The sequence below is a fragment of the Hippoglossus hippoglossus genome, chromosome 3 (genome assembly GCF_009819705.1).
Source record: "Hippoglossus hippoglossus isolate fHipHip1 chromosome 3, fHipHip1.pri, whole genome shotgun sequence".
Lineage (NCBI taxonomy): Eukaryota > Metazoa > Chordata > Actinopteri > Pleuronectiformes > Pleuronectidae > Hippoglossus > Hippoglossus hippoglossus.
The window spans coordinates 30011205-30114336 of NC_047153.1; the positions used below are offsets into that span (position 1 = coordinate 30011205).

Sequence of the window (103132 nt, forward strand, 5' to 3'; positions counted from 1 at the left end):
CTCCCTCTGATTCTTTCATATCTGTAAAGTGCCCTGTTTGTACCATATGGAGCTGCAAGTTCCTCCTAAACAATCCAACATTAGTTTCATTAATCCAGAGAACTTTTCCCAGCACTCTTGTGGAGCATCAAGCTGCTCTTTGGCAAACTTCAGTTGCTGATTGACAAAGTCAATGTCAATCAAAAAAGAGAACACAGAAAAAAGAGAGAAAGGAAGAGATCAGATTAGCAGTGATTTTGCCCAAACAAATGAGTGATTAGCACCAGTAATGAGGGGTGAAGCTGAACATTACAAATTGGAGGAGATATAGGGAGTCTAGCAAATACATTTTTATTTAACCTGTAACATTAACATGTTCACTTAACTAGATTAAAACACAATGCTGCACAAATGGTGATCCTGATACCTGCACTTACAAATATAATTTTTTTCTCACATATGTTGAAACTGACAGAAGTTTCCCAACTACACGTTTCAGGTTGTTCCTTAGATGTTCAGTCAGATATTAGGTCTTATAGTAGGTTAATTGAGAATGGGCCAGTGTTTTCTTCTCATCTATTCTTGGCTCTTTTTTACGTGGTATGATTTGTGTCATTATCCAGCTACGGCCTACGACTGAGACAGTCGGATGAATAATACGGTTTGATGTTCGGCTTGTTCTCCTGACGGAGAAGCTAAAGACGTCTGCGCTCCCGTTTCTGTGGTAAGTAAAGTTTATTTTATGTATGTGTTAGTGTTAGTAGTGATGAGCAGGTATCGGTGTCTCTGTACCTGGCTTGTTAGCTTAGCTCCGCTAGCCTGCAGGCAAGATACCAGCAGTAATGGCGATGCTAACGGGACCGTACGGGAGTTATTACCGACATGAACCGAGACAGGCGACTGTGTGTGTTTGGAGAATAAGCTCCACCACGTAAGATATCTAATGCTATGTAAAGTTGTTTCACTCGCCAACCCATTTGACTTGACTACGTTACACAGATTATTATTCTGCAGAAACAGATTTACTGTGGTCAACTGAAACGTGAGTATTTAAAGTCACATCTGCATTTTAAGAGCAGCTGTTTAAAGTAGCATTACGTCTCCTAAAGCTCTTTATTCAGAGTATTGGTGTTGATGTGTTGTAACGTGTTAGTGAAAACTAAACCTGTCGGCTACATTCAGTTTTTACATCGTTAATCTTAGGCAGACTTTACTGAATTATTGTGTTAAATAAGTGGACATGCAGAATAATGTATTTTTTTGTCACATAAATAAATTATAGGAAGTGTAACTTTACTAGAATAGACAGTCACATAGAGAACCTGAGGCTGATGTCCACCACCTATTTCCTAAGCTGAAATGATTATGATCTGATGAACTTTGAAGTAATAAACTTGTATTTTTACCATGTAAAAGTCTGTTAAGGAGTTAACCTGGCACATGTATGACTTTACGTATCTGTGTATTTGTGTTGAATGTTCCTCTAGGTGACTCAGACAGCCTGCACCTGTGGATGTCCAACATGAGACACAACTGGAATCCAACCAGACTGAACACTGAGGGTCATCACTTCAACACTGACTCCAGGTACAGACCTGTTTTCATAACTTACAAACAATCAAAGCAAAGTATTATACATAATACATAATGCATTAAATTATAAATGCAATACTATTAATGTGGAAGAACTCCATACTGTACATTCATTGTCTTGGTAGTGCACTGTTTAATCCAAAACCATATTCAAATACATAGTTGAATATCCACAGAAAATAAGGATACAAACTTTGTTCATAAGTAACACTTCCTCTACAATAATGCCATACTTTATGTTTCCTGTCATTTTATTAGTGACGGACGAGCCTGAAGGACACAGCTGTGCTGACTGTGTTCTGTCTCTTATGGCAAAGAAGAAAAATAAAACACTGGGTTTTTATCTAAAGTGTATCAAATCAGAAAGTAAAAGATAAACATTGTTCTGATAAGTGATAAATGAATATAGAAATTAACTCTATTATCCATGACACTTAGCAATGACTGCCAACTCTAAACAGTTGCAGGCCATCTTTAGTTAAGGGAGGAAAACATGAAGTGTTGTGCAGATGAAGCTGGTGCAGGTCGTCCTCATGTTGACCAGCCTGAAGCTGCCGATCTCCACCATGTTGCTGCTGCCACAGTGGATGCTGAGGACATCAGGTGCTGCAGTGCTTCATCTAATGAAAAGAAGAAACTCACTATAAAAGGATGTTTTATGTTGTGTATGTTCCAGCAAAGACTGGTTCTTACAGTTTATTCTGTGTTCAGCAGGTGGAAGCTCCACAGATTTCAGACAGAACCAATGTACTGGGCTCTGGGTTTGTACCCTCATGGTTAAATGCACATATTGTAAGTCACTTTGGATAAAGCATCAGCTAAATGAAATGTAATGTACTGAAAGAAATAAAACATTGTACAAATAGATCAAATGTCTTTCTACCTCATCTGTAATATTCAAGGTGATAATCTCCCACAGAGCTGTTGATAACAGTCCACATCAAGTCTCTCCACTTCTCTCAGTGTGAACACATAATTATATAATAAATATGAGAACCAACAGTGGTGTGTGGAGATTATAATCATATCTAAACTGTCTAATTCACTGTAAATTCCATAACAGGCTAAATAAACAAGGTGGCAATAGTAATGGTGGTTATACCAGCATGTATCACAACATTTGTGAAACATATAGTTACTATCACATGCAACTTACACATGTAGCGTATTCATATTAACTTATTAACTTATTAAAATTAAAATCAAGTCACAACCAAACACACGACTCTGTAGTAGTGTAGTTAATTTGCTTCAATCTGTTCATTACATGTGTTAAAGGGGACATAGCATGCAAATTCCACTTTGTTAGTGCTTCTACAGGTTAATGTGGGTATCTGGCATGTCTACCAACCCAAAAACTCTGGGGAAAAAACACTCGCGCGTTTTGTTATAGTTCCTCTAAGTCAGAAACGTCATGCTTGAGCGACTCGATTGCGCTTCCTGGGTATTGTTTCGTAACAAGGAACTGGAAGTCTCCCTACATGGTCTTGGCCCACCCCCCGTCCCCCCACACTCGTTACTTCCGGGTTTACACCGGAGGCAGCGAGGCAGCGAGGCAGCGCAGCGCCGTTCCCAAGCGCGCAGCCGGGCTGTTCACACGGGACGAGCATTTCTCCGCTGGTCAGCCCGCGATTCACTCACATGTGGCATTTGTCTGGATCGTTGGGACTGGGAGGCTGCAGCAGCTGCTCGGGAGCGACCGCTCGCTCTCCCGTGCGTGAGCTGGAATTTGTGTCAGCGCCACACAGCCAGCAGTGTGGAAGACTTCCGCAGTGTTCAGCGCTACTGTAACCCCCGAACCCCGACATTCAACGGGTACAACAACAAGCGGAGAAAGCAGAATCGCGGGCTGACCTTATATATACAGTCTATGGGGCTGACCAGCGCGGAGAAATGCACGTCCCGTGTGAACAGCCAGGCGGCTGCGCGCTTGAGAACGGCGCTGCGCTGCCTCGCAGCGGCGCTTCCGAGTCCGGTGTAAACCCGGCGTAACGAGTGGGGGGGCTCTGTGTGTTTGTGCCAGTGTTACAGTAGTGCTGAACACTGCGGAAGTCTTCCACACTGCTGGCTGTGTGGCGCTGACACAAATTCCAGCTCACGCATGGGAGAGCGAGCGGTCGCGCCCGAGCAGCTGCTGCAGCCTCCCAGTCCCAACGATCCAGACAAATGCCACATGTGAGTGAATCGCGGGCTGACCAGCGGAGAAATGCTCGTCCCGTGTGAACAGCCAGGCGGCTGTGCGCTGGAGAACGGCGCTGCGCTGCCTCGCAGCGGTCTTCCACACTGCCAGCTGTGTGGAAGACTTCCGCAGTGTTCAGCTCTACTGTACGCCGGGTTACAGTAGTTACGCCGGGTTACAGTAGTTACGCCGGGTTACAGTAGTTACGCCGGGGTACACCGGACGCGGAAGCGCAGCTGCGAGGCAGCGCAGCGCCGTTCTCAAGCGCGCAGCCGCCTGGCTGTTCACACGGGACGAGCATTTCTCCGCGCTGGTCAGCCCCATAGACTGTATATATAAGGTCAGCCCGCGATTCTGCTTTCTCCGCTTGTTGTTGTACCCGTTGAATGTCGGGGTTCGGGGGTAAATGATGGTCTTCATAGCCCCCCCCCACCCCTCTCTTTCTCTCTCTGTCTGCTTGTGTGCTTGTAGTGGATGGGCAGAGGGGGACATTTAATTATGTGATTGGGAAAATTAAAACTCCAGGACAACAAGGGGAATACAAAGTATGGGATGCATATTTGATCATTTATATCATATAAAATATGTAATTTATATCGTTTAAAATCATGGGGGGAGAGGGGGGAGGGGGGAGCTGGCTCATTAGCATTTAAAGGAACAGGCACTCAAAACAGGTCACTCTGTGGAGGGCTGTTTTATACAGGGTAAAAAGGGTGCTGTTTGAAATGATCCTTGTGGTATTTTGACCAAAGTATGTTACAGACATTTCATTAAGACCCCAAGGAACCATATCAACTTGTGGTAAAATGGGCATGCTATGTCCCCTTTAAATAAACGGTACCTTTTATAACAATTACATATTAAAAACCACTTGAGGCATGTAAGCATATGATTATGATAATAGATAAAGCAATAGGTTTTGTTGTTGTGTAGTTTCAAGGTTACTTACCTCTAGTGAGTTCGTTGTAAACATCGCGACCATCCTGAAGCAACAACACCGCAGCGCTAGCCGGTTAGCAGCCGCGGGTAGCATGTAGCCTAGCTCCTTAGCCTGAGCTAACCAGGTAACGTTGAGCTCTGCGGGCGTGGCTCAGCTGTCAGTCTTCACTCGCGCTCCTCCTCTTTGCCCATTTATTGGTTAGCCAGGAACTAGGAGGAGTCAGCACGTGCGTTTATGTGTGATTGTGTGTGTGTGTGTGTTTATGTGTGTGCGTGTGATTGTGTGCGTGTGACTGTGAGTGTGTGTGCGGGTGTGTGTGTGTTAATGTGTGAGTGCGTGTTAATGTGTGAGTGCTGTCGTGGCAATTTCTACAATCCCACTCTTACAATGAGGAACGAGACACAATTCTCTTACAGTATTGTCACACTTTAATGCTCAGAGCATGGTGCATACGACAAAGGTTAGTTTGTAATATGCACCCCGATGGGAAACAGTTCTTTGTCTTTATACATTTGGCTCATCCCTCCCACTCTGGTTGGGTTTGTTACAAAGTCAAAGGTCAGGATCTTCTGATGACATCAAGGCAACAATGCCTTAGTTAAAGCAATCAGGCCAAGATTCATTCAGTTGTACAGGATACAGCATGATCAAGGTTACATTGTATGAGATTCAATCATGATCAATCAAAGGGGAAATTAACATGATCATATTGTGGTCAAAATGTTACATTTCCCTTACAATCCCCCCTTTTGATCATGTTGGATCAACGCTTAAAGTAAACACTTTATAAGGTGGGGGAATCCCACTCTGTCAGGGGTTGACCGATTGAGGTTACTTCAGTTGTGTGCCAAGATCATCAACATTAGATGGTGGAATCCAGTCTGGGATAGGGTAGAGGTCAATTTGCATAGCAGTAACAATGGCCTTAGTGCATTGTTTGCGTATCAGACCAATCATACAAGTGATAACAGAAATAGCAATCAAAAACATGACAATGCTTACAATCAATGTGCGAAAGAACGATGTACCCATGGATGACAGGGGGCCAAACACCTTCGAAAAAGGGTCCCACCCATGCACATCATGCAGATCTTTTATCCTTTGTTCAGTATTCTGTTTTAGCTTAGTTATCTCTGCGTCATTACTAGCAATATAGGAACAACATTCAGTATGAATAACTTGACATACACCACCCTGAGAGGCCAGCAAAAGGTCCAAGGCCATTCTGTTTTCTGTTGCTACCCGTGCTACATCGTCTAAGCGCCTTGATGTAGCTGTTATGGTGACTGTAGAAAGATTCATGTGACGTTCTAACACTGTGGATAGTGACTGAATCTCTTCTTGGGACATAAACACCCCATATGAGGGTATTAGGAGTCCTAATACACGTTGGGTGGTTGTTATTGTGCGTCTGGCCCTGCGGTGGAGTGATGATAGCTCTGCTGCAGATACTTCTCTGATTAGGGGTACTAAAAATGGACTGTCTGTTAAAAGAAACAGTCTTTGTTTGATTACAATAAGTAATATTTGCTGTAATTATGTGGCTAGGATCCTGTACACATAAAGAAACATTTGACAGAGGATGCACTCGCAGAGGAGGCCAAGCGACTGAACAGTTGCGGGCTGAGGATTTAGCTGAAAATATAGGCTTTGAACAATTACGTACATTTAAATCCTAAGAACATTATTTGGGTTTGAGTTTTCCACGGGGCTATCCACACTCCTGCCATGATGCTATAAGTATATTCTGTATTGCTTACTGGCCAGCATTCTGTCTCATTGCAGCTAGCAGGCACAGCTAGGCATTCTACACGATGTTGGACCATTGCATGCACAATGGTCTCGAACTTGGATATTTTCCACAGTACTGCGGTTTTTAACTCACTTGGTCTGTAGCGCTCTGTTAAATTCTGATAAGATAAAATAAATGATGTCCATTTCACTCAGGTCGGTTATGATGAGTTAGCCCTGGAATATAACAGTCTGAGAAGGTCTCTGTAATTTTTGCAACTTTAAATACTTTAAGGTCTGCTACTGATAATGGTACAGGCATTACCATAGGTGTCTGTGATGATGTAGGTAAATGTTGGCAGATCCAGCAATCAGAAATGTTTCGGGCAGTAAACCCATACTTGCATCATAGTGATGGCTAAATTGTCTTTATCAATTATGTATCGTCTCCTTCGCTTGTATTGTTGATTTGCAGGAGGTGTGGACTTTGTTGTGTTTTTACAAATTTGTGACTGGTGCCCTGGTGGCCAATCGGCGTCCATACGGCATGTAGGTCGTTCCTTGTGTTTTTGACACCAGATTACAGATTGTTTCAGATATTTAGCTGTGTTGAGATCATTGTACGGCAACATGTTGTTCGTTCAAGATCACGGACTGTCTCCCCAAAGGGGTGCTGGAGTCTGTAGTCAGGCATTGATATTTAGCCCTAACCCTCCCCTTTTTTTTTGTTCCTTCTGTCTTCTTTTTGATGTTTCTTCCGTGGTCTGCAACAGCTGTTGGTTGTTGGTAGGTTTTTTACACCTCAGTGAGAGCAGCCGTCTTTCTTCTGCTTCTGTTCCTCGTCTGTGAGTGGAGCGGGACTCTCTCCCTGGGCCTCCGTCTCAAGTGGCGGCACCTTTCTGCAATGGCTGGCGTGTGTCCCGGTGGTTCTTTCTTTCACATTAACCGCTGTAGGTTATCAGCACCCAGTCTCCTGGTTTCAGGTTATGCAACTGGCCCTCTGCTGGTTGCGGTAGTGTTGCTTTTACCTGTGTGTATAAGGCTCAACATTTTGGTTAAGTGCACACAGTAACTAAGCATCACATCTTCTAGGAGTTCTGAGTTGAGGACTTGATTTTCTTGGGGGAGGGCCATCCCGGTATTCATAGGTCTGCCTGGAAGAATTTCAAATGGTGACAGACCTGTTCTGGCCCTTCCCCTCTCTCTCATGGCCATTAACACTACCGGTAGTGCTTTTATCCATGAGAGTCCTGTGTCATCACAGCATTTGACCAGTTTGTTTTTAATTGTTCCATTTTCTCTTTCAACTGCTCCACCACTCTGTGGATGATAGGTGCAATGCTGTTTCAGATTGATACCTAAAAATGTTGAAAGTTGATTATTTGCATTATTTACAAAAGTTCCGTTATCACTGTTGATGTTATGTGGGATTCCCAATGGGGGAATGATTTCTCGCACTAACACCTTTGCCACTGCAGAGGCATCTGCTTTACCTGTAGGGAAAATTTCAACCCATTTAGAAAACATGTCAACAGCCACAAGACAATATTTCTTTCCTTCACATGGTGTTAGTTCAATGAAATCCATTTGCAAGTGATCAAACGGTTGGCCAGGGGCTTGTATGTCCTGGCCTCTTGTAGTGTTGCTTGTCAGACAAATTAAACATTTTGGAAAAAAACATTGTGAGTAATTTGTGAAACCCGACAATTTTCAATAAAAACAAAAAACAAACAAACAACAAATAAACATTTAAACAGACATGGACGGCCGTCCTCAGATTGACATACATTGTTAACATATGTACATTCAGCCCTTTTACAGGCTGCTTTCTCTATGTTGTTAGCATGGCTCTGTGCTTCTGCTAAATCTGTGAGAGAAAGGCAAGAGGAGTATCAATCAATTGTGACATTTACAGTATGTTGGTTAGTTGTGCCGCTTCCTTTGCTGCTGTATCTGCTTGAGCATTACCTGTTGAAACAGAATCACTTTTAGTGTGAGCCTCACACTTACAGACAGATATCGCTGTAGGGAGTAAAATGGCTGTTAATAGAATTAGGTTGTTGCTCTAGCAGAATAGAAGATACAGAATATGGCACTAACAATGTGACCTCTTGATATCCTTTCTGCTTAGACGGAGAGGCTGACCCAATGCCAAGCTATCTAATTTTTTTTTTTTAGGAGAAATACGCCACTGGTCGTTGTACTCTACTGTTGTCATGAAACCCCCTTTCTCATTTACAGTCTGTGTAAATGATCTGTTTTGATCCGGTAGTCCCAGTGTAGGTGTAGAAGTCAGTCTGTTGTAGCTGGGTAAATGCTGTGTCAGCGTCTGTCGTCCACGTCAGGTTGTCTGTTGGTCTCAGTCCTTGGCCATGCATAACATACAAGAGTGGAGCCTCCAGGGATGCATAATCACAGATCCACTGTCTACAGTAGCCTGTCATCCCTAAAAATGACATTAATTGTCTTTTGGTACGCGGTTTTGGAATCTTGAGGATGGCTTCCACTCGTTTTGAGCTCAATGTTTTACCGCTGCTAGAAATTTCGTGTCCTAGGAAAGTTACACTTTTCTGGACAAATTGCAGCTTAGCCAGGCTGGCCTTGTGGCCCTGGTCTGCAAGATATTTTAGCAATGCTACTGTGTCGACTTTTACAGGCCTGTTTTGTTGGTGAACAAGTCATCAAATCATCAACATATTGTATCAGCGCGCTTCCCGCTGGTAACTACAAGTCCTCAAGACTTGCATATAACACCTGTGAGTCGACTGCAGGGGATTCCACAAAACCTTGGGACATACATCTAAATGTATATGATTTGCCCTGGAATGTGAAAGCAAACCAATACTGAGAGTCCGGATGAACTGGGACACTGAAAAATGCATTAGCCAAATCAACAATTGAAAAAAAAACATGTGCTTTCTGGTGGAACTAGAGAAACTTGTATATTATCTTTCTCTCTTTTTTAAAAAATTTTAATTCATTTAATAGGCATTCTTACTGGTGAGTGTGCACATGGAATGATGACTCTGGTTTTTACCAGGTTTTTAAATACTGGTGTTATCCCTGCTACTGCTTCTGGTTTGAGTGGATGTTGTGCTTGACATAAACGGTATGTGCTCTTTGGTGTCACATTGAGAGGTTCAGTCTCTTTAACTAATCCCAGATCATACTTATCATTAGCCCATAACTTTTGTTGCACTTCTTGTAACTCTGAAGAGTCAATGGTTAACTATGAAAAATGTATCCAAACCTTTTGTTTAAAATTAGCAGTTTGTGCTAAATGCACAGTTCGTTTTCCCCCAGAAAAGTGCTCTGAAATGGGCATCTGTATGTTTGCATTCGGGGTGAATATTGAATTCCTTCTCCCCTATCCTCCCATGTACAATCTCGTGAACACCGAGTGACCCAGGGTGCCAAATTTTCCCACTGCACATCATTTGCTTTAGCTAGAGACACACCCACAAACTCTGGAAGGTTTTGGACTTGAGAGGACCCAGTGAGGAAAAACTTCAGAGAGTGAATCCCTGCAAGAAACAGTTCAAGTCACGACTTTAGTTTTCAGACTGTTGTATAAATCACTCAGAGTCAAGAAGACATGAAGCACATTCAAGACAACTTCAGCTGTTGTGAGGCAAACAAACACAAAAACACATTCATAGATAAAACGTCTGCTCCAGAGTCCAGACTCTCTTTACTTTGAATATTCTGCTACGTCTTAAAAATGGATTCAATCTAACGACTCAAATGTTTAATATTAGAAAATAATATTTTCTACTGCAGAGTATTTAATGTGAAGTGAAAACTACTTCAATTTCCAGTTACTCGATGAGACTTTTATTCTTAAAGTCCTTAAATAGTTGGTTTCTCTCTCTTTATATATCAATATATATTTATCCATATATATGTGGTATGCCCCAAAATATTTGATTTAATTACTTTAATAGTAATTTTTGCAACTGTAATATACGTGATAGTCACGTGGGTGAATGTTTCATATGCATTATGGAGAGATCAGTAAATGACAGCAGCACTCAGGTGGAACGGTTGGCACGGGAGCAGTTGCACCCCGTACTGTCTGTTTGGGGGTAACTTCCGCCCACATGTCAGTCTGGATGATGAACTGAATGCTCCGTGTCTTTATTGCTGCTGCATTCATGCTGTATTTTACAGGTTAGTAGTGGGTGAGAGTCACCTACATTAACTCCTAAAGCTTAGCTTGATCACCACGAGTGTCATTGAGACATATTGATGTTGTTGTGATTATTTTGTTGGACTGTTAAAAAACTTTGAAACTCCGCTGGACAGTGAGACGGGAGACACTCGCGCCACTAGGTGGGCGGTGACAACAATCGCCTGTATAGGTGTTTATTTTACCTGCGCGTAGTCTTGCAGGCAGGTCGCTATAGAATGGTGTTTACTTTACACAGTGTGTATTTCAGCGCCGACACACACACACACGCTGTAATAAAGTCATGTATTGTTATTGTGCCTTATAAAGACCAGTTATAAGCTAATGTTCAATAGGTTTATATTGAAAATGTTTGTATGTCAAATTGTGTTGAATTTGAATAAGATGCAGTCTGGATGATGAACTGAATGCTCCGTGTCTTTATTGCTGCTGCATTCATGCTGTATTTTACAGACATACTTTGTTGCTGTGGTACCAATCCTGGGACCCGTAACATATACACATATACATTTATACTGGACCCAGTGAACAAAACAAAGTGGGACATTATTACAGGAAGGACTATTTTTTAAATGTATAGACTCAGAAAACATTTGACAACAATAACAATATGACAACATGTTCATTAGGTTGTCAACAACATTTCTGATTCAGATCCATCGACTGAAAATAATTCATCTGTATGTTTGGCACTGATTCCTAAGATGTCAAAGTCAAATACTTATGACAAAGACATGTAATTGAGACTTGACGTTTAAATGTTAAACAGAAGCTTCATTATAAATAACTATGAATCAAATAATGCGTCTAAACAGAACTTGAATTAAGAAAATAAACATGTGGTTTTTTAAATACATTTTTTTAAATGTAAAGATAAATGCACATCTTCTTTGTTTGTTCTGTAAAAATACACTTGGTGCATGTGTGCAAACATAAAGGCTGATACCTTCATATCTGTGACAGACTCACATCAAGCAGTCAGGCTTCAGTGCAGATGTTATCACATTAGAAAGTATTAACAGACATCTGTCATTTATTCATCATGGAGGCAGCCTCGTCCTGATTCTTTGTCTCCCTGCTTCTTTTCACTGACATCATTTACATTAGAGATGAATTTGTGTTTTGTGTTAGTAACAATGTGTGTTGATTGTATTGGAGTAGGAGGTCACATTGATAACAGATCATTAATTAGTAATATCTCATGTCAGTGATGTTACTCACGGTCTTTATCAGACTAAATGATGTTGAACATTGTACCAACAAAGCAGGAAGCTGTTTGTCCTCAGCAGCTTCCTGTTACTATGGAAACAGCGCCATCTACTGACTACAATAACAAACCCAAACCTGAGTCGTCGCCATATTTGTCAGTTTACACAGTTTAGATCAGGGGTGTCCAAACTACGGCCTGCGGGCCAACTGCGGCCCGCCATCCATTTTTAATTGGCCCGTATCAAAGTCTAAAAATATAATGGACTATGGCCCACTGTATTGCACTTCTTAGTTTAAACACTAGGTGGCGCTATTGTCTTGAACAAGGCAGCGTCTCCACAAAGCAAGCAATCGAAGAAAGAATTTGCTCAGGGTCACCAGAAATGCTGGAACCGAAGAGACGCAAGATTGCAAGCGAGTGCAGAAAATTTCAGACTGGGTGGAAAAATGAATATTTTTTCATAGAAACCAAGGGGAAGTGTGTTTGTTTGATTTGCAATGAGAGTGTTGCCGTGATGAAAGAGTACAATGTACGACGGCATTATGAAACGAAACATCAGACCTTCACGTCCTACACTGGCGCCGAGCGGAAAGAGAAGGTAAAGCAAATGGCAGCTAGCCTGCTAACGCAGCAACAGTTTTTTTTCCGTGCTAACAAAGCTCAAGAAAATGCAACAATAGCCAGTTATGAAGTAGCTCAACTCATTGCCCTACACGGGAAACCTTTCTCAGACGGTGACTTCATCAAACAGTGCCTCACTAAAGTCGTGGGAATAATGTGCCCGGAGAAAATGCAGGATTTCAACGATGTTAGTATGTCCAGAAATACGGTTGTGCGGCGAATTGAAGACTTGTCGGCTAACTTAAAACAGCAAGTGTCAGATAAAGCTTGTGCTTTCGATTTTTACTCGATTGCATGTGATGAGAGCACAGATGCCACGGACACTGCACAGCTGCGCTGGCTCAGTCGCAGCTCCGTGCTGCAGCGGTTTTATTCCCTGAGATCAAATATCGACAGGTTTTTGAAAGAAAAGGGCAGACCTCTCCATGAGATCAGTGACCCTTTATGGTTGGCAGACCTGGCTTTTTTAGTTGATCTCACTGATCATCTCAACACCCTGAACAAGAGACTACATAAGCCCAATTACTTAATAAATTCTGTCAATTAAAGTTGATGACAATTTTTTAACAAACGTTAGTTGATGTGTTAACAAGCCCAATAATTTATTTGTGTAATAAGCTTGAAATATCCACATCCCCTATTTCTCTTCTTGTCTCTCCCTTCATACAGGACAATGAAGGGGGATCAGCACCCTAAGAACCAATCTGAGGCTGTCACTGAGAGAATGACCTGCCAACCTTTTTGTAAAAAATAAAATGAAAATCTACTAATGGAGACCTATGATGGAGGCTTTTTTTCTTCAAACATGTTCAATTATCAAACGTAATTTACCTGCATTTGATTGATTTTGCCAATATTAGTGCATGAGAAGTTAGGCAGTATACCTCACGTCTAGTGAGTGGCCCAGTCCTTCGTATATTTTTCTGTATGTGGCCCTCGGGAAAAAAAGTTTGGACACCCCTGGTTTAGATGAATAACTGAGGTGTTTGAGGCGCTGGGAGATGAATCATAAATAATTTTAATGATGTTAAAATATATATATTTACATCAATAACAGTCTTGATTCATATCAACAGACTGAACCTGTTATTTCTTCACAACTTTTTATAAACCAACATGAAACATGAGACACGTCATGAACAACTAAGTCTGAAATAATAAAGTTCATAATGTGCACAAGACATGAAACTCTTTGTTTTATCACTGAGTTTAAACTTTGCTTCGTTTTTCACTGTTTCTTGATTCATCGGAGTCTGTTGGTGTCACAACTTCAGTCAGCTCTAATTTTCAATGTCTTATCTTATTTTTTGCATGTACTAATTCTCATGTCATTTCAGAATTCAGCCACTCCCCCCTGCTCTGCATCACCTCGTTCCCACGGATCACATTACCTGCCCCTCCCCCAGACTCACCTGCTTTCCATCAGTCATTAGTCACCCAGTGTATATATACTGGCTCATTTCCTCTGTTCTCTGCCAGATCGTCTAGTGTGTTTTCTCCTAGCTTTCCAGCGTTATCCCGTGTGTCACTCTTCTGCCTGATCTCTGCTCTAACCTGCCTTTTGGACCCTGGATTCCCTTTTGCTTGCTCCCTATCGGATTTGTTTGATATCACTGACTGTCTTCCTGGGTTTTGACCTCTGCTCGTCCAATAAACCAGAACTCTTGTCTACTCCCATAACTGCTCAAGTGTCGTGCTTCTGGGTTCACGTCTGCCATTTTGCACACCCTGACAGTTGGACTTTTTCGCTTCAGAATCGCGGCGTCATTTTGTCCAGTGTCGATGTCGATGTCCAGTGTCATGTTGACCGTGTCGATCTTAATGATTCTGACCAAAGTAAGACATCAAATAACGGTCAGGATCAAAAGAAAGAAAAGTCCCTGTTCAGTTGATCTTTTCAGAAATAGAATATAAGCTTTCCTTCTTACATGAGATAGATGACATTCACTAACATGAACTTTTAAATCATGTCTTTGAAACGTCATTAAAGTTATCAAATCTGCAACGAAGGAACCAAACATCAAACATTACAATAGACCTGAAATCATTTGTGTCTTTTAAAAACATGGAGAATTTTTCCTTTCACTTCAAATCGACCAAACACAATAAAACAAAGAAACGTGGACTTTAACTCACGTGCCGTCGCGCTGTGTGCTCCTGTCAGTAGAAGCAGGGACAGTACAGTGAACATGGTGAGCGGTGGTGTATTCCTCTTTGCTGGACTGAAGGTAGATGAGCTCTTTTCTCCACAGAGAGACGGACTGTGGAGAAAAGAGACGGAAACCAGGTGAGACGAGGACAAACTGTGAGGCGGGGACATCCTCTGAGCCAATGGGAATTTAGGATCAGCCTCCACGTCACTTAAATCTGGGGAAAAGGAAAAGTTATGGTAAAGATCTGCTCGTGAGGATGTGTTTGTGTAGAATAAAGACCAGAGGTTAACACCCACAGGATCATTCATGGTTATGACTTGTGGTTATCAGCTGTATGAACAATCAGCAAAACTGTTTTGGTCCAGATTTGACCCATGTCCCTCACATCCCACATCTGGACCACGTGCTGTGGGGAACGATGGCACTTGGATGGTCGGCTCCTTTTCGCCATGTGGGTCACAAGTAAACCCTGAATTAGTTTCGTGCCATTGTTTTAAAAGTGGGCAACTTTAGAATCACATCCATTTTGTTTGGGAAACAAGAAGGAAACCAGAAGGGCCACATAATTGGCTGAAGTGGCCCACATCCGTATGCTGTCTGGTTTGACTGTATGTGATGGACCTGTCCAGGTGAGTGTGTCTCTATGGGGCGGGGGGTTAACTAATTCCTTCACAGTTCCGATGTTATCAGTTTCCGGGCATATTTCAGTTTTCCCAGGAAGAAGCAAAGCACCGCTCTGATCTGAGTGAGTGTGAGCGAGAGATCAGTGGATCTGCTCGTGTCTGATAATGAAAACACACTCAATCACAAAGTGGTTTTATACACGACTAAAAAAACAACTGTATAATAATAATGAGATTATTAAAGACAGCAGCAAATCAAACATGAGAATTTACTTCATAATAAAACCACCACAATCATTTTCTTGTCATGTGTAAAATGTCTTTGTCATTTTCCTGTTGAGAGTCACAGGTTTGACCAAATAGCTTTTTCCTTGCTGCTCTTACAGGTCAAATCCACATTAGTTTATTCTCTGGGACAATAATGAACATTTGAACTTTCACAGATGTGTTGAACTTTTCTATACGTTGAATCACAAAGAGGCAGAAATCCCAGAGAACATCAGAGACTTTATTAAAAACAGAAGTACAAAAGGAATGAAACAGCAAAGCAGCTTAATTTAACATTTATCTATAAAAACCAACACAAGAAGAGAAGTTGAGCGTCAACGTTCAGTTTCTACACTGTAAAAATGAAAACTTGAAATTGTGCTACTGCGATTTCTAAATATAATCAACAGAGAATATTTAATGGATTTGTAAACGTATTTGCTTCAACTAACTTTACTAAGTTAAATTTGTAAAGTTGCTGAAGTTATGTTGGCAAAACACAAAATGGTACGTTTGTGATATGACACGTCTCATGTCTCATCAGGGAAACGTGACCTAACGTCATAAAGATGAGTGTTTAGGTTGAATACACGACAGAAATTCTGGTTCTGCAGCTGCATATTTCGGCGGCTGTGGCTCAGGAGGTAGACCGGATCGTCCACTAACCAGAGGAGCACAGGTTCGATCCCCAGCTACTCCAGTCCGCATGCCCAAGTGTCCATAAGCAAGAATCAGAATGCTAAAACTACCCCTGACAGCTTCGTGGACAATGTGTGTGATTGACGTGTGACAGAAAAAACACTGTATGAGTGAGTGAATGTGACTGAGTGAGTACGGTGAAGTGTCTGAGTGGTCAACAAGACGATATCAATGTATTCAAATGTTCATATGGAGAACGTCACTGCTCAGGGTGATCAACTTCACGTCTGCATGTGGAATAAACTGCTTGAATCCTCTGGAGCCTGACGAGCAGGGACACTAGAACTCACAGCTTTGAGAAAATGTGAAGTTTTTAAACTTACGAAAGATAAGTTCAGTAATTTTGCGCTGTTTGAACCTTTTCATTTTTGCAGTGTAAATGTTAACAAGGCGAGATTCGTGAGTCACATACCAACAGATTTATGGAATCATGAGACAGATTATATTTCCAGACCCTAAGATGTGGATGTGTTGGTGTCTATATATGTACATTTAGATTTGTATTATTTAAATGATTTTACAAGGATGCCCCAACACCAGGAATATAAAACTGTAACTAAGACGATCTTTAAATTAACTGCATGTGAACAGTGTTGTGATACTTTCATTGTTTTTGAAAATGTGTTTTACTTCACTCCAGGTAAAGAAAAAGTAATAATCCTCATTTGATTTACCAATATTTAAACAAACATTTATCAGAGGGAAGATTACATTTCTTATTTTTAACTAAAAGATCAAATTTAATCGACGCCACCATTTTTTTTCTTCATATTTGTCAGTTGTGTTGTTTGTATTTCAATCAATGTCTGACCCTGAATATCAGTTTATGATTTGAGTGATGAATAATCAATGAGTTCCCAGCGTAAGGGGGAGACTGTGGTGACACTGCTTCTCGCCCATAAACCTAAAGAGAGAAAAAAGAAATAAAAATGAAATGTTCAGTTCCACAAAGCCACGTATTTTATGTATTTACAGTATTGAGACCTAATATTTCCATGATTCTCTCAGTGAAATTAAAGTTTACTCAGAAAAAATACACTAATCTTAACTTGATAAGCCCTAAATATCGGGTTTATTAACATTTTAATTGTTGTGTCACTGATGATATTTGAGTTTTAATTCAACATTTAATCTGTCCTATTAACGTGAAGGTTTCTGATCTGTGCCTTGCTCTCAGCAGATTGTTTTATTTCTAATTAAAACAGAGGTTTTACACATGATCACACATATGTTACTTTGCACTTAGTTTGAGGCAGTTTTGTTGAACAGATGAAGCAACTCACTGTGTTCAGGAGGACGTCTCCCTTGGAGAATTAGGACCTTGTTCACCTGATCTCAGCGGATGTGAGGCACCTGGATCTTTTCCAGCTGTGAGGTCAGAAACACATCGTTAGTCCATCCTCCTCTGAACAGACACTTTTATTACAAACAACCAACACTGCAGGGAACAGTCCTGAAAACTCTCTTCAGCACAAAATCAACACTATCTAATCTACAGAGGGTTTACTAGAGTCCTGCACTGGGTCAGGTTTCTGTGGGGAGCCTCATATCCATTGAAATAAATATGGGCAGTAGTGTAGACAAGGCCTGAGTGAACATTTGTGGACATGTTAGTACTTTCAGCTGCTGTGCAAACGTGACGTGATGTCCTCATGAAGCATGTTAGTATAAAAAGAAAACAGAATAGAAGTATAAGTTTTACTTACCAGGTGAGGGACATTGGGCTGAAATAAAAAGAAAATACAAATGATTTCAGTTATTACAGTAAAAACACAAACTGAATTGTGTCATGTTTTTCTCTAGTGGCGATCCTCCTCAAACGATCGACAACATACTGTCACTTCTTATTGTTTGTGTGCTGGACGCTGTGTGCAGAGCTTTTTATAAACAGTCTATGGTGCAGAGGGAAGTTAGAAAACTTTGTGTGAACCCTGCAGCTCTTGAAACAGATGTTGGTGTGTGAGGAACTGAAGTTTGTTTCGTGAGGTTTGATCTGAACGAGCATTAATTAGAAAGTCTAAAATCAAAACACCAGAAACATATTGGACAAAGCTTCTGTGTTGGTCTCTCACCTTTCTTCCTCCTGTACACGATGAGTCCAATGACAGCGCTGACGACAGCGAGAGCGAGAGCGATGATGATGATGGTGGTCACGTCGGTGGGCTTCTCTGTTGAGCGGAATAAAAAAACAAAGCATCACAACCTGAACAGATGAAGGAGGTTGGACGACAAGAATCTCCCTGAACCACAATCCTGTACTGAGACACAACAAACACACACAGACACTAAATGTGTGAGTTTGTCCTGCTGTTGTTTCTACTTTCAGTTTTCATCTGTACATAATGACTGTATCTGTGCTTATTCACGCTGGTTTGTCTTAAACTTTACTTCCAGTAACTAAATCATTTCATGGACTCATCTTCTACAACAGAGCAGCAGTCGAGTCTTAACAGTGACTATAATGTTCACATGTTGAAATCAGACTAATGGAAATAAACACAGACGACACGTCTCCACTTCCTCCCACTTTCCAGAAATGAAGCTAAAATATCCCGGATACGAACGCCGCCATCTTTCACATTTGGACTCTGTGCAGTAGTGAACGGAGGAATGGAGCCACGGTAACGAGGTCCCGCCGATACACATGCTCTATCAATCATGAGCTGTCAATCATGAGCTGTCAATCATGCTCTATCAATCATGAGCTGTCAATCATGACATTTCACCCTGTTTTTATAGCATCAATCAGCGACCGAGACGCTTTGGCTTCACTTCTGAGGAGCCGTCATGTCGTCCATCTTTATTTACAGTCACTGGTTGAAATGGTTATAAACTGTGTGAAGAAATGTCCCTAAATGTCTGTTGTTACTCGAGGTAAAGAACGAGAGATTTGTTTGTTTTTTCTGCTTCATTAATTCTGTAGAATAAAAGTTTTCATATCAAACATCCACCCTGATCCCAGTATGTCTGTGAAAGGCTCACATCTGACCAATGATAAATCAGTCTGGCTCTAGTTGAGACCTGCAGAAACACTTCATGGAATAAAATCATACAATCATACAAGTCAATTTAAACATTTATAAATGTGTAAATCTAATTGATCAATGATAATAATGATAGTAATAAAATCCTCAGACACTGTTGCAGACACATTAAAACTAACTTAATTTTTCAGGGTCACATGATGGTGAAGGGGGGGGACATGCACTGGTTTAACACTGATCTAAATTTATTCATATACATTGATGAAAGAAAACTTCTCCTGCTACACATCAGCCAACATGACCTGCAGGACTGTTACTGTAGATGAAATGTGTGTTTCTCAGCGTCATCACTGGTTCAAGTCTCACCTCTGTTGGACTCGACTGAGTCTTTGTCCAGTTTGGTGACGATGTCCTCCTTCACACCAGAGATCTGGAACACACAGTCGTACCTCCTCCAGTCTTCAGGGGAGATTGATGAAACCTTCAGGTCAGCGCTCATCTGGAAGGTCCCGTCATGGTTGGGGAGGACCTCTCCGAGGTCCACGTCCTCATGAAGCTCCTCCCCGTCTTTCCTCCAGAACAACTTGACTCTGTCGGGGAAGAAACCTGTAGCGTGGCAGCTGACTGGAGAGGAGGGAGACTTCTGGAGGAGAGAAATCCTGGGAAGCTCTGGGGAGGATAAAGAAAGACAGTTTATGGGTTATTATAATGCATTGCAAACTAATAACATCATTCCTGTTTGATTCCATTTATTTTGCATTAGTCATGTCTGTTAATATACGAGACAAGTGAACAAACTGTGAGATGTGAGTGAGAGACAGAGGCTGAAGTGATGCAAAGACACTGGGGTGGACGATATGACGTAAAAGTAATATCACAGTATTTATTGACAATATTTATGAAGTAAACTTCATGTAGTGGACATGTCCTGATCACTTCTGATTAATGTTGGTATTTTTTGTTAAGGTGCAAAGTGAGTGCAGGTCGGTCGGGCAGTGAGGAGGGAGGACACTCCGGCTGGGTCTCAATTCAGGGGCGGCATCCTTCAGAGGAGAGAGAGAGAGACAGAGAGAGAGAGAGAGAGAGAGAGAGAGAGAGAGAGAGAGAGAGAGAGAGAGAGAGAGAGGAGGAGAGGGAGACAGAGCGATGATAATAGACAGTGAGCAGACTGAGTCCCAGCTTCTGTGTATTTGCTCTCGTTCGCTGCCACAGAGAAAGAAAGAGGAAGGTGATGGAGGTTCTGTGATGTCACCTGTTCTCAGCAGAGAGCTCCTCCCCTGCTCCAGGAACTTCTTCAGAATGGAAGGACACTCCTGGGTGTAGAAGTACTTAAGATATGCGAGATGAGCTTTATCCTGATCCCACTTCAGTTTGCTGATGACACTCTTTGGTGTTGGAGCGATCCACGTCTCTGTCTCCATGTCCAATGATATGAAGTCTTCTCCATCATAACCATACTGATTAAAACCATTAACTTCTCCAGTCTCATCGTCCCATTCACATCCAGACATCTGCTGGTAAATGTGAAGACCTGAGAGAGAGACAGAGATCTGAGCTGTTATTATCACATCTTCACCACACACACACACACACACACACACACACACACACACACACACACACACACACACACACACACACACACACACACACACACACACACACACACACACACACACACACACACACACACAGAGAGACACACACACACATACTCACATACACATACACCAGGGGTGTCCAAACTACGGCCTGCGGGCCAACTGCGGCCCGCCATCCATTTTTAATTGGCCCGTATCAAAGTCTAAAAATATAATGGACTATGGCCCACTGTATTGCACTTCTTAGTTTAAACACTAGGTGGCGCTATTGTCTTGAACAAGGCAGCGTCTCCACAAAGCAAGCAATCGAAGAAAGAATTTGCTCAGGGTCACCAGAAATGCTGGAACCGAAGAGACGCAAGATTGCAAGCGAGTGCAGAAAATTTCAGACTGGGTGGAAAAATGAATATTTTTTCATAGAAACCAAGGGGAAGTGTGTTTGTTTGATTTGCAATGAGAGTGTTGCCGTGATGAAAGAGTACAATGTACGACGGCATTATGAAACGAAACATCAGACCTTCACGTCCTACACTGGCGCCGAGCGGAAAGAGAAGGTAAAGCAAATGGCAGCTAGCCTGCTAACGCAGCAACAGTTTTTTTTCCGTGCTAACAAAGCTCAAGAAAATGCAACAATAGCCAGTTATGAAGTAGCTCAACTCATTGCCCTACACGGGAAACCTTTCTCAGACGGTGACTTCATCAAACAGTGCCTCACTAAAGTCGTGGGAATAATGTGCCCGGAGAAAATGCAGGATTTCAACGATGTTAGTATGTCCAGAAATACGGTTGTGCGGCGAATTGAAGACTTGTCGGCTAACTTAAAACAGCAAGTGTCAGATAAAGCTTGTGCTTTCGATTTTTACTCGATTGCATGTGATGAGAGCACAGATGCCACATATCCACATCCCCTATTTCTCTTCTTGTCTCTCCCTTCATACAGGACAATGAAGGGGGATCAGCACCCTAAGAACCAATCTGAGGCTGTCACTGAGAGAATGACCTGCCAACCTTTTTGTAAAAAATAAAATGAAAATCTACTAATGGAGACCTATGATGGAGGCTTTTTTTCTTCAAACATGTTCAATTATCAAACGTAATTTACCTGCATTTGATTGATTTTGCCAATATTAGTGCATGAGAAGTTAGGCAGTATACCTCACGTCTAGTGAGTGGCCCAGTCCTTCGTATATTTTTCTGTATGTGGCCCTCGGGAAAAAAAGTTTGGACACCCCTGACACACACACAGAGACACATTCACACACATACACACAAACACACACACACAGAGACACACACACACACACATACTCACATACACATACACAGACACACACACACACACACACACACACAGAGACACACACACACACACACACTCTCACAGTCTGTGTGTGCGTGCGTTTATGTGTGATTGTGTGTGTTTGTGTATATAATTGTGTGTGTGTGTTTATGTGTGTGAGTGAGATTGTATGCGTGTGTGTATATGTGTGCGAGTGTGTGTGTGCGCTTGTGTTTTTGTGTGATGGTGGGCGTGTGTGATTGTGTGTGTGTGTTAATGTGTGAGTGCGTGTTAATGTGTGAGTGCGTTTGTGTGAGCGTGCGTGTGATTGTTTTGGTGTGTGAGTGTAATTGTGTGTGTGTGTGGGTGCGTGTTTATGTGTGTGAGAGTGTGAGAGAGTGTGTGTGTGTGTGTTAATGTGTGAGTGCGTGTTAATGTGTGAGTGGGTTTGTGTGAGCGTGCGTGTGATTGTGTTTTGGTGTGTGAGTGTAATTGTGTGTGTATGTGTGTGTGTTGTGTTATTATTAGAGAGTGAAATGTAAACAAACCTCCAGTTTGGTTGAAGCGTTCCTTTAAGATTTCCATGTAGTATTTGAACTCATGCTGTGCTCTCAAACCACGGTGAGTCTCCCTCTCCCAGAACTGTAAATCAGTTGCCTTTAACATCCAGTCCTGTTTGGGTTCTGCTTTCTTTGTGTTGCTGTCATAGTGACCTATCTGAACTTCATCAACCAAACCAACACCCACAAACTCTGGAAGGTTTTGGACTTGAGAGGACCCAGTGAGGAAATACTTAATAGAGTGAATCCCTGCAAGAAAAAGTTCAAGTCATGACTTTAGTTTTCAGACTGTTGTATAAATCACTCAGAGTCAAGAAGACATGAAGCACATTCAAGACAACTTCAGCTGTTGTGAGGTAAACAAACACAAAAACACATTCAGAGATAAAACGTCTGCTCCAGAGTCCAGACTCTCTTTACTTTGAATATTCTGCTACGTCTTAAAAATGGATTCAATCTAACGACTCAAATGTTTAATATTAGAAAATAATATTTTCTACTGCAGAGTATTTAATGTGAAGTGAAAACTACTTCAATTTCCAGTTACTCGATGAGACTTTTATTCTTAAAGTCCTTAAATAGTTGGTTTCTCTCTCTTTATATATCAATATATATTCATCCATATATACACATATACATTTATACTGGACCCAGTGAACAAAACAAAGTGGGACATTGTTACAGGAAGGGCTTGACTTTTTTTTAAATGTTTAGACTCAGAAAATATTTGACATATTTGACATATTTGATTCATATCAACAGACTGAACCTGTTATTTCTTCACAACTTTTTATAAACCAACATGAAACATGAGACACGTCATGAATAACTAAGTCTGAAATTATAAAGTTCATAATGTGCACAAGACATGAAACTCTTTGTTTTATCGCTGAGTTTAAACGTTGCTTCGTTTTTCACTGTTTCTTGATTCATCGGAGTCTGTTGGACTTTTTCGCTTCAGAATCGCGGCGTCATTTTGTCCAGAACCAGCTCGGACCGTGTCGATCTTAATGGTTCTGACCAAAGTAAGAAATCAAATAACGGTCAGGATCAAAAGAAAGAAAAGTCCCTGTTCAGTTGATCTTTTCAGAAATAGAATATAAGCTTTCCTTCTTACATGAGATCGATGACATTCACTAACATGAACTTTTAAATCATGTCTTTGAAACGTCATTAAACTTCTCAAATCTGCAACGAAGGAACCAAACATCAAACATTACAATAGACCTGAAATCATTTTAGTGTCTTTTAAAAACATGGAGAATTTTTCCTTTCACTTCAAATCGACCAAACACAATAAAACAAAGAAACGTGGACTTTAACTCACGTGCCGTCGCGCTGTGTGCTCCTGTCAGTAGAAGCAGGGACAGTACAGTGAACATGGTGAGCGGTGGTGTATTCCTCTTTGCTGGACTGAAGGTAGATGAGCTCTTTTCTCCACAGAGAGACGGACTGTGGAGAAAAGAGACGGAAACCAGGTGAGACGAGGACAAACTGTGAGGCGGGGACATCCTCTGAGCCAATGGGAATTTAGGATCAGCCTCCACATCACTTAAATCTGTGGAAAAAGAAAAGTGATAGTAAAGATCTGCTCGTGAGGATGTGTTTGTGTAGAATAAAGACCAGAGGTTAACACCCACAGGATCATTCATGGTTATGACTTGTGGTTATCAGCTGTATGAACAATCAGCAAAACTGTTTTGGTCCAGATTTGACAATTTTTCTTGTCATGTGTAAAATGTCTTTGTCATTTTCCTGTTGAGAGTCACAGGTTTGACCAAATAGCTTTTTCCTTGCTGCTCTTACAGGTCAAATCCACATTAGTTTATTCTCTGGGACAATAATTAACATTTGAACTTTCACAGATGTGTTGAACTTTTCTACACGTTGAATCACAAAGAGGCAGAAATCCCAGAGAAGATCAGAGACTTTATTAAAAACAGAAGTACAAAAGGAATGAAACAGCACACATCGTGTGTGACAACAACTCATCATTGTGTGTAATTTGATGTTACTTCGTATAAATCATGAATCAGTATATTTCCTGGAAAATGAAATTGAATCATTACCTGGATGGTTTGTGTCTGAGTCGAATTATCAAGACGATTCACCACAGTGATGATGAACAACTTTCTGAAACTGTCAAAGTGACCTGCAGTAATCTGAGCAGCGACAGATAAAGAGCTGCTGCTGGACTCACAAAGAGCCGTTCTCCTGTTTGTTCAAAGCTCAGTGAAGCTCGACCGTCTGCAGAACCACAACTGGAGAGTCAGCTGTTGTCGTCCCGATCAACAAAGTCCCTCACGCTGACGAGTCCCAGCCGCAGCTGCTACAGAGCTCTGGTCACCCGTTTATTTGAATTCTATTAACATTGATTGCATCACTTGTCCAAATCACACCAGATTCAACACTGCACTTCCTGTGCACTTCCAAGTGTGAAGCTGATAATGCCTGACCCTGAATATCAGTTTATGATTTGAGTGATGAATAATCAATGAGTTCCCAGCGTAAGGGGGAGACTGTGGTGACACTGCTTCTTGTCCATAAACCTAAAGAGAGAAAAAAGAAATAAAAATGAAATGTTCAGTTCCACAAAGCCACGTATTTTATGTATTTACAGTATTGAGACCTAATATTTCCATGATTCTCTCAGTGAAATTAAAGTTTACTCAGAAAAAATACACTAATCTTAAATTGATAAGCCCTAAATATCGGGTTTATTAACATTTTAATTGTTGTGTCACTGCTGATATTTTAGTTTTAATTCAACATTTAATCTGTCCTATTAATGTGAAGGTTTCTGATCTGTGCCTTGCTCTCAGCAGATTGTTTTATTTCTAATTAAAACAGAGGTTTTACACATGATCACACATATGTTACTTTGCACTTTGAGGCAGTTTTGTTGAACAGATGAAGCAACTCACTGTGTTCAGGAGGACGTCTCCCTTGGAGAATTAGGACCTTGTTCACCTGATCTCAGCGGCTGTAAGGCACCTGGATCTTTTCCAGCTGTGAGGTCAGAAACACATCGTTAGTCCATCCTCCTCTGAACAGACACTTTTATTACAAACAACCAACACTGCAGGGAACAGTCCTGAAAACTCTCTTCAGCACAAAATCAACCCTATCTAATCTACAGAGGGTTTACTAGAGTCCTGCACTGGGTCAGGTTTCTGTGGGGAGCCTCATATCCATTGAAATAAATATGGGCAGTAGTGTAGACAAGGCCTGAGTGAACATTTGTGGCAAATTTGAAGAAATTCCCTCGAGGCATTCCTGAGATATCGTGTTCACAAGATGGGGACGAACGGATGAACAGCCTGAAAACATAACGCCTCCCTGACTGTCGCCGGTGTGGACCAGTACAAAGTGGACCAAAGAGGTGTTGGGGGTGTTTTATAAAACTGGACATGTTCATGTTCAGCTGCTGTGCAAACGTGACGTGATGTCCTCATGAAGCATGTTAGTATAAAAAGAAAACAGAATAGAAGTAGAAGTTTTACTTACCAGGTGAGGGACATTGGGCTGAAATAAAAAGAAAATACAAATGATTTCAGTTATTACAGTAAAAACACAAACTGAATTGTGTCATGTTTTTCTCTAGTGGCGATCCTCCTCAAACGATCGACAACATACTGTCACTTCTTATTGTTTGTGTGCTGGACGCTGTGTGCAGAGCTTTTTATAAACAGTCTATGGTGCAGAGGGAAGTTAGAAAACTTTGTGTGAACCCTGCAGCTCTTGAAACAGATGTTGGTGTGTGAGGAACTGAAGTTTGTTTCGTGAGGTTTGATCTGAACGAGCATTAATTAGAAAGTCTAAAATCAAAACACCAGAAACATATTGGACAAAGCTTCTGTGTTGGTCTCTCACCTTTCTTCCTCCTGTACACGATGAGTCCAATGACAGCGCTGACGACAGCGAGAGCGAGAGCGATGATGATGATGGTGGTCACGTCGGTGGGCTTCTCTGTTGAGCGGAATAAAAAAACAAAGCATCACAACCTGAACAGATGAAGCAGGTTGGACGACAAGAATCTCCCTGAAGTCCCCGCTGTAAAAGTCAACCAGCTGATCACATACATATGTTCTGGTCCTGCCCTTTCCTCAGAACATTTTTGGCAGACATCTTTCATGCTTACTCTAAAATGTTTGGTGTGGTCATCCCTCCAAACCCATTATGTGCCATTTTTGGCTTTACTGATGAAGCTCGTCCTCTTAAGGGCAGGGCCCATGTTGTCATAGCTTTCACCTCTCTGCTTGCCAGACGTCTGATACTACTCTTATGGAAGGAACAAACACCACCCACATTCAGCAGATGGATTAGAGACGCCATGTCTTTCTTGAAACTGGAGAAAATCAGATATACTCTGAAAGGTTCCATACAGAGCTTTGAGAGAACCTGGACCCCTTTCTTGTCGTACTATGAGAGCATAGAAAGCCCACTACAAGAGAAAGATTAGATGGCAACCATCCACCCCCCCTCCCCTCTCTCTCCCCTTTTTTTCTTTTTTCTTTTTCTTTTTCTTTTTTTAATTTATTTATTTTCTTTTTTTGCTTTGTCTGGCAGCATTGTTGTATGTAATTGTATTGTAATAATTCAATATTCCTGTATATATGTGTATATATATATATATATATATATACATTCTAGATTCTGTCTTAATGTATGTACTTCTGATGCATGGGGTAGGCTGGCTGGGGGTGGGTGGGTCTTATTGTGGGTAGGGGTATAACCATTAGATTTGTGATGTGTAATTGTATAATTGTATTGATTACCCAAATAACACCAATAAAAAAGTGTTAAACATAAGAATCTCCCTGAACCACAATCCTGTCCTGAGACACAACAAACACACACAGACACTAAATGTGTGAGTTTGTCCTGCTGTTGTTTCTACTTTCAGTTTTCATCTGTACATAATGACTGTATCTGTGCTTATTCACGCTGGTTTGTCTTAAACTTTACTTCCAGTAACTAAATCATTTCATGGACTCATCTTCTACAACAGAGCAGCAGTCGAGTCTTAACAGTGACTATAATGTTCACATGTTGAAATCAGACTAATGGAAATAAACACAGACGACACGTCTCCACTTCCTCCCACTTTCCAGAAATGAAGCTAAAATATCCCGGATACGAACGCCGCCATCTTTCACATTTGGACTCTGTGCAGTAGTGAACGGAGGAATGGAGCCACGGTAACGAGGTCCCGCCGATACACATGCTCTATCAATCATGAGCTGTCAATCATGAGCTGTCAATCATGCTCTATCAATCATGAGCTGTCAATCATGACATTTCACCCTGTTTTTATAGCATCAATCAGCGACCGAGACGCTTTGGCTTCACTTCTGAGGAGCCGTCATGTCGTCCATCTTTATTTACAGTCACTGGTTGAAATGGTTATAAACTGTGTGAAGAAATGTCCCTAAATGTCTGTTGTTACTCGAGGTAAAGAACGAGAGATTTGTTTGTTTTTTCTGCTTCATTAATTCTGTAGAATAAAAGTTTTCATATCAAACATCCACCCTGATCCCAGTATGTCTGTGAAAGGCTCACATCTGACCAATGATAAATCAGTCTGGCTCTAGTTGAGACCTGCAGAAACACTTCATGGAATAAAATCATACAATCATACAAGTCAATTTAAACATTTATAAATGTGTAAATCTAATTGATCAATGATAATAATGATAGTAATAAAATCCTCAGACACTGTTGCAGACACATTAAAACTAACTTAATTTTTCAGGGTCACATGATGGTGAAGGGGGGGGACATGCACTGGTTTAACACTGATCTAAATTTATTCATATACATTGATGAAAGAAAACTTCTCCTGCTACACATCAGCCAACATGACCTGCAGGACTGTTACTGTAGATGAAATGTGTGTTTCTCAGCGTCATCACTGGTTCAAGTCTCACCTCTGTTGGACTTGACTGAGTCTTTGTCCAGTTTAGTGACGATGTCCTCCTTCACACCAGAGATCTGGAACACACAGTCGTACCTCCTCCAGTCTTCAGGGGAGATTGATGAAACCTTCAGGTCAGCGCTCATCTGGAAGGTCCCGTCATGGTTGGGGAGGACCTCTCCGAGGTCCACGTCCTCATGAAGCTCCTCCCCGTCTTTCCTCCAGAACAACTTGACTCTGTCGGGGAAGAAACCTGTAGCGTGGCAGCTGACTGGAGAGGAGGGAGACTTCTGGAGGAGAGAAATCCTGGGAAGCTCTGGGGAGGATAAAGAAAGACAGTTTATGGGTTATTATAATGCATTGCAAACTAATAACATCATTCCTGTTTGATTCCATTTATTTTGCATTAGTCATGTCTGTTAATATACGAGACAAGTGAACAAACTGTGAGATGTGAGTGAGAGACAGAGGCTGAAGTGATGCAAAGACACTGGGGTGGACGATATGACGTAAAAGTAATATCACAGTATTTATTGACAGGTTTTATATCAAAGTATTTATGAAGTAAACTTCCTGTAGTGGACAGGTCCTGATAACTTGTGATTAATGTTGGTATTTTTTGTTAAAGTGCAAAGTGAGTGCAAATCTAATCAATAACTAATCAATCTTTGAGTCCATGTGAAAGTTTGTACCAAATCTGAAGCTGATCTTACGATATAATGATCAAAAAAACATAAACATACTTTGTGTGGCTACCATGACCTTGACCTTTTGACCTTTGTCCACCAAAATGTATTCAGATCATTTGTGAGTCAAAGTGAATGTTAGTATTAAATTTGAAGAATTTCCTTCAAGCTGATGTTAAGATATCACATTCAAGAAAAACCTATTGTTTGAGGCCACAGTGACCTTGACCTTTGACCTTTGGCTACTAAAATCAAGTGAGTTAACCCTTGAGTCAAAGTGAATGTTTGCACCACATTTTAGGAAATTCCCTCAAAGCATTCTGGAGATATCGTGTTCAGAGCAATGGGACGGACGACCCGAGAGCATGATGCCTGCGGCCACTAGGTGTCACCAGAGCGGAGGCATGAAAAGAGCAGAGAGAGAGAGAGAGAGAGAGAGAGAGAGAGAGAGAGAGAGAGAGAGAGAGAGAGAGAGAGAGAGGGGAGAAGGAGGAGGAGAGGGAGACAGAGCGATGATAATAGACAGTGAGCAGACTGAGTCCCAGCTTCTGTGTATTTGCTCTCGTTCGCTGCCACAGAGAAAGAAAGAGGAAGGTGATGGAGGTTCTGTGATGTCACCTGTTCTCAGCAGAGAGCTCCTCCCCTGCTCCAGGAACTTCTTCAGAATGGAAGGACACTCCTGGGTGTAGAAGTACTTAAGATATGCGAGATGAGCTTTATCCTGATCCCACTTCAGTTTGCTGATGACACTCTTTGGTGTTGGAGCGATCCACGTCTCTGTCTCCAGGTCCAATGATATGAAGTCTTCTCCATCATAACCATACTGATTAAAACCATTAACTTCTCCAGTCTCATCGTCCCATTCACATCCAGACATCTGCTGGTAAATGTGAAGACCTGAGAGAGAGACAGAGATCTGAGCTGTTATTATCACATCTTCACCACACACACACACACACACACACACACACACACACACACACACACACACACACACACACACACACACACACACACACACACACACACACACACACACACACAAATACACAAATATCTCATCTCTGCATTGAACCACCATCACTCAGACTGAGTAACTGTGTGTGTATTTTCTGTGCAGATGTACCGTCTGACCCTCCGGACCAGCAGGGAATCAGTGTCTCAGAGACTGTGTGACCTCCTCTCTGAACAGTTTTAGACTCAACACAGCTCCAGCATTTTTTACACCTTTACTCTCCTTTGATTGGAACTGATGTATTGTACTGTGTACATTCTCTTTTTTATTCAAGTTATTTTTCATACATATCTTTACTAATGTGTCACTGGTTTCAACCTAGATTATGTGTGTGTGATCTATGTGGTGACACACACACACACTCTCACAGTCTGTGTGTGTGTGTGCGTTTATGTGTGATTGTGTGTGTGTGTGTGCATATAATTGTGTGTGAGTGTGTTTATGTGTGTGAGTGAGATTGTATGCGTGTGTGTATATGTGTGCGAGTGTGTGTGCACGCATGCGTTTTTGTGTGATTGTGGGCGTGTGTGATTGTGTGTGTGTGTGTGTGTTTATGTGTGTGCGTGTGATTGTGAGTGTGTGTGTGTGTGTGTGTGTGTGTGTGTGTGTGTGCGGGTGTGTGTGTGTTAATGTGTGAGTGCGTGTTAATGTGTGAGTGCGTTTGTGTGAGCGTGCGTGTGATTGTTTTTTGGTGTGTGAGTGTAATTGTGTGTGTGTGTGATTGTGGGTGCGTGTTTATGTGTGTGAGAGTGTGTGTGTGTATGTGTGTGTGTTGTGTTATTATTAGAGAGTGAAATGTAAACAAACCTCCAGTTTGGTTGAAGCGTTCCTTTAAGGTTTCAATGCTGGCTCTGAAGAACTGCAGGTGACCCAAAGCATTCTGAGTGTTCCTCTCCCAGAACTGTAAATCAGTTGCCTTTAACATCCAGTCCTGTTTGGGTTCTGCTTTCTTTGTGTTGCTGTCATAGTGACCTATCTGAACTTCATCAACCAAACCAACAGCCACAAACTCTGGAAGGTTTTGGACTTGAGAGGACGCAGTGAAGAAATACTTCAGAGAGTGAATCCCTGCAAGAAACAGTTCAAGTCATGACTTTAGTTTTCAGACTGTTTTATAAATCACTCAGAGTCAAGAAGACATGAAGCACATTCAAGACAACTTCAGCTGTTGTGAGGTAAACAAACACAAAAACACATTCATAGATAAAACGTCTGCTCCAGAGTCCAGACTCTCTTTACTTTGAATATTCTGCTACGTCTTAAAAATGGATTCAATCTAACGACTCAAATGTTTAATATTAGAAAGTAATATTTTCTACTGCAGAGTATTTAATGTGAAGTGAAAACTACTTCAATTTCCAGTTACACACACACACACACACACACACACACACACACACACACACACACACACACACACACACAAAATACAAATAAAGTGTGGACATTCACTTAAAAATGACAAGACACTGCATCGTATAAAGGAAAATATATGATGCAATAATCTCATACAGAATATTTGCATGTTAAAAGTATAAAAAGTGTAAACATGGGCTGTGAACTTTTTGATGCAGCAATGGTGACTCATTACACCTAGTTTTTTGTTGAACATTTTGATTCTCAGAGAATAATTTATGGATCTTGATGATGTTGTGTTGTGTACTTCGGGGCCACTGTACATTCACTGTAACACACGCTTTTTATTCGGTTTTATTATGAAATCGCAACCGGAACATGCATTGTTTTTCGTGGCTGACTTGACAGACTGTGTGTAGGTGAAAGTGAAGCTAAAATGAAAATGGACATGAGGGGAAAACCACTGATCTCTACATACTAGAGTCTGAGTGTTATCAGCAGCTCAGAGAAGAATCTGTCAGCAGAAGGGAAACAAACACCATGACCGACTTTTCTACCATTTATAAACTCTGCCTGCTCACTGTCACCTGCTGCATCCAAGGTAGGTTTACCTTTCTGTGTCATTTTAGAAACAGGAAACACATTCATGTAGAGATCAACTCTCCATCTGGCATGTAATCCAATAACTAACCGTCCCTCAATAAAAATGTGATTCCTAATGTTAATAAGTATTTGTCATCCTAAGTCTTTTTTTCACACATGAGGAACGATATACTGTACACAAACAACTTGTACTTTCAGTTTATTGTAATGCAGTAAAACGTGAGTGAGTCATATATGAGCCGAATTTAGCATAAAGACACAGTTACTTTGTCAAATATCTTATTTAATTTATTTGGCCCTTGTGAGTTCACTTCTTTAAATTTTTAGTATATTTCTGAATGGAGTTTGGTTTGAAGCGTGCAGTGGCGTTGTGCACCCCGCCCTCTCGTGGTGGAAAATGTTATTACACCAAGCTAGAAAACGAAAGTGCAGAGTGAACTAAAAAACAAATAATAATAATAATAATAATAATAATAATAATAATAATAATAGAAATTTTTCATTTCCTATGACACTGAAACTGCAACAGACTTATTAGTGAATGTAACTATAGCAGGTTAATTCTGTGTTTCACTGGTAAATACAGGGGGACTGATGGAGTATCTCCACCACTGATTACACATTAATACGGGCTATAATATCAGTATTGTGTAATCTTGTTAAACTCATGTTTAACACTTTATTTATCTTATTTCTCTGTCATTTTCTTGTTAAATTGTCTGAAGCCTGCAGCAGCAGCAGCAGGTGTCCGGCGGTGGAGTGCTGGTTAGTACAGGACCATGTGAGTCGTAGAGGAGCGACGACCCAGGAAAAGTCTCTGCTTCATATCAGGACAGACGCAAACAGCCGAGATGCAGCGTCAGAACAGATTCCCTCCGACATCAACCCGGACAGAGTCTTCTTTATCACAGGTGAGCTCAGAATGAGACTGACGGGACCTTGCTGCCGCGGCTCCTCCCCCGATATCTACTACGCAGTCTCTGGCTCCAAATGCACAAGATGGCAGCGTTCGTATTCAGGATGTTTTGGCTTCATTTCTGGATGTTTGGAGAAAGTGGAGACGCGTCTTCCGTCTTTAACTACAGTCCATGGATACACGTTAACTTTCTGACTCTGTCCTCAGACCCGGCTGCCACGCTCTGCCACCAGTCCCTCAGCCCCCCCACCAGAGGCTCGCTGCAGAAGGCCCAGTGTGAGATCAGCCCCTTCCTGCATCAGCTCTCCACACTCAAATGGGTTGCTCCTCTCACAGTCACTGGCTTCAGCCCCGTGTACCTGCAAGCTGATTGGTTCTCGGCTGCGCTACTGGGGCTCAACAAACAGCTGGTCATTTCCAGCATCATGCGGGCTCCCACGGCAACCAAAGAGCCAAATGGTAACACTGAGGAAAATGTGTATCATACCTGAGTCGTATGTGGTAGTTTGAATCTCTACCTCCTCACTGTCTGTTTCCTCAGTGATCCTGAGTGTCAGCAGTAAAACCGTCTCAGTGCAGGCCCGGCTCGGGAAGCCAGTGCTGCTGGACTGTGGTTTCTGGGTAGATCCTTCCTCGCCTCTGTCCGGGTCGGGTTTCGCCGTCGAGTGGCGTTACCAGTTCAGTGGCAAAGGACGACTGGTTCTGGCTTACGACGGCAAGACAGACCGTGTGGCTGACACCCAGGAGGAAGGGGCCACACTGGACTTTGAGGGTTTGCACCAGAAAGGAAATGCATCCCTGATCCTGCAGGAGACGAAAGTGCGTCACTCCGGGACGTATATTTGCATCGTGCATCTGCCGTACCTTCAGGGTCAGGTGGCGGTGGAGCTTGAGATTGTAGGTGAGGGAAAAGATTATGTTCTCACCCCTGTTGTTTGTTATTTGGTTTTTATTTATTTTTTTGTAAACAAGATCGCACAAAAACAACGGAACAGATTTTCAGTAAATTTGGTGGAAGGATGTGGTTTGAGTCCGGGAAGAATCATCTCTGTCCACTCGAACATTTTGGCTTTCAATCAGTATTAATCTCTGTCTATACTCACATGCATGAAAACGCAGCTCTATCGACCCCCCCCCCCCCGTACGCTGGGTGACTGGAAATTGTCACAGATTGCACAGCATTCGCTTTCAAACCACACTGAAATACACAAGTTATAGAATTAGCACCAGCTCTGTAATAAACGTGATTTCATTGGGAACAAGAGTAAAAGGATGAACTTTCTCTTTTTTGTTTTCAGAACCTCCATCCCTCTCCATCCACCCCTCCCCTCTGCCCCTCGCTGTTCCCGGACAGACTTTGGTTGTCCAGTGTGAAGCGTCCGGCTTCGCCCCGCTCTCCCTGGAGCTGAGCTGGGAGTTTAAAGGCGCAGATGGGAAGTCCAGACCTCTGGAATCAGCCAGCGTAACGGGCCACAGGCAGGCGTGGGATGGCACCTACGACCAGAGCACCCGGCTGGAGCTCGACACCTCTAACCTGGGCACAGGGGGGGAGCTCACCTGCGTGGCCGTCCACCCTGGAGGCACACGACGGGCCAGCACGTCCCTCAGTGTCATCGGTAATGTGGAAGAATTTAGTTTTTTTAATATAAGATACGGGTAAAGTATGAAATAAAAGCAAAGAGTCAAAGTAATGTTGAGATAAAACTGATGTTCACCCTTTTCATTTCATCCTTGAGAGAAATAGCTTTTTATGGGGGATCGTTTTAACTCGTTTGCTACATGTGAAATGTTAAAGATTAAATGAATAATTTTCATCCTGATTGAGAATAAAGAAGCAAATCTGATATGAGAGAATCCATTAAGGCTTGAATTGTGTCTTCTTCTCTTTTACAGGATTCGGTTCTCTGTCTATTGAGGACTCGATGGCGATGGTTGGTGTGGCGCTCGTGCTCTACGGTCTCATCAAGTTTGTCTCCTGGACCTTTTCCAGCTCAGGTATCTAATAAAACAACAGCAATTGAACAGAAACATTATTTCTAAACTGACAATAATAATATTATTCATGTGAATGATCTGAACCATTTAGTGGTTTCAAGCTGCAAAAGGCTTGATACTCTCTTACCATCTATCTACTAATTCCAGACATCTCTGTCTGTCGGTGTTTTGCATATCTCGAGAACCGTTCATCTTATCAGCTTTTCATGTGAATTGTTGAAGGTCCTGTTAAGTGTTTGGAGCAATTTTATACCTTCGATGTTAATAAACTTTGACTAAACAGGCGACCAGCGCTTTGTAGCAGCAGCTTCTGAGACGCATCAACAAAAGTGACGTTGTCGATCATGACAACAACAGGTTCAGGCCAACGAACACTGATTCTGCAGTTCAGGTTCTGCACATGGAGTCGAACTTCTCTGAACTTTAAATAAACAGGTGAACAGCTCTTTGAGCAGCAGCAGCAGGTCTTTACTCCAGCTTCTGTGGACTGAGTCCTGCAGCAGATCTTTATTTCCTGCGGCTCAATTACTGCTGGTCATTTTTACAGTTTCAGAGAAATCATAACAGGCCAAATAGACAGGTTTAGAACGGACACTGCATTAATATTAATACAATTTAATAAAACAAAATATACTTTTTTTTAAAGTGTGAGATATGTCAATATGTTTTTAATTGTTGTCTTTTTATCTGTCTGTTGTTTATTTCACTGTTTACAGGCACTGATGTGGCAGATAAAGTGGAAAAGGTAACGATTTCAAACACCAATAATAATAAGATTGTATTGTATTTTTGTGGAGCTGCTCTGTGATGCTCACCGCTCCATAATAACTTTCCACATTGCCCTCTTACAGAAAGAGAAGTAAAGAAGTCGACTGAGGTGTGACACTGAGCCACCAACAACCGTCTGCTTTGAAAACTCTGGAGTGATTGTTTCCTTTTTCTTTCAGACAATTATGTCGAGCTTAGCGATAAATCTGTGTGAACATTTGTTTTTAGAGAGTTGTTTTTTTCTACAGATCTTGCTGGACGCCTTTTTGAGCTTTATTTAATTCTGTTTTAACTATTTTCATATTATATATTTTTGTGCAAAAGTAATAACAGGCAGGAATCAGGTACGTTTGAAAGGAATGGGGTTTCTGCTCATCTAAAAAATCCTGTTGTATTATTCTCCTGTAAAGTGACATATTGTTGGATACTGGATCATTTTACAAACACTGGAAATAGAACAACAAATATGTGTAATGATGCTCCCTGTACAACAATGATCACCACTGAGAAGGAAAATACTTGTGCACCACATTGTGCAAATAAAACAGTGCACAATTTGTACATTGTATAAAAATAAAAATGCTTCATGTACATTCATGACTAAAATATATGGAACATTATTATTATAACTATTGTGACCGGTACTTTAAAAAAACAAGGGGACCGTTATCCAGTATTATGAGACAATGTGACTTCCGTTGTCCTTTTCAGAATAAAACGGCGTAGTGAACGTACGCCATCTTGTACAGTTTTGTACAGAATTAGATTAAAACCTGAACTCAGAATATACTTGTATCATTATAGAAAGGCTTTTCTATATATATATATATATAATTACTAATTAAATGTGAGTTGAGATTTAAACTATTTTCGTTGTATTTTAGATTAATCTATAGCTTTATACACGTCTTTGAATTTTACAGCCTTAAGTCTAAATTTGACATAATCATTTATGAAATTTGATTCTAATCTTTTCATGCAATCATTTAATATTGTCAAAGCTGTTTTTTAAACAGATAAAAAACCTTACCTAACCTTTCCTCCTCAGGAGGAACCAGAGCACCGTGGCTCTGTGTCTCTGTGTGAGGCTGCTGTGGTGATGACTGTCCTGATGCACTAACAGTAACATTTTAGAGGATCCTGGTAGAAAAGCTCTGAATTCACAGCCTGTATGTTTTATTCTTTGGCAAACATAAGACTTGCAGATATGCATGACAAGAGAGCTTTTCATGTTATTTGTCAAAAATTTGGGAGCTTTGTTTTAGTGACCAACACTTTTAGCAGCAGAAGCTTTATATATTGACTTGACAATAGAAATCTTTTTTTGCTTTTTTCAACTCCATACCACTGATTATGAGCTGCTGCAGCGCTGAATGAAAATGGCTGAGTGGTAGAGCGTTCGTCCTCCAAACAGAAGTTCGATCCCCAGTCTTCCACATCTGCATGCCGAAGTGTCCTTGTGCAAGATGCTGAACCCTGAATTGCCCCTCATAGAACAAAAAAGTGCTACTAATAGATGCACTGTATGAATGTGTGTGTGAATGGGTGAATGTAAAACTGTACTGTAAAGTGCTTTGAGTGGTCATCAAGACTAGAAAAGCTCTATATAAATACAGACCATTTACTTGTTCTTGTTCCAACTCATAAAGTCAAGTAGAGAAGACAAAAATATGACATGAATAAATCCCTGCTCTGTGGGTGTAATTGACCTCCCTCTTTTATATCTCAGACTCATCACAACAACTTTTGTTAATTAGTAAGACTACAACATACATCTTATACTACACAATACTGATAATGGGCTGTAATATAATGAGTGACTGTTCTCCCATATTAACTCTTTAATTACAGATATGAGAAAGGTTGGGAACAGCTTCTCTAAAATGTTACTTCCTTGTTCTACATGGTCGTGTTTTCTTCGTGCCTACATTTAATTAGTACATGACCCTTAGAAAATGCACACTATTACAGTGTTACCACTTCTGTGGATGTCATTACCAAATGGGCTCACATGCTTATTCAAATGGACAGTAATCAAAATAATAATAACAACAATAACAATAACAATAACTAACATTTGTATAGCTCCTTTCAAGGGACCCAGGAGACAGGTCTCCTGTTTTACAACTAATTGCAGCACTGTGGTAGAAAAAACATGTCCACAATGTCATAATAGCTTGAAACTTGTGAAATTACTGATTAGAAATAAATTATTTGTCTTTTTTTAACCACCTGCCACCTTTGACAGAGGCTAAACACAGAGTTAGCTCTACAGAGAGAAATTAAGTGTCTGTCCACTTACATCAGCTGACAGCAAAGGCTAGTGTAAAAAAATATGAACACTGCAGTTCGCCTGCAAGTTAGGAGCCTGCATAAAAATCCTACTCTATCCTCAAATGTACATATAAGACGCTTCAGAGTTGTCCCTCAGTGACAAGTTGCTTTTGGATAAAGACATCTAATGGTAGTAGACCTGTGTTACATTAAAGCAGAAACTTACACTGGAGATAACTGCAATATAAACAGGCAGTGCTTCACTCCAGAGAAACTGCATCAGTGCAGGATTTAATCATTATTATTGATCAGTCACACAGGGTCACGGAGAGACGCCTATATGAGTTTTTTTTCTGAAAAATTACAAGCATAACAATGACACATCTTTATGCAGTGATCAGATTTGCTCGTCTATCAGCTGTATATTTCCAAACTAAACTTACATATCCTTTGACAAACACTGTGTGAACTGTCTTACAGTAAAACTACTGTTTATTCCTGCAGCTCCGGTGTTAAACCATCCAGAGCCCTCATGAAACGAGCACATAACTGGAACTGGAAAACTTACCTCTGCTCTCTAAGCTAACAGGCAGCTCTTGGGTTAATGAATAATTTATCCTCCAAAACTTGGTGGAAGGGTAGGGTATGGTCTAAAGAAGAACCCATTCATTTTGGAACATATTTGATTAAGAGAGCTGATCCAGGATTTATTTTCACTTTCTTTAACTATGTGAGGTAGGGCATTAGCCTTGGTGACATTGCTCTTCGAGTGCCCAGGTATACCTGCATAATTTGTGCAGTTTAAGGCACAAAAACAGCTCTTCTTGTTGTTCAGTTCCTCATAAGCTCTACCATTTTCAAATAAAAACATGTATATAAGAATTTTTTCATCATTATTAGTTAAAATAATTTTCAGTCATAATTTAAATTTGGATAAAAATCTGATATTTTTAGAAAAATTATACGGACACTTTAATTTTGTATTATGTTAATGTTTAAATACAAAGCATTTTTTAGTTTCTTTAAATTGTCATTATTGTTATCAGACATTTATATTCACTACCTTATTTTTACTCCCCTAAAAAAAACTGTTTTTGCCTGCAGTGTCTTTCCTTTAATCGATATAATCCTAAATTTCCCTCGAGGTCAATGAAGTCAGTCAGTCCGTCCGTCCATCCATCTGTGTATATACTATATAGTTTATAATACAGTAGATTACACATGATCGGATTTCTTAAATATATTCTAGTAAGGATATATTCTGGAACAAGCCAACATTGAGAAATTAACACATTTTTTTATTACAATTAAAATGCTACTGTATCAGTGTAACATTCTGGCAAACTACGGTACTAGTTTCTCATAAACCACCTGGTTTGTGAATTGTAATTCCTATATTGATGGTTAATAGACAATTTACTAATGAACAAACAAACATTTTTTAATGGACTACCACCATTTATAACTCATACTGTTATGTACAGTCATTGTAAAGTGTAACCTATCTACATCTTATAGAACAGGTGGGCTATAGTCTGATATGAACACTGGGTCTTGTGAGATGAACTGAGCTGTGTGGGTCCACACCAAGGCCTTTGTCATGAAATGAACATTAGGGGGACCAAAATCTCACAAGTTATTATTAACACATGAGATGAATTTGTATGTATTCTGTTAATTAAAACAATGTTTAATACTGTATTTTCGGTCTAATGTGTACAATATAAACATGTTTATGTGTATTTTATACAACTTTATATATTCATTTTTTTTATATTTTATAAAATAAAATACAATTACATAAGTATATAAAATTATATAAAATATACATAAATATCTTTGAATTTGCATGTATACATTAGACTTCAGACATAAGACAGCAAACATTTTAGGGCCCACAATGTTTAATATTTTAGTGTATTATTTTGTTAACAATGAACAGAGATATATGCATTGCTATAGATCTATGAAGACAAGTACAGTTATAATAGCAAAAGGTTTAGCAAATTGGTTTTGATTGATCCTACACTAACCTCCTCTCCAGTCTCTTCGCCTCTCCTCTCTCCTCTCCAGTCATCTATCCTCTCTTTTCTCCTCTCTCCTCTCCAGTCATCTATCCTCTCTTTTCTCCTCTCTCCTCTCCAGTCATCTATCCTCTCTTTTCTCCTCTCTCCTCTCCAGTCATCTTTTTTGCTTGTAGTCACAGCATAAAAGTTGTATTATTCTTATTTAGCCAGTTTACAATTCAGTTTATTTGGGGGGGACAATTTGACGTGCCCACCCCCCCATTGGCTATTATGGCTACTGCCCTGGTCCACACAGCTCCAGTGGTTCATCATGGGGGGGAAACCAGGTGGTCCTCCGCTTTTTATAAAAAGTATTCAAAAGGTAAATCTTCCCCCTAACAACCAGGCAGGTAAACTTTTAGCCCCGTGGGCCATTACGCTCAAAGCGCCACAGCCCTTCATTATCGCCATAACAGCACCAGTCGCACTGTGTAACATTAATTTATTCAAGCAGTCCTAAAATCTCGCGGTGCTACCATTCAGACATCTTGCATTTTATTAAGTCTGGTCCGGGGGAAAATCTCCATAAACATACATTGTTATGCGTGTGTGCGTGTGTGTGTTTTCCACACAGAAACGGGATATCGCTGTGTTTTTGAATCCTGCTCATTTTTCACAGTGCGTTAGCGGATGTGAGGCGGTCGGACCGAGCCTCGCGTGCCAATCCCGCGGACTTTAGACGCTCTCTCACGGGGGCTCTCCACCAGTATTGTGCGTCATCTCCATCGCTGCCGTTCTGCTATTTTCTTCCTCCGGAGAGGCAACATGGCAACTCCCGCCGCGGTCAACCCGTCCGGTAAGTCGCTGTCCGGTGTGTCGGTGCAGAAGAGGCAGCACATTTGACTAGAATCGAGGGGGGAGTAAGGAAGCAGGGTTTTGTTTAGACCGCTGCTGTCGAGGGCTAAAGCGGCGACAGGCCGCCGGAGCCTGGCTCAAGCATCCATCCCCCTTCCCCCACTGAACCGCTGACAACACGGCTGTTCTCCACGACTCTTGAGGCCCAGTGTCCAAACGACCTGCTGGTTTTGTTTCTACATGCGTCTGTGCTCCTTTGCTGTGGTGTGTGTGCCCCTGTTATTCTGTGCGAAGCTAGGCTAACGCGTTGCTTCCCCCACTCTCTGATACAAAAGGTTATTTAGCATATCGTTGCCTCTCCGCATCGCCCTCAATATGTGACGTGTTACCCCGGACACGTCTGTTGTCCTGCAGTGAAGAAGACTGTCCGAACATCTTCATCGCCTGTTGATTCCTCATTTCATAGAAACGGCTCAACACTGGATGACTTCAGGGACAGAGCCGAACGCCAAAGTGCATTGGAAAAAATCAACCACTGTGATTTGTCTCATTCCACTGGCTTGAGGTGTTGTCTGGATGTAACAAAACAAACATGTAACTATTCCGTCAAAGTAATTTTCCAATTCGGCATTCCAGCCACTGTCACTCAAACAACGAGTGTTTAAATCAACCAAACTTTCCGAATCCATGCTCCTGCTGTAGACTGAGTCCTTCACCTCGAGGGGAGCCGTTCAATTGTGTGAAGCAGTTATTCTTAGTTTGGACTGGATTGAAATCATTAGCCCTTGGTGCTTCACAGTTTATGCCGATTTACTTGCATTACTATTTATTATGAACCAAATCATATTCGGAGCTCTGTGTGCTGTGTGGGTTCCCTGGTGAACAAAGAGAGTGTAAATTGATACATGTTTGAATAGAGTCTGGCGTGGTGTGGATGCTGGTGGTGATTTTGCTTAACGGTGATGACATTTATGTACGTTTTTATGCCTCTTGCCTCCAGATTAGACAGCGTAACTACAGTAAAACATGTCAATCATATATTTTGTAACTATCTTTCTATCATTAGTTTGATTAATGAGCTTCATAATCACTATATATTCAGAAAATATAGTTAACCATTTAAATACGAACTGCCAAGGCAATACAATAAACAAATTACATTTGAATTCAGTAATTGTACAAAATGTTCCTCGTATGTCACTGTCTGTGAGCATGCCTTAAACTTATTATTCAGCATTATCATCGATGGTATAAGTTAGTGTTTTGCCAAAAGGATCAGTCCAAATTGGGAAAGAGTGGCAAAGTAATTACTCTTGTGCAGAGGAAAGAGTCCCTGAGTTCCTGAGACCTCTGTATGAAAACAGGTCAACCATACTCTACCTCACGCGCTGTGCCGCTTCATTGGCAATGGAAATTAAAAGGGAATATAAATAAAGAATTCGCTGGTTATTAGCACCTTGGCTGCATACAGATTGTTGAGATGAGGTGTTGTTTGAATGAACAATGAACAGATGAGAACAGATAGCAGAAGATGAAAAAACAAAACCCTTCCTTTCTCTCTTGTTTAAAGATAAGGGGGTCTGTCAGTCTTTGCAGATGACAGTCTAATATCTCTTGGAAGCAGCACCAAACCTTTCTAGGCCAAGGACAAACTTATTGCCTTAATTGTTATCCTGGGCATGTAATTCTTTTTGTAGTGTAATATAACCCACTCAGATCTTTAGTGGAAGCGTGCAGTGAGAGCTACGTGCAACTCCTCTAACCGGTGATGACACCCAGTTAGAATTAAGTCATGCCTAATGCTGCTGCTGTTGCTGCTGTAGCCAGAGGAGGACAAAGTTAGCTCGCTGATCTGTGATCAGACTTAATGTTTCCCCTGGAACGGCAGTATGGTCAGGTGGGTTGACCTCAGACCAGATACCAGTGGGTAGTGGGAACGCTACGTCACTGCAGGATTATCTCCAGCTGGCTGTCGCCCAGATCCAATTGGTGTAAGAGCACGTGAAACATGACGAGTGAAATGATTTAATGAGAGTTGCGTGTTTAGAGCGGATAAAGATAATTCAGGTTCATGAACAAACAGAGAAAACTGCAGATTGTATAGATAACTAGAAGTACTAAAAGCCAGCAGAAAATGCATGCTCGGATTCTTTTTCTTGCTTATTGTTTGATCAGATACTTCCTGATTTTAATTTGAGTATATATATTTTTTTAATGCTATTTTTCAGTCAACAGAAAATCTTGCCTTGAATAATTAATTCCATCCAAAAATACAAAACATACTCTGATTCTTGCTGGGGTTTTGTTGGACTTGTCTCTTTTATATCACAGTAAACTGAGAACCTTTTAGACAAAGCATGACATTTAAACATATGCTATGGGAAATTGTGATGGTCTTTTTCTAATATTTTCTACTAAGACTCTGAAATGTTTTGGTATTTCTGTACTAAATATTTTATTTAATTGACCAACATGCATCAATACCAAATTAAAATTATAATTTGCTTGGAATGATTTGATATTATTGTACCTGGGCTGTGTAGTCGGCAGCAAAAAAACTAATAAAATACTAAATAGACGAAAAAAGAGGAAGAGAGGTTTATATCAAAAGCTCAATAATTGTTAAAACAGGTAAATACGGAGCTGTGATGTCCTTCTAATTTTGCAGCCAGTTCTGTTAGTTTGCATGTAGTTGGTTAAGTATTTAGGAATCATGAAGAAACTAGTGAGAGCGTGTGTGTTTGTGTGTGTATTCCTTTTGGAGTATTAATTGTCCTTTTTGAATGATCAATGTCCCGAAGCTGTACGATAGAGCTGGTGGTTAGGGAACGTGATGGTGTAGGAAAGAAGGAAAGAGAATAACCTTGTTTGAGGGAGAGCGGTGATTGAAAAGGAGAAAGTACGCAACATTCACCGTGCTCTGCCAACCAGCGTATTAATGCATTTGACCTCAGGGCTTTTTAGCGCTTGGCTGTTTGAATAATGTATATATGACAGAGTTAAAACCAGACCTGTGAACGACTACATGTCACATAAAAGAAAACTTGAAAGCGGTTATAGGCAGCTGGAGGAATGTTGGCTCTGGTGCTCCATGCTACAGCTTTAGCATCATCATTAGGTTTGGGTCCCAAAATACAGTTCCTACACAGCCGTTACCAACCAGACTGAATCACAACACAGATTCCGACGCCTGAACTATGTACATGTACACATACATATGACATAGTTAACAGGCAAAAATATTACCATACACACCCAGTAACATTATATCTAACATAAAGGTCCGGTGTATAAGATTTAGGTGAAAGGGATCTATTGACAGAAATTTTATACAAAATAATCCTAGTGATGTTCTCATGAGTGTGTTTCATCTAAATTAAACAAATTTTTGTTTTATTTAACCTAGAATGGGCCCTTTATATTGAAATATTTTATATTTACATCAGCGGGGGGGATGTTAACAGGATGTTTTTTTGGTAGTTTTTCCTTACTCTTGCTGAGGGTCAATGACCGAGGATGTCGCACCCTGTTAAGCCGCAGCAGTGATCCTGGATCTGCAAATGATAAAGCACAAGGAGTCCTGGGAAGAAGTCAAGTCAGTAAAAGGTATTAATGAGACATTAATGTGATATAGCGGGAGAAGAGGAAAGAGTGTCCCCCGACAATCTAGACCTAAAGCAGCTAAACTAAGAGCAAGTCCAAGACAGACCTGTAACTGGTGACCCATTCATTCCATTGACACCACTTCTTCAAACGTAAAAAACCAACACCATACTGCTCCTGTGGTGTCATCCAAGTGTCTGTAAGCCCCGACATTCAAATTCAACTCGAAACAATGTCATTTTCACCATGTTTTAGATCTGCTGTGAACACACGAACACAGCTCCAGAGGAGGATATCAGAGGACATTTAGGCAAAAAACATAGTGTAAATGATGCCGTTTTGACTCAAATTTGAATGTTTGGCCTTATGGACACTTGACTTAAACAGGCATTATTAGTACAAGTCTCCTCAAACTAAAACCCACTAACTAAAAATAAGAAAGTAGCCAACAAGTCACTAAAAGTCACATAACATAACATCCATACACATTTGAGCCTGAATCTGATCTGGTCCAAGAGATGGACATTGTTATTCTGCTGTCGCTAATCAGCTGTATAGTAAACCTTCACTGTTGGTTATGTGCATGCTGGTGAACATTAACTGTATACTTCTCAAGTAAAGTGTTCTGGGAGAAAGAGTTGTGCTTGGCGTGGATGATCGTTGAATAGTTTCTGTGGCCAGCATGTAGTTGTCCACACAGCAAAATCAGCAGACCCAAAATAACTCTGTCAGATTTGATTTCAACTCTTTTGAAGTGTCTATATGGGTCCAACTTCACAGACTGTTAATTTAACTCTTTTTGGAGAGTTAGTACCGTAACACTAATTAAGTGTAATTATTGACTCTTTATGGAATTAAAGTCTTCACTCTAACCAGATTAGTTTTCTCAACACTCGTATATGCAGTGTTGGACATTAACTCCATCATGGGATCATTTGTTAACTATACAAGTGTTACCCCTATATTAACTCTTATAGCTGTAAAGATACTTCTTCTTAATGACTACAATTAATGGAAAAATAGAGTTCGCTGAAATAAAGAAGCCATGTTTCGTTAAATCGCCTTTATTTTTGAAACATGCACCCCATTGACATTTAAAAACAATTCAAAACATGTTTTAAAACATAACAATAAGGAGCCATATATGTATTTTTGGACTCTGCCATATTCCACCTTTGCCAGCATTTTCTGTAAAAATATGAGTGAGGTTAGCTTTCTGTACAATTTATCTTGCAAAATTTAATTACAATAACTAATTTAAGAAACAATGTGATCCAATATCAAGTAAAAAATTACCTCATGAAATGTCTCCTCAATACATCTGTGTTTTCAAGACGATCCTAAACACAGAAAGGTCTGCTACCTTTATGTCAGAGGGCACATTAGGGTTTTAAGAATTCTCACCATAAAAAATTATTCTCAACAAAAAAATGGTACGTGATCAATTCAACAAATTAGAGAAAACTATATCAACACTAAATGAAATACACTTCAAAGAACAGCTTAAACATGGCAAACAAAAGGAAAACTTTGTGGATGCCCTCTGTCTCTGCTTCACTCTGTGTATCCGATGATGGGGGCGGGGTTAATTTACTGAAATTCACTCCTGAGGTGTCACATCCAGGTTCAGAGTTTAGAGTGGAAAGTAAAGAGTTAATGTTATTGAATTTACACTTAGATATTTGATCATTTTGACACCAACTATTTGCCAACTGAGAGTTAAATATGAGTTTTGACTCTGTACAGAGTATAATTAACTCCACTTTTGCTCAAATTTGACCAATTTGCTGTGCAGAAAACTTATAATAAATGCAATAATTAAAATTAAAACGATACACGACTTAGCCAAATAATTAACACATGGACTTGTCCGTTTTGTGAATGCACCCAAATGCATTCTTAATGTGTATCAAGATCTGATCACTCAGACCACTTTCGGAGGTGGTCTTAAAAGTATGTGGTCACGAATATCCTGGGCATCAAATAAAAGAACGCCTGGTCAGCTGATGGCCTATGACCTACTACAGCTTCATAATCAATTAAACATATTTGTACTCTTCTGTAAATGTGTGTGTGGACAGAAATGATTTGTGTATAAAGCAGGGAAGTAAGATCTGATACCAATCAAGTGGTCACAGGAGACACATTCAGGATGCATTTTATTGCAATTTATATATATTCAAATTTTGTTGAATGTCCCTACCTTTACCTTACTTGTTATTATTTTTATTATTTGTTTTCATTGCCATTAATTTGTGAGGCACTTTTTAACCTTGTTTAGATACATGCTATACAAATAAAGTTATCAGATGTGAACAGACAAACTTTGAGTTATCCTTGTGATCAGATCTGCCAGAACAGATGTTAATAGAAGGTCTGACAAGACCCTACACCAATAATGTAGATCAGTGAGACTCTCAAATTAGGTAATGTATTGTTTCAGTTGTGTATTAGAGTGCATATTTGGTCAGTTCACCCACCAGGCTGAGTGACCACACTGATGGAGATCTCTCTTCATCAAATTATGCTAGTTTACATCCGTGAGTTACTCATACCCACTTCATGAATGAATGATGGAACACTGCTTCTTGGAAGGCCGTGTGTTTGGGTGTGGGGGTGTGTGTGGGGGTGTGTGGGGCTCTGGGAGCAAAGCAGAGGGGGAATGCGCACTATCAAATATTAACTATGTTACTTGGTGCACTGGTGCATACCAGAGGGTTTGTTTGGCCAATCCATTGCATCTGACTGAGTGAGTGAGTGAATAGAGCGGGGAGATGAAGAGGAAAACAGTAAAGCAAATAGAATGGATTTGTGGATGAACGAGGGGGAAATATGAGAGGATGATGGAGTCTGCTCTGGCTTGCAGTGTAATTCCCCTCAGACTCAATGACACAGCACAGGTGCTTTTTATTGAACAGCAGGCACATTGTTTACCTCTGTCATTACTGAGTGAAAGCTTCTTAAAGGGCCTGTACAAGAAAAAGGATGTGTATGTCCAAAACATCATCAGATAGAGTTTGGTATCCAAGCAGAGCTGCAGGCCTCACTCTGCACGTCTTTGCAGACAAGTGTCCCCATCAGTTCTCAATTCTGCTGTGGAATATAGATCTGGAGACTAAAGTAAGACTAATGTTCAGAGGGCCTGATTTTCATCTTTTTAACCTTTATCATTTAGGGTTATATTTGATGATGTAAGAGCACCAACTACAGCTCATGAGCAAGTCATGGAAAAAAGGTTGCCTTGCCAGGTGCATTGGTGGGTTGAACTTAATTAATCATGGATGTGTTTTGGCCGCAACATGGGATACACCAATCAGAGTGATATCTGCCATTCCCTTAAAAAGCCAGGTGAGTTTGCACCTTGGTGGACTTATAGTTATCTCCACATTATGTTGTTGTCAGTGTGGTGTGATATTTACTCACATATTTAAAATACCAGGATAATCTTAAATGTGTTTTTCTTACAATTGAGGTTGTGTATCTTTTGACATTTTTTGTTGATACAGGTACAGTAATGAGATGTAATGATGACAAATGTTTTTCTATTCTGTTTGTTCTTGTGCTAACCCTCTGCCGGTTCACTGTTTTTGTTGTATCCTGCAGAGATGGGCAGTGAGTTGCCAGGGACAGTAGGGATGCCCGGAGCAGTTGGTGCTGGCCAGGTTAGGATGGGAGGTACCGTGCCAGGCCGCGGGGGCAAGAGGAGATCAGGAGGGTGAGTATTCTAACTGCTGACCTGCTGTGAAAACCACTACACATGTATTTACTACAGCAAAGGTTCAAAACATGAAAACAACACTAAAGGTCCCCAGTGGCTGGATAAGAGTTGTTTCTTGCTTTTTGTCACATTAACTAGTGACATTTTAAACTTTAGAAGTTATATACAGGTATTCTTACAACCCTTTTACAGTGTTGGAGGGGAATTCATGTCAGTCATGCATATTATCATCATGTGGGTGGAGCATTATTCATTTTGATATTGAACTTGAGAGAAAACAACCAGTTTTCAGTTCATTATACATCATATCCTTCAGAAAAGGCACAGAGTATTTGTTTCATCCTGTTGTGACTAAAACATCCCTCTGTTGTGTTTGATGTAACTGCAAACCTGCCTGTTGAGGATGTTCCAAAATCACCAGGTTGCAAATTCTAACTCTTGCAAATGAGCTTCTGGGAGCTTTGGTAGACACATCTTTGGTAATGTTAGATAACAGGTCCATGTTAATAATTAACAACCTGGTGTTCTTTTATTCAGTAATCTCACACTGTTTAATGGAGTAACAGTGTTTGTGTCAGATTCGTGTTCTCAGACCTGCTACCATAAGACACAATACTCATAAATGTGAGTTTTGTTGATTCACATTAAGTTAATATAGAATGTCTTGTTTTAATTTTCCAACATAAGAACTTATAAACATGAGTTAGTCTTGTGGTCTTTTGAATTAAAATAATGAGTTGAATGAAGCTCAAGATTCATTTGTTGAACATTTTTTTAAATGTGCTTGATTGTAGAGAAATGAAACCCCTCTCACACTGGCCCCACTTATTCCTCTGACTCTTGTCTCATCTGGTCTTTCCCTCTCGTCGCAATGCACAGACTGTAAACTTAACGCATAAACTTGTAATATAATCCTTATCTTTTCTTTTGCACTTTTCCTTCAACTATCTAGTATATGTGCCAAAGTATTACAAATAATTTGGAGTGCTGCTGCAAGCCACCAGTGATTGCTTTTGTTAGTTTCCCTGCCTACATGAATATTCTGACAATACCTTTTTCCTTGGTTTCTCAATGCTAGGATAAGAATCCCATCCAGGTTTCTTAAACTGGGTTAAGCTGATTACATGTGCAAAACACAAGCACTAATGTACATGTAAATGAACTATATCTTATATATATTTGTATAGTGTTTAAATCGTTTGGGTGAAGTTTTGGGTTCTTGAGCCGTGTGTTATGACTTTTAGAGGGACATCTTATAAAATGATCTTAAAGTAGAAATTATCTGTAAATGGCAGTTTTAGATTGAGGTTATAAAATATGGTGGAGGAGTGCTTTAGACTTGCTATATTTGTTTGTGTGTATGGGGGGGTTACATATAATCCTCCGGGGCCCAAGTAATGCATCTAACCCATGCACAGGCATTAGGCCTACATAAACATGAATAAATAATACAGACCTAGATGTAGGTAACATAGAAAATAAACATGGCACAGGGAGCCCACAGGGACTGCTCGTGTCTGCCATTGTTGCTTTATTTATTTAGCTGAGTGTGTGTTTGTATGTCTTTCCATGGCTGTGTGGACAAAGCGTAATCTGGCTTTGTGAGGACATGGTAGTCAGTCGTCACACGTTCAAAAAGCTGTTTAAAGGGTAGGACCAAGGTTTTATGGTTAAGGATGGAATCGGATTTCGGTTGGGGTAGGTGTTGGGTTGAGGTATTCATATATGAAGTTGTGATGGTCGCATTTAGTGTAAGGAGTGTCCTTACAATTAATAAGATCATTGTGTCGGTGTGTGCATGTGTAAAGGTGGATAATTCATTAGTTGTTCTGCCTGAGCTCGCTGCAAATGATCTTGTCAAGTTCGCTTGGTTTCTGGTTTCACTGTTCATGCTGTGAAATCCTACGGTGAAAGAGATGACAATAATCAAGTAGCAGTGTGTTTACAAGCACTAATGTAACCAGGTTCGTTCTGTTTTCTCCAGTAAGCTGATTTCTTAATTGTCATTTAAAAGACTAAGCTTGTTTCTGTCATCACACTAGTGGAGAGAGGATTACTGATTTCCTCAGCCAGATCTCTGCCATTTATACAGCCCACTGATTCACTCACTTCCCTTCTTTTAGCTGGAGCAGTGGTGATATCACTCCTGCAAAATGTGGCTATACTCTATACTCTAATACTCCATTAGATTATTGTGCACTGTCCTGTTAACTGTATGCCTGCTCCTGACTTTTTCTAACATGTACTGATTTTGACTTTTACAGAATCGATCATCTATGTGCCTGGGGTCTATTGGTTGATCTATTAGTTAATTTGGCATCAGACACAACTTTGTCGCTTTGCAGCAGCAGAACCAATTGGGAGAGAACTTCATTGTTTCAAACGGATGTTTTCTATTGTCTCAGGTCACTGTGAATACACCTATATGTTATATAAACTGTATGTCTTGCAGAGATTTTAGTCCTGAGGGAGCACTCTCGTCGTTCGGTGTAATAGAAGTAGTAACTGTGTTTCCTTGTTTCTCAGAATGGAATTTGATGATGAAGATGGAGAGGGACCTAGCAAATTTTCAAGGTGAGAACACAGAAAGCAGAAAACACTGGCCTGGACTGAAATGCTTTTAAACTACTTCACTGAGATCATTTTGGTATCTGCCAGTACAATACAATTTACTGCACTCTGATTCAAAATGGCTTACAATATACATGGCTCTGTTTTAAAAAATGTCCCAAAGTTGTGTTTGAGAACCCAGCAGATACCCTCTGTTTGTAGCATTGACACCTCATAACGTTTTCCTTCACTCCATCACAAATACAGTGCTCTGTAATGTATTAGTTTTTTAAGGAGAGACTCTGTCACTGCATCTCAACTGTCCTCCACATTTAATTTGTCTCAGCTTGTTTTTCCTTTTCTTTGTTCTCATGTTGTAATATTGTGTAAGAATGTAGGGTGTACAGTAAGTACTTTAGTTGTGAGCTGAGGAAACAGCAGTGGATTTGTTTCTAAGTTGAGTGGTAACAATGGGAGAAGGAGCTGCTCTCTGCTGAACACTTGAGGAACTGCAGTTAGCAGCACAACAAGAATGACCACTGTATATACACTATGTGCATATGTTATTCCCATAAAAGTGAACATTTGCTGCTGTCTCCCTGCTTCTCTGTATGTAGTGATGTACAGCTGCAGACAGATGGAGGGAGTCAATCCAATCCACAATATTTTAGAGGACTTAGGAGGATTTAGCATTTTGTGGGATGTAACATCAGTATCTTGGACATTGAGATGACTAAGGAGAAGCTACAGTCATCCCAGTCACATTTCTATCTCACATAACAAACTGTTTTAGTATTTGAGTGTATCCAGTCCAATTTCAGCAACCTGATTTGTGGCTTTGTTTGTGATTGAATTTGAGTAAATACAGTTTTGGGTTTATTTGACTGTTTAACCAAGATATATAACTTATGTAAACTGAACAAATGTCTATTAAGCTTATTGTCCATTTTCAGTGTGAAAAAGGGTGAAAACTGAGTGTCTGTTTAAAACCTGAGTGTGCTCAGATGACACCCCCTGCGTTGCTGCTTTACTCACTTTACTGTTGTAAAGTTGAGTTGAGTGAAGCCACCTTGTCCTCTGAGATGTTTGCAGACAAGTTTGGGAATTAATGTAACTGAGAGGAAAAAAGTCCACTATCCCAGAATGTGAGAGAAGCATCGTTTTGTATCCTGACCTCCCTCAGAGTAGTACAGAAGAGTTATATTACTGCATGTGTCACACATGTCATGACAGCTTGTTTTTTTTCTTTAGTTTTGCTCATGTTTTTATCATCATACAGAAACCATCGCCTGTCAAGCATTAATATGTGACAACCATTGTAGGTGAAGAATAAGGATTCTGAAGCCGTTACATGATGCTTTCATCTGTATGTATTCAAAGTGTGTTACATGTTGTTTTCTCTCTCTCTCTTCTGCAGGTATGATGATGATCAGATTCCTGGGGGGTAAGGAGAGATACGCCAGGTAGGCCGAACCAACTGGGGCCCAAGAGGATTTTCCATTGGCTTAGGGATCAACAGGCTGTACCACAAACTTCGAACGTCACACCTGATCTGATCCATACAAAGTGAATTACGGACAAGTCATCAAAAAAAAAATCATGATAATATATATGAATACATTGGAAAGGTGTATTTGCTAGTTAGTTTTTCAATCAATATGAAAGTTCTTATCAGACCACAAAAAGACTGAAAGATCGGTTGTTAACTTAGCTTCAAAGTGAACTGAAAATGAATGACCTCACAGAAATGTATTAATCTCTAACCAATCAAATGGCAGTCTTTTACAATGAGGCCACCTTTCATGCCAGGGTTGTTTGAGTCAGCTAAACTTATCAGATGAAGCTGTTTTGGTTTCGTGAGAATTAGGCACAACATAATAATTTTCTGTGCTGGCTGTGAAACCTGCGGCATCCTGCCTGATGGATGTGCTAACATACAAGAGTGTGATTGGGACCCCTCCCTCCGCCTTCCTGATAACAGTATTCAACAAGAAACATATTTTGTGGGCTTTTAATTAATTTATTTTTGCCATTCAAATTTGATATCATTAAAAGTAGGAAGGTCAGTTCATGGATTATCAGTGTTTTTTCTTTCAGCATGAGGTAGCTGCAGAGTGTCTTCAGAAATCCAGAGCACAATGTGCCCAAGAGTCTCTTTGGCATCATTGTGTGTCCCTCCTGCTGTGTGAAAGAAAAGTCCCCTCAGTCAGAGAGAAACTTTACTACTGGCTGACCTGCACTGTTGTTTGCACGTAATCTTCCCTGAGAAGAAAACTAAAATTCCAAAATGCAGCGAAATAAAAAATGAGTAGTTGTCACGCAATTTTATTTAGTTATATATCACTTGTTTTTCCATAACATTGATCCCGACAGTTTATTAGTGATTCCAAACAATGTGCTGTCACTTGTATAGAAAGAGTCATAATGTAAAAATCATCCATTTCAGTTCAGACTCAGACAGATCACACGTTGCAGTTTAGGGACATTAACAAAACCTGAATCATGGTCAAAATACTGGAGAGGTTTTGTACAGAAATAATGATTAGTTGCATCATAGTTCATTAGTTAAAACAAGGTAGGCTGCTGGTTACCTGTCTGAACCCTCTACAAGTGTATAACTACTCCTCTCTGTTTCAGAGAGAACCACAGTGAGATTGAGCGACGCAGACGCAACAAAATGACTCAGTACATCACAGAGTTGTCGGACATGGTCCCTACCTGCAGCGCCTTAGCCCGGAAACCTGACAAGCTTACCATCCTGCGTATGGCTGTCTCCCACATGAAATCCATGAGGGGCACTGGAAACACATCCACTGATGGGGCCTATAAGCCCTCCTTTCTCACTGAACAGGTACTATACTCACAGAAACGCAGAGCTTTATCAGCTTAAAACTTAAAAAATACACTGTAAAACATGTTCATTGGCTCAGTTTTTTTTGGCAATGAACAGAAAAAATTGACATAACCAAATGAACATGTAACAATTAACAAATTTCTTTAAATTGGATCTACACAAAATAACTGTTCAGTAGTGCACAATTTAAAACTCGAATTTACTTAGGGGTAAGCAGTAGGCAGATCGCTGCCTACTAATATCGAGTCTATAATCAGTGGACTTGGACAACGGAAGGACATTGTCATGGTCAGGTGTCATTGTCAAATGACTCACAGCCTGTTGGTTCATTTAACAAGCTCAGTGTCTGTCTTATTGAGATATATTAGTTGTGAGGTGACGATAATGAAAGAACACTGATGCTGGAGCATCATGACTTTCACTTTGTAATTAAGGCTAATTGATGAATGTAATACAATGTACAGTTGATTAGAAATAGGCGGCCTCCTACATTTTAAGTCTGCCTCTTAATTTGAGTTGAATCTAAAGTAGATTCCTTCCCTCCTATAGTACAGAATCAGTAAACATATATCTGATATAATTTGTTTGTGTTTGTTTGTGTGTGGGGTGAAGACTTTGTGCTGATGAACCTCTCTACTGCCCGTAGGAACTAAAACATCTGATCCTGGAGGCTGCGGACGGATTCCTGTTTGTTGTCGCAGCAGAGACGGGCCGGGTCATCTATGTGTCTGACTCAGTGACGCCGGTGCTGAACCACCCCCAATCCGAGTGGTTTGGCAGCACTCTGTATGAGCAGGTCCACCCCGACGATGTTGACAAGCTGAGGGAACAGCTGAGCACCACAGAGAACTCCATGACAGGTAGAGGAAGTACTGCCACTTCACTAACAGTCAGCTTGTGGGTTACAAAAGGTCTCATGTCAAAGTGCTCACTTCTTTAAACCAAAAAATACCAAAGCCTGTACTTCAAATTGGACTTTTTTCATTCGGTCTCTTCTCAATTGCAGTATGAAATCACTTTATTTCTAATCCAGCGACATGAAATCTTTACCAGGTTTAGGCAGAGATATAATCTTTTTTTCCCATGTTTAATCTCCATATCTTCTATCTTTCATAATAATTCTAGATGCATACGGGTACTGTGTAATATGGCACTGACATTTAAAATGTTAAAATGTGTTTTTAAAATGCTCAGAGTGCTCACTAGAGGGCAACACAGTCTTGTTAATCCTCTCAGTGTTCCATGGCACTGTGGAGGCTGCACAGTTTCACAGTTGAGCCAATGAGTTTGTATTTGCTTGTGTTTGTTAGGTTTGGCTGAGAGTCATCACATGTCTTCGTGACCCTCCCCAACTGCATATACACAAACAAACAACACATTCTATAATTCCAGTGTCAAAATTATAATATAGCAAATAAATAAATAACACAATTGTCACTTATTGCTAGTTGTGACCTGATCAACTTTCTTTGGCCCTCATGCTGATCCAATGCTCTTAAATTTAGAAATCTGCCAATACTGAGTCGATCCAAAATTCATGTCACTGTAAATCATGGCGATTAAATGCTGATAAAAAGGTGTTTTTGTGTGATACATTGACATAACAGATGTAGAATTGTTAGTCTCACACACCTTGTATTTTACAGCTTCTTCATCCATAAACTCAACTTATTGACAGTGTCATGACACGAAACACTAAGATGACTCACTCCTATTCCAATTGTTATGACATTTTCCAACTCAAGTGTCAGTCAGTTTGTCCATCTGACCCCAGAGGCCCTCCTCATCTCACTGAACACCCACGAGGGCTATATAAACAGCAAAACACAGTCATCTCCATGTAGTGGTGTGACAGTTAAAGATACACATGTGAGCATGCACCCATACACAAGCACTCGATGAAGCCTTTGAAGTGCCAGCAGTTGTCAGGGTTAAGTTTCATTCAGTTGAACCAAAGCAACTTGTTTTGGAGGCTCTTTTCCTTTTTCTGCTCTTGACTGTTTGAACCGTTGAACCATGTTTTTCCAGCCTGCAGATGTGGAGGGACTAAAAAACATTCCTCAGCTAAAGTGGAACAAGTGATTGTCTCCCCACAAACCAGTTGTTGCTGTCTGTAATTCACTGACGGAATAAGAAGTGATTTACTGTTATGGAATCTTCTTGAGGTCATTAATATTGTGGAGATCTGTGTATTCCTATAGCTAGTCATCAGCCACACCAGTGTTGCTGGTATTGTTTTTACCTTGTGTGAGTCTGTGTGTGAACTAGTGCTTGTCTGTCTTTCTGCGCAGTACAGTTCGAAAATAGGTACGTGCTCGAGATTAAAACAAAGAGTTTGAAAATGCTGTCAGATAATATTATACGAGTCAGTTTCATCGTTTTTTTTGCTAATATAATTGCCTACCTTCTCCCAAATTCATTTAACTCTATAAATAATTAACCTAGGAAATGGCACTTATTACATATTAAATTATATATTTATGCATTCATTAATTCAGTCCATCCTGACCTCACCTTTTCTCTCTCTTGCTCGCCCTGACATGCAGATACACCAACACGACTCAGCTGATGTCTTTTGACATGCTCCAGTTTAAATGTATTTTTACACTTCTCCGTGTCCATATGATGATGAGTTTGTAACCACCGCCACTTCAACACGTAATGACTGATACTTTTCATGTATCTGTAAACTCTCTTTTCATGGCTGCATGCATTCATTCAGCCCCTTCTGACTCCATTGACTGTCTTTTCTCTCCCTCTCTCCCGCTGCTCCTACACAGACACACACACAAACACCTGCACCAATATATCCTCAATAGATGGTTGTTGGGCTGACGATGGCTGATGGAACATTTTAGCAAAACTCCCAACCCTAGTGCTCAATGCATCACTGAGTATGGTAACGTGACTGTCAGCTGTTGTCCTCAGTCTTGCCCTCTCAGCACATATCTGGTGTATTTCCTCAGCTGAAGCTCATGTCAGTTTCTATGAATTCATCACATCTCACAATTGCTTATTATGCTATTATGACATACTCTGTCCCAGACCTTGCAAATTTTAGTTAAAAGTCTGGAGCATTTCATATCAGCGAAACAAGCCAAACCGAACTGTGCTCCTGTGCGTGTGCCTTAGTCTGTGGAGCTGTTTGTAAATAATGATTCATGTTACCCAATGCAACAGTCAAATCTGCGGTAAACATGACATTTCAGTCACCAGTGAATATTCCCCCAAATGGTAACAGTGATGCAAGTATTGCTCTCAGGTGAGGTTTGATTCTCAAATCGGAGATTCAAATTTCAACATGGAGAAGACTCACTTATTATGGATAACGGCAGCAAACCACTGAAATCAGTGATGTGAGTACAGAAACAAATTTCATCATTTTCACGTAAATGGTGTTTGGTAAGCTGGAGGTAATTTCCTGCAGAGTTGGAAAATGAGCGGCAGTGATTTGAGTCTCAAAAACCAATGATTTCATTGTTCAACTACTTCAGCCCACCTTTTCCTGCAAGATTTCAATCTGTTCAGATTGCCAACTAAAAGTGTGATGTCTGCCAGCAACTCGCAGTTGCACTGTTCAACAAGGCTGTGACCTTTTTACTTTCACAAAACAGTCAATTTCATATCTCAGCAAATACAACCACCCGAGGTCCGTCCCAATGCACACATCTGAGTGGTAGATTACTTGTTGTGCATCAGCTTCCAACAGGAGCCTCTGAAACTCTCAGTGAAACTCTTGATTGACTGAGATTAATAGTTTACACCGTGACACATCGCCTCACCCAGCTGGGTGTCTCTAGCACTTAGAGCTTCCTGACATGTAGTACAATTCATTTTCACAACCTCTTCTCTAGATTTCTGTGCTTTACTGCACATCAGGGAAGCTATTCCACTCGTCTCAGCTGTCACGGCTGGAGCAGCATCACAGTTTCTCCCGTAAGTGACTGATGTCATTGATGGCATCTGAGCATCTCCTTAAACCATATTCTGTTGTTTTGTCTGTGAGGGTTTTTGGAGCAAGGAGCGCTTCTGACATAGAATAACTGTCAACCCAAAAATAAATAAATGGTTTTGTCATTGCGTTCATCATCCATTTCACAATAAACCAAAAGCACTTGCTTTTCCCTAACTTCCAATGACAACCTCTTGCCAGACAGCTAACACTGACTACTTAGGTTTGACAGTGGTAGTTATTTTACCTCCATACCTGGACTCGTCTGCATAGCCACAACCTACCTAGTGATTTTTAAGTTTAGCTCCTCCAAATGATCTGATTATTTTTCTTCCATTTATGTATAAAACATTTGATAATCCTTTTATACAAACTTGTTTAATCATAAGAAGACCATTAAAAAAGACCATGAATTTAAAATGCAATTGCAACATTGTTCAGAAAAGTTTTAGTTAGTTGTTTTCCTCAAATTGTTTGGGCTTTGGAGACAATATACAACTGCTTTGTATATTGTAGAGGCTGAGTAGTTCAAACCGTGACTGTTAAATTGATCAAGTATAAAGTGGGTTTGCTTGTGTTTGTTTCCTGTGTTGATGAGGTAATGTGGTCTGTTTTGTGTTTTCCGTGGTCGTCAGCCTTCTTTCTCCTATCTGCGTCCTCTTCACTGTTGTTTGTTTGCGTGGGAAGTTCCAGTCCACTGCATATTTGCGAGATACTCTGAATTCCTTCTCCATCTCTAAAGGATCAGTCCTGTTCTAATGATGATGGGTACTGATTGCGCAGGTTATAGTAACAACCAAGCTGCGGGGTCTACACAATCCTACACAAAACACTTTTTTCCCTGTGATCGAGGAACACAAAATCCCTCAGGGGTCTTCTGTTCCCCTGGGTAATCCGAAGAAGATTTTGAGTTTGACAGACTTCACAAGAAACCATGGTTAGGAAATGATAAAGAATAATTTTTCTATTAATAATTAGGCTTCACTGTCAGCACCTCTATTCTAAAGTACTGATGGTTCCTAAAATGTGATCTTTATCAAGACATTGAGACATCTGAACTGTGTTGCTGAGACCTTAGGTTTCTACTCCCTCCTCTGGCAGCTCTAGAGATCAGCTGCCAGTTTGGACCTTCACCAGAATTTCTCTTTTCATCTCTGCGTCAATGCCAGTAAATAGAATTGGTAGAGGAAATTACTGTGCACTTAGATCACACAAATGGCAGTCTGATGTTGATGTCTAATAAATGGTGCCCATGAAGGCATTGTAGAATAATTCTGATATGCAAAGGAGCACTTCACCCTGAATTTATGCTCCCTTGTGTGTGTGTGTGTGTGTGTGTGTGTGTGTGTGTGTGTGTGTGTGTGTGTGTGTGTGTGTGTGTGTGTGTGTGTGTGTGTGTGTGTGTGTGTGTGTGTGTGTGTGTGTGTGTGTGTGTGTGTGTGTGTGTGTGTGTGTGTGTGCAGTGGTTCTGCTGCACAAGTAAACTGAAAAAATGAATTAGGATTTTTGGAATGGGGTTCTCCATGTGTGACGGTTTGAAAATGGCTGTGCTCTGCAGTGACAAGAACCTGCTGTTGTCCACAGCAAGTTCACAACTGCTGGTCAAGTAAATAACCGTGACATCCACTATGGATATGGTCACAAGACTGTGACTCTGTGAACTCTTTCCCGATAGAAATATTGAAGAGGTGGTGACCTTGTTCACCAGCATATGTATATGCTCATGCTGATAAGTGATTCTCGAAACTATTACCAGTGTTTTATATACATTTTTATTTATGTTTTGAATAATAGTTGAAAATGCACTGAATTGTTTGGACCAGTGGTTCCCAAACAAGGAGTCAGAAGGCCTCTGTGGTTTGCGAGACATAACAAAAATAAAATATGGCCTTTCGGTTTACTTTGTCCTTACATGAACCCTTAGGGGATTTTGACAGTTAGCGACAGTATCACTTGCAGCACGTCAATTTACAACTAGTCCAAATCAATATCCTGTGTATGCTTCAACCAATCCTGGGGATAATGGAGGTCAGACATCTCTGGGACCTTTTATTTTGGGAGCTGAAAAACAATTTGCCTTTATTCTTCCTGCTGAGTCTGAGGAGATCCAGAGCTCCAATTTCACAAATGACACCTTATTTAGAATAAAGCAAGATGAGCTCAAAAAACCCTCATCATATAGGTGTCATTGGCAGTTTCACACAGTGACGATCAGAAAATCCTATCCAGCTCTGACATAAGAACAAAATAAATGCTTTACTTCTGATGGACAAGGTTGTAAAACTTTATTCATAATCTGTTATCACCTGTCTATTTGATTTTCATATTTATTGAGGCACTTTTTGATAGTGCCTCAATAAATATGAACTTGATCACAATATAATTTTGTATACATAAAAAATGATAAAAGCACGGAAATAAACAATGAAAAGAGACACCGACAGTGCGGTCACTATTCATGTCAGCACCATGCAAACCAATTTTTCTCCTGTGCTCCTTCTGCTCCTCTGTGTAACCCACAGCGGTCACACAGATTGTGGCTGTTGTCCTCACTGTTCTAATCTGTCAAAATGATGGATGGTCTTCCGATTTTTCCGTCATTAAAAAAAATATCCGACAGTGATGTAAAATATTTAGTAAACTTGACCTCTGGTTACACTGCACAGCTTCAGTTTTGTCTCTCACTGGACCAGATAGTATTTTCTCATCATTTCATTCTTTTGTACCTGATTACAGCTGAGCACATAAAGCACAACTTTGTCCACCCTCAATGTAAAAAAGTATCTAGGTTCTAAGAAGTAAGAGACTGTTTGTTATACGTGAACCTTTACTTTACTTGCAATGCAACTACTCTAATTTGAGCTGCTGTTTGTGTTTTAACAGGACGGATTCTGGACCTGAAGACAGGAACAGTGAAGAAGGAGGGACAGCAGTCCTCCATGAGGATGTGCATGGGATCCCGCCGCTCCTTCATCTGCCGCTTGAGGTGTGTGTCTGTGTGAGAGTATGACTATGATTATGTGTGTTTTCATATCTGCAAGTTGACTTGCTGTCTTCAAGATGTCGCTGTGATGTATTTAAAATGTGCCGTTTCCACAAGACATCCTGACATTTTCAGGTCTGGCATTGGTACTGTTACACATTTAATTGTAACAGTGTTAAACTAGTTTTAATTTTAGACCGACTCTTTATTAAACTGATCTAATCTAATTTCTGTTTGCAAGTATTAAAATCCATGTTTCTTTGAAAAGCTTACAGAAATGATGAGCATGCTCTAGAGATGTCCTTTTTCAGCAGTGTTAATTATGAGTCATTATGATCGTAATAGATTACGATCATAATGACTCCGTAAAATGAATTAGAAGGGGATAAAATGAAGCTTGTTGAGAACGAATGGAGCCTCTCGTAAAAGGTCACCTCTGCTTTGTAACTGTACATGGGAATCAATTGACATGCGAGCGAGCAAAAATGGTACACAGTGTCAAATAGCAGGGGTTCATGTAATCTGACAGGCAATCAGGAATATGTTGCTTTCAAAGTGACAGCCATTAGACATTCACAAAGACAGCAATGGCTTGTTTCTCTCAGCTACTGCCTACTACGGAACAGAGAGTAGTCCTGCTGAGCTGTTTCTAATTAGCCCCACAGACACTCTTACAACACTGCTTCATATGTGATTCATTGGGCTGCTCAGGCTATTAATCATAGTAGACAGACTTATGCGCGGTGAGTCACAGGCAGAGGAGGAAACTAGATGGAAGATATTCAAAGAGGTGAAAAGCAGGGTTGAGCAGTGGGATCGAAATCAATATTACAATATTATCAGTAATATTTTCTGATAGGAACATCTGATCCAGTAATTCTATTTATTTAAATGTTGAATAAATATATATCTGAAACACTGAAATACCAGATGTAGATACTAAATCAGACATTTCTTATTTGTCATTAGACACATGAATGCTACAGGTCCTACATATATTAAAGGACCGGTTTTGCATTTTTTGCTTCCTTAGGGCCACTGTAGATTCTCCTACATGCTTGTAAAAGTAGAGGTTAGGGGTGTTGAGTTTGTTGCAATCTGCACCCTCACCACTGGATGCCACTAAATGATACACACATCATTTAAAAGGATACTTCACAGAAAAATGAAAATTCACTCTGAATTGATATTTATGTTCCTGGATAAATGGGACGTCGCTTCTTCTGCAACAACGAAGTTAAAACACCGCGTTGCGTCTGCGTAATCTGAAGATCTTCTGCTGCTGGAGTGGGCATGAGTGTCTGGTTGTCTCTGTTACTCTTCACACAAACTGATAATCACATGTATTTAGTTATAAATCGATGGTGTCGGATCATGACTCCGGATCATTCCACTCACTTTAACACTGATGTCATGACTTTGTGCGTCACGTTATTTTACATGTGTCTCATAAACTCGAGAGAGAATCAAACAAACACAAAGTAAACATCCGTCCTGTACGTGTCCTAATAACTTGAGATCAGTGATGGTGTTTTTTGTTAAAGTGGAAAGTGAGCGCAGGTCAGAGGGGGAGTGAGGAGGAAATGGACTCCGACAGAGACTCCGACACAGGACAAGTGGCATTATCTTGAATTGATAAGGTATCATCAAGTCCTCACAAAGAAATGAGCGCTTTCCAGTGTTTCCCGCAGAATAAGATTCTGTTGTGTTGGTAGCAGACGGGGGAAGCAAGGAGCAAGGGGTGGTTTCTGAGCATTTTTGTTGTAAAGATTGATGACAAGTACTGAAATTGATAGATTTCAGATGGGGATGATGACAAAATTGTTGTTCTGCAACAACTATGCATCTAACGTGTGATATATGATTCATACCTGCTGTTTAAATTTAGATGCTCATGGACCCATAACCCATTTCACACCACATGAACCTCAGGCCATATGCCTTTCTGTTCTGACACGACATATTTGTGCTCCTCTGAGGTTTTTGGTTCGATGACCAATGTCTCCCTACACTCATTAATTACACTAAACCGGCTTGCCATTAGTATTCTAATAATCATTGACGTCTGTTGTACCAAAGCGTCAGACCCTTTACAAAACCAGTTTCTTGCTAAATATCGTTGTTTGTGATCTATGACACAATATCACAGTTTGTCCCACAGCCCTAGTTTCTCATTGGTTACAAACTACATCAAAGCAGCTTCGACTATTTCACAGGCTTGCAAGATCTCGTGTTTAGTTTAACAAAACAAACTACCTTTTCCAATTTCTTTCTGACACGCTGTGGTTGTGTTGGTGCCAGAGAGCGTAGAGTCATCAGGGGCTGCTGCAGCCTTGCTTTGTCTGGATCAGTAACAAAGGCCTGATACTCGCATGAAAAGCCACACGATGCAGTGTTGTTAAGATTTTGTTGGACTGGCATGTTCCTCTGTTCTGTTGCTATTCCAAGCCCTGCATAATTCAAACAACATGCTGCTGGGACAGTCTGAAAGAGACTTCAAGGAAGAAGTGAAACGCACTCACTTCTGTGACACGTACATAAACATTGTCTGAGAGAAACACAGCATGATCAGCAGGCTAATGTTTCAGGGGAGCCATGATTAGATCCAGGCAGGCTTATGCAATGTGTAGCCACCAGACGGGCCTTTTCCACAGAAAAACACCCGCTGACTGTGTACCATCAGCCTTAAAGGAAACTCAACTGGAGGCAAAAACTGACTTTAATCTGTAACCTTTGATTTGGGGTTCATTCTATTAATTCTTTACACTTACAGCATGGAGTCAGGCTTCTGTTCTCATGGTACAAAAAAAACACCTTCTGCTATAGCTGGACATTTGCAAAGTGTTCTCACTCACTCATGCATCAGGCAAGCTGTGTAGCAAACCCTAATTTTAAAAATAATTGCACAGCAAGTTCATTAGTGTTCATGTGTTGTTCTGGTCAGATTTATACAGTGGGTCTCTATATTCATCTGTGTGACAGCTGGTGAGTTTTCTGGATGTGTATTTAGGAGCAGACAAAGAGGCAGATGTGTGTCTCTGTGCTCTTCTTTAAATTACCTCTTTCATCCTTGAAATTAATTCAGACCACATTGTGTTAAACTAATCCAGCTATTGATTATCTAAGTTGCCAACCTTTTTCTGACATCTTGGAAAATGCAGCTTTGCTCAGGGACATCATAAAGTTGAAATCATAAGGGACAATGTTCCTACCACCCAAAATAAATATAATAAATATATTTCAGATTTAACCTTTATTATATTCTCTTCTAATCAGCTGTTGTCAAAGTGCAATCTCATCTGTTTATTTTGCCAATTAAACTGGTACTTAATGTTTGTGTTTAAATATGCTTCTGATCACTAATCATTGGGATCATTTTGAACATTTCAGTGTTTTCATGATAAAAGGTTTTCAGGACTACAGTTGCTAATGAGCTTGTAACTATAATCTGACATGGTGTGACATTTAAGTGTGAGCTGCACCATGTCCCTTTTTAAATAAGTAAATAAATCATAAAATAAACTAATTATTTAAAAAATGTAAATGTTTCATTTTGTACAATGTATCTATGGTGCATTTAAATAGACCTCCCCACAACAAAAAAATGATAATTAGGGTTTTTTGCTGTGACAATAGTTAGACAATAGTAGTGTCAGTACATGATGTATGCTTTTTGTGTTTGTATGCAGGTGCGGCAGTGCTCCTCTGGATCACATCTCCCTAAACCGTCTGTCAAACATGAGGAAGAGATACAGGTACAGGAAGTGCTTCTCTAATCATGGTTGTGATCCACTACGTCTTTCTGCCTCATCCTGTGTCTCCCATTCACCACCTTAGGCTTAACCCCCTGATATTTCTTCTATAATATCACTTAACGTACAACTGGTAATGGTTAATGATTTATATATCTAAAGAGGAGAAACCATTTCTATCATAATATTGCATTTTGCTATTTGCTAGATTCATATTTTTGCAGCATTAGATATGTGCATAAATAGAAGGTTTTGAAAATGAACCTGTAACATGTCAAACAGAGCTCAAGTTGAAACTGTTGTCACATTTATGTAAAGGTTTCAGCAGTGAAAGGTTAAATCCACCTTGGGAGATTTAATTATACCACTGGTATGTGCCAAGACAAATAAAGCAATGTAATAAACCACAAAACTCTGTAAGCCACTTTGGATTTGTGAGGATGATTCTTCTCGTGGCAGATCAGGTTAGAAAGAGGAAAGGAAAAAGAAACCGACTTTGCTAAACCACAATAATCATCAGACCATCAGGCTTTTAAAAACATTTTTTTACTTTCTTGCAGGCCAACTGCTTTCATTACCCAAGGAATATCCTGAAAAATGTTTTCCATAAAGCCTGTGAGAGGAAATATGAATTAAATATGAGTCACAATTTAACATGCTCTGTTGCTGCTTTTTTGACTGTATAAAACAGCCAAAACAAATTCATCAGTTGATATTGTTATTTAGTGGCAAAGCTCCCTCTCAAATACCAGACGTCAAATATGATGCATGCGTTACAGCTCTTTCCATAATAGTCCTGTCATATTTAAATGGAGCCATTATGGGAGATACACAGTGTGGGTGTTAACAAATATAACAGGTTATTTGAATATGCAGAGAAAATACGAAGAAGAGTAAAGAGACTCGAACAACATTTGACTTTTGTGTACTCAACACCACCATCCTCTGCTGCAGATCCATGATCTGGCACATTTACCACAAACTTCTGTCATCAAGTCATGACACAGTCAAAAATTAGACATACTGATCTTAGCGATCTCTGATGCCCTCCGGCGCATCGGTTTAGAATTCTAACTGAAGGTGAATCGTTTCCAATAACCATCAGATTTAGACGTTTTCTCTGTATCAGTCATTTAGTTTTAATGCAGGTCTTGAACAGTGTGAACAGACGCTGCAAGGAGCCAAAGCAAATTGACTTTTCATGATAAAGATTTGCCAAACTTTTTACAAACGAGCTGGAGGCTGAAAACAAAGAGGTCATCATCACCCCGTCATTAGACATTAAAGCCTGTCAACTGGAGCTGGAAGCTGGAGAGTCCAAGTTAGAGACTGTCTCAATGGTGCATGTTAATGAGCCAAGACGGCGTTTAGGATTTCAGCTTTCAAATTTGTTTTTCCACAGAAGCTTTGAAAGGACCACCTCCTACTACTAAAAATTACATTTCTCATTTTTCATCAGAGACATTGCCTTTCCATTCAATCTTTTCATTTTACCATTATTAACAAGCCTTTGATACAAGCCATGTTCACTTCCAATACAGTCTGAATACGGAAATATGTACAGATGAACTGATTAGCTGTTTGTTACACAACTAATGTACAGTATATACAAGTGAGCCTTAAAGCCATTACTTTAACAGGACGATGAAACCAAATATAACAAAGGAATTGTTGAAAATAAATAGTGCCTAGTGTTTTATGTTCCTGCAGTGAGGGCGTGATTCGCATTTAGCGTTATAGGCTACTGAAAACACCAATCAATTTCAGCAATTCCCTCCTACCTAACATGTAATTATACTCAATAATAACTGGTATCTAACTGGTGTGTCCGTTACTGGCGGTGGAGTTGCAGGTTTATCTCCTGCATTTCCTTCAAGAACAAGTTGGTTTATGTACTAAAGTAGATGTCAGGACTCTACGGTATGAAGATGCGCATCTTTCGGTCTGTCGATAACAATCAAAGACCCGTTGGAACAAATGAGTGGATTAAGAAGGTGAAACGCTGGAGTGCTTTTACTTTGAAACGTGTTCGGAAAGTGTTGTAAATACATTTGTGTCATAGACAGATAAACATTGTGGTTCACAGCAGAATAAACAGAGAAAATGATCTTTAACCTGAGTTTTAATGTTTATCTGATGAATTTATGTCACAAACAAATGGTTGCAACACTTTCTGTATGCCTTTTCAAAATAAAAGCACTCCAGCGTTTCTGTTGATGGAATCCATTCCCTTGTCTAAAAAGGGGTTATTATTGTGAAATATTTGCAAGAGCGGAAGATGCACGGCTTCATACTATGTAGTACTGGTATTTATTAGAGTACAAGGGACTTCTTTCATACAGGGTAATAATCACATTTGTGGCCATATTCAAATCAAAGCCTAAATGTACAAACATTGTGCTGCAGTAGCAGCTCCTCTGCAGAACATGTTGTGGAACTGAGAAGCTACATATTTTGCATTGTAAATATGAAGTGATATTAATTTGAATATTGTGCAGTGAATAGAAAAAGTTGCACAACTGCCTCTCTTTGTATATATTTATTTCTTTTACATTCAGCCTTTAATGAAATGTAATGTAATGGTAGATCTCGGCTTAAGTTTGGAATTAAAAAGTGATCTTGGGCTCGAAAAGGCTGGACCACTGTACTACAGTTTATACAATGAGGCACACAGCAATGTGGAGATGTTTTACTTCCCCACAGAGGACACCATCTTGCACTGCCATGTCTCTAAAATAGCCCCGAATGGGAAAATCAAAACACAGACTCTAGAGAGTAACATTTTATGTTACCTGGGGTCCACCGAAGGTTTTCCAACATGCCTAGAACGGGAGGGGTGAGGTGAGGGGTATATTCAATTGGTTGCAATATGCAACTTCACCACTAGATAAGAGACTGGTCCTTAAACTAGCAGTTATCCTGATGAAATCTTAATTTTAAAATGTCATTTGAAGATAAATCCAGGATTACTTACAACAGCTCTTGTGTATTTGGCATTTAAAATGAACTTTCACAGTGATCGTTAGAGGTAAAGAAGACATTTAGATCTTCTTTACCTCTAACGATCACTGGCCTGGCTTGGGTCATTGTTTTAGAAAACCTCTGTTTACCCCGTACACATCTAAACAGCATTGTCAGATTTACACAGTGTGGAGTTTGTTTAGGAAAAGTTCCAATTTAAGGGGAGAAGTACACTCCTTTAGTCAGGACAAAGTATATTTAACATGCTCCCGTGTCTGTGTGTGTCTGTGTGTGTCTGTGTTTAATGGACAGGAATGGCCTTGGACCGTCAAAAGAAGGAGAAGCTCAGTACTCTGTGGTGCATTGCACTGGCTACATCAAAGCCTGGCCCCCTGCAGGTTTGTAAACATCCACAGCTCCATGCTCTTTTCTCTATCCTTGCTTAAGCCAAACTTCACCTCGGAGTGAGCGTGGCCTGGTCTCACCTAAAGCAGCTGTGGGCTCTGGATCACGACCTGGAGTCAACCACAAATCTTCAACAGCTTGTGTAGCTCTGGTATCCTATCCAGTGGGTGTGAGTGGTTTGGAAGGGACTGTAAAAAGCACGTATTGGACAGCCGCTGTGGTCAGCCAAAATACACATTTGTTACTTTGCACTAAAATAATCCTTAAAGCTCACCTGCAACCAGTCCAACTGTTTCACTGACCTGCAGACAAAAACTTAGATAATGGGCCCTCAGCCAACTAAAGCCTTGGACCAATGTGTATTTTCTCTACTGCTTCACCACCTAATTACATTTCTTGCAGACCCTGAACTAATTTTACCATTCAACAAATTCAATTCAAGACTCGTATTTAAAGTATAGGTTTGGTGATATTCTTTGGTGATATGTCTAATATTTATAGACATTTATACCCATGTTTCCACCACACCTTTCTGATGTGGTGCGACCTATGTTGACCATTTTCTTTTACTTGCCAAAATCAACATCCACACCCAGCCAGACCTTGTAGTCACATCACTCTAGCTCTTTCTTTCTGGGACTGCTCATTGGTCATTACTTTGGAGTTATTGACCAGAATAAATTCATCTAAAATGTTATTCAATTTTAGATGAACCTGTTTTAGAAGTATTTTAGAAGTAGGTAGTTATTTCTTTTAAATTTCAGTCATCTTAGTAGCTGTTAAAGTATCAGTATAAGGCCTCAGATGAACTCTCAGTATACACAAACACAGAGAGTGCAGCGTTTGCAGACATTAGAATGTGCCTTCTCAGACCAGGTGTGTAGTTGGGTGTTGAAGCTGAACAACATCAAGTAAAACACATCTAAATCACCTCTCAAAACTTTGAGGTCATGCTGGAACATTGTAAGCGATAACACAAATACCATATGTGTTTTGAAATCACTGACACATGCTTTGCTTCCTTGCACTAAAAATACTCCTCTGGAATATTTGGGACAAAATGCTTCTGGCAGAGAGTCATCATGCGAGACACACGCACGTAACACTTAAAAGACACAGATGGACAATAGAGACGTGGCGCAGAAACAGATGCCTTGTACATTAAGCAGCAGTAAAATGGCTGCAGACTGAAAACTGTGTTAGAAGAGAGGAATGTGTCCACAAGTGAGGACAGGGTCATGGTTTTGCCTGACAAAGGCTCATCTCTCTCAGCTGTCTGGTAAACTGCCATAGATGACTGGTCAGGAATTTCAGCAAAATAAAATACATATTACAGACGTTTTATAACTCTTATATAAATATATATATATATATATATATGAATGTGTTTATGTTGTTGGGCCTGAAGAGAAAGCACACACATGTAACTGTGAATCCACGCCAAAGCTTATAATAAAGTAAAAGCAGCTCTCTTTAAAATGAGAGAGAAAAGTGACACAAGATTGTGAGGTGGAATTTTCTAAAACATGTTGCAGAAGTCTGGTGTTTTGGCAGAAAACATTCTTACAGTGTGGAGGCTTGATGTTGAAAACATGATTTATAATTCATTGTAAGGGAGCAGTGGCTGTGTCGGCCACTAGATTACCACTCACTGCTGAAAAGTTCAAGTAGCAAATGAAAAAATAAGTGTTCACGCTTTGTGAGGAATGTTTGTTAAATGGCCTCTCTCTCTTCAACATTTCTCTCTCTTTCTCTGCCTATCTCTTTTCCTCAGGTATGACTATACCAGACGAAGATACAGAGGCAGGTCAGACCGGGAAGTACTGCCTAGTGGCCATCGGAAGACTGCAGGTGTGTGTTTGTGTGTTTGTGTGGGTGTAGTTGTTTTTGTTGACCTATTCCAGATAAAACTTTTCTTGTGTCTGTGTGTGTGTCTGTTTCTTTGTGAATGTGTGTGTGTTGCGAAGTATATTTAATCTATGCAGAGGAGCAGATGGATTTAACATATTTTCTCGTATTTCCTCCTTGTTCTTGTTACCATCACAAACGCACACGAACATCCTCTGACTCCGGTGCCTTTGTTGCTTGTCACTTCCCATCTCTCCCTGTCCTCATCCCCCATCATGTTGTTATTGTCAACTGTATAAAAAAAGACAAATTGATGAAAGAGTGGGAAACGGGGAATCAAATTTGTTCCACTTCAAACGTTCTTGGTTAAGTTTAGCAAGTCTCACTGTCACAAACACAGACCTGAACCTGGTGAACTTGTGTACAGATCCAAATTTTCAAAAATGAGGAAACACAAGTTGTTATTGATATCAGTGTTAGGATAAGAGTTGGACATGTTTAGTCATGTTTAAAGACTAGTTTGAGAGAGAGAGAGAGAGAGAGAGAGAGATTCGTTTGCTGATTGTTTCACTCTGGTTCCATTCTAAAGCAGAAAATAAATAACCATCTAACCCTCAGCAGATTCTTGAATGCAGAACAGACGATCTGGAGTTTTCAGTCTCTGTTAAACCCACGTGTGTCTCCTTTTTATTCATTCCACTCAAAACATCAGAGTCATGCAACACTGGATTGCAAAACTTTCTATTTGTGTAGATGCATTGCGTCATTGTGTTTTTAATCCGTCATTGGTCTAATTTGTCTAATCTTCATGGTTCGTCATTGATGCGATGGAATGTGCAAAAACAAAGGTTTAGTTCCATGTTTTCTTGACTCAGAGTTAATTTCTCTGGTTCCAGGAACTGTTTGGTCAGAAAAAAACAAGAGGTTTTATTATGTAAAGAGACAGTCAGAGAAGCTTGGTTTCTCCTCTGTCACTTGACCCTTGTTTTTTAAGTTGTAGCATTCCCTCGAGAGGGTCTGAAGTGATGCTGCTGTGCGGCCTCTTCTTACCTTCACTGATGAAGAGCTCGTTTGTACCTTGTTGACAGTCAGGTTACGGGAGCAGGAAGCAGCAGTTATGTGACCTTCCTAAATGTTGGGTGAACTTTGTTCTTAAGAATGTGTCCAGACTGTTCATGTCATTCACACCTCGCTAAGATCTTATCAGAATGGGAGCAGACCGCCATCACATGTGGTCTGAAGGATCCAATCCTGTTCAGGTTGTAGTGCGTTCTTCATGCACAAACATGTTTTTTTTTTAAATCTTGACATGATGAGGCAGTGCTCTTAGAACAATCTTTACACAGTATTTACTGTGAGAGATGATCAAACTGATAAAAAGAGAGAAGTAATGTTATCTTGTGATAAATTAGGTCATCAACAACATGCTCAGCCAACAAGCAGCCTTTAAAGGTCCAGTGTGTAAGAGTTAGGTGAAAGGGATCTATTGGCAGAAATTGAATATAAAAGAATCCTAGTGATGTTTTCACCAGTGTGTTTCATGTAAACTGTACAAATTGTTGTTTTCCTAACCCAAGAAAAAGCCCTTTATATTTAAATACTTTGTATTTACATCGGGAGCGAGTCCTCTCTACGGAGGCCGCCATGTTTTTAACAGTTGCTCAAACTGGACAAACTAAACATCTTTTGAGTTTTCGTGACAACTGAAGGTTACCACAGGTTCTCTGTCATGTTTGGAAGGGGAGGGTGAGGTGAGGGGTATTCAGCTGCAGCATGACACTTCACCACTAGATGTCCCTAAATTATGCACACTGAGCCTTTAAACAATCACTGATGACAATTCAGCCATGTCTTGGTAACTATTAGTGTTGAAGTAAAGACATGTAATAAAGGTTTACATTTTAATTAGGTTTCTCAATATATACAACCAACAACAAAAACCTACAATCTTATCTACCAAGAAAAACAAAAGGACAAAACAAAATACACAGACACACACAAACACACAATAGTGTCTTATTATAGTCTTACCCTTCAATAGTTTTCTTATGATGCTATGGCGATATTATTTTCCACCTAATATGAAGACATTTTGTCCATTTTCTTGTAACAATATGTGATTTCAAATTGAGTTGATTTGTTCTTTTTGATGGCTGTTGCTTTTCCATGTTCAAAAGTTTCTGTCTTCCAGTGTAGTAATGAAGGAGGGTCTGTGGATCACCAATGCTTAATTCCACATTTGACACATACCTGGTGTATTTCGATCATTTTTGTTAACTTTGTCTCTTGATCAGTAAATGCTATACAATATTTTACATTGATTGAATGCACATTTTCATTGACAGCTGTGTCTTGTTGAATTAAAGAAATGCATTTTTGAAAACTGACAGTCAGATTCAGTAGAAAAACTTATGGAGCCCTGTCAGCCACTTGACCCTTGTTTTGTAAGCATTCCCTCAAGAGTGTCTGAAGTGATGCTGCAATGTGGACTCTACTCACTTTCCCTTCACTGATGAAGAGCTCTTCTGTACCTTGTTGACAGACGACTCAATGTCCTACCGCTAACTCTAGAGTGTTGAGAGCAAATTTAAAAGAGTTCAAAAGCAAATGGCCACAAACATGTTGGAGGCTTCTTTGGTGGCCTGGAGGTGAAACATGCTCATGTTTCCTGCAGTCGTTTTTCTGGGTTGTGTTACGCTCACATGCTGCTGGTTTAAGATGTGAAAACACAGTAAGATATTTAGAGGTTTTGGACAGGTAGACATGGTAAATCAGGTACACATGGTATTTAGAGTAAGGCGAACTACCAACAGTACATGGACATTTGTTAAACAGCTCCTCCAGCATCAGACACTTCTCGTCTGGCTGCTCCCATCAGAGCCACAGAGCTTCAGGAGGGAGGTAGCTGGGCTCACAGGTGGATGTAGCTACCTGAGCATCTGAGCATAAGTTAAATGTAGAAGTGGATTTGCTGAAGGTGTTGTCTGAGTTTTCTATCAGCATATATATATATTTGCCATTGAAACAGGTCACTTTTGTTCTAATTAGTTACTGACATGAATTCAAGCCCACCAGTGTTTGTGACTCTAAAGATTTCAGTTAGACTATTGTTTTGTACTTGATTTGTATTGGTTATAATTTACTCCCTCTGTGAATTCATGATGCTTTGATTACCTAATTTATCCCATTTGTTTTCAAGTGTATTTATCGTGTAAATACATTTTCCTCTCGGTTTCTTTTCATCTCTTCATTTGTTCCTCACCATCTTTGAAGTAAAAAAACAATTCAGAAGAATTATTGACCACAGATGTTGTGTTTTTCACCATTAATATACATTCATCTTTTGTTGTCTGCCACAGTAAGTTTTATTGAGTTGTTACAGACAAACCCAGGGAACAGTTTCAGACTATTTTGTCATAGTCATGGACTGAGTGTGGTTATTTTGTGTCAAACACTGAGGTACGGTATTCAATTTTCTCTATAACAAAATGTTTCATCTTAAATATGTGTGTGCCTCCCTCAGGTGACCAGTTCTCCGGTCTCCATGGATATGAATGGCCTGTCGGTGCCCACAGAATTCCTGTCACGTCACAACTCGGATGGCGTCATCACTTTCGTTGACCCGCGCTGTATCAACGTCATTGGTTATCAGCCTCAGGTGAACAAAGAACACATTTATAATGGAGATGTTGGGGTTTCCACCCTTTGAGTTTCATGCAAGGAAAATTCACTTTGTCCTTGCAGCTTATTAATATGCAAAGTGAACTACCAACATTGATCTTTTATGAGGTTTTCATTAAAAGTTTACTTCAGCGAACCAGGTACTCATTTTAAACAGGCTTATATTAGTGTATGTTACACGTTATATTCAGGATTTTTGATAATGATTGTTAAGAAGCTCCTAGGATTTCTGATCTGCTCCAGTTTGCATTTGCTGTTGATGCAAACCCAATGCATCATCCATGTTTGTTGTCTTGATCATTTTAACCACACACTGCAGCTCACACTTCATCTTAGGGCTGGGAGATATGGCCAAAAATTATATAAAGATAAAGAAATTAAAATCAGTCGATTTGATAATTATTAAAATAAATGTCACGTTATTGCTGATTTTTACTCCTTATTTTGGTTTTGGTTTAAAGTTTTTATGAGCAGAGAATTAAAAACACTTGATAAACAGAAAAATATTTTATAAATTCGAGGTGGAGCAATTATGTGCTATCAATAATCATGGGATTCTTATTATATTTCTATTGATGAAAATGTATTGCGATAATTATTGATATAGTTTTATTGCCCAGTTCTTCTTTCTCCTGTAACTTTGAATTATCAGCCAAGCACATGAATAACTGTGTTGACAGTGGGAAGAAGGCGACAGCCCTCACTGGTCATTTATGTTAAACACAGTCCTGTGGCTGCTCACAATGAATGCGTCCCCCATTACTCAACAAGAAAGAAAGAAAGAAAGAAAGAAAGAAAGAAAGAAAGAAATCCTTCATCAAAGTTGGTCCTAATTTCGTTATTATTCACAAAAAGAGGAGATTCTTCAACAATACTTGTTCTTTTCTGCAAAACCTTAGTCTTATTTATAAGATGGAATATCTGGCATTTTATTTACTGTCTCACCAACATCATAAAATCTGCAATTTGCTCTCACCTTTTGAAATAAACTTTTGCAGTCGGCTCTTAATCACTTTCTCACCTCATTTAACTTTCATTTAATAGCTCGATGAATGATTCATTTTATTTCAGAATCTGACAAAAAAAACAAAATTAGATTTGGAACTCAGTATTTTTTGTTTAATTTATCACAAAGTGACATTCAGATCTAGTGTCAAAACATTGCAGCTTCCTCTTTCAGAAACATTAGTTTGTGGCTCCGGTTGTGTCTTGATTCAAAAGTTATTTTCTCTGAATTTACCAAATGTAACAAACCCGTCAATCTGTTGTATTAAAGAAAACAAGCATCCGACACATGTAGGGATACATGGGATACAATATGTAATTTGGTTTGAGTATTTATTTGATTATTCCATGGGTATCCCCATTAACCGAGTGTTATTCTGTCCTGTAGGACCTGTTAGGAAAAGATATTCTGGAGTTCTGTCATCCTGAGGATCAGAGTCACCTGAGAGAAAGTTTCCAACAGGTAAGACATGGACTGTCCAAATCTGAGAAATGGGAAAAGAAGAAAGTTGACAAAGCTATGCTCATTTATTTGCTGTAAAAATTACCTGTTAGTTTACTTTTAATGGCACTTTTCAAAACCAAGTTACAGAAAGACTGAAGAAAGGTAGGCTTTAGATGAGTAAAGTGTGCAGATCCCTTTTATCAACAAAGTTTGAAGCATGTTCTTGTTCTACGATGAGTAGACACTGGTGATGGATAGAGATGGATCCATACAGTTAAACACAAACTCCGTCACTCTCAGCAGCTTGATCGAGCAAAAATGTCAACACCACCTGGAATGTTTTCCTTCTGCATGCACTGTGGAAACCTCTGGCTCTCATCCAGCTCACTCACATGCACACACACTCAAATATATTCCACAAGTGCTTTGTCTTTCCTTCACAAAATCCACACTCAGTAAGAGTTCACTGAGTCTCTACAGTCAGATTGGGCGGGCGTAAACCACTGGTACTCTTTTCTTTCTTTGTCATGTTGCTGGGTGCTCCTCATTAAGATCCATAAAAAATCAGATCTGAAACCTATAGTCATTAGATGGCCCACTGATTCACTGTAGGCTTTCCGCTGCAACATTATCATCACTGCTACTTCGGAATTAGGATTGACGCTCAGGTTGCCTTGTCCTCCCCCCCCACTCCTGCTGGCCTGCGCTCACTTTGCCCTTTATCAATAAACACCAACACTAATCAATAGGACTCATCTATACTCAAAGAGATAACTGTATGTTTGTTTCATTCACGTTCTGTACTTGAAGCAGCTCTGCTTGAAAAAGGAATGTGGATACTGTGACGTGTAGATAGATACAAAGAAAATGTCCAACATTTTCAATTATACAGTCATCCCTAATCTCGTGGGGTGGGATGAGTTTCTGGTTGATTAGAGCTGGATAGCTGCTTTGTTTGATATGGATAGTTACATTATGTCATCAGGTTCAGTTGTAGTGGTTATCTGGTGTTCTTTTCATCTGGTCATCTGGTGTGTTTTGAGCTGGTTTTCTGTTATGCCAGTATCTGCCCCATTTATCTGCATAACAGCATCATTCAAAACGAGTCGCTTACTACTGAATTTTCCTTTCGTTCCTTCCCCCTCACGGGTGGAAAAGTTGTCCATATCTGTAATCAGCTGCTCTGGCCTTCCTCAGCAGCTCATTTCAAAGTCGTTTAAGTTCAATTTTACATGGGGATAATGTGCAGTGCTGTCATTACTTGGACTGACAGTCAGTAGAGTGATTGGCTGAGAGGGGAAAGATCCTAGTATTTATTACCAGCAGCCTGTCACACAGAGTAAATAACACAGCACAAACCATGACTATGTAACAGCACAGTTCAAAACCTAGACTCGGTTTTATTAATATGGGCCTTCACACAGCTGCTCTGTACACTCTTAAAGTGTCAAATGAAATAAATGTGTCCCCATCTGCTCTTGTCTGAGTAAAGACTGCTCTAATGAAATGAAAACGTGTGGAAGTGAATGTTTAACTCTCCTGGTTAAAGTGTTAACTCTCAGATGAACAGAATGGAAGATGTTGAAGAAAATGTAGTTTGATGAAAAATACATAAATCTATATTGTGACAGTAGTTTCAGTCTCTGCTTCTGTTTTCACATCTGGACCCAGCCAGAGAATTAAGACACAACAGAAACAATGATGACCAGTGATTTCCTTCCTCTGCAGGTGGTGAAGTTGAAGGGACAAGTTCTGTCAGTGATGTATCGTTTCCGAATGAAGAACAGAGAGTGGATGTTGATCCGAACAAGCAGTTTCACCTTCCAGAACCCATACTCTGACGAGATAGAGTACATCATCTGCACCAACACCAACGTCAAGTAGGTTCACTCTCTCTCTCTCTCTCACACACACACACGCACACACACGCACGCACGCACGCACGCACGCACGCACACACACACACACACACACACACACACACACACACGCACACACGCACACACACACACACACACACAGCATGTAAAATTAACCGTGTGGCAGCCACAAGAACAGAGCTTTTGTCTTAAGTAGCAACATGTGCTACTACATTAAGGTTTTCCCTTCAGTGAACCGAAGTTCCAACCTGGACTGACCTAGAAAAGTTTTCACCAGCATATGTCTGTTCAGTTAAGAAATGTATTCAGTGATTTTCTTGGAAATGTAATATTTTTCACCACAGTCCAGATTAAAGAGAATAAAAGTTAACAGAAATGCCAAGTTTAAAGAAAAAACATTTCATCTCTATTTCTAATGACAGCATGAGACAGCAAAGCACAGAGCCTCCTATTTAGAAACCAAATGTAAACAGCTTAAACTGAATTATACTATCTCCTTGAAGACTGATAGACTAAAGAGCAACCAGCTGACCTCTGAGGACAAATAAAGTGATCACTGTGCCTAGATATTTTAATGGCACAACCGAAAAGGACAATATCACTACGCCACACACACACTGTGTAGAAAACTGCACAGATAGAAGGTAAACCAAACCCAGAGCTACATTTTATCATATCATTTTCAATAAACATCACTGAGATTTGTTGATAAAGCCAATGAAAGGACAGCAGTGGCTGAGATAAGGAAAGATTACTCTTAAGAAGGTAACATCATTTTGTTTTAAGTGAACTTTAGAAAACTTTGCTCAGATGATTAAATTAGTTTATGGCTTTTCTTGGGTCATTAATATGAACTTTTTGTTCGAGAAACAGTATTTTGATTTTGTAAAAACCATGCATTTCAGTAAGTTGAGAAGCTTCATACGTCTTCAAGTTACTAACTGAATTAAATGGAATGACTTAACTTGGTCAGTGTTCCTCGCTTTAACCATGTGTTGTCATGAGGCCTGCAGCTGCATCTCAATAAAGCAAAGGCCAAGCAGAGATGTTAAAAGAGTAATAGATAGCAATAGCATGAAGTGAACAGCACCAGTTGTCGTGAGTAGTAGCATTTGTTCATAACATCACGTGTAATTCTACACACAGGTTGTTTTAAGATTTCACTCAGAGCAGATATATATTGAGTTTAACCCTATATCTTTGGGTAGGAAATTAGATTGCTCTGATCGTACCTGACATGTCGCTTTTCTCACCTCGCTCCTTTCCCTGTATGAAGTCTGCTGCCTTTACCAGCAGGAATAATACTGAGGCTTTTAAGATCTTTGAAAAGAAACACTGTCTGTCCCAAGAACGCTCAGGGCAGATGATATTCAACCACAGTCTTTGTTGATGATGAAGTGAAAGGTGCAGAGTCTCACTCTCCGTAATCTCACCTGCCTCTTGTTTGTCCTTTGTGAAATACACATGTCATGTCATAAACACAAGGCAGCAGTTAGGGTGCATCAACAACACAAGATAAATCCCTGAATATTACAGGGAAGTTAGCACTTGTATTATGATGAGGTTAGTAATATTGACAAAATATAATATTGAAACTATTGCAGCTTTCTGAGAATATGTAGAGTAGTTATACAATTATTAGATAGTTGATCTAGTTTATTCTTCTCGTATAGTTTTAGAGAATCATATGTCATTAGTCAAGCAAAAATACCAAACATCCATGAAAACATGTCTTTGTTCATAACATCGTTGAACTGAATCTGTTGGCTGAAAAAAAGTTATTGACTGAAACTAATTGACTACGTCATCTTGGGTTAAAAAACTTGTCACTGGCATTTTCCACTGTATACAGGCATTACTGCCTCACTCTACCTGCTCTGCACGTGCTCTGAACCACTGCGACACGCACACGTGTTTGTGTGTCTAACTGTGTCTGGGTAGTTATCAATAACAATAGTAATCATCCAAGAGACAGAGAGAGAGTACTGAAGAAATTCTGCCTCACCTTTTAAATTATAGACATAATGTTAATATTACTTATCAATAATTACATGACTGGGCTTTCTTTTATCACTATATACTGCACATGGATTCCACTTTGTGCTGTAATAATGTACTGTTTTTTAAAATGTTAAAATGATAAAAAAAAATTCAATAGTGAAAGATTTCTAATGATGTTAATATGATGACAATATAACTTATGTAAATATAAATCTTTAGTGAGAACCGCACTTGAAAAATAGTCAAGATGCCGAAACTGTAGATGAGAAACTGCTGCAGCTGTTCTAGAAAATTACCAGTATTAGACAATATTAACAGTTTTACATTTATGCATGTTGATTTGTAGTCGAAACTGTGAAATAATTTATTAAAGCAAGTTTATTGCACGCACTTGTAGGGGTTGTATGTCTCCTTTGCAGAAGCCTGGTTGCTGGTTGCATAAAATGTAACCAGCAGATGTGCTGTATGTCATGTTGGTCTGACAGAGACAACATTACTCCTGTGAGAGACAGATGGAACAGATACCTGCTGCCTTCAGGCGGCTGTAAAGACGAGGTGAAGGAAAGGCCATCAGTATAGACTACCTACTAACTGTTGTGGATTATGAAGCTGATAGGAATCATTCATTTGTCCTGTCTAGCTGTCATTATTGCCAGTCAAGAAGAAAAATGTGTCTGCATGATCATATGTCAACTGTTTGAAAAAAACAGAAAAGAAATAGACAAGGAGATTGTGAATAAAGATGTTGCCTGGTTGTGTGTATATGCGATTTCATTTAGTAAAATAACTGAAATATGGTGGAACCAAAGTGCACTGAGCATCTGACCTGCGGGCGGTGAACCGCACGGAATTTGCCTCTCCTTGCACGAGGGTGCATGACCAGTCACTAAGATCTGAAACCGTACAGTGGAGCAAATAACGTTTGTGCTTCACAGGAAAATAGCACCACTGTGTTTGTCACCATGTGCAGCTATTCGTGTCCTGTTCCTCCTGTATGTGCTCTTGGCTGTCATCGTCAGTGAAGGACTGCCGTGAGCTCAACCAATTACCAGTGTAAACATACAGCTAATAGCGTGTGTGTGTGCGCGTGTGTGTGTGTGTGAGAGTGATCACTGCCATGAATCTCTGCCAACGGATCCCTGAGGCTGTGATGGCAGGCACACTTTTAACAGTATATGTGTTAGATTTATGATGTTGCTATTGAGAGAAAAAAAAAGAATTAAATTAACGGAAAACTACGGAGTTGAGAAGAGATGGCTTTCTCAAGGTCCTCACGGCATGATTAATACTTTGCATGTTTGCACATGTTATGTGATGTATGTTATGTGTTAGCGGTAGCTGAGTAGGCAATATCCTTACACTGTTGAACATGCACATTGATGAGCTGTCTTTTGAACAGCTCAGTGTGCACAGTGAACATCTGTGTGTGCTCAGGTGGTGCATGTTTGCGCAACACTCATATCGGTGTTTTGAGTGTCCTCTGGTTATATGCACACTGCTCAGCTGTGGGGCAGGAGCTTCACAGGACACGTTTTCTGGGAAAGTGTTCACAAACCATGTGCACGCCGCTGATTAATTCTTTGCTGCTCAGAGTTGTATTTCAGTTTGATACAGGCCAGTGAGACGATAAAGTGAAAAGAGAAGGGCTGATTTAATTCCATGAGCTCAGTGGATACAGCACTCAATGACAATCTTATGTAATAAATAGTGAAAGCTGTTGGTGATGATATTAGGGCTGCGGTATGAATTTGTTCCAGGAATAATGTTATCATTTAATTATTTGCTAATATGATGTACATTGTAAATTATCTACAAGATATACTCTAGAACCTTTTTTGTTTATGAAATTTATATTTATGTGATCACAAGAACAAAGTAGATCTATGAATGTGGCGGAGAAATTTGAATATAATTGGCAAATTGTGTCGTGCATTGTTTATTCCCATCAGCTGTAATAGATGCAGTTCTAATCTCCTGTTGTGCATTGTCCTAAATTGCCCCAAAATGTTTCAGACCTTCCATCTGGTCTTCTCAGGCAAGCCGTAAAGTAAATCTCTGCAGAGCCTGATTTACATCTTATTTTCCTTGGATAAGCTGAATGTGAGGAGGCAGTGGAGAGTGAGTGACTTGAACTTGTAATGTCCTGCTGTGGCAGCATGCCCCTAAGCCCTTTTGTCAGATAACATCAATGTACTGTACATGTGCGAAGAAGTGAAAATGAATATAAGACAAGCATGTTCACACAGAGCTACATCTCTGCCATCATAGTTAACACTGCGTTTTTTGATTAATAAACTTAAGCTCTCTTATGGTAGACAATCTTTACAAGACAATATTTTCTGAACATTTTCTACAAGTCAGGTGATGCTGACTTACTATATTAGGCGTTGTGTTGAAATGGAAAAATGGCATCTCACCAAAAAATCAACATACAGCATTACAAATGTGGCTCTTCAGGTCAAATCTGCCTTATTTCATAAGATTTGGAGATTTGACTACTAATCGGCTCTTTTTGGCTGATACACAGAATCAAAAATCTTATTCAGGTGACTGCACATGAATCATCAATGCAAATAAATAGTTTATTATAGCCAGCATTTCTACATGTACAAAGTGAGGCAGGGGTTTGTGCTCTAGAATTAAAAATTTGTGCCCTCAAATTCATTGTTGCCTGGATTTGTACACATGTACTGGATGAGGCCAAAAATGTATGAGCAGCAAAAACAGCTGATCAGTAATCTATAGTAGGGATGAGCCAGTACACCATTATCTGCATCTGTTCAAACAACTATATTATCCATATCCGTACTCGGGCTTAAACCGGAGGTTGTTATTTTAAGCCTGACATGGATATAGGTTGATCAGAAGATGCCATATTTATTGTTTATTAGAAAACTATTTACAGAACAGCCTTAGAATTGAGCTTCAGATCCATGTTTTTGATCACACCAGTAAGAGAACTATTCAGAACAAGTTTTTTATAAACTTCAGTGAGTAAACTTCACATGCAGTATTAAGAAGTATTCAGTAAAATGCAGGTTTTCATAAACATACTCAACGAGTTTTCATACTCAACATTTTCTTTTTTATGAAATAAAAAAAAAAAAACGTTTTCAAAATTACATTTAAACATTGTGATGTTTGTGTGTGACTGATAACAGGGCTTTTTTAGTACATTATCCGTACTGGATACTCGTTTCATCCGAGTATTCGGCTCACCCGTAATCTATAATTTATTTATTTATTTAACTCAGCAAACTCACATAAATTATATGAGAGGTGTTGCCTTAACTCTGCAATAACAACGATTCAGTGATTTAAGTTGTTTTGTTGGATTGCAGTATATTGTAAGGTGAGTGTGTGGGCGAGTTGGAGAGAAGGACGGTACAGCTGGTGATGTCAAATAGTATAAAGTTACTATCAAGCACATATCATGTTCATGTCATTATTTCCTCAATATACACCTCTAGTGAAATGTGTGTTGGGTGATCAGATTGCAGTCAGATGACAGTACAGGTGTAAATGCACATATTGAGAAGAGATGGTAATCCGATCGGCCAAACCCACTCCAGAGGTTGTCATGTCTTCATTGTGATGCAATTTAACAGGTGTAAATGCAGTTATCTCTTTCTTTTTTCTTTCTTTCTTTTGTTTTCATTTTCAACTAAAGAAACTGTGTTTATAAATGTACAAATATCAAATTAAGAATCAGCAGTAAGAGATCTTCACCTATTCATGTAGACTTCATAATCCAAAGCTATCACACCATCAGGGTATCTATCTCATTCCTTCCAGTCTGTTGCATTCAAAACAGGTAATCTGTGCTTTTTTTTTTTTTTTATCTACTGAGTTTTCATGGTTTGTATATGCCTCCATTCTAAGTAGCACCAATTCATGGAGCATGAGATTGACAGCTGGATCAGTACAATGTTGGTAGTAATGCAAGCGTTGCACTGGGCTTCTGTGATATAGCACGACAGGAGCATGGAGGCGAAGGTGATCTGCCAGTTGATCTGCCTTTTAGCCCACACCAATAATTGCTGAAAGAACGAGATCATACAATCTGCAGAAATTAGTTTTCTCCACAGGGAGTCTGAGCCTGTTTTAAACAGGCAATCAGACAAGAACATCCACTGTACATGATAAAGTTTCTTTCCTATCTTTAATCAAGAGCATCTTCTTTATTTCGAGACCATTATTTATTCATTTCACATTCAGATTTTGTTATGCCTTCCTTTAAAACTCTCTTTTTCAAATAGTACATGCTCAAGTGCAAATTTGCTCTGCTACTGCTTAAGACTGTTTGTCTAACTCAGATATACTGTTGCACTGCCTCATTATGGGCACGTTCGCTCTGCTTCTTATAACGTCCCTTTGGGGCAGTCACTGTTTAACCAGATTTTGCAGATCACTCATCAGCATGTATTGCATTTTATTACAGAATAAATCTTTTTAGCACATCTTGCTCTTCTTTGTAAATTCAAGGTTTTCGCTGCACTTTAGAGTGTCTCTGATCAGAATAGGTATAAGCCCTTTTGCCTTAAGACATGGTTGGACAACATTGAGTTAAACCCAGTTCAATTGATGTGAAGATGACAGGAAGAAAAGCTCAGCCATCCAGATAAGATTTGAATGCCTCCTGCATGCCTCCCTGTGGAGTTGATCCATGCCCAACTGTACAACTGGGAGGACAGGAGCCTCCCAGTTGTACAAAACAGACCCATAGATGCTGGAGGGATTACATATCCCATCTGGTCTGGGAATGTCTCCAGATAACATAGGAGATACGGGAGGATGTGGTGGAGTGGCTGGCTACTATCCTCACAACTCAGACAAAGATAAATAGCAGGAAATTAAGAGAATAGACTTACAAATAGATCTGATGCAATTGTGGAGCATGCTGTAACGCTCAAGTAAAAACGGTCTATAGCCTAAGGCCCTGGTCACAGATTGTCTCTGAATTTGTGTCTGTCATTGGGAATACATAGAGAGCAGCACTAGCTACTTAGGCCACATTTATATGTAAAGGACTGAATTTTTCATTTCTATTCTGTCAAATGCCAGAGAATCATTGGATAAAACCGCTTGAGGTAAAAAAGAAGGGCTTTATTCATTTGGACACCACTGTGATGACGTTCATCATAACCTTCATAACCTAAAGGTTTTCCTTTTTATGTTTGTTTTGTTTGGCTTGGTTTGAAAGCTGTCAATCAGTCTTGTGTGACTGAAAACAAACAGAATATTGTGAGGCTAAAGCAGATCAACAGGCCTCTAAGATCATAACATGACTTTACTTTAAATTCAAAAGATACATTACAATCACAATTACTTCACTGATAAAGTATTCTGGAGATTTTCATATAATATCATCTTCATCATCAGATGAAGTTCTAAAGGAAAATGGTCACAATTGTACTTTTTTTTTTTGTACTTTTGTAAAATAGGGAATACAACATTTCACACAAATGTCTAATAGGATAAAATAATGAAATAATTTCATATCCAAAAGATAAAAGGTTAAATTCACTCTGACATCATAGCGTTCTGCAAAAACACTTCTGAAGGAAGATGGTGACCGAAATTGCAGCAACTTCACTGGTTGGTGGTGTTTTATTGTTGGACAGGGGAGGACTTTGGCATAGTCATAGTCGGCCAGAAAAGAACTGTCATTTCCTTATTTTTCTAACACATTTATTGACTTATTTTTGCAGGCAGCTACAGCAGCAGCAGCAGGCAGAGCTGGAAGTTCACCAGAGAGATGGACTAACTGCCTATGATCTCTCCCAGGTAACAATCCACTTAGGAACTGCTTCACCTTGCAAATAGCAAGTTAAGAAGATGCCTCCAAATTGCAATGAATATCAGTTAAAGACTGGATTGAATCAATATATAATCTACATTTTGTGTGCCTTTTATTCATAAAAAGCATTTTGTTGTAAATTGAATTTGCCATGCACCATCCATTATTCTATAGTAGCAGTCCATGTAAAGAAATAAATAACATCTTTGCTCTTTAATGTGATTTGAGCAATTTATTTTGTTAACACAGATATAATAGAAGAGAAGTTTTTTACCACAGTGTGTATCAGGTGTTTAACAGTAGGACTCGATAACTGGCTAAAAATGTTCACTTCCCAGGCTGTAGAAAAAAACTGGAATTGTCCTTTAATCAGAGCTTCATTAGGGCTTGGCAAAGCAGAGCAGACCACAAAACAATCTTTTTGATTATCCTCTTTTCTTTTTCCTCTTCCTTGCCCACTTGGCTAAAAAGCTTCTAATTAGCTTGAAAAAGTGGATGGAATCGGTTTCACTTGTGTATGTGCAACTTGTGTTGTTTGTCTGGCATTTTTTATGACCAAAAACAAATAATCCCAAACATCTCCCACACCTTCGCCCATTCTACCCCTACCTCCCCCCGACATTCACTCCCTCCCTCCCTCAGGTGCCTGTGGCCAGCGTCAGCAGTGGAGTCCATGAGGCAGGGAAGAACATCGACAAGACAGAGGCTCTGTTCTCCCAGGAGAGAGACCCACGCTTTGCTGAGATGTACACCGGCATCTCTGGCTGTACGACATACACACACAGAAATAAGTCAACATCAGCCTCATACACACGCCCTGATGGTTGCTTTTTGCATTGTACTTCTTTTAATCACTAGTGATCTCTTCCCTGTTATTTTTATCATGCTGATGCGGGTGTGTGTGTATGTGTGTGTACAGCGGGAGATAAGAAAATGATGGTTCCCTCCTCCACAGCTGGAGGACAGCAGCTCTACTCCCAGAGCTCTCCTTTCCAGCAGGGACACTCTGGCAAAAGCTTCAGGTACATGCCAGTGATATGTGATAGCAGCATGTCTCTCTGGAGAAAAGTGTAGCCTGACGATTCATTATTCACATTCTTATGTGTGTATATTTTTACAGTTCATCTGTGATCCACGTCCCTGGTGTGAATGATATCCAGCCATCAGGTTCATCCAATCAGAATCTAGCTCAGATTTCTAGGCAGCTCAATCCAGGCCAGGTTGCATGGTCAGGCAACAGACCCCCCTTCTCGGGACAGGTAATACACACACACACACACACACACACACACACACACACACACACACACACACACACACACACACACACACACACTATTTTATTTATGGATGCCGCACTCATCTTTATTGTATTGAGTCCAGCCTTAGGGAAAGCAGCATGCGTATCCTTTGGCTTTTCAATTAACCTGACATTTTACATAAATCATTCAAAATGTATTAGTTATTGTAGTAAAATGCATGGATGGCATTTATGTCGAGCTTTTCTAGTTGTAATGACCACTCAAAGTGCTTTGCACCGCAAGTCACAGCCAGCCATTCATATACATTCATCCAGTGCTTCTCTATCTCACATACACTCACACACTGATGGTACTTCAGGAACTTGGGGTTCAGTATCTTACCGAATAGTGGACGACCTGCTCTACCTGCATAAATGATATACCTGGACAGTTACTGCTGAAATTAATATTACATGTTTAACTGGATGAAGGTCATTGCAAAGCACATTAATTAAACGGCAACAAGTTTTGTTTTTGTATGTTGTCCAACTCGTGAAATAATGTTGATGTGTCACATCATTTTCATGCTATAACAAGTGAAGAGGTGTAGGAAGGTTCAAACATATATTCTGCTCATGCAAAAGAAAGGTTTAAATAAGTACTCATTCTTTGTTTTCAGGAAACTTGGTTAAAATAACTTGAACACACTGACCTCTGAATCTTCTATCTTGTATTACACTGAACCTTGAGTCGCTCACTGTGTTTAGTTACACCTTTTAATATTCTGTATCTATGCTCTCCAGTCCAGTAAAGCCCAGTCCAGTCCATTTGGCATTGGTTCTGGCCACAGCTACCAGACCGACCCGGCCTCCTACAGTCCTCTGTCCTCACCAGCCACTTCCTCTCCTAGTGGCAACGCTTACTCAGGACTGACAAACCGCAGCACAGCATTTGGTGAGCGCTTGTCTTCATCTTTTATCCTCATTTATTGCTGTGTGATCTGTTGTACTGTACAACCTGTGTTGCTGTGGAGTTCTGGACACTGGTTTGTTGTTCTGTGTGTGTGTCTCTGTCTGCAAACCCAATCTTATGAATATAGGGACTGACAACATTTATATTGACACATACCTACCTCACTGTTAAAAGATCTTGCAAGGTGGGGCTTGGCAATGACATTAAAAACAATACGACTATAGTAGTAGTGTTAAGTCACCATGATGACGAGCGTAATGTAGTGTAGTAATGCAGTGGCCTCTCTCAGACCAAATATTTAAGGCGTTTTTTGGAGCACCTTTTAAAGGGATAGTTCACTGAGAAATGAATATTCACTCATTATCTACTCACTACTATGCCAATGGAGGGTTGGATGAAGTGTTTAAGTCCACAAACACTTCTGGAGTCTCGGGGGTAAACAGTGTTGCAGCAGAATCCAATACAATTGAAGTCAATGGGGACTCCCTCTTCAGACATAATAATACAACAGAAAAACCTAACATGCCTCCATACTGCTCCTGTGGTGTCACCCAATTGTCCACAAGCCCCGACATTCATATTCTACTCGAAACAAGGTCACCGTGTTTTAAGCCTAAAAGTCCATAGGAAGTGGCTAAGCTAGCAGCCATATCCACACGATTCGGGGGTCCGTGAATGCACCTCGTAGGAAGATATCAGAGGACATTTTGGCTACATTTCATGGAAACAGGCTAACACAGCAACATAATGGACACGGCTGTAGAGCTGGATGGACTAATTTGACCCTGAAACGGCAGGGAATCAATGCTGTCTGGTTGCAGTTAACAGTGAGTTTATATCCACAAGGTGGAAGATTGTTGTGTGTCTGAAGACTTGTCTCCGCTGCAACTTAACTCCTGAAAATAATTAACCGGAAACGTATCGAAACCGACATTTATAACCTCTTAATCTTGGTCATGTCAGTTAATTTGGTTAATACTTTCCTCCCTCCACACTCTCCCACTGACCTGTGCTCACTTTACACCTTAACAATGAACACCAACACTAATCAGAAGTTACTTTGACATGTACAGAACTTGGAAGTTTAAAAAATCCTAGAGGAAATATCTAATCCTAGTCATATCACCCAGCCCTGGTGGAAAGGGATTCACTGCTGTTGTTAGTGTAGCGGTCTACCTGCAAGAGTTGTTGTGTTGGTTCTTTCATCATCACTGTTGATGAAGTCTCCAGTTAACCTGCATGTCTTTGGAGCTTATTTACCTGGAGTAAACCCATGAAGACATGGGGAGAGAAATTAAACTCACTCAAGGCTACAACTGGCAAGTTTAAACCCAGAACCTCATTGCTGGGAAGTGTCAATACTAACCACTGCTTCACCGTGCCACTCCACACCCACTGTGATGCTAATGTAAGAGTGCTCACTCATAGCCTATAGGCTGTGTCTCTTATTGCAAGTCGCTTTGGATAAAAGCGTAATTTAATTGTAATGTGATGTGTGGTGTTTTAATACAATGTTGCTCTGAGGTCCACGAGGAATGCTGTTTTGTTTCCTTGTATGCCTGTCAATTATGTACGTGTGGGAATTGACCTGGACCTAAACTTATCAGAATACATTTTACATTATATAACAATGTGGTAAAAATAATAAACACCTAAGATCCCACTGAAATAATGATACTGAATATTACTAAATTATCTTAAAACTCAATAAGGTTTGGTGGTGTTTTTCTACTTTCAATTGTATATAGATGAGCAAACATCTGGCAACATCTAAACAATTAAGCAATTAAAACCATAAAATATACATTGCGAGGCAGCAAAAGAAAAAGGGTAGTGAGATGAAGCTGTTTAAAGACACTTACTAGTTTTATGTGTATTTGGTGTAAGGTCTGGGCAGCTATAGTAGTACAGCCCAGTCAATGAGGGATTTCTTGCAGATATAAAGTCAAGTCACCCCCCTATGACCTTCACAACTAGATGTAAAAAAGTGAAATATAACCAGAGAATTGTTTCTATTATCATCTCTAAAAATGAAGGTGGCATGCTAGCAGAGGCATTTTACTCTGGACCACAGTGATCGACCACTGACCAACTGACCAAAATGTAATTTCCCAGACCACTGGCCTGACTGAAAGCTGGACTGTTGAACACTGACTGATGAACTTGTGTGTGTTGAGTCAGTGACGGCTCATTAACCAGCTGCTTAGGAGTCTCTGTGTTTGTTGTCCACTTAGCTGTAGGAATAAAGCATGTCTAGTATGCAACTAGTTGATGGCCTTTTAATGGAAACGCACATTAGCCAAATGATTTATATGTCTCTCTCTCTCGACTTGCTCTTTTATTTATCCTTTATTTGCCCTCTTGTCTTCTTACTCCTAAAAGAGTCAAACGATTTTCAGCTTTGTTGTGCTTTTTTGCCTTGCAGTGTACAGGGGGGAATGAGCAGAAATGATTTGCTTCTGACCATCAGAAACGTTTGTAATTAATAGTCAATGAAAACATAGGGCTCTATCCTCGTGTGCCATAGCGCAGCTCTAAAGCTTATAGTTAGAGCCGGTCCAGGCTTGTCTTGGACCTGCTCTTAGTTATGCTGCTATAGGTCTAGAATGTCGGGGGACACATGACACACTGAGCTTCTCTTCCCAGCTTCTCCTTCCTCTTCTCCCTCCTTATCACATCAAAGAAATTAATATCTTATCAATACATGTGTGGCAGTAGACCTTGCCACGGGGCTCTCCCACACACAGCCAGAGACACAAGTGTTGCTTCTAAGCATACTTTATTAATAACCACAACATAAATTCAAAATGCAAACTTAAACTTCCCTGAGCTTTCCAGCTCAGTAGCTCAGTGTTGCTGAGAGTCCGTGCGAGTACTGAGTCCTGTCAGTCCTCTCCCCCGAGGCAGCGCAGACGCTGCCTTTTAAGCGTGACGACCAATCAGCTAACAGCTCTCACCTGTGCTCTGTGGTGCAGGTGAAGGTGCTCTCCCAGCCCCCTCACCTCCACAACATGTTACTGACTTGACTTCTTCCCCGGAGTCCCTTTGCCTTATCGTCCGCAGATTCAGGGCCACGGCTGCGGCCACATCGTGGATTATGATGGTGGGTCGCGTATCAGAGATTGTGATCGTAATGGTGGATCCTGTGTCTTGCTGGCTGATAGTGATAATAATGGCGGATCCTGTATCGTGTTGGCATCTGATAATGGTGGTGGACCACGATTGAGGTGGCAGCTGATGGTGGATCCTGATGGCGGCAGTGGATCATGATTGTGGACTATGGTGGCATCGGATCTTGATGTTGGATCATGATTGTGGTGGCTGCTGACCATGGACTATGATTACAACAAGACTGCTTGATTTATAATATTTCTCCTCAGATACTCGACCATTACTGACAATAATCCATCAATTCATTGACCTTCCATTATGCTACAAAGTGTTTATTCTAATCAATGCTGCAAATACTGATGTTCTCCTTTACACATGACATCTATTGCACTTCTGTCTGTCCTGGGAGAGGGATCCCTCACATGTGGCTCTCTCTGAGGTTTCTACCTTCTTTTTACCCTGTTAAAGTTTTTTTTTTTTAGTAGCTTTTCCTTACTCTTGTTGAGGGTTAAGGGCAGAGGATGTCACACCTTGTTAAAACCCTATGAGACAAATTGTGATTTGTGAATATGGGCTATACAAATAAAATTTGATTGATGACTGTGTAAGCACAGTTAAAGGAGTAAAAGGAGAAATTCAGAGATTGAGATGTACGCTGTGTGTTAGCGGCGGTGATTAACCAACCATTCTATTAAACTGCCCTTATCCTTCACTTTCTTAAAGGGGAGGATAAAAGTGTAAAACTATGTCTGGTTATCCCAACACTAACAGACCCACTACATCTCAATCTCTCCCTGTTTCCAGATGCATCAGGCACATCCTGTCACCGTTATGCAGAATGCGCACAGTCACGCATCTACACAGTATGCCGTGGCGCACAAGGATAGAGCCCTATGTTTTTATTGACAAGTAATTGCAAACATTTCCACTACAGTGTGGGATAAATCAGAGTCAGTGTACGGTGCATGACCTATTCTCTAGTTCCCACGTGTTATTTTTTCGTGGCCACATAATCATTTTCCCCCCCAAATGTCATCAGAATGGCTCTGTATAGCTTTTCGCACTGGCATATTACACCTACAGTGTGAGCAGTCAGGTCATGGCTGACAATCGGACTGTACAGTCTGAACACAAGTTATGTGTTCAGACTGTACAGTCTGAAGAACGATGCTTCGGCATCACATAGTAGACGATTTACTTGTACAGTATGAGTTGGAATTTAATAACGGCATTTCTAAAATCGTAAGGTGTATGCCCAGCTTAAGGCAGTTTTATGTGTCATATTTTTACTCACTCGTTCTCCTCTGCCTGTCAGACCATTATGAAGGATGAAGTCAGTTGCAGCCAGCGCTGTTCGTTCGGTCTGTTGTTGCACATGTTTTCAGCCTTCACTCATGTTTAATAAGCTGTTGTTTTTCCTTATCTCCTCTGCTTTCCACTTCATGTATACACATTCAATCCTCCTCTGTGTTGGTGAATTACTTTTTCATCTGGATCTCCTCTCTTCATCGCAAGCTCAGCCTCTTGCCTGTATCTGCGTGGAGATGAGTATTTAGTTTTTTACTGTGAAACAGTGAGCAGGTTCCTCTGCAAGGGGAGGCCGACAGTTTATCAATCGGCTTTGCTTAATGTACTCTCAAAACAGCCTTGCAGGGAGAGAGTGTATATGTGTGTGTGCAGGTCTGTTCATTCACATAGTGTGTGTAGCTGCTGTATGAGCAAAAGACAGCTTTAAGAACTAAGTCATGAAGCTGACCCTGCTGCTATTATCAGGTTATGTTGATGTTGAGAGAAAGAGTTATTGTTAATATACTTTATTTTAAAACATGTAAAACAGGCTTTAATTATAAATTTTCACATATACGAGTAATTGATCAAATGTTAGTTAGGTGCCCTGTTTTAACATGCAGATAATAAAAAAGCAACATCTCCACTAGGAAATGTCCTGATAATGTTTTTTCTACTGTGGGCCCTGATCCAGATCTGAGACCTTTATTATTGGGTATCTGCCAGTACTGACTCAAATCTGTCCCATACTTTAACACAGCGACAGAGGCTTTGCAGATTTGATTAAATATGGATCTGGCACGCTGACATAACAGGTGTAGGCACTTGACTTGGCAACCTGTATTTCTCCCCAAATAACTTAATTTGCTGATGGCCTTGGTTCAAAACTATGAAGCTGATCAGCTTCAATAATTGATGTTATATGAATGAAGTTGTCACTGGAGAATGAAGGGGAGAAGGCTTGTTGAAAGTACTGACACTCTTGTAGGGTGATGCTACCGTAGAGTGGAAGAACGTCTGTCACACACATTAACGTTGTTCATAGAATCCTTGTATTTTGCCACCTGGACATCAGAATCGTCACTCACTGCTGCACCCAAATCATTATATCATATTTACAAAGGAGTAAAGGAGAGCAACAGTGCTGCAGTATTTCACTGTTATTTTAAGGCACATTATCAAGATAATGATATGCACCTACATTGGCAGGTATACAATGTGCTTAGTTTCGACAAAAGAGAAAGAGAGAGTGCAATGGAGTCAGAGTGTGTTACTTTTCCCTCAGGTTCTCGGACTATCATAAATAACTACAAAGTTCTTTTATATAATCAACTGTTCATAGGGATGAATTTGAACTGGGACAAACGTGATCACTAGAAGTTTCCACAGTAGAATTTAGTCGGGAGGAGGAGGAGTGAGATTGGACAGTGCCTCCTCGCAGTTCTCTGTTCTCTCTAGTCTCTTCTTCCGACAATGATTAATTGACGGAATAACGCGTCAATTATCTGAATATCTTTACTATATTGTCTACGGCAGCAGGACTCCATCTGATTGGCCAAATATATTGACATGCAGAGCGTGAATGCGTGGCACATGGAACACATTTATCGCAATTCAAGCAGTCTTTTGCGATACTTTTGCTTGTTAATATCGCGCATGTTGATATCGCGATGACGATAAATTTCCGATATATCGTGCAGCCCTAATTTGGACACATCCTGAAGGAACTAGGTCCCTGAGCTTTAGACCATAAGCTTGCATCATTATACAATAATCATAATAATAAATATGTTAACATTACTGGATTGTTCAGACACAGTCTGATATACACAGTGATATAATCTGTGGTATAATCTAAATACTTGATACAACATAAAATCAATATGAGATATTATTTTACTGCTACTGTTAATAGTGTCATAGCTATAATATAATATTACTCTGCCAAGTAGGTAATGTTTTCACTCGTGTTTGTTGGTTTAGGTTTTGTTTAATTGTCAGCAGGATCATGCAAAAATTGCTGACCCGATTACCAAACTGCATGGAGTGATGGGGCCAGAGAAAAACCCAGTAAATGTTGGTGCTGATCCAGTTAAAGGGGGAATCTTTTTTGACATTGATGACATCATCACTTTCTCAGTATCTGGATGTCGATGTATGAAATCAGACAACTTTAGAAGTGGCTTTGGCGGAGCTGTGCGCTCTACTGAGTTTGTTTAAACTCAACCATGGAATGATATCTGGGCTAAGAGTACATGAACTATCTGATAATTTCAACTTTGGGCCAAAGGTGAAGACTCCTCCATCCACCTGAGGTGCACCATGGGTATTATGAAGGGCACGATAGCAACAGCAACAAGTGTTAGAACGTTACATATGAGATGAAGAGCAAGGGAAGCCTGTGGGCCTTCGACAGCTGGCACCGCTTGAAAGAGATATGTCATCATTCTCAGAGAGGGATTTATCTAATGGTCGTGTCAGAATGGAAACAACTGCCAGTGCATCTGTCAACATGGGAGAGAAACTTCTAGATTTCCCACCTGTGTTTCATCTGTTTATCTTGGAAGATGTGAACAGCGACAGTTCAATAGAGCTCAAAAATCATCAGACTACCAGACTCTCAACCTCTGTCAATCCTCACTTTATGAGTTGGCGATGGTTTGTTGCAGTTGTGTACATTTTAATGAGGTATTATGACTAACACCAGCAGCAGTCAACATCAATGTGTCCAACAGCGCAGTGGAAATGATGTTAGGAAGGATGTTAATTAACCAGTAATGAGTCTAATTAATGTTAATTGCTGTTACAAATACACTACAATTAGTTAGGTTGTCTGTGTCAGGTCTTTTCTTTTTTCAATCATAACATTACATCTTGAATAACAATATTAGATGCTTTCTAATTGGCTTCAATCAGTCATCAAAATTGTTTTTGATTACTTTATTTTCTAATCAGCTAATTGTTTGTCGCTAATTGAGATGATTTTATTTATTTTACCTCTTTTGTTGTTTTTAAAAACGGGCAAGTGAAAGAGAAGCTTGCCCCAAAATTAAGAATTTAACAAAGGGGAGAGCAGCACAGCATCAGTCAGCAGACTGGTCTTGTAAATATAGAGAGGAGGATACAGCAACACACACAAGATTAACTCAACATCTTTAATTCAATAGAGAAGTGTCAGTTTTATTTTAAAAAAAAGTGAAACAATAATAATGAGCTGTCGCTGAAGGAGTAGTGGTCATGATAACAACAGTTATACGGAGGGGAAGATAAAGATGGTCGACCTGTTTCGTACTCTACACAAAAGTAATGCAAAATGTTTGAATTCAGATTGAAGAGGTTGCCTGTAGTAAATGATGAGATGGTATTATAACTGTGTGTGTGTGTGTGTGTGTGTGTGTGTGTGTGTGTGTGTGTGTGTGTGTGTGTGTGTGTGTGTGTGTGTGTGTGTGTGTGTGTGTGTGTGTGTGTGTGTGTGTGTTTTCCAGATGTGTCGGGGGAAAGCAGTCAGAGTGGAGCCCAGTTCCAGGGTCGTCCGAGCGAGGTCTGGTCCCAGTGGCAGAACCAGCATCACTCCCAGCAGGCGGGGGAACAGCACACACACCCCAACCCCAGCCAGACAGAAGTCTTCCAGGTAACACACAAACCCAGATACACACTCTGCTGCTCTTGGACTGTCCTGCAATGTGTCTCCACAGCATGCCCGACTGCTGGCTGCTGACCAATGTGCACAGATATGCGATATGTCTGATAAGACTTGCATGTCCTGAGCACACCCCTGACCTCTGACCCCCCCTCTCTATGTCTCTGCAGGACATGTTACCCATGGCTGGAGATCCCACTCAGGGAACAGCCAACTACAACATTGAGGACTTTGCTGACCTCGGCATGTTCCCACCTTTCTCTGAGTAACCAGCCCCCCTTCTCTCTGTTTCTCTCTCTCTTTCTATCACTCCCCCTCTCAGAACTAGACTAGTTTGCATTCATCGCTCATGTTCTGTCTCGTTTTTTCTACACCATCGGTCAAAAGTTCAACAACACTCCCATTTTTCCAGTTTTTATGAAATTTCATCAGTTCAAGTCCAGTGAAGAAGCTTCAGTGGAACAAAGGTCAGCAACAAACTGGCCAAGATAAATGAAAAAGAAAGTTTAGGTCACCAAACAGTGTGGATTTCATAGAAAACAGACATGAAGACATTGGCTAACTCACATTTTCCTGCAGCAGTGGGAAAAAAACCAAGGCTTTAAATTTGATACAAACAGTTTGTACAGGTGTTGGTGACTTACAAACCAGTGTGTCTGAAGTCTGTTACGACAGCCTCTGGTACATAAAAAGGACAACGCTGATCTAGAAGGTAGTTCTGCATATTTCTATCAGAATGGTTAGAAAAAGAAAAGGAAAACAAATGAAGACAGACTGAGCTTTATCCTACAACAACATAATGACATGAAATATTGAATTATTATTATTGATAAGAACAGAAGCAGACAGAGGCTTCACATGATGAAGAGCAGCACGGTCTCCAGGTCATGGAGCTGGTTTGATGAAGTGGACAGAGGATGAAACTAAAACTAAAACGTTAGTGGTGAAACTGTGTATTTTTCTGAACAATGTTTCATCTCCGTTGCAGAAAGAACATCATGTGTGTTCGTCTGTTGGAGATTATATTTAGTTAAAAAACATTCCCATGATCTATCCTGTAAAAAAATAAACTCATAATTTTTTTGTTCTATGCTTTAATTTAAAAAAATGGAGGTGTTGTAAAACATTTGACCCGCAGTGTATCTTACTGGGTCACAAACACACAGCTGATGTGCAACACAGTGAATGTCTGGGTGCACTTGTCATTTCACACACACAGCCACAACGTTTGCCCCTCCCCGAGGCCTACAGTATGGATCTGTGAAAATACACATACCTCATCGCTGTTAGGAGGAGCACTGCGGTCAGATGGAAGGAACACGAGCGATCATCAGCTGTTCGGCTGTCGTCACAGTGATGGACATTGTCTCGAGCCTTTATAACAGGCAGTTGAACTCTGTAGCTCTCGGCAGTCAGCAGCACAACCGGAGGAGGACAGCCAACAGGTTACAGCTGGATGTGTCAGACACTGGTGGAATATTATCAAGATTATACACTTCCTCTCTTTTAGATCCGATAAGAGGATGTTTCAATAAAATTCAATGTCCCCCAGACATCATTTCTCTCAGCTGTTCATGTCAGCTCCACGCAGGTGACCACCATTTATGACTTTGCCAACAATATATTTTCAAGATGGAATAATGACATCTGAGGAAAAAACTCAGCAGAAAATTTTAAGTTTTTGATGCTCTGTCATGTAGAAATACACAGGGTGACTATTTAATAAATGAATATTGCTCCTGAGCTGCTGCATTAGATTGACTTTTAATGTGATGCAGAAAATTTGCACTTGTTTCTGGTCAAATGAAATATCTGCAATAAATCTGCCCTGAATATTATTTTTGATTTAATATTTCACTCACTGATATAAGGTCATTTAACATTTAGTCTTGATGAGGATGCTGATGTGCAGCTGACCGGTAACAGCATCCACATGTCAATGAACTGTAAATAGGCTAAAGTTACACCATGGTGATTCATCATTACTTATCTACGGAGGAATTTAGGTCTGTGCTTTTCCAGCAAAGTTTCCCAAATGTACGAGAGTCGTTGCTCAACTGGGATTGAGAGCATTACCGCCTGTTTGTTACTTTTTACACTTCCTGTATAACATGTGTTGCAGTGTGAGCACACAGGTTAACACATAGTCACCAGTGCATTAGAACTGCTGGTGTCTGCCACAGCTCACAAATGTCAGGCAGTGGAAGTGTAATTAAAAGATGTCAACTCAGTCATGTTCATTGTGATTGCAGAAAAATTGTGTCAGTGTGCTGCCACAATTTGGAGACTGCTCAAAGTGGAGACTGCTCTTTAAGTCAGCAGACGACTGTAGGAAAAGTTCTGCTATTTGAATCTCAATTTATGGTTTGGGCCACCAGTGTCAGCCCAGACAGGATGTCATTTACCTCACACTACAATAGGACCCATACACTAGTAGGAGACTAGTTCCCTCCTATGGTAAAACCTGCAGTGACTGTAGAGAGCATCAGTGGACAACAATAGGGATGTCAATGACAAGAAGTAAAACGTCTGAGCGCTGAAGACATTCACCTCCATCTGCCTGGTGCCGCCTCTCACGCACCATCACTGACTCTGCCAAACAGCAGCAGGTGAGGAGATGCTGCTGCACTCCACCTGCTGCTGACCTCACTCTCCGTCAACCTTATGATGTAAACTATATGTAGTGATGTCCAGATGCGAGTACCGAAGGATTCTATGTATACATGAAACAAAAAAGAATAAAATAAACTCATTGCAGACAGTTAAGCTAAGGCTTAAAGTGCACTTCATGAAGCTAACTGCTAATCTCACCAGCCTGCTTTATAAGGGAAAAACCGCCATACCGTCCAAGCAAATCGCAGTATTTACTAGTGTATTTGGTGTTCTTCAGCTCTCGCTACTTGACTTAATTACTTAATAATCTTTTCAACTATTAAGAGACTGAATAATACTTTCTAGTGGGGGAGCTTTTACATGATAGATTGTATAATGTCCCTGACAGACGGATGGAGAAGCGTGAACAGACGTCGAATCATTTTGCTAAAGATCTCAGATTGATGTTTTCTTTTTGTAAATAATGTGATTTTTATGTCGACTCGTGTTACTTTCACACAGTACATGTTCTTTTGTGTAGGTTTTAATGATATTGTGTGCAATGTGACTACATATTTAACTATTGGTATTTAGTTAGTCTGTTCATTGTACATTGAGTTCTAGACCTGTACAAATGGTGTAAATGTGACCCATTATTTTTGTGTAACAAATTGTGCTTGTGACAATAAATTCTTATTGGTTACGTGGCTTCTGTTCAATGTCTTACTCTTCCATTGTTCATACACTACATTCAGAACAAATCTTTTATTTTTAGGTATAAAGCTTAAATCAGGTTATCTCATAGAATATTTTGTTTTGGAGTTTTTAGTAGTTCATTAGATTCACACAGGCAATAACTAATGATAATAATAATATTGGATATAATAGATGTGTTCTTCTACCTGTGACAATATTAACTTGCTGATAATAATTAATGTTCACTTATGTTAACTGAGCCAATCGCACACATCAAATTCTCTTAGTACAACTGCATATGTGAACTTAAGTATTTTCACACAGAATCCAGATGTGAACATAACACTGACACAATCACTTTTCAAGTTGATATGTTGAACTATGGAGAACAAACAGTTGCTTAATTACACATCCAGGACTTATGAAGCAACATTATTATTCATTTGAAATAAGGTTAACGAAAGTCCAGTGCTCCCTCTCTTTTAGTTCTGTGTTTGGTCTCCTCCACCCCCTGTGGGAAATATCTGGCTGTTCAGTAGCTAAATGCTCCACCGAGTTTGCCAGCTGCTCTCTGATTGTGCCTGTCTGCTGTTTGGCTGCATGCACAGCCTTTTCACTGACAACAACTCAGACACAATAGTGAGCTGAAAGTCATTATGAAGCTCCAAAAAGCCAAGCAGAGCTGCGGCTCTATTTCTGAATGAGAAATTACTCATTAATGCTGATCCTGTATATAAGTTTGTCAGGCTGTAAACAATATTTGCAGTTACGTTACCTTTGTGGTCTCTGAGGTGTAAACACTGAGTCAAGTGCACTGACAGGTAATTGATTGGATTGGACTCAGTGTTGTCACTCTGCATCATCAGTGCTCATAGGAAAACCATATTCCAATGAGTCCAGACCTAAACTCAACCTCATCTGTCACTTCAAGACAACGGACAAAGATTTCCTGTCTTCTGTGTTATCACAACATTTCATTCTTACATTACTGCCACTGTTTTTATTAATGATGAATGAATGTTTATACCTTCAGATGACTTCATAACTTTTACCAATGTGATGCTCTCTAATTCCTCAGTCTCAAACAGAGGAATCTACAGAGCACAATCCCATCCTTTCTTTACTGATGGGAGGTAAAGTCGTTGGGACCAAGACAGCGAGCTGGAGGAGAAATATTCTGTCCATCCCAAATGAAACGTTGAACTGTAATTTAAGAAGAATGTGAAGACAGCTTGACAACATCTTCCTGTTTGTTTTGTTTAGGAGGTTTCTGTCCTTCACACACTGTACTAACATCCTCCATAACTGCTTTTTATTGTGACAGATTCAAAGTGAATGGTTCCGTCAGCAGGATACACGTGCTGTAAACATTTGAACATAAGTGACTAGTGACATGTCTGCACATGCTTCAAGGAGACAGATACTCACAGTGAATGTGTATATGTATGATGCCTATGAGGTGCTGCCTCTTGCTCAGCTAATTAAAAGGAGTAATCAGTTACGCAACAAAACTGTCAATTCGAACCTCTCTCCATTACAGCCTTAGGTGTCTGTGATATTCAGCAGGTCTAGAGACAAACGTCTCTAGACCACAGGCATATTTTCAGTTCCTCACTCTGGATTGTCAGACCTGTGAACAGATCCTGGACAGACGCTGTGGTCCGAGTGCTGCTACAGCTTCACCACCTAGGAAGGAAGAGGAGTTCGCGGTCGTCATGAATCTACAAGTTGTACATTTATACAAACAGACTTAACAACATATATCTTTTTTTTTTTAAATCAGGTTAAAAGTCAGGTGGTGCTAGTGCTGGTTGTTTTCTGTCTCGCTCTCAGCCATGCTCCACTAGCCCTCTTGGGCTGTCGAGCCTGTTTCACCTGTGATCACTTTTACCGTCACTGTCTATTGCTCCTATAACCAAAACCACCACAATGGTGTCATGGAGTCCTGGACACCTGCACATCACTGCAGCCTGGTGAGAAATGACATCACTGCAAGAGTCAGTTGTTTGCTGAAGATTTAGATTCATATTTGAGTTATGAACGTATCGGTGTTGTTGCTATTTTGTTGCATACATTTCCATTAATATGCACTAAGTGATCAGTAAATGTGTTCATATCCTCAACTATCAGGATCAAACACAAGCAGTGAATTGGACTCCATTTATTGCAGTAAGTCAGGGCGGCTGTTGCATGGTAGAGAATGGGTTGTCCTCTTACCATTCGGTGGTTCAATCCCAGTCTACCCCATGACATTGCCCCTGACAGCTGTGCTGTTCTCATAGAGGACTGATACTGTAACATCTTAACTCTGTAATCTTCTGAAAACATAACATATAGGACCCACACTACATATATATCCTCTACATGTCCTGTAGCATTTCACCTTCCCACTCAGCCTATATCAGCTGCACATATGCCGTGAAAACTTTTCTAAAGCCTGTCAAGTATCAGTGGAATGCCAAAGCTCAGATCTGTTTTTTTCTTCTCATAAACACAAAGTGGCAGCTCTTGGCAGCTCTCCTGCTTGGCACTTTAATACTTTTCTTCAGCTTCGACTCATGAACAAACTGGTAGGTGATTTGAAGAGAAATAGTTTCCCACATTCCTTCCTGACATGACATGCACTCCGATTAGCCTCTTAAATTCCCCTCTGACATTTGCTAAGCTCTGCAGCATTTGTGATGGACTGGAGGGGAAGGGAGGGAGGAACATTTCATTCTCACGATGTCTTCATTCTGCATCTATATGCTGCTTTCGTCTGGCTCCACTCCACGTCTCCTGACTGATAGTCATTAGATGATAAGTGCAGTAGATGGTGCTTATTTAAAAAAATTCCCAACTCGAGTGTTGTAAATAGCCTCCGAATGGCATCTGGTGTCTTTACAGAGCTTCACCTCAGGGCCTGAAACCATCACCGAGACACTCTGCTGTGCCGTGCATGTCGGAGGGTGTGTGTGGTTCTGTGCGATAGTGTTTGATTTGCATAAGCCACTGAGATGTTGTGGAGTGTGTGCATGTGTGTGTGTTCACTGTGGTTGGCAGAGCATAGCTGCATGCTCGTCTGCAGTCAATGTGTCTCCTCACTGACAGGTCTATCTTAAATCATGCTGCTGAGAATCTCCTCCAAACACACTGACAGCAGCATTCAAACCACACAGAGAAAAACAACCCACTGTGCCCATCAACACTGCTGCCTGTTTACCTGCAGTTACACACGCAACACAACTTTTTTATTTTCCACCAATGCAGCTCCATCTCCCACTGTTTTTGGTCACGCTCTGTGTTCACAAGGCATCAGGAGAGTTTTGCAGAACGAAGCGGTGCCACAGCCCAGCACAGAGTACAGGTCCCCTGGAACCACAGCAGGTAAAGTGAACAACTAATATCATTACCAACAAGCAACACTGACAGGCGGCTGACTTCACCTAATCTCACCTCAAAACCCTGCTGACCAAAAATAATAATACATTTGTATTTGGTAAATGGCAAATGGTCTGTATTCATCGTCAAATTTAGATATAGGCAATTTGGGGTTCAATGTCTTGCCCAAGAAAAAAGAGGGATCCCATAGGCTGACTAACTTTAAAGGCAACCCATCAAATCTCAATTGCATCAAAGCTGGTCTAAGATCAAGCAGTTTTTTTTGCTCTACGAGTGAAATTTATCAAGCATATTATTAGTTTTCATAAAGACAGAAACATATGGAAGTCCTAAGAGGCAAATTAGCTTTTTCTTTTCCATCTGTGAAATTGGGGATTTCTTTTTAATTATAATACATTTTATGTGTTCATTTTTGGTTCAGGAAAGTTTTAATTCCTCCATGCACTCCAAACACAACACATATAATTTGTGTTACCAACTTATGTAAAATGTCTGTAATGTCTTTCATTTAGCTATACATTTATGTTGATCTGTGAAAGCTTTAGGAAGTCAGCTAAGTATAATATAAAGAAGGTTGCATAAAAAAGCAGGTAGTTGTAGTGCTGTCAGCTTGTAGACTGAAGCATTCACAAGACAGCATCAGTTGCCTCTCTTTCTCTCCCTCTCTTTTGCTAATTGACCAAAACAAGAAGGTCTGAGGGCCGACGGCTTCTGAGAGGAAAAGCAACAAGAACTCACCTGGCTACCTTTGTAGTGACTTCTGCTCTAAAACTCAGGGACTCTCGTCAGTTTCATTATAATGTGACTCTCTGTTGATAGCTCTCCATCAGTCTGCACGGATGACGCACCACCTCAGACACCAGATGAGGCAGAGCAGACCAGCCATGGGGGTCAGTACTTCAGCCATGCCCCCATCACTGCTGCAGTGTGTGCGTGTGTGACTCTGGGTTTAAACCATGTTGCTGATGGTTGCTGTGCTTTTCTGAACTTTGGAAGGTGTTGTTCCACTTGTCATAAGCAAAAGCTCAATAACATTTCATCGTCATCATATTGGTATTTGCTGAGTTTTGTTATTGTAGTTTGTTGAACAGTGCTCTGTTTACAGCGCTGAGTTTATTTATGGAAGCAGTTCAGATGAATCAGTTTAGCAGAGAGCCTGGAAATATCGTTTGTTTGTTTGTTTGTGCTTTGTAGTTGTCACTCTATTCACCGCTAATTTACACTGGGATTTGGAGGGATTACACAATGCCACAAGAAAGCACTTGTAAGACTAAAGCTGGATTTGTTGTTTTTTAGTTCAGTAATAGTATAATAGTAATGATAATGATGATTGCAATGATAGCAATCGATTGTGGCTCAGGTGGTGACGTGTCATTGACAGCACATAAATGTACTGTATGAATGTGATGGATGGCAGGTTGGCAGCGGGACACAGGGGTCATCCATCATGGACACTGCAAATGTGGAAAATGTCCTGCATGAAGGGGAGAGAGATCTCCAGAGACGAGACGCACGAGACGAGCCACGGACAAATTGGCGGCCGTGCGAGAGTATAAATATCACCAGTGCTTTATACAGCGAGATGTTTCCAATATTTTGTACCCTGTTAATGAAACTATTAGAAAAAAATGAGAAACTCCTTTCAGTTTAATGGAGGACAACTGCACGATCACTGAGTTTTCATTCATGTGGGTTCACAGGAATTTAGTGCTGTTCAGACTGATGTATCAGAGGGCTGAGCAGTGGCAGAGAAGTAGGCACATCTTTCACGTCTT

General features: G+C 40.2%; 4 protein-coding genes and 2 long non-coding RNA genes across 10 annotated transcripts; 2 read left to right on the plus strand and 4 right to left on the minus strand.

The window, feature by feature from the left end:
* Positions 1–15705: 15705 nt before the first annotated feature.
* On the minus strand, positions 15706–24146 carry LOC117759512 (major histocompatibility complex class I-related gene protein-like). Of its 2 annotated transcripts, XM_034581683.1 has the most exons (8): positions 23936–24146; positions 22597–22857; positions 20421–20699; positions 19535–19837; positions 18257–18352; positions 17891–17908; positions 17468–17552; positions 16950–17088 (listed from the first exon to the last, which is right to left on the minus strand). In XM_034581683.1, the coding sequence occupies exons 1-7, from the start codon at positions 24117–24119 to the stop codon at positions 17473–17475; spliced, it is 1221 nt and encodes a 406-aa protein (XP_034437574.1). In that variant the 5' UTR covers positions 24120–24146; the 3' UTR covers positions 16950–17088; positions 17468–17472. The 2 variants fall into 2 exon arrangements, with proteins under 2 accessions (XP_034437573.1, XP_034437574.1); XM_034581682.1 differs by lacking the exon at positions 17468–17552 and having other exon boundaries at positions 15706–17088.
* Positions 24147–25064: 918 nt separating this feature from the next.
* LOC117759520 (BOLA class I histocompatibility antigen, alpha chain BL3-6-like) lies at positions 25065–31501 on the minus strand. Of its 2 annotated transcripts, none has more exons than XM_034581695.1 (7): positions 31034–31501; positions 29830–30108; positions 28539–28841; positions 26482–26580; positions 26116–26133; positions 25533–25617; positions 25065–25157 (listed from the first exon to the last, which is right to left on the minus strand). In XM_034581695.1, exons 1-6 carry the CDS (start codon positions 31149–31151, stop codon positions 25538–25540), a joined length of 897 nt encoding a protein of 298 aa, XP_034437586.1. In that variant the 5' UTR covers positions 31152–31501; the 3' UTR covers positions 25065–25157; positions 25533–25537. The 2 variants fall into 2 exon arrangements, with proteins under 2 accessions (XP_034437586.1, XP_034437588.1); XM_034581697.1 differs by having other exon boundaries at positions 26482–26577; positions 31034–31500.
* Positions 31502–32017: 516 nt separating this feature from the next.
* On the plus strand, positions 32018–36336 carry LOC117759510 (tapasin-like). 2 transcript variants are annotated; one of them, XM_034581679.1, is made up of 8 exons: positions 32018–32183; positions 32911–33192; positions 33309–33560; positions 33643–34002; positions 34400–34717; positions 34995–35096; positions 35813–35841; positions 35948–36336. In XM_034581679.1, the coding sequence occupies exons 1-8, from the start codon at positions 32123–32125 to the stop codon at positions 35957–35959; spliced, it is 1416 nt and encodes a 471-aa protein (XP_034437570.1). In that variant the 5' UTR covers positions 32018–32122; the 3' UTR covers positions 35960–36336. The 2 variants fall into 2 exon arrangements, with proteins under 2 accessions (XP_034437570.1, XP_034437571.1); XM_034581680.1 differs by having other exon boundaries at positions 32019–32183; positions 32911–33096.
* On the minus strand, positions 36002–59036 carry LOC117759534. The gene is made up of 2 exons (XR_004613498.1): positions 58975–59036; positions 36002–36382 (listed from the first exon to the last, which is right to left on the minus strand). It is a non-coding gene; the product is annotated as an uncharacterized LOC117759534 (long non-coding RNA).
* On the plus strand, positions 40617–95758 carry arnt2 (aryl-hydrocarbon receptor nuclear translocator 2). 2 transcript variants are annotated; one of them, XM_034581658.1, is made up of 19 exons: positions 40617–41000; positions 48206–48317; positions 50847–50894; positions 53520–53721; positions 54371–54584; positions 60560–60662; positions 64349–64414; positions 67685–67770; positions 69552–69628; positions 73149–73283; positions 74700–74774; positions 76485–76636; positions 84349–84424; positions 85080–85203; positions 85357–85459; positions 85558–85696; positions 86482–86632; positions 94534–94679; positions 94859–95758. In XM_034581658.1, exons 1-19 carry the CDS (start codon positions 40970–40972, stop codon positions 94955–94957), a joined length of 2139 nt encoding a protein of 712 aa, XP_034437549.1. In that variant the 5' UTR covers positions 40617–40969; the 3' UTR covers positions 94958–95758. The 2 variants fall into 2 exon arrangements, with proteins under 2 accessions (XP_034437549.1, XP_034437548.1); XM_034581657.1 differs by having other exon boundaries at positions 40716–41000; positions 53508–53721.
* Positions 95759–96594: 836 nt separating this feature from the next.
* Positions 96595–97531, minus strand: LOC117759533. The gene is made up of 2 exons (XR_004613497.1): positions 97064–97531; positions 96595–96790 (listed from the first exon to the last, which is right to left on the minus strand). It is a non-coding gene; the product is annotated as an uncharacterized LOC117759533 (long non-coding RNA).
* Between the last annotated feature and the right edge of the window lie 5601 nt (positions 97532–103132).

What these genes read in the sequence shown, in the direction of transcription:
- LOC117759512 (XM_034581682.1), bottom strand. Translation starts at nt 24,119, where the DNA reads ATGTCCCCGCCTCACAGTTTGTCCTCGTCTCACCTGGTTTCCGTCTCT. An exon ending in AGCACACAGCGCGACGGCAC is followed by an intron (nt 22,858 to 23,935) that starts GTGAGTTAAAGT and finishes TTTTTCTTGCAG; the next exon opens with GGATTCACTCTATTAAGTAT. An exon ending in ACGCTTCAACCAAACTGGAG is followed by an intron (nt 20,700 to 22,596) that starts GTTTGTTTACAT and finishes TCTCTCTCTCAG; the next exon opens with GTCTTCACATTTACCAGCAG.
- LOC117759520 (XM_034581695.1), bottom strand. Translation starts at nt 31,151, where the DNA reads ATGTTAAAGGCAACTGATTTACAGTTCTGGGAGAGGAACACTCAGAAT. An exon ending in ACGCTTCAACCAAACTGGAG is followed by an intron (nt 30,109 to 31,033) that starts GTTTGTTTACAT and finishes TCTCTCTCTCAG; the next exon opens with GTCTTCACATTTACCAGCAG. An exon ending in CTCAGTCAAGTCCAACAGAG is followed by an intron (nt 26,581 to 28,538) that starts GTGAGACTTGAA and finishes TATTCCGCTCAA; the next exon opens with CAGAGAAGCCCACCGACGTG.
- LOC117759510 (XM_034581679.1), top strand. Translation starts at nt 32,123, where the DNA reads ATGACCGACTTTTCTACCATTTATAAACTCTGCCTGCTCACTGTCACC. An exon ending in CACGTCCCTCAGTGTCATCG is followed by an intron (nt 34,718 to 34,994) that starts GTAATGTGGAAG and finishes TCTCTTTTACAG; the next exon opens with GATTCGGTTCTCTGTCTATT. An exon ending in CTGGACCTTTTCCAGCTCAG is followed by an intron (nt 35,097 to 35,812) that starts GTATCTAATAAA and finishes CACTGTTTACAG; the next exon opens with GCACTGATGTGGCAGATAAA.
- arnt2 (XM_034581657.1), top strand. Translation starts at nt 40,970, where the DNA reads ATGGCAACTCCCGCCGCGGTCAACCCGTCCG. An exon ending in TGGCCATCGGAAGACTGCAG is followed by an intron (nt 69,629 to 73,148) that starts GTGTGTGTTTGT and finishes TGCCTCCCTCAG; the next exon opens with GTGACCAGTTCTCCGGTCTC. An exon ending in CACTCTGGCAAAAGCTTCAG is followed by an intron (nt 85,460 to 85,557) that starts GTACATGCCAGT and finishes ATATTTTTACAG; the next exon opens with TTCATCTGTGATCCACGTCC.